Below are 144,179 nucleotides of genomic sequence, written 5' to 3'. Positions count from 1 at the left end.
AGCAAGTAAAGTTTGGAATGAAGAATCACTGATATTTACAATAAAACATGTGTAATATCAAGAATCTCATGTCAATTTTGTTGTTTGTTTTACGTTGCCAATAAATTGGTATTGCCAGCATACTTTTCATTCGATAACAAAAAACTATTCCTTGTTGAGGACAAAAAAACAAGCAATGGTGTATGTCCATGAAAATATTGCAGGAATCACAGAAAGAACCAACCTGGTGATTGGTACACAGGAATTATCCTGAGCTGCAAGTTATATAACAGACCTGAGACAGAGCGACTCCCAGGGCAAAGCCAGCTATGGTGTAGAGGTTCCTCTCTGCCCAGGAACGCACAATCTCGATGCAGCCACTGGTCCAAACCTTCCTCCCTGCCTCCGCCACCTGTACAGTAGTGTTCGGCACCCACTTCTCACTTCCAGATAGTTCTGTTTTTATTTCCACAGAAATTTACAAAATTACAAAAGATTCAAATATTTAATTTTATCATCACTTTACAAAAACAGAAAACTTTGATACATCAATCAGATCAGCATCATGGGACTTCAACACATCAATATCATCTGTCAACACTAACAAGCAATGCCAATAAGTAGTATAAATTACATATTTCACATTATTTGTACAAAATGAACTTAAAAACTATTTGTCATTTTCTGTTTTTACTTTTTACAGTTTTTTTTTTTAGGTATCATATTTATCATTTTACAAACAGTATAAAGTTTTACTCTCAATTTTAATGTCGCCTATGATACATTTATTATTAGCAATCCTGTTATGATTTATATTCTGCATTATGATATTTTATGTGTTTTCTTTTGCCCAAATTTATTTTAGGTTCAACTTTGATTAGTATTTTACATGGTAAAGTGGGACACACTGAAGTCATAGTGAACAAATAAACATGCCGTCTATCAGGACATTCTGTAAAACCGAGAACCGATTTTTCAGAATTGGAACCAAACTGAGAAACAGGAAATAAGGTGAACAGACTCATCACTAGTATTATATTAATTTCTAAAAGTTAAATTTATGTACAAAATCTAATTTTAAATATACGTGATACATAGTGTTCTTTTTCAATCTCATAAGTTTTCTATTCTTAACTTTGATATGATATCATAGAAATTTTGTCACATGTTGAATGGGTTGTAAATTTTTTTAAGCCAGTAGTTTTATCCTGCCTGATTTCATAAACATTTTCAAATAATTAAGTTAATTAAGTTTAAAACTAGTTAAATCATTTTAGTGTTTTACCACTGAGTTAGTTTAAATGTTATTGGGTAACGTGTGGTAGCTGTCCAGTTTGGCGGTTGCCTTGATGCAGCACACAACCAGCTCTGGCACTTCTGCAATGCCACACATGCATCTACCTCATGCGCATTGCTCAGTACCTGGTGTTTTAATGTCTTCATCGCTTCAAATTGTTCAAGTTCCTTTTCTTCCAGGTTTGTATTGTTTTTAAATGTTAGTATTCTCATTGTTTTGGTTGTCTGCTAAAGGTTGGTCACTGTACAGCATCTCATGTGGGGATGCCTGCTGCATGACACATGCTAGAGTGACTGTGGCTTTGGTTCGGTGATGTGCGAGAATCAATATGTGTCATAGTTCTGCTCAGTGAGACTGTAGTGTCGTGGTAAAGTCATCATTTTTGAGATACAGTTTCAGCGTTGCTATTTCCTAAACTTAAGATTTTTGTAGGTAGCTTTAATTTACCTCCCTCTTCCCCCTCTTTTCCCCCAAAACTGGTACTTAATTTTTTTGGCCGTTTATAATTCTTGAAAGTTTTTAGATTTTTTTACCATTTAGTAGCAACTGGCTAAGCTTGCTTTTGCCAACAATACTTTCTTTAATTTTTTTTGTTTTTGCTAAATAAATTTTATTTACACATATCCTGTTTAAGATCCTTTCAAACTAACTCTTTTTCTTTTTGGCACTTAATAGCACAGTAAACTATTCCTATATCAGTGATTTGGTGGTTAGGTTACGATGGATGTGACAACCAATGAAAGGCCAGTTTTCACATCCACACTCCATGTTCTCTCACCTTGTGCTGGTCAAATGATTCTGTCTCTGGGACCAAGTGCATCTGCTCATGCACTTAACTTGTGAAGCTTATGGTTGGAATCCATCAGAACACAAAGTATTAATTTAGCCTATAGCATTATACAATCCTTAATAATCTAAAAAAAAATCTTAATTTTAATTCATACTTAATCTCAAATAACATTTTGAAACAGTAACACTTACAGATAATTCTTGAACTCCATAACCACACATAATGTTGACAAGTCCACTCTGAAATAAATAAAATACACATCACTTATGTTTGTTAATTCAATGCAGTTTTTATAAAAAATGTCAAAGAAAATGCAGTTGCAAGTAAATATCAAAAAATTAATCAAAAATGAAAAAGTAGTTTATGAAGATATGGTTGGTGCACCTTTGCTCAGAGCACACATATTTTGAGGGCTGCTCGCGCGTTACCGGTGAATTTAAGATGTTAAATATGGGCGCCACCACGTGGAAGGGCACGTGGACCCGGCGGAGTCTCTCTCTCAGGGCGTTACGTAGCCCAAGTGGGGACGAGTTACCAGCCCTTTCTATCCTACCTTTCCAGACCTGGCCCGCTCTAGGCGTCGGGCACGCCACACTCCTAGGCTAAGTCACTCACCACGTGGTTAAATAAAATACTCAGTTTATATTTTATTCCCAGATTTAATTTCACTAACACGTTATCTCCACGTCCGTTACACGTTACACGGTAGAAAAAGCCTGAGGCACGAATCGACTTAGGTGAAGGCATGGTCCACACACGTGGCCATGCTACAAAATTTACTTATTACACGATTGCTGAAAACTCGACTGAGACAATTAATTAATTAAACAGCCCGCTGGCCGAGAGCTGCCCCGAGGATGACGAGCGAAAGAGATTCAGGAATACTTAACGAGACAGAATTACTTGGTCAGTGCAGAACAAAGGTGAAGTCCCCGGGGTGCTGGCGCGTCTGCTCTCGGTCAGTGATGAAGATGGACTGCGCTGAGCTCATCGCTCGCAGGTGGCAACATGGCGCCCTTCGCGCCAACACAATTACCGTTACTATATTCTACGATTCCGTGCCCCGGCGAAAGTTGAGTAAATTACAGATAAACATTAAAAATATATAAAAATTACTGACAATGGAAAGTTCGTTACTATTTACTTATTTAATGACAATTTATGTAAAAGCATTCCTACCCTCGTCCAAGTCCGTGCCTGTTCGGGTCCGCCCGGGCAACGTCTATAGTTATTTAAGGTAACCTATTTAAATTAAAGAAAACACAAGTAAATTACACAGCACTGGGGCGAAGATGGATGAAAACAACAAAAAGGCTTACAATTAATATTAACATAGCAATTTTAGGGATCGCCGCACTGCTTCTAAGCGCCCTCTTGTGGTAGTTCGTGGCGCGCAATTCAAACACACGACTACGTACATGGCGGTACAAATGCCGGGGAAGGGGAGAGGAATGTTGAGGAAACGGAGACTGACTAGGCTCATGGGGCGTAGCCCCGGCTGACGTCAATTGCCCCCCCCTCGAATAGCCGGTCATGTCGACGTTTCCGCTGGGTCGCCTGTGGGCGTGGTCGCCCCCTTATCAACAACAGCTGTGCTTCCTCGCGATCCCTCGGGGTCGTAGCGTGTATCGCGGAGCCGGAACTGGGTCTTGTGACGCCCGGTCTCCCCTCTCTTCCCGCGGTGTTTCGTCTTCCTGCGGTTCGGTTACTGTCACCCTGAACGTGGAGTCTGCCAACGAGTAATGCAGCGGCCATAATGGCTCGTCCGGCGAACCCGGCCTACTCTCTACTTCCTCCGGCCACCTTATCAGTGGTTGGGATGTCGACTGGCCCTCCGTCACTCCGGGCGTGTCCCTGAGAAATCCCCTGAAAGGCGAGACGTCACTCCCCGAGTCTTCGAACAGCCGCCTCGGCCGGACATCTGTGACTGCGAGGGGCGTCGCCTGTCCCGCCCCCAGGTCCGGGAAGCCTCTGAACCCGCCCCCGTCTGTTGGGGTGGACGTGACCAGCTGTGCGGCCGCCCTCCCGTCTGTCTCGTCCGCCGCCTCCGTCTCTCTCTGCCGCGTCCCTGCTCCGTCACGTCTCGTTCCCGTCTCTTCCGCCCCGCCCGCCGCCTCCGTCTCTTCCTGCCCCGTCTCCGCCTCGTCCGCCGCCTCCGTCTCTTCCTGCCGCGTCCCTGCTCCGTCACGTCTCGTTTCCGTCTCTTCCGCCCCGTCCGCCGCCTCCGTCTCTTCCTGCCCCGTCTCCGCCTCGTCCGCCGCCTCCGTCTCTTCCTGCCCCGTCTCCGCCTCGTCCGCCGCCTCCGTCTCTTCCTGTGCCAAGCGCACATCGTCCCGGTGATATTTCGCGGCCCGGCCTGAGGGTAACTTTATCACGACCGCCGTGGGCCCCGCCTTGACCACCGCCACCGGGCCAAACCACTTTGGCGCCAGGCCGGCGCAGAAGTTGCGTCGGCCGGAGGAGAGGGGGTGGAGCCTCGCGTAAACCAGCTGGCCTGGTTTCAGTTCAGGGGGCGGGCGGGTCGTCTCGGGTGTGCGTTGTGCTTGGTAAGCTGCCTGGTTACGTCGCGCCCTATCGTGCGTCTCGGCCAATCGCCTCAGGCGTCCTTCGGGGCTCTCTACGTCCGGGTCCGTTTGTTGTTGCCGCACGTGATATTCCCCGGGGAGGGTGAGGTTCCGCCCCTGGACCATGGTGGCTGGTGTTTCGCCGGTTGCCGCGTTCACCCGTCGCCGGATGCAGTACAGAACGTCCGGGATGTGCGTGTCCCATTGGGCGTGGTCATCCGCGAGCCTCAACCGCAGTTGAACCTTCACCTCTTGGTTGCGTCGTTCCGTGGGGTTCGCGCGGGGGTGGTACACGGGGGTGGTGTGTAGGATTACCCGCCATTTTCTCCCCAGCTGCGCCCACCGGCGCCCGACAAATTGGGTGGCATTGTCCGACAACAGGACCCGGGGGTACCCCCACCTAGGAAAAAACTCCGTTTCCAGGCTGCGTGCAATGGTGCCGGCGCGGATGTTCGCCAGGGGGTAGGCCTCCACCCAACGCGTGTAGCAGTCTGTCACCACCAACAAAAATCTTTTCCCTCGGGGCGTGCGGGGATATGGTCCCATTAGGTCTATGGCGACTGTATGGAATGGCTCGGTGGGCTGCCTGGGTACCTGCTGGGCTGTCCCGTCGGTGCGGCGCGCCTTGTGCCTCTGGCAATGTTTACATCTCCTCACGCAGTCCCGTACAAACTTGTTTACCCCTGGCCAGTAGAACTGTTCCCGCAGATCGCGTCGCGTCTGGTCTGCGCCGGGGTGTCCGGCTAGCCTGTTCACGTGATACATGTCAAACACCTCCCGGCGGGTGGCGGCTGGCGCGAACGTCCGCCATTGGCCAGCTGTCCCCTTAGGTCGCGCCTGCAGTGTCCCGTCCAATACACGGTAGCCTTCACATTCTCCGCTCCCGCAACGGCGCACGATCTCCTGTGTGTCTGTGTCCGTGAGTTGGGCCGCTCGCACGTAGGCGTCTAAGTCATCAAGCTCCGCGCCTGGCGGTAATGTCGGTGTGACGTTAAGGTTTAGGGCACACAATGCGGCTTGGGTTGTCGGGGTGCGCGGGGTCCTGGGTATGCGCCCGCTGGGTGGTGGCAAAAGCTCCTCCCACTCCGCATCGTCACAGGCTGTGACGGTGACGTCCGGATCTCGCGACAGCTCGTCCGCTAGTTCGTTCTGTTTTCCCGGTACATGCTCGACTTCGAAATCTAAGGCCTGTAGAAGCATGGCCCAACGCGTCAGCTTCGAACGTCGCCCCTGCATCGTGGCCAGCCATTTGAGACATTGGCTGTCAGTTCTCAGTACGAATTTCTGCCCCTCCAGGTGTGGGCGGTAGCGTCTGAGGGCCCAAACTACGCCTAGACACTCACGCTCGTTCACGCTATACCGCTGCTCGACGTCGCCGAACTTGGCGCTTGCATATTCAATCACCCGGGGCTCGCCGTCGTCGCCGAGTTGTAACAGGATGGCCCCGATGCCCTTCTCGCTCGCGTCTGTTTGTACGATCAGGGGTCTGCCTGGGTCCAGCCGCGCGAGTAAGTGGCACTGTTGAAATCTGCGTTTTAGCTCGTCAAAAGCGTTCTGGGCTTCCACGGTCCACCTGAACGGACGTTTGGGTGACAGCTGTTCTGTCATCGGCGCCGCTACTACCGAGAACTCTGGGACGAAGGCTCGCAGCCAGTTAGCTAGCCCCAAGAACTTTTGCAGTTGCTTGCGCGTGCGTGGGGGCTCCTTGTTGATAATTACACTCAGCTGTTTTTCCGTGGGTCGGTTTCCGTCCGCGTTAACCACTAAGCCCAGGAAATCTAGTTCTGTGGTCCCCAGGTGGCATTTTTCGCGATTGCATGTCAGACCATGGCTCGCCAGGCGTTCCAAGACTAATGCTAAATGATGCGCATGTTCTTCCCACGTCTGAGACCAAACAATTATGTCGTCCAGATACGCGGCCGCAAACTTGCCCGAGTAGTTGTCTAAGACCCGTGTCATCATCCCTTGGAAGGTAGCGGGGGCGTCCTGTAGGCCGAATGGCATCGCGCAAAACTGAAATCTCCGCCCGTCTGGGGCTGTGAACGCCGTCTTGGGTCGGTCCGCCGGACGTATCGGCACCTGCCAATACCCAGATTTTAGGTCGAGGGAAGAAAATATCTTGGCGTTACCCAGGCCTGAAAGTGTGTCGGCCATGTTCAGCAGGGGGGGTGGGGCATTAATTGTCACTCTATTGATAGGTTTGAAATTGACACAGAAGCGTAGTTTCCCGTCTTTTTTTTCTGCCAACACGACCTGGAAATTATACGGACTTTCGCTAGGCTCAATTATCCCGTCATGCAACATGTCCTGAACCTGGTCTAGGATGGTCTGTTTACCAACGTGGCCGTAGCTACCGGGTGGGATAAACATTGGCTCGTGAGGATGGGTCGGGATGGCATGCTCAGCTATGGTGGTACGTTTCAGCGGGTCCGCGGACGCAAACACATTACACTGATGATCGAGGACCTGCTGGATGGTAGCACGAAACTCGGGGGGAACTCCGTGCTGGAACTCGTCGAGACTGACCTGGTTTACTGCTGGTGGAGTAGGCTTACCCAGCCCGTGGATGGTCCGCCGCCCCTGGGTGCCGACGTGGACGCAGCCGGCCCGGATGTCGATGGCTGCGTGCTGCTCGTAGAGCCAGGGTAGCCCCAGAATGACGTCATCACGTAACTGCTCCACCACCAGCGCCGTCGTGACGGACCGTTGGTCCCGCACGTCCACCTCCAGCGTCGCGACGCCCTGGGTGTAGCAGGCGTCCCCCGTGGTAGCCAGCTGGAGTTGGCCCGGGTGGTACTCGAAGTTGTCACGGCCAATCACGCGTGCCGCCACACAGTTGTGGCTGGCGGCGGTGTCAACAAGCGCGTGGACTGCGCGCCCGTTGACAACCACCGGAATGCGCAACAGGTCGGCCTCCGCCGCTCCCACGTGACCCAGGAGAGGCCCCGCCGCCGTAGGTCTGTTGTTGTTAGGTGAGGCGGGGGAGGTGGGCTGTCTTAGCGCGCCGCCCCCTTGCCGTCCGTTTCCCGACGGCTGCTGCGCCGCGAAGTCAGGCCGGAACTTGTTCCTCACCGGGCAGTTCTCGTGCCAATGGAACGTGCCTGGTGGACACGTGTGGCACTGAGGTGGTGGGCTGCCGCCGGTAGTCCGTCTCCGCCATGTCAGCTGCGCGTGGCCGCTCGGTCCGGGTTCGTCGCGCCTAGCTTGGTCTCGGGTGGGCGCCGTGTAGGGCACCAGCGCCTTGGTGTCGGCGGGCGTCGTGTCTTCCTGCTTGGTGCTCAGGGTGGCGTGGATCCTGGTCGGTCTGACAGCTCGTAGGTCCTGCTCTAAGACGCGCGCCTGTTGGACGAACTCCTCTGCCGGACGCCGCGTCATCGGGCGTAAATACGGGCGAAATTCCGGGCGCATCAGCTCAACTACCCGCTCCAGCACTCCGGTAGGTTCTTCTCCGGGAAACAGCCGCTTGTACAGACGTATTTTTTTCATGATAAACGCCTCCGCCGCCTCCGTCGCGCCTTGCTCGAGACAATACAGCTCCGTCCGCACTCTCATCTCTGTCTTCACGTCCGCGAATCTGGCCTCGAACAATCTCGCGAACTCGGTCCACGGCATGTCATACTCCTGGACGATCTGCCACCACGTCTTGGCGTCGCCTTTGAGCGCGGTGCTCACCCTGTTCGCCCACTCACACTCCGGCACTCCGTAGCGATTCAGGCGTTCCCGACACGCGTGTACAAATCTCCGCGGATCGTCGCTGGTTCTGCCCGCAAATTCCGGTAGCTCCACGTGTCCTATGAGAGGTACCCTGCTCCGTGGTGTGTCGGCGGCGTCTCTCACCGGGCTGCGGCCTGACGGGCCCGCTATTCTCACGTGGTGGCACCACTGGCACGTGTACCACCCGTCTTGAAAGGAGATTATTTCGGACTTCGCGAAACACGCCGTGTGCTTGAACGCGCGACAGTTCCGGCACCAGCCTCCCTCCCGCGTCTTGCCCTCACACTCCGCATCCGTGCACTTCCCGTGTCCCGCCTCAAACTGATCCGCCCGTTCTGCCTGCTCGTGGTTCGGCTGCGCTTCATACTGTCCTACGCACACGCACGTGTCCGTCCACGAAGAAATCGCCGTCCCGCTCACCTGGCGCGGTCGCGCGCACATAACACAATATAAGCTATTCTTTTGAAACAACTCACTTGCCTTAATCGCGCCCGGATTTTTGTCAAGTCCGTGGTTGTCCGACATGGTCGTGTGGTGGTGAGGCCGGTCGATTGCCCCTCTTCCCTTCGCTACGCGACGCGACGCGGATGGCGGTACACACACACACTGACCTGGCCCGGCTGCTGTTGTCGCGAGGAATGCGGCCACCTGGCTGCTCGCAGCGAATTCCTGGAAGCGCGCGCCCGGCTGGTCACGTGGCCGGCGCGCCAGAGTCCCGCTATGCGCTCCGCGCGAACAATAGTTCCAGCGCGAACTTTAGTTCCGCGCGCTCCGCGTAACAACCGCCTATCTCACACGCTCGTACAGGTCTGGTTTTCGCGGAAGATGTAACTCGCCCCACGCTCTTGGGCGCCATTTGAGGGCTGCTCGCGCGTTACCGGTGAATTTAAGATGTTAAATATGGGCGCCACCACGTGGAAGGGCACGTGGACCCGGCGGAGTCTCTCTCTCAGGGCGTTACGTAGCCCAAGTGGGGACGAGTTACCAGCCCTTTCTATCCTACCTTTCCAGACCTGGCCCGCTCTAGGCGTCGGGCACGCCACACTCCTAGGCTAAGTCACTCACCACGTGGTTAAATAAAATACTCAGTTTATATTTTATTCCCAGATTTAATTTCACTAACACGTTATCTCCACGTCCGTTACACGTTACACGGTAGAAAAAGCCTGAGGCACGAATCGACTTAGGTGAAGGCATGGTCCACACACGTGGCCATGCTACAAAATTTACTTATTACACGATTGCTGAAAACTCGACTGAGACAATTAATTAATTAAACAGCCCGCTGGCCGAGAGCTGCCCCGAGGATGACGAGCGAAAGAGATTCAGGAATACTTAACGAGACAGAATTACTTGGTCAGTGCAGAACAAAGGTGAAGTCCCCGGGGTGCTGGCGCGTCTGCTCTCGGTCAGTGATGAAGATGGACTGCGCTGAGCTCATCGCTCGCAGGTGGCAACATGGCGCCCTTCGCGCCAACACAATTACCGTTACTATATTCTACGATTCCGTGCCCCGGCGAAAGTTGAGTAAATTACAGATAAACATTAAAAATATATAAAAATTACTGACAATGGAAAGTTCGTTACTATTTACTTATTTAATGACAATTTATGTAAAAGCATTCCTACCCTCGTCCAAGTCCGTGCCTGTTCGGGTCCGCCCGGGCAACGTCTATAGTTATTTAAGGTAACCTATTTAAATTAAAGAAAACACAAGTAAATTACACAGCACTGGGGCGAAGATGGATGAAAACAACAAAAAGGCTTACAATTAATATTAACATAGCAATTTTAGGGATCGCCGCACTGCTTCTAAGCGCCCTCTTGTGGTAGTTCGTGGCGCGCAATTCAAACACACGACTACGTACATGGCGGTACAAATGCCGGGGAAGGGGAGAGGAATGTTGAGGAAACGGAGACTGACTAGGCTCATGGGGCGTAGCCCCGGCTGACGTCAATTTAATGATTGTATTAATTGTTTTCTATATGGTTGTACATTTATTTAATTATATATTAAACTTCAATTAACTTTTGTGATCACAAAAACATTCAAGACAGCAAATATTTATAAACTGAAGAACTTACAGAGATGTCTGTGGCGTTGATGCAACAGGAGAAGGGGACACCACAGTGCTCAACGCTCGGCGAACTGCAGTTAAAATACTCATTTTTCGCCCAGTCCATGTAGCCTTCCGTGCTGAGTCCACAGCATCGGAACTGCAAAACAACAGACCAGCACTGGATACACATCAGTTTCAAATATCATCATATATTTTCACAGTTAACAAATTTATATATTTCTTGTTGAATCTCTTTGTTTTGCTGCAGAAGTAGAGCAACAGCAAGACTTTCTTCAGTATTCTATTGACTAACAATTAAAGGCCAACCCCTTTTATTAGCTTAAACATTCTGCCCCTTCCCCCTTCCCATATTTCACCAAACTCGTCTCAATTTCTCTTCTCTGTATAACTTTTTCCAACACAGAGACTACAGGTGTAGCTGACATGGACATGCCAACCAAAGCAATCTATTCCACAGGGTTGTCAACTGGTTCAAGTATTAACTGAATGTTCAAATTTAAATGTAAAAATGTATAGTCTTGTGTTACATGCCATTGTCCCATAATAATAATGTAATTTTATTTTCAAATCTGTATTAATATTTCTGCATTTCAACTTAGAACCAAAGGCAGCAACAAGTACTTCTTTTGATTGAAATTGCATCAGCAATAATAATAAGCCTAAATTTGAACAAAGTATCACATGAAAATATTCAAATAGTATTGAGATCATAGGTGCAGAGACAATTTCAAGTTGAAGGATATTTATTTACTTACTTATTTATTTTATTTAAATTTTGTACCATGCCCACCAAAAGTCTAGAGACTTTAGCGGCTGGCACAAACAAATAGAATACATAAACAAATAAAAGATAACAGTAAATACCAAAAACAAAGGATAAGACAAACAAACAGGCAGCACAAGGACAACTAATATACATATAATAAAATACAAAACACAGACCAGACACTGTTACTCAGGAGGACAAGACAGAAAACAAAACAGCAAAAATTATCAGAACAATAAGCAGAACTAATACTACAATTGTTAAGCAACAGAATTGTTATATATTTGATAAATTAGAACAAGTTAATTAAGCTAATTTAATCATAATATATATATATATATATATATATATATAATGTTTTGCTTTTTATCCAGTATATCATATTTATCAAGATTATTATAGTTAGAAATTAATCAAAAAATTAAATCATTCCTCATGTAAGATGTGCGCAAGATATTAATCAACTATTAAATTGTGGAACTCTTATTCCTGTATTGTCCAGTATATACTTACAGTTAATTATCCTTACATTAATTACATTAATTATACTTACAGTTAATATCCTTAAACACATTTTTTTTCTTCCCCTTGCAGTAATGGTTGCTACAAAAATATTTTAATCAAATCTTGAACATAATATGTCAAATGTATGAAATAAATACGAAGGAATTTAATAGTGATCATGGTACAAAATTTTGAATTATTTTTCTATCCTTCTCAACACAAAGCATCTTATCAAACATTGTTTTAGACAAAGTTTTGGAAAATAATTATGATATTTACAAACAGATTTGATAAGGTGTCTACTAAAGCAGTTACTTTTTTTTTGTCCGGTGAAAATTATTTTCGAACCCATGCAGTTATGGCTGGTCGTATCCAAAATTTATTTAGAAAATATTTTTTGGCATTAGGTACTCCGAGTTATCATACGTTAAAACGGATGCGATATTATTCATATTATGGGAGTTGTTGTGATTTTTCTGTTTTTCAAAAAATCTTCCCCATTTCGACCCAATTGTTCGGATTTTTCCCATAACTTACTCAACCGAGAATTTCCATTACCGTATTTTATTTATCATTTTGGACATGACTTGTCCAAAAATACTGCATTTATCAAGCCCATGAAAATGTGATGTATATATGGGATCTTTAGAACATAAAAGAAAACTATAAGAAATTTTTGTCTACAATAGGTAGTTTATATTTGAAATTTACATAAAAGTGGCATTATTACAAATTTATATGTGTAATAGTATAAAATATTATAAATTACGATATGATTTCTTAAAATGCTTCTTGTTCGATCCGAATTACAAAGACACACATCTCCTGAAATTCGTAATGTGTTAGAGATTTGGCAAAAGCGCGCGCCATAAGCCGTGTACTGCAATCTAAGAGTGGGACGGGCTATAGCGGTGCACTATTGAAATATTCTGTGCCGTTATGTTTCCTAACCTGTTATTCAAAATGTTTAAAATGAAGCATGCTCACTTCTAATGGATTATTTGAACACGGTTCCTACAGAAGTTGAGATAAGGATATTTTCTGACAATTGTTCTGGCCAGAACAAAACCACTCATTGGCACGTTTGTTCTTGGCTTTAACACACACTGGTCGATTTAATAAAATAAACAGTTCTTTCCCATCAGGAGTCATTCGTTTCTCCCCTGAGACCGAGATTATTCAATGATTAAAAGACAGCTGAGGAAGCATGACCGTTTATATTCCTTCAAAGAAATTACTGAATTAGTAATCAAGAGCAGTAACAATAAGTTTATGGTGGCACATGTAAAATCGGAACACATATTAGATTACAAAGAATGGTGGCCTCAATATTACAAAAAGTCTGTCGTTTCAGTAGAAACGCGCCCTAGATCAGTTCCGAAAAATGATAAGCAACAGTTTGGCATAAGTTCCTTTATGCATTTTTCTTTTAGTCAAGAAATGCCTGGAACAATTGTTGCACGAAAATTTATCAATGGTATGGTACTACATACTTTTTGTTTGCGGCAAGCAATGACAACCCCCGAATTTCCACCATGTATTGCTTATCCAAAAGGAAAAGTCCCCCATTAAAAAAAAGAAACTAAATGACATAAGAAAACTTTTTCCCTACTTTCCCGAGGAGCATAAACAATTTTACATTGATATTTGTAACTGGCCAACAGCTGAAAATATTGATTTGGAAGTACAAGATGATTAACTGTATACATATAATTTATTTTTTGACATATTGTACTTGAGTAAATTAACTAATTTGTAGTAAAATATGACATATTGTAACTTCTTTACTACCATTTTATTTGATAGTTAAGAAACAATTGAAAATAATATCAATACTAAAATAACAATACAATAAAAAAAATGTGCAATAAAACACCTCCTTTCCATGCAAAAAAAAAGCTTCAGTCCAACAAATATTTTTTTTTCCCGACAAACTATGCACAAGAACAGTAGTAATATAGATAATTCATATGAGTGGTGACAGTATTAGGTACCATATAAAAAAAGTGTTATTGTATTATTAAAATCTTAAGGCACTTACAGTTTTTTATGTTTTTCTCAAAAAAAGTTATTTAGGACTGAAGCCCTTTTTGCATGGACCGATTCATGTGAGAAAAAAATTAATGTGTACAACCACAGACTTTCAACTTCATTTGCACAAAGGGATGGGGAAGAAGAACCACCATCTTGCAAGAACTCATACATTCTTATGACTATGGTATTTTAAATATGTAGCACTGATCCAAACCAACCATACTTTTCACTACAGTTACAATCACCTAATACATTTTTCCCACGTTTCTTAAAATTATAAATTTTCTTGAGTTATCATTTGCAACATTTCTTAGAATTTTTAGCCCATTTTTACTTAGAAACCAAGAATGTAAACCTCCTTGTTTAAGTATATAATGAACTATTCATCACTATGTTTCTGTTCCTGTCTGAAACTGTACGGGATTGCTGGCTTGAGCCGCAAGCGCGAGATGCGGGCCACTCACCTCTTGCTGAGCAAAGTCAATGAGGTTCTGCAGGTCGACATCCTCGCGATACGTGTGGATGATCTTGTCGGTGAATGACTCCTCCAGCACTGACTGCATCGTGTGCGGGAACACGAATCCCATGATGGCTATAGCCATCTCCAGCAGGAAGAAAATCAGCAGACACAACGAGTACTGCACAGTATCAAACACTTTGCCACATTGTCCAGTAACTGGTAGTGTTTCAGCACATTTTTACATTATTACTATGATAATAAAAATGGTTTTCACACTGATTTTTACAATCTTATTTTGTGGCCCCCTGTGCCACTATCAGCTGGATATTTTGTAAATTTGCACAATATTTTTTAATTAAATGTTTTGGCTTATATTCTGATTATAATACTTTTAATTGGTAAGTGTAAAAAATATATTTTTATAACAACATTCCAAAGTTTTTAAAGAAGCTGATAATTATTGGTAATTGTATGAATGAATTAAATATTTGTTAAGTTGGCAATAGGAAGACTCCACAAACTGTGAGAACATTCAGTGGAAATGATCCAAAGGTATTTAGTTTTTAATAAATAGTTTTAATTTTTCAGCAAATAGTTTTTCTAAGTGTTAGGTTTAACATTATAATATTTTTATAATGGCTACTAATAAATACATTATATAATAGAATATTTAGGATTCTAGTACATATATAAAGAAACTCAAAAATTAATTTCCTACAAAACTAACTTTGTGAAAACTAAGCAAGTCCCAGTCAAACACCCCCACCCCCTCCCCCCAACCAAAATACGGTGCTTGTCTGTTGATAATGTATGTATGGGTGGGTGGTAAAGTCAGAACCACCATTTTCATTACATTATTAATGTTCTTAGGGAATAGTGAAGCAAACTATTCCATGTTAGGTCAACCACACATTAAAAATAATACATGAACAACAGTTACGTATTCGACAAAAATAACTTTAAAAAATGGTGACTACTATCAAAAACTGTTTAAACAAATCACTCAATAAAAAACCATTTTCAAGTTTAAAAAAAAACACTAGTAATGTTTCAATGTTCCTTCTAAGCATAAGATAAAGTATTAAATAAAAATACTAAAAAAAGTTATTCATTAACTTATCTCACTTTGTTAAACATTTATCTCGAGCAACATTGAAAGTACTCAAATATACCATTTTTGGATATTATTTTAGGTAAATATGCACAGTCGCGGTAGATGCCAAAAAAAATGCTAAAAATCCGAAAACTTTTATTCTATGCTCTTTCACTTCCTCTTTTCAAATCAACCGGCGGAGATAATAAATTCCAACTACTTTCGGAGATATCGAATTTTTTAATTTTCATCACAATACCTGCGTATTCATGCGGAAAAAAATGCTAACAATCCGAAAATACTTTTATTCTATGCTATTTCACTTCCTCTTTTCAAATCAACCGGCGGAGATAAGAAATTCCAAATACTTTATGAGATATCGAATTTTTTAATTTAGCAATACAACGCCCGTTTAACCCTTCGAACGTCGCCATTTTTTATTTTGACGTGTGTTAAGTGAATGCGTAATAAATAAAATGGTCGATTAGGTCAGGTCAGTTACATTATAAATACTTTCAAACTAAGCGGACATTAAAAATAATGTGAATTTAATTTAATGGTTCTTTAGTTTTAAATTATTTATAATGTAACTGACCTGACCTAACAAAACCCGGACAAATGATGAACATTAACAACTCACGTAATTTTTTTTTACTTATTACTTGCGCAACAATATCCAAATAAAAAAATAATACTTTAAAATTAGAAACGTTAAAAACTCACCTAAGTTGGAGGCGGGTACATTTCCTTTGCCACTATAAGGAAATGATGTAGTCGTTCACGGCAGAAGTTGACCGATTAATTAAACATCGTATTGAACAATAAATGAATAAATAATCAAGTATTGGTTCATTTGAATACTGACCAATCACGGAATAAATAATCACCTATTGGTTCATTTGAATACTGGCCAATCACGGAACAGTCACGTGACAAAATTGTCCAATAAGAAATATGATACTCGTACAAACAAGAAACCTTATTATCTTAGATAATAAATAGGGATGCAAAATCGCTCTTAAAAACATCGATATCACGAACATCGATGTTCAAACGAAAAAGCATCGATGTAAAAAAACATCGTTCTGAGAACCGATACATCGATGTTTTAACCGATGTTTTTAAATATCAGGAAAAACATGCCAAAATGATTTAAATTATAGTATGTAGCGAAAAACCATACATACTACAGGTTCCTGACCACAATATAGCTGTGAAAGTTGAGCGGTGACCGTAAAATTATATAGCGGAGAAATAACGATAAAGGTGTACTGCACTGCCCTTAAGTGGTTTCAAGATTCTGTATCGGTTGTTTTATGCCTAAAAATTACTCCAAAAACACGCCTTTTAGCCATTTTCACTCTACTAAAAACACAGTTTAAAAACTTAATCCGCATTCAAAAGTACCTTTCGGCATTCAGCGAACACTTAAATGCTTTTCGTAAACATAGGCCTACCCCACTCGGATATCTTGAGTAGTTTTCAAATCACGTTTTTCCTGAAGCTCTGTGCACCGTATGCAGGGGCGTAGCCAGTAGGGGGGGGGGGTTAGGGGTTCAATCCCCCCCTTAGCACCAAATCTTTAATTAAATTTCTTATTCATCACTCAAATAATTTCATATTAAAAATTAATAAAAATTTTACCATTACAATATTTAAATTTAAGTCCAAATTTTCCCGGGGGAGGACCCCCGGACCGCCCACTTTAATACAGGGGGGGGGGGGGGGCCCTAGCTTCTTAACACCCCCCATACACAAATCCTGGCTACGCCACTGACCGTATGTGTGCCCGGACAGCCTGCAGTTAAGACACAGGCTTACTTAAAATAAAATTACCCTTATTTTTTATGTTTTTAGTTATCATTTCGTGAATATATTGTAAATAGTACAGATCATGAGAGATCTATCCATCCAAAAACCATTGCGATACGACATTTAGTTTTCAAGAAACTTTTTTTTTTTAAATTTTCGATACTTATAAAACTTACATTTTTAAGTATAAATAAATGTTGTAAACGCTAAACCATTTTGGTTGGTATCCTTATTTTTTTACAGTATTTGAAGAAGTCTATATTCATTAAAAAAAATAACTATTTTTTTACACAATTTATTTTTAATTGGAAAAAAATTAGGGAAAAAGCATGAAGTGTATGTGCAGGTTTAAAATGTAACATTAATTTTCTCGATAGAGCTAGCGAGACCGTATCGGTACCAATTAATAGCTTGTATGTACAACAAGCTATGAAATTGTCCATAAAGTCTCGCTGCTTTTATCCTTATATTTTTCAAAATTTAAAAGAAAATTCTTGTGTAAACAAATTTTTTTAAAGGTACCTATTTATTTTTTCCAAATGATTTTACACATCTTAAAGTACTGGAAAAAAATTGATACTGAAATCAACCAAATAGTTAAGTAGGTATTTACAACATTTTTGATACCTACTTAAAAATGTAGGTTTTTATAGTAAGTATAGATAGTTAAAAAATTGTATCTTATCTATCGTAATGTTTTTTTATATATTCAATAAATATTCATGAAATGATAGCCAAAATATCATAAAAAACTAGGGTAATTTTAATGATGAACGATGTCGATGTTTTAGACTTTTTCGTCGATGCATCGGCGATGTATCGCTCTTCAAAACATCGATGCTAACATCGATGTTTCATGAACGATACATCGATGTTTTGAAAACATCGATGTATCGTTTGCATCCCTAATTATCTATGACAAGAAACAATGGTGATCGCCGCATACTACGCAGGTATTGTGATGAAAATTAAAAAATTCGTTATCTCCTAAAGTATTTGGAATTTCTTACCTCCGCCGCTTTTAATGAAAAGAAGTTGAAGAGCGTCTAATAAAGGTATTTTCGAATTTTTAACATTTTTTTTTCGCAAATACCGCTCAACTACATTTATCAAATATTATATTACTCACTGACTATACATATTTTTACTGATAATCTTCGTTTATTAAAATCTGAAGTCTTTTCACCCAGTTAATGCATATGTCAAAACATTAAGGACGTTATGGTTAATCCCGTGTACACAGCAGAATATTGCTACGTTGGAAAAAAGAATTTAAAAATATATATATATTATTCACTTAACTACACATATTTCCAGATATTCTTCTTTTATAAAAATCTGGAGTCATGTCAACCGTTAAAGACATGTGTAACAATAAGGACATAATAGTTGTACTTTTGTACCAAGCAGAATATTGCTACGTTAAAATTGTAATTTAAAAATAATTATACATATTTGTTCAGATAAACTTCTTTTATTAAAATCTGGAGTCATGTCACCCGATTATAGCATATGCGTGACATTAAGGACGTTGTGGTTAATCTTTTGTATCAAGCAGAATACTGTTACTTTGGAAATTAAAAAAAAAAATCATATTGCTCACTTATCTATACATATTTGTTCAGATAATCCTCCTGTATTTAAATCTGGAGTAATGTCACCCGATAATGACATTTGTGTGACATTAAGGACATTATTGTTAATCTTTTGTACCAAGCAGAATATTGCTACGTTGGAAATTTAGTTTAAAAATAATAAAATATTATATTACTCACTTAACTATATATTTGTTTTCCAAATAAACTTCCTTTATTAGATTTGGAGTCCTGTCACCCAGTTTTGACATATGTGTGACATTAAGGACATTTGGTTAATCTTTTGTACAAAGCAGAATATTGTTCCGTTAAATAAAACTACACATATTTGATAAGATATTTATTTATTTAAATTTGAAATCATGTCACCCTGTTATGACTTATATGTGACATTAAGTATAATATGGTTAATCTTTTGTAGCTAACAGAATATTGATACTTAGAAATTAAAATTAAAAAAACATAATATTGTTCACTTAACTAAACATATTTGTTCAGATTATGTTATTTTATTAAAATCTGGAGTCATGTCACCCGGTTATAGCATATGTGTGACATTAAGGAGATTATGGTTAATCTTTTGTACCAAGCAGAATATTGCTACATTGGAAATTAAAATTTAAAAAAAATTGCTCACTTAACTATACATATTTGTTCAGCATATCTTCCTGTTTTTAAATATGGAGTCATGTCACCTGGTTATAGCATATGTTACGTTAAGGACGTTATGGTTCACCTTTAGTACCATGCTGAATATTACTACGTTAAAAATTAAAATTTTAAAAAAATTAACTGTACATATTTGTTCAGATCAACTTCTTTTATTAAAATTTGGAGTCATGTCATCCGGTTATGACATGTGTGACATTAAGGACGTTATAGTTAATCTTTTATACCAAGCAGAATATTACTTCATTGGAAATTAAATTTTAAAAAAATCAAAATTTCATATCGCTCACTTAACGATACATATTTGTTCAGATAATCTTCTTTTATTAAAATATTGAGTCATGTCACCCGGTTATAACATATGTGTGACTATAAGGACACTATGGTTCATCTTTTGTAACAAGATAAATATTGCTAATAAGAAATTAAAATAAAAAAAATTATATCACTCACATAACTATACATCCTTTTTCAGATAATCTTTAATTAAAATCTGGAGTCATGTCACCCGATTATAGCATATGTGTGACATTAAGGATGTTATGGTTAACCTTTTGTATCAATCAGAATACTGTTATGTTGGAAATTAAAAAATATTCATATTGCTCACTTATCTATACATATTTGTTCAGATAATCCTGTATTTAAATCTGGAGTCATGTCACCCGATGACATTTGTGTGACATTAAGGACATTATTGTTAATCTTTTGTACCAAGCGAAATATTGCTACATTGGTAATTAAAATTTAAAAAAAAAAAAAAAAAACATTTAGCTCACTAACTATACATATTTATTCGTAGTGTTCTTTTATTTAAATCTGGAGAATTTCAAATCTTAATATTTAATATTTTTTTTTTTGGATTGTAAATACATTTTGATGTACCATAGATGGTTGTGCCCTTCTTGCACTGAATCGCATGATAATTTTCGTGCGGTTTTATTGCGTGGTACTATAATTATGGTACGTTTTTCATAACGAATCTGAGATTCGAATCTAACTTCACCTCAGTTGCAAACCACAGCAAACGTCTTCACACTGTATTAACCATTTTTTGCACAGGTTCTTTACACACTCGAGCTCTAACTACCGCCACCATGAAGTTGTTATTACCTGGAGCTGTTTTCTCTGGACCTGTTTTCTCTGGACCTTTTGTCTCCGGACCTGTTGCAGGCGTTTGCGGTGAAATTTCGCTACGATTTTTATCACAAATTGGTGCCATTGAACACAATAACACGATCGCGCCCGCACACGCAAATTACACTTATTACTGCCGCCAGAACATCCTGATATGCAGCCTCACTTGACGGGAGAAACGTTCGATTTCCCATTATTCTCAGCGTGAGGCGCTTCATCAAATGCGCCGGAAACGCTCAGCCAATCACGAAGCTCTGTTCGATAAATCAAAAAGAATCTGAATTTAACTAAGAAAATTCTCATAAAATAATAATTTAAACACAATGTATAGTGTCAACGTCTCTCAAAAGTCATTAAATACGGTTTAAAAACAAGACACAGTTTTTAAATAATCATCCTCCCACGTAAAACTTTCCCGGGTGCGTGACGACGGTCACCCTGGGCCGCTGCCGACGCCTGTGATCAAATTTCTCATTTAAAAAATCCAAACAATAAAAAAAATTATCTTCGGTCCGGCCCCAACCACAGGCGTGAAATTATCTATTCGTAACTTTATTTCATAATTCTTGTGACTTACCGACGACACGTCTTCACACCGTAACGATCGCGAGACAACTGCGGGGCCGTCCTACGCCTACTCCAAGGACAAGAGTCTAGCGGCAGCAATGCTTTCTATAGGGTAATTTGCAGACGTCATTTTAGTTAGTACAACAACCGCAGCAATCTCTCTTGGCGCTAGCTGCGCTGTAAATTGTTTTTTGTATCGTTGTAATGGTGTCGTTGTGTCTGTCGGTGAAGTGTTTTTTTCGTTTGTAGTTCTGTCAATATTTTTGACTTTGACCTTTTATAAATTACGACATAATGCCGTATAGAAATAATTGTTGTGTGCCTGGATGCCTGGACAAAACGTCTACGAGACATCGGATACCTGTGACAGACACAGCTAGATTCACTAAATGGAAACTAGTGATCCAAAATTCGAAATTTGACTATTTATCGGACGAAGTAATAAGAAAGAACTACACAATATGTAGTAATCATTTTCGGACAGAATATTTTAGTCCGGGAACCAAGCGTCTGAATCCCGATGCCGTACCTTCACAAAACCTACCAGGTAAATAAATATAAATAAATAATTTAATTAGCTGCAATTGGGTACAAAGTGCCCGGTGGCAAGCATTCTCCCTACTTCCCCCTCACTCTCCTTCTGAACTGGTCCACACTCCCAGCCGCCACACACTCCTCCTCCAGCCTATTCCATTCCCCTACTGTCCTCACGACCATCGCATTTTTTCCCCTTTCTGTTCTCCTCCTCTCTTTGAAAACCTTCCTAGTATTTTCCTTTCTACGCTATCTATGTTATCTATACATGAACGCTATAAACTTACTTGGTTAAGTATAAAATAATAGTAATTACACTTAAAATAATCTTGTCTGAATTCGCTATGAAACTCCCTAACCCTTAATTATATGCTGGCTGGGTTCAACTTAATTTGTGCGCTAAGTAGTAAAAACATTGTCTGTAGGTACATTCAAGTATTATTCATTTATTTTTATATTTCAGTGCACTCCAGAATATCTCACAAATGGGATATGGAGCATGTGACGATTATATACATAGAATCATTAGGTACCTACATATTTTAGAGCATAGTACATACAGTAAAATAAGTACTGACAATATACGATTGGACAGTAATTGCTCACAGTGTACAAAAGAGACTGAAACATAGGTTGCCAACAATAGACTCATATACTAAAACAATAACCAATTGTAATACTTGTAGCCTTTTTTATGATGGGGTATATACGGAGTATATACAAGTACGTAGAAACATCTGTACAAATCAGAGATAGGGTACCATACAGTTAGCACACATCAATTAATGTATAAATGCTTGCACATAGCACACACATTAAGAACGTAGACTGGAGTAAACATTATACTTAGTTTCTGATAGAAAATAAATGATTTAAATGTGCTTGAAAATTCAGAATACTCATCAACAAAGGAAGTCTTTAATATTTTCTAAAAGAAATTCCTGTTGTTAACGCAAAGTCTTTAAATATATTTTTTGTTACGACCTATTAAATTATTTAATGTCTGACAGAAATGCAAGTTACCCTTATAAAAAGTTGAGCATGTGCAAGAAGGTGCATAAAATTGTTTTATGTTTTTTGTATGTGATTAGGTGTTTCTGAAATTAGTTTAAATTTATTTTTATTGTTTGATAGAAAAAGTATTAGGATCTCATATATATATATATATATATATATATATATATATATATATATATGTGTGTGTGTGTGTGTGTGTGTGTGTGTGTGTGTGTGTGTGTGTGTGTGTACGAGTACATGTGAGGCAGTGACTAATTTTTTTAAATAGTGGCCAACATGATTCATGTTAATTTTTGAACATAGTATTCTAATAGTTTTTTTCTGTAACAAGAAAAATTTTTTTTTACTTACTGTTGAATTTCCCAAGTAGGCCTACACGATTATGTAGTACATCATAATAGAACAAAAGTAAGCAATATGTACGTTCAGGGTAGGTTGAGATACTAAAATGATACCTAAATATTTCAGTGAAAATTTCACAGTTGTTAATTTTTTTGATATGTTATGTACGTGATTTTTCAAGTTTCTATTTTTGTCTATATAGAATGTAAGGCTAGAAATTTTGTGGATTCTACATTATTTACAAAGATATTATGACAATGCTTAAAAATTATCTGACATTTGCTTACCAAGCAAATGCTACTCAAGTAAATGACTGTATGAAGTATGTGTAACTTAAAAATCTTTAAGTATAAAGTTTTGATAATTTTGAGAAATTGTACAAGTTATACCTACTGTAGGTGCATTTTTTAAATACATATAAATTTATTTCAATATAACATTACATAAAACATATTAACTTACAGTACAGTCATGACACATATATGTACTGGTACCTTTTTTACAGCTCAAAATACTCTCGGAAGAAACATTAGCAAGGAATCAGCAGTATCACCTATACATGGAATACAGACAACCTGTAGTCCATTGTTATTCATGAATGTCTTAGAATCTGCTTCCACTGAACAGCATCATCAACCACCTGAAGAATCTACTGTAGTAACAGGTATGATTTTTGATTTTTATTAATATGTCTGTTCCGTTAACGTTCAAAGAACATAATGATTGCAATGATAAATGCAATGTTGATTATATTATATTTAAGTGTATGTATGGGTGTAGGTGTGTGTATTTAAATATGCAATTAGTTGCATAGCAGCCTTTGTCACACCATTTTTGAATATATTTATCATTTTATGGGAAAAATTGAGTGGTAATAAATCTCGAAAATTCTGAAAGTTATACATGCCATATAAGATAATCCTAATTTAAACATAATCACGTAACCACAGCTCAGTGTTGCTTGTAAATGGCTTGACCACTAAACACTTCTAAGTATCTTCCATTCCATCTCGATAAGTGTTTGCTATCAGGTATTTCTGAGCCCCAGTCTCAGATAACATATAAAATGTACATCATGTGAAAAACTGTATGTATTCATAACATGCTGTGATTCAAATTATAAATTGTTATTAATTGCCCTTGTATTCCTTATCACTTTATTGTCTTCAACTAATTTTTTTTTTTCAGCTCATAAATTATTTTGTTACATTGTTATAAATTTTCTCATGGATATTTTATTTGTCATGATTAGAAGGTGTACAACCACACATTTTACTGTTCTGCATGTAATAATTTCATGTTTAAACATTAATTTCTCATTTTATGCGAAGAAGCTTGTGTTTTCATGGAACACTATATATTTATGATATTTAACCCCAATTTCAAAATGTTTACTAAATTGCATAAGCTATTTCATGTTCAAATTTAAATGTTATAATAAGGAATGTTTTTGAAAAAGTGTATTTTGTATATACTACATACACACACTTCTTGATATTTACGTAACTTTGTGTGAAAAGAAGTCACAGGTAAATGGTTCAAATTCACTACAAACCAAAAAATTTCATTTTTTGTTATGTTCTACTTTTTACAATTTCATTTTAAATAACAAATACTTTTCATGCAGTTTAATATTTTAGTAAAAACACACACAAAAAATTAAAATACAATGTGCAGGTATTAATGGTACTTTAATAAAGTAATGCTGTCTTGAGCAGCAAGACTGTTTAAGTCAATATAATTTCAAAGGGTGTCTTGATGCATCACTATGAATACTGCCCTCAGTCTATGCATTTGGAATGTTAATGCATAATTTATACTCTGTGGCAAATATATGTTGTGGACCAAGTCTCAGGTGTCAAGTGAAAAAAATATCTTCATATTCTGTCAGCATATTATGCAGGTTTCATTAGGCCTATGTATTTATTTTCTTATTACAGATACTGGTACATCACATGAGGTCGTGCAAAATAACTGCTTGGAAAGGTCCATTATTAAAGAGGATGATAAATACACCTGTAAGTAAACATTACAATTTTTTACTTGTAGAAAGTAAACACACACAAACACACACAGAGGACACATATTTGCATTACTTATAGACTAGTATGTGACAAAAACATTTTAATTCTTTTTAATTGGTAGAATTCATAATACATTATATACCATATTTATTTATCTGAATATATACCTGATTATTTAGTTTCTGAGGCTATACTCTGTAGACCTTAATTAATGATATCACTAATTTAAATAAAACCTTTTAATTTCAATATCTACAGACTTTTTCAAAACCATTTTTTATTATATGTCACAACACTGTTTGACAGGGGATGTCTGGCAAGTGAGTTTAAGAAACAGGTTTGGTTAAGTGTAAAAATAATTTTGGGGGAGAAGTTGCCCCAATGAGAATACCAGTTTTTAATAAAGTAAATCTTAGTTGTAGTTCATGTGAACCCAGGCCTAGGCACTAGACACATGGCCTGACTCCAGTGAACATATCACTAGAAGAAATTATATATATATAGGAAGGCTATGGGACCTAAATTTGCGGAGTTTGTATCGTATTCAAAGAAAAAGCTAGGAAAAATAGAATTTTATTATAGATGATCTTTAACAGCTTCAACATAACAATTTACGTAAAGATTTAATGAATGCTTACATATTGCTATACATAAGATAAAACTGTTAAACAATATATGTTACACAATACCGCTATAAGCTCTTACACAGTAATTCTTAATACGTTATTTTACAACAAAATAACATCCGTATAGAGTCATGAAGAAATACAAATCTAGATACGTATGTTTAGCATAAGGATACTATAATACAATTTACTCATTTATGGGCGGAGGACATGGCTAGCAGTTACGAACCAAGTAACCTACACAACTATTAAGCAAAACCTCACATATATACATGTGTGACGCATCGCGTTTTATTAAACATTCAAAAGAGTAGATCACGCATCGAGCACAGAAGAATAGTTTAAAGATAATACTAATACAAACAGCGAGCCGCTAGGCTGAGCAGAGGGCTCTTAATTATCAAGGATCCCTACTAAGGCAAGTGTAAGCGTGGCTTGGCGTGTCGCGTCGCTGGCCATCACAGCATTCCCGCACAGTCGCCTAAAATCTTAGACGTGAAAAGAGGGTAAGCTATCAAAACGCAGTTTGTATGACCCAAGTAAAAGACACTCGACGATGCAATATTAAGCACGGAAACAGACAAACTAACAGGGACGCAAGACTGAAAATAGTAATACGATTGACCATGTCCAAGATACCAAGTGACGCGGTAACTGCGCGAGAACAAGGGTGTCAGGTTGAATTCAGACATGGCTTCGCTGAATGCTGCGGAGGAAGACAATACTGATGCCCAATGGACTGTCAACAGCTCCTAATGAGTGAAGACAGCGACGAGTGCTAATATAGCACTGGAAACTACTACACCAGGAGCGCTGGTGTAGCGGCGGGAGGGGAAGGAGAAGACAGGAGTGGGGAAATTAAGGGAGGGAAGGAGGCAGCAGGGTGGGGGAACGGAGGGGAAAAGAGGAGAGGAGCACTGCGCTGCGGCTGGAAGCAGAAGCGTCTGCTTCACATGTGTGGCAAAAGTTTTTACACTATCACATGGGTTGCTCAGTGTTTGTAATTAATTTTATTTGTTTCAGGCCCCAAACGGAGGAAGTTAAATTTTCAATGTGGTCGTCGGCCACTGCTTGGAGCTCTGGGTGTCCACAGTTCCGTGAATTTGACTCCAAAAGCCAAGAAATTGTATTTAGATGCAAGATATAAGATATTACAGGAGTATTGCTACTTACCACAAAAAAAACACCTCATTCAAGAGAAGACTGAAGTCTGCAAGTAAGTTGGCAGATGAAAAAATTTTCAATCAATTAAAAGTGATTTCTATTGCAAAGAGATTTATTGCATCACAACTTGAGATGTCCAGACACAAACCGAAGGGGAGGAGATTCACTTTGCAAAATAAGGTGTTGGCACTGTCTCTCTTTAAACAGGCCCCTAAAGGATACAAGTTACTGTAGTGTAGTCTCCATCAAGAAGTGTTCTTACAGGTATGCTTCGGAAAATTCCTTTTCAACCAGGCATAAACAATGTTGTGTTTGATCATCTAAAGAAATCTGTCCAGAAACTTAAGCCACGAGATAGAATTTGTGTTTTGATGTTCGATGAGATGAGTTTATCACCTAACATTCAATGGAATGAGTCAAGTGATATTAGGGTAAAGGCACTCAAGAGTACGCACTTAAGTTGTTTTTAATTGTAAACTTAAGATATTAAGTATTACACAAAAAGTAATTATAATAAATGAAACACTATTACTTAAAGTTTACAAAACACATATTAGACAAGCAGCTATGAAATCCTTTGCAACTGAAAAACATAAGTTTTGCATAAATTGAAATTGCGAACTCTTAGAGGACTGGTGTCTTAAGAGTGCGCACAGTGTCCTCCAAGAGTACGCATCAGCACCCATCACATTTAAAGTGTCCAGACCCTTCATAGCTTGAGCAATTTTCGTGCCACCACTGTTTACATTTGCCGCACTGTACCCAATCCTCTAAAATCGGTTCTTGATAGTGTTCATCGCAACCTGGACAAAAAAACATTGTCTTCAATTTCTTCTTCAACTGCATGTAGGCCTACAGCTGGTACAGCGGGATTGTCGAACTGTACTGCCTTCTTTACTTGTTTTCTTGTTTGAATTTTCTTAGACGTCTTGCTTACCAGAAGAGAGTTTTTAAATGGCGATGAAGACATTATTTCAGACTTCTTACCTGCCACTTTTCGTTTCCTTGAAATGACACACATTGGTAGGTGTTATCATTGAGGGTGGAACTCGCTGTAGTTCCGCAACGGAATCGTGTTCTGCCAGATCATCAGTTTGAGTGTGGGGTTCATAAGTTTCAAGAATTGTTGAATTTTCTGGTGCGTTTGGGTCTTCTTCAGTGACGTCCAGTTGCTCTTGAGGGTGGTCTGTCACGTCAGCAGGTGCAAAGTCTTCATCAATGAAGTTATCGGGATTTAAAAAATGTATACCTGTTGATCTAAAAGCATTTATTGCCTTTTCCATCGTTGCTACCCTCGTGTAAGCACATGTGAAGATTTTTTCAATGTCATGCTGGGTGATTGCCCTCCCTGGATGAACCACCAACCACTTTTCTGCTTCTTGAGCAAAGGCTTTCTCTAAAGGCCCAAAGAAACCGACGTCTAGTGGCTGCAGTCTGTGGCTAGCATGTGGTGGTAGTGACAGCAGTGTTATGAAGTGTTCTCTGCAGAAATTTACGGCTTCAATACTGCAGTGTGATACGTGGTTATCCAATATCAGTAGCACTGGATCTTTCTCTGTTGGCTTCACGAAATCATAGAAATGTTTCAGCCACTCTACAAGAAGTTCCGTGTTATGTACCTACCCAGTATCAGAAATCATATGCAATGTTCCTTCTGGTGCATTTGTGTACAGTTAAGGTTTCATCGTCTTCCTGGCAAAGATCATGGCTGGAGGAACAAACGTACAAGTGGAGCTCATGCAGCACACGACAGTAACTGTTTGACCTCTTTCAGCTGAAGAAACTTTACAAACTACCTTTTTCCCTTTAGGAGAAATTACTTTTGGAATGTGATTGGGTGCAGTGGATACCAGACTCGTCCATATTGAATTTTCGATGAGCCGGAAAATATTATTTTTAGCACAAACACTGGCCAAGTTATCAAAAAAATCTCCTGCGCTGAACCCTGTTAAATCTAATGGCTCTCCCTAAACTACATTTCTCCGAAGTACGTAGTGCCAAACCTTGCCTTTTGCAGAAGGCACGAACCTAATTTTCTAGTATACTTTTTGGAGGTCATTTTCGTCAGTGAAATAAATTCTGCAAAAAGAAACAGTTGAATTGTAAAAGTAATATTTTGCCATTCATAAACGGCCTCCAAGAGTACGCAGTAGACAATTCGGCCTCTAAGAGAACGCATTGCTGCGCACTCTTAGAGGCACCCACACAAGTGCAACGTTTGTACAACAGATAGCAGCAGCCTTCACTTTGGCCACCCGTTACCACGTTATCGTAAACAATAGACTCTAAGCTTCGGATTACCATAATATGATTCGCGGTACCTCGTTGATGTATTACTTACAAAGACTATTATACTCTTATTCATATTTACATCAGGAGAAAGCAAATGTTATTCTTACCTCTTACATACGAAATAAACCGATTCTACAAATTTTCTTAGCGCAGTAAAGCACACACACACAAGCTTCAAGGAACCACCTATCGACTTCTCTCGCCAGTGCTACCAACTTCTATATATTAATACTGCGCGCTCTTAGGGACTGCGCACTCTTACCTGCCTTTACCCTATTATTGGTCACTATTTATCAATTGTATATAATTATCAATAATGATCTTATAGTTATTTTGAAATGTTTTGTTTTTTATTGTTTGTATGTTCATGCTAATTTTTCGCTAAAAGTTGTACATATAGGTACTTGAAGTGATTTTGTTGTTAAGCACCTAATGCCACATAACATGCAGCATGAATTTTTTGTATTGAATTGTTGTAGATGTTTGCCATGTACCGTGCTTTTGATATAGGCTATCAAAGATGCCAACATAAAATACTTTTGACCACTTCAATGTAAAAATGTTTTCTACATTTTTTACATCTTGCTATATTTTTGTGTATGCATATTGCACTAACTTGCACATGTGATAAGCAAGTATAAGAAGTACAATATAATAATTGCACATAACGAGTTATTACTGTTAAGTAACTGATGTACTGTAAACTATTTTCTCTTTTTTTGTGTGCAGCAAATAAATGACCTTGAATGTAACACACATTTTTTTTTTTAATGTAATACCCTACCCAATCATTTTAACAGTAGTTATTTTTGTGTGTGCAAGGTGTTCTTATGTCGCAAGATAAGGAGTTTTCAGGAAAATGGTGATGGTAGATGAAGGGAAGGAGAGAGGATAGAGGATAGATAAGACATCCTGCCACAGGGTGGTAGCCCAACTCCAGGTGTACAGATTATTAGTATTATCTGGGAATACTTTTCTGTCCTTGTGTAAGAGTGAAACTAGAGGTGCAAAAAAATATTTTGTACAGTTGATGAAACGTTACTATTTTAGTGTGAAACTCTTTGTGTCATTGTATCTGCAACACTTGCAGAATAAAAACTTATGTCTACTTATTTGCATCATTAGACTTCAGGAAATTGCTTCAATTCCTTTTCTTTCCATAAAAAATACTAATGCAACACAATTCTTTAAATTAAATGCATTATTTTAAGCTTCTAACACAACCTGCAACAAAAATAATTTTATAATTACCTCATGTATGCTCTGGAAATGCCAAACGTATGTTCATTAGGTTCGTTTCTTTGCTTATGCTACTTTCAATTTAAATGGGACTTGTGATCTCCCCTGCAGAGACAGATATGTGAAAGTAAGGAGCGCACAACCACGTCAATGTTACTACATAAAACTGGTTACGTTTGTTCATTTAGACTATACATATTATGAAAAGCAAATTATTAATTTAAAACTATAATGTTACTCTTACCACTGCCTTTGAGAGCCACGAAACCCCGTGAGAAGACAGAGGGATTGTGTACCCTAGTAACGTGAAAATTAGCTCCTAATAACTTTGTATCAGGCCTACAGCCAGTGTTGAGTTTAAAATATATGATTCAATTTAAAAGTGCATTAGTATTTCTTCTGTTTATTACTTTATAATATTAAGATGTTAGTAGCTTAATGATCGCTGTCAAAAAACATCATGTGAAAAATTTTGCTGTTATTTACCAGAGAACATACTTTGTAAGTGGATTAGTGTAAGAAAAACATAAGTTCGAACTTTTGTTTTATACAAAAATAAAAACAAAAACGTGGTAAAAATTGGTCCACACAACCACCTCAGTACGTTTCTAAGTAGATAAAACTGTTTAAAATGCATTGAATTCTACCATTATTACCTAAGTTATGAACAATTTAAATTCCAAAATATTTTATTATGCATCCAGAAAAAAATTAACCTGGAAGACACTTATATTGAGATTCTAAAAATTAGGTACTCATTTAAACATGAGGTGTTAGACTTCTAGCCCAGTCAAAATATATTCTGTGCTTAAATTCAATCCGATGTTTATGATTTTGTGTTTCAATTGTTCAGTGGTCTGCACGGAATGTCACATCAACAGTCATGATAAATAGGAAATGATAATGTAATTGACATATTTTGGGCAAATAGATGAATCAGTACCACTTGTCGGCTATATGACTGTGTAGTAAGAATCCACCATTAAGAACAAAGTCAGCGTTCTCCAAGTCCAAATTCTCCCTTGTCAACTAAAACGTACAGGGTTGCTTTCTTGGTTTTGCGTATCCCAGCTTCGTCAAAGAGAGCTAAATGAAATGGAGCCAACTCGTACAGCATATACATGATCAAGTCTTCCTATTTTTCTTCACTTCATCGTTATCCTCTGGAAAACTAACAAATGATAAATGAGCTATTACAATTGAAAGTAATAGTGTAACTAATATTCGCCAGAGGGAGAGCTTGATCTTTTCGTGACAATGCTTAATTAGAATTTTTCCAACATTACTCTGTATTGATTGCTTGCCAATTACTATAGCATTGAAAAAGGTAACTATGGCATCCCCTACTAGTCCAGGTGCTATAGACATGATTTGTTGTGATCCAGGAAATGGTGGGTGATTATTTAACTAAGCAGAGATGTTATATTAATCTGTGGCATCCCTACTTCTTCCAGATTGTGAGAAATCAAGTTGTTCAAAGATATAAAATGTGTACCGCATAACTCTTCAATGATGAGCAGATGCAGTTGCAGTCATCCCCAAGGTCCACTCGCTCAAGAACTTATCAGTGAATCCTCATTTAATTCTGGGGTCATTATAGACTCTAGCTTAAACATGTCTTGTAAAGTCAAGTGACAGCATTTGGCATACGAGAGGCACGGTTCACAAATATATAGGTCAGTTGCTATAGGAAAAATGTTTGAGATAAAATAAAATAAAAACTCATTTTTTAAGCGAGACTATCTCAAACAAAATTGGAGATATGAAAAAAGTTAAAATAATCTTTTATAGGATTTTTAATGCTCTTTTATTCTTTTTATTAAAAACATTTTCTTTTAAGGTTATTCATTTACGAGATATTTCTGTAAAAATCAAAAACAAATGCCTATTTTTTTTGAAAATCCTTTCTAGTTTCTGACTCTACCTCACTTCCTATTCATCAGGACTTTTGATTTTAATTCCCCTGGACACTACTAAATACGTGTAAAGTGTAACAAAAATATCGGATTTAATTCGACTACGAGCGAAATTTTAGCATATTTTAACTGGGCTATTCCTTCATTAGAACTATTGCTAGTTTGAAAGCTTTCATCAAACAATTCTGACAAATAATCTCAGTCCTGACATTTGACAGTTGATTATTCCTCTGTGTTTTACACGATCATATTTTTACATATTTTGCCGTCGTCCGGGGTCTCGGGCTCGAGTCCCGGTGCGGCTCCTAGCGGGAATGGCTGTTGTCGATGTAGTGTTTCCGGATGGGCGCCAGACTAGCTCTGTTTCTAGTCGATAGGTGGGTCGTGGGGTCGATTGCCCTGCGTGGCCCACTAGGATCGTCGGCGGTGTTGCGTGGGATATGAGGAATTCCCTACTTGGTGGTGATTGGGATTCGTATGTTTAATTGATTAGGCGCTGAAGTAGTGCAACAAATGACGTGCGTCGTTTATTCATGCGACTGTGGGTTTGGTGTAATACCGTTGATTACAAACCACATCGTACAGAGGGTGACGTCACACAATACAGAAGTTACACAATTACACAAAGTTAGTCTGAAAGTTACGTAATAAGACGTGGCACAAGTTTACCAAAAATGTTACATGATGAGACGTTGCACAAGTTTACTGAATGTTACTTGGTGGCGCGTCGCACAAGTTTACTAAAGACGTTCCAGATTCAAGACGTCGCACAAAATTACTAATTATTACGTATTAGCGTGGCACTAGGCGGTTCTGAGCCTGGTTACTCAAAAGAGGGGTGAGGGCGATTGGAGGCGGCCAATCCCGTATATCAATGTCTCAAGGCGGTGTTCGCGTCCACTGTAGTGGAGCGCGGACCGCAGCTAAATTCGTCCAAGTTCCCTTACGGGGTGGTGTTAGCGCCGGGCCGACTGATTTTAGTTCAAGTTCTGTGGTTCGGGAGGTGGCCCGTGCCGTATACTGAAACTACCCCGCAGACCAAGTGTGGTGCAGGGGGTTTTAAAAGTTATGCGGCCGGATTAAGTCCTGGACCGAAAATTGGACCGGGTACGCACGGAGAGATAAGTAAAAAGAGGTTTCGAGGAAGTGACTATAATTACCAGAAGTGAGTTCAATGCAGACAATGGATGATGTCTCTCCGTGGGACGTGCGTCCGCCCCGGTCCACGAGTCGCGCTGTACTGACGTCATGTCATGGCGTCCGGCCGAGGCTCAGTGCCCCTCGCGCCAGGGTTGACCTCATTACGTTATTTTCTAATGTAATACGTTAATAAGAGAATTGAAGGGCGCTAAATTCCTACATTAATTATTAAGGCTAAATTAACATTTCTCATCCCTTCTACAATTTAAAGTTAGTATGTTTACGAATTATGTCCTTTAAATTATACGTCACACCAGCGACTGTTCGTCTATTGCCGGACTGCTCTGGTGGGGTTAATAACGCAACACAAGGGTTTAATAATTATGTCACATGGGTTAATTAACTAATCTGGGCAGAAGGCCACCAGGGGGACACTCACACACGTGAGTGCCCGGGCACTCCTACGTCGCACTTTCGTTAATCAACTTTTAATTTATACGTAATATTGTTTAATATTCTGTGTTTGTTTTTGCAACATGGTCGGCTGTAATGTCTGTCTGTTTATTAGGGGGCCACGTTCTACCTTGGTTGCTGGTGGCTCGCCTGACTCGGGTGGGCCATGGCTAGGGGCGCATTCCGTTAGCGGGGTTGAATACTGGCGGTTGCAGGTCGGGCTTTAGGGTGGCCTTCGGTCGGACGACGTCAACGTGTCCCTGCTCCTGAACCTCGAGGCGTGTGGGACACCTGAAGAGCCCACTGCAATGATATCGCATGCTAAGGGAACCGAGCCTAGCCCTACACGGGTCACGTCACGCCCTGAAGAGTGTCTCCGCCAAGTCCACGTGCTCACATCACGTGGTGGCGCCCACTCCGACAATTAATTTGTTCGTTCCCTTACATCCCTAGTCACGATAAAACCATGAAAGTAGTTGTGCAGATTGTTAACAAAATACAGGCCCATCCTCTCCAAAGACGACTCTTCAAAGATTTGCTGGATGAATTACAACTGCAGTATGGAGAGCTACTTCTGCATTGTGAGGTGCGTTGGCTGAGTAAGGGCAAAGTTCTTCAATGATTCATTGAACTGCTACCTGCCATTACAGCAATTTTGAAAGAACAGGAACACTCCATGGCAAATCTTCTTGAGGATGCAAGGTGGCTTCATAATTTAGCTTTCTTGGTTGATCTCACAAAAAAAACTCAATGATTTGAACATTAAACTTCAAGGGAAAGATAGGGAAATGTTTGAATGATATCTGAAGTAGATTCTTTCATTGAAAAACTTAAATTTTGGGAGAAAAGCCTAAGAGGTGGTGATTTAAGGCAATTTCCTACCCTGAAAGCTCAAGTAGAAGCATTGGAGACACCATATGAAAGAGAAGAACATGTAAAACTTTTCTCATATTTGAAAAATGATTATGACTCCAGATTTTCAGAATTCAAAAAGATTTCTCTGATATCCCAGTTTGTCTCTTTTCCATGGGCAAACCTGAATCTTGAGGAGTGTACTTCCTCAATGGAGACAACGTTCAACATTGATAGAACTGCTACAGAACTCAAAATTATTACATTGAAAAATTACTTGCGTGTGAAAAGTGTTGCAGAGCCAAAGACCTGTTGGCAAGTCATTCCTCAAGAGAAGTATCCAGTGCTCACTGATGTTGCACTTCGAGTGAGAGCCTTGTTTGCTTCAACGTACCTATGCGAGTCTTCATTTTCCAATATGAACTTCATCAAAAATAAGTATAGGAGTAGGGTAACTGATGAACATTTGGAATCATGCATTCGTCTCAGTGTAACCAGCTATTCACCAAACATCAAAGCTATTGTTAAGGAAAGTTCCTGCCAAGTTTCCCACTAAGTGGAGATATTTTTCAATGTTATTTTAATTTTTAGTGTTTCGTCTATAACTAACAGACATCATTTAATTCAGTTATTTCTATAATTATTTATTTATGCACTGTAACCATAAAAAGTAGGGTATTTTAAAACGACCAGGAAAAACCAAATAGAAAGACTATTTTGTAAATGTGTGAAAGTAAACTTGTTTATGTACAATCAATAAAACAGAACAGTAGATCATTTCAACATGTGGCGACTTAACAGTAGATCACCTACATTTCCAGGTTGTCTACCCCTGGCGTAGGTGAAGAGCGTACCCGACGCTGAGAGCGGGCCAGTGGCGAGTACTAGGATTGGCAAGGGGGGGGGGGGGGGGGGAGTGGGGGGTTAAAATCACTCCTCACATGGGCAACGTCACAGCCCTGAAAAAGTCTCTCCCAGGTCCGTGCCCCTTGCACGGTGGCACCCAAACATTAATCTCAGTACATGTATCAACGGGAACCCCCGCTTAGCATAAGGACAGTTAGGCCGCGGCCATGTCAAAATATTAAATAAAATAAAAAGGAATAATAAATAAAACATTATTTCTGCAAGACTACGTAACTAATGTGATAAAAGTGTTTTTCCTTAATATAATTTAATTCTTCTTGTAAGTTGTTTAAACTGTAAGTAGCAATCAAAAGCAAAATTTTTAGAAAATACCTCAGTGGTATAAGCATTATCAAAAGTATAATAGCACAACTAAAATTGCTTTAACAGCTGCCTGTGATAAAAAAAAACCTTTATACATGACATTTGTAATTATTAATATCAATTCAAATTATGAATAATGAGTTATAACACTACCTCCTCCTTTTGAACCTTGTTTATCATAAAATCAATTCAGTTCTTGGTGTACAATAAATAAATCTGAAAACTAAATTTAATGATAAAAAACAGATACATGTTTTTTACTGTCTGTGCTGTACTGAAATAGCTATGAGCTGCATAAAATAAAAAAAACTACATCTAACCATCTGCTATTCTAGTTTCTTTTAGATTCAACTTTTTTTTTGTTTTATTCTGCAAATAAGATACTCCAGTCATTCTTATGTCAAATCATGGTATTAGTTTTCAGTCGGAGCTTCTGTTGACTATTACCATCGATGAAAATCTTCAGAAGTAAGAAACACGAAAGAAAGAATTTGAGTGACACGCTTCCCCTACAACCCCCGGGTACCCACGTCATGTGACATCTGTTGCAGCTGCGAGGTTCGCCAGTACACAGCATTCAAAAATAGTATGAGTGAAGCAGTCTAGGCCTTTTCATCTATGCCTTAAACAAAATTCAAAAATGGTCTAAATGGCATAATTTCAAGACACGGTGTGCAGCTTTTCAACTAAGCTCTCTTCAACTTGCTAAACGAGCAGGTAATTCTCAACGGCTTTAAAATACAAATTAGTAAAATTATTTTGAATAAACATTACTCACAAGATGTTTCCAGAACCTTTCTACAAGTTTTACAGATACAAGTATTTTTACCATCACTCCTGTCAAAAAATATATTACATTCACCTGCATACTTTAAAATTGTTGCTTGTACTGGGAATAAGATAGTCACCTTCATGATCAAGCTTGCGTGCAACCAATATTACGTCCATTATATCTCATTATTAACATCGACATAAATCAGAATGATATTGCAGAATGTATGGATTGATATTTCACCAGTCAGGTGCAAAAATTATCAACTGTTTGTGAGTTTTGATGCCAAACAAATTGAACAGCCAAATATTGTGTTGGAACTGTTCATTAACACAAACAGAAATATTGTTAACTTACCATTTCCAGCAGAAATTTGTACTTTTAATACACAGGTCACATTTTAGAAAATTTAATATAATTTTTAGTGCATGAAGGGGAAAAAAAAAGCATCCACCACTTCTAAAATCCTAACGTAAATATCATTTTCGGACCACAAAAACCTTCACATCTTATCAACAATGCAGCATAATCATTTGTAACAGAAATTTAAAGTTTACATAACTTAATACTGAACTGTAAATTTGGACACGCACAATAACATGTTGATACTACCAGGATGGCTAACTGATATCAGAAATTTTCATCGTTAAAACATATACAGATAGTTCAAAAATATATTTCTTTATAAGTAATTATTGCATTGCTTTAATAAGTGTAAGATGAACCAAATATTTCAGTTAGTTAATACTTTAAAGTTTTCTCAGCGCACAACAAAACATGCTTTTTTTATTTATAATCATGTCACGTTGGCCAAAAATAATTTTAAATTGGAAACACAAGATTGCCACTGACGTTTGTTACCATAAATGATGAATTTAAATTATTTTGGAATTTTTTGGTGGAGAGGGAGGGGATTTGTTTTACTGTAAAAAAATTAAGTAATATTACGTCAATCATCATTACACCAGTGTTGAATGAAGTCACAAGACTAACTGTAATTCTTGGTAGTGAAACCTCTATTTAACAAGTCTCAAGGGACCAAAATTTGTTGTGTTTGTTGTAAAGGGGTTTGTTAAATGGAGGTTTCGCACGATATATTTCTAGTCATCATAAAGCTTCACATAAATGGCTAGAACTGACTTTCTGACTGTTTAATACGATATGAGGAATTAAACATGAAAAAGTACATAGAATACACTTGTTTAATGGCCAACCATTTGATGCTTGGAAATTATCAATTCCCATCCCCAGTGCTTCCTGGCGTGCCTTTTCTTGTAAAATCGGCCCAGAGACTATGTTTGATGCCCTAGCCTCCATTAGCCAGTCAAAAAGTATCTTGTCCAAATCATCATTTTTACAAACTTTCATACATTTTCGATTTGTTCCTACCAGAGAAGCGTTGTTTTCGATCTGTTCCCAGTTGGATAATATGGTATAAAGTGTAAACGCCGGGATGTCGAAATGTTTAGCTATATCACTTTTTTTTTCCACCTTCATCAACTGCATTTAAAATTTCTAATTTTATTTTTACGTCAATCTGTCGCCGCTTTTTAGGATTAGAATTCATTTTACAGTAGTACCGTGTTGATTTCCATAACTACATGTGGAAATAAATAAACAACAGTGAAAACTGAAAAAACGGAAATTGTACTACACCATAGTTAAAAATATTTGCGTGTGCACATCTTTAACCATAGAAACACAAAATATACTAGTTGTTCGTCTTGCCAGAGCGATTGTACGAGAGGTTTCCGCTACTAGCGCTAATTGTACCCGCCATTTTGAACAAAGTGTGGCATGTATACACAACGTGTGTTATCCATGATGCTTTGTTTATTTATTGTCTTCCGCAATGGTGCAAATTATTTTAAGGTTATACGCACGTATTTTTAAGCAGTGAATGCAAAAAAATTAGTGAATGTCTTGTAGGATATGTTTATTTTTGTGTGTTTTTCAAAAGCGGCAGTTCGTTGTAAAGGGAATTTCACTATTTCGGAACAAATAAAATTCGGTATTTAGAGGTTAAAACAGCATTGATCTTATGGAGGTTCGGCGGGACCAAAATTTTATTTAGTTGCATGGGGTTTTTCGTTAAATAAAATATTAGTTAATGGTGGTTTTACTGTAATAGCTTCAAACCGAAATCGACAAGCTTCAATGCAACTTCAGACTTTCAAGAAACTTTAAACATCCCAACTGTCCAATGTCTCTAGAGACGTGTTTTTACATTAAAATTTTTCATATAAATATTGATGCATTTAATAGTACTCGTGCGGAAAGAAAAAAAAATGACAAAAAAATAACTGACAGACATCAACACTGGTACCGACAATAGTCCAGAAGAAACATTTAATAGAAACTTGAATCACATATATTCCCAAGTTGTGTTTTTTAAAATTTGGTGCAGCACTTATTCAGAATATTTTTTGGCTATGGTGTAAATGTTAGGGGTGCAAAGCTTATCCAAGTGAATACAACAGTATTCTTCTTTCAGACCAAACGTAAACAAGTGAGTTACCTTGTACCAGTGTCACTGTTCCATACTTCGCAACCGAACACAAAAAATAGATTTATCATTAAATAAATACTGTATTGTGCTATTAGGTTTCATATACAAGTAAAAAACATAAAAACTGAGTAAAACAAACACATTATCTAATAAAGATGGAAATTGTTTTAACAAAGGTGTCCTCAACATGAAGCCAAGTAGTTATAATCCAAAAGAACTACTTAATTTACTGTAGACATAAGAGATTTTGTAAATTAATAAACAAAATTTCCATTCAGACAAAAGTAACAGTGAGCTTATATAAAGCTGTATCGTAATTGTTGTGTATTTTGGAACAGACAATTTTATTTACACCTTATTCGCTCCCTCATGTTGACATATAGTACAGTTGTGAAAATACAATCGACACACAAGACCACACAAGAGTTCTATTCATTTAAACCATAGTACATAATGTGTGTTACCATCAGGCCTGTGCGCCACTTTCCATGGATCAATACGAAGACAACTTTTCCTTTTTCAAGAACCACAGAAGCAAAACCAACAATTCCACAGACTACAATATGCAATGTAAATAATTTCACACAATTTATCTTGCATAAGCTAGTCACTAGCTAAATGCAGTCATATGATGCAAAACATTAAACAAAATAATAGAAAGTATATACTCTGTTCTCCAATACTGACACACCCCAGTAAAAATGTTTATAAATAACTACATTACAAGTTTGGGCAACCTCTGACCTGCTGTGCAGGACACATGACATATGAAACAAGATGAAGGATGATGAACATGAGATAGTTCAAACTCATAAGTTAAAACCTGAAAATTACTGACTTCAGAATATGTATTAAAAACCCAAATGAGCCACACTATTACAACACTGATTCTGAAACATTATAGTTGCACTTCACTTTAAAAATTGTTAATTTGTTAAGCAATTAACAGAGTACTGTTATTGAAATAATAAAACAATTCTTTACAATTAATAAAAACATGCAGTTTGGAGCAAAGAAAATGACTGGATGTAAGAAACATTAAACCAGACGTGGTGTACAGCGTGCTGCCAATGTGGTTTGGTGTGTTAAAACAGCTCTGCAACACCAACAAATAATGAGTCACTTAGAACATCAGTTCGAAACAGTTTATATTTTCAAATCTCTACAGGTAAGTATTTAGTACTCCATGATCAAATACCAAAACTGAGAAGGTCTTTCAGGTACGTTGTGCACAATGAGATTCAACTGTATTTGCTAATTTTTATGCAAATTCTCTAGTATCCATCGTTCACTCACAACTTTACATGAATCATAAAGAAACCATGTGCTTAGCATACAGTTAAATAGCACTAACTGCAACTAACTCAGCACCAGCTTGTTCAAAAAAAATTTGGTTTCCATTCAACAACTTAACTTTTGACCTGTCATGGGCACCGCACAGCCATCAACATGATGATCAGCTATTTCAAGAGCAGATACAAACTTGCACAATATAATCAAACTCACCAAAAATAACTATAAAATACATTATGTATAAATGCAATTTTTTAAACAAATTAAGATTTGCATGGATGTATACAAAAGTAATAATTTAAGCTTTTTATTTATTTTTTGTTGATTCAGTTACATTAACATAAAACACAGTAAAAAAACTAAACCAAAGTTAATGTAGTCATCATTAGACAAGCATGGGTTTTGTTTTAAAGCATAATGCACAAGCCATATAGTGATTTTATTTCAGTTTGTGAAGATTTTCCTCGCATGAAACCTAACACAAAACAAAACAAAGAAGTGAATGGTCAAAACCAAGTTTTATCACATCCTAGTCTAGATCTCGAGTGTCTGGAATGGGGGGGGGGGGGGACCCCCCATGAGTAAAAACAGAAGCAGGAACAGAAATATTCAACCAAAGATATTTTTATTTTTAGAATAAACAAAAAAATATTATTTTCAAGATTTCCAAGACTAAAAAAGATATTTGTTTGAAATGTATCATATTAACTACTTAGCAAAAAAAATATAGAACTAATTTATGGTAAAAATAAAATCCCAGTGCTTCAAAATTCCCAACAGAAATTACAAATGTCCATCACAAGATGATAAAATCCAATTTTTTCTTTTAATTCATAAAATATTACAGCAGCCTGTTATTGGTCGCATGTCGAACTGTGTTCGTTATCAGCCCCATAGTCTACATGCTTTTTTTCTCTACGAATAACACACAGGTACAATTTTTAATGTTTTCAAATGTACTTTACACATGATTTTAAAGCACACAATCCTGTAAACTTCTTTTTAAATGTACTCAAAAGTTAAAAATTTTAGTGATTAAAAAATGAAAACAAATGAGAAATTCCAATTTTGTTAAAACAAATGGTAATAAATGTTATTTAATCTTTTAGATGACTCATGGTAATGACATGCACAACCTTTGAAGCGACAAAAAAGTTTGATCTTAGCAATTGCAGTAGATCCCGGGCTGTTAAATATCAGGTAAAAAAACACTGCAAATTTGTTTTCCTCTGACAAAAAATATTTCTTTTAAATCAAAATTCTACACCTTATACAATAAATATATTTTTTTTTGTAAAATTTGAATGCTACTGATAAAAGTGATAAAATTCTCGTGTAACAGTTCAAAGCTAACATGATTAAAATTTAATTTTAAAGCACAAATCACAAAAAAGAAACAGTTCGAATATAACCGTTGTAGCTGTTTATTGAATTATATAGCACAGTGAAAGCTTATTACCTGCAATTTGCCCAGTTGAACATTTATCCACACAAAGCGTCGCTGGTCAACGATAAAGTCCGTTAGCCGGCTTCACGTGCATGCCCTGGTTGATACAACACAACTCCCGGGCAATACATTAACACAAAATCAATACAAACGCGACGACGTACAATAAAAGCTACCTGTGACTTCAATAACTCAGAAAACATATTAACTTAAAAAAATGTTAAGCACGCATTCGGAACTTTCACATGCAATTACTTGTTTTAAGCCTGGTTAAAGACATCCTTTTTCTTTAACGTGTCTAAATCACACATCGGAGACTTTGTAAAACAAGGCTGAACCCGCTTGAGCGCACCAAACCAGACAGACTGCCTGTGCATTTCCATTCACACGACAGTGGTCCAACACCGCGCGACAAGGTGCAACTATCATCGCCAAGCTGAGCTTGCATGCTGTAAACTGCAGTAGTATTCTCGCCTGGCGTAAGTAGGTGTCCCCAACATGACGGCTTAGAAGTGACACCCCCCACACCTAACAGCCAGTACCTGTCCACAACACCTCTTTACAAAGAAGTTCCTTCTAATTCTTTTTTGTTATACATCCATTTAAATTTTTGTTTTTAGAAATTTCTTATAATTAGAGCCAAGACTATGTTATAAAAAATCAAATTCCATCATTAAAAATAATGTATTTAGTGATTACCATCATTCAATAAGTACATTTCAAGCACAATTATGTTGATAAACTGCTTCAATAATTTGTGGTACAACTTTTAAAATGTTTACATAAAACAATACTACATTATTCTGATGAGAGTAAGTTAAAAAACTGAAACTATAACCTTAAATATTCTTTTGTAATGTTCCTTAGTTTATGATAAAATTATAAAAATTAAAAAAAAAAAAAAAGCATAGCTAAACATTTTTTAGTGCAATTTCTACAGAAAAGTTTTGATAGCTTTACATTATGCCATTTTCCATGTTATAGTTATTTTTAAAGAATTATAAATAGCGTTATTGGAAGTTATAAACTTGCATAACATTTTAAGCAGTCTGAAAAAAACTATTTGATTCATGGTATGGTTTGAGTTAATTTGAGTGCCTACATATTTTCCAAATTTAAATTTTACTTTTTGTAACTATTACTATCTTATTACTTCAATACTATCAACATAATTCAAAAAATCCACATGCACTTTATGACAAAACCAAAATAATTATACTTGCACATTTCTTTAAGAGATCTCTCTGTGTACCCCTCCTTAAGTTATGTCTGTTTGGAATCTGATACTGACTGCTAATATTTTTTTTTACTTTGTAAAAAAAACCTCATACATAGAAACTAAACATTTTTTTACTTAGTATAGAACATTTTAGGTTTTTTTTTAATAAAAGCATATACTAAATATTTATATCTTTTTTATTAGACAGAATGAGGTAATAAGAGATGAATTTTGTGTTTTGCCTTGCATTTCGGCATTATGCAAAATATCGACACACTTCGGTGTTTGGCGGTGTATTATTATATATATTTGATATTAACAGACCAACAATTAAAAAAATCTCTTTCAAACAATGGCAGAATGGACAATGCAAATAGAAACACAGACTAACCACAAATTAGCTGATCAACCAAATCAGTGAAACTGTAAACAAAATTTAATTTACACAAAGAACTTAAAATTTATCTCATGATAACGCAATTCAATTAAACCTTATTGTAAATCTTTGGCATTAAAAGAAGCGCAATGAAACTGACCGATAAATCCTACAGATGACAGCAAATTAAAAGTGTGTCAGTATTGTTAACAAGTGTACACTTTACAAAACTCTTACCTTTTCTTAACTGTATTTCAGATTCACACATTTAACTAAGAAAGCACAGACCTGATGTGCACATATGACTACCAGCTTGCTCCAGCCAGTTCCACGCACAGTGTCTCACAGGGAGCGACCGGAAATATATAACTACTTCGAGAACAGACTATCCAAATTATAGTGTAGTTATAGAGTTTCTCATGTGCAACATGAAAACATGTCTGAAAACAAAGCCTAGGAAATCCAAACTGTGTGTTTGATGTCTGGTAACGAGTCCATCAAACACCATATTCAAAACAAATGTATGTGTTCATACAGTAAAAATTTTCATACATTTATTGAAAAATCAACATAAAATAATTTTACTTGAAATGTTCACTAGCAAAGAAACTGACAATAGTTGGAAACATTAACTATTTTATTCCCTCACAAACAATTTCATGTGATTCATCATTCACCGAGGCCTGACAAGGCAATAATTAAATTACGTTCTACACCCACTTAGAAAACATTCCAAACGTTAAGTCTCACTTGCCAAAAAGACAATCGCACACAATCCAGATGGAAATGCATTTCAGGTTAGAGTCTCTACGTTATAAATTTTTGCTGCAACATGTAATGATCCAATAGCCTAATTCGTAAATCATTTTGAAACTCCAAAACTTCACACAGGTTCTATGGTTCCAACAGTCATAAAAGTTTGCCTACAAAGGATGCCCACTTTGTCCAAACGTCTGTAAAAGCTAGGTAAATCACAGGCATCAATCCTCCAGCTCGACCACAAAACCTTAACCTACCTATCGACACACAGTAGCTAATATTTACAGTTCATTACATAAATTATTAAAGGTCTAGGGAAATGAAACAGGTCCTACTCTTCACACACAGATAAAGCTACACGAACATCGACGCACGACGACGGCCACTTCAGTCGTCGGCCAGCTTCCGGCGCTTTTTCGACGGCAAGTCCTCGGCGGGCTGGGGCGAGCCGTCAGAGTCGATCTGGCTGATCTCGAGGCTCTTGCGTCGACGCAAGCGCTCCTTGACGGCCGTGAGAGAGTCGTCGGCGTCCGCCTTCGCGGGAGAGTCGTCTAGCTCGATGACCTGCAGCTTGGCGCGCTGCAGGCGCTGCTTGAAGCGCTTCGGGCCCGGCGCGCACGCCACCTTGGTGATGGTGATCTCGCTGCGGCCCTGGCCGATCACCACCTCGTCATCGCTCAGCTCGATCACGTCCACGCCCGAGCGCTGGCCCAGCCACTCCAGCACGGCGCCCGTGGCGTGGCGCCGCCGGCACGTGGGGCACGCGTCTAGACGACACAGGCGCACGCTGCAGCGCCGCAGGTGGCGCCGCTTCACGTGGGCCGTGAACTGGGCGAACCCTGTCGGACCGTCAAACGTGGCTTCACAATCATCGCACTGCCACACCTGCGCACACACCACAACCCGTGTCAGCACCGCGCTGCGACGCTGCCTCCCACTCTCCAGCACGCTGGCTTCCCGTCCACCACACAGTTACCTTTCCTGCGGGATCTCAAACAATGGCTTTTGAGTAGATAGGAGGCAATAAAGATGTCTCTTTGAGGTGTTTGTACAGTTCACACAATTGGGTTGAAATCTAAATTTTATTAACAAAAAAAAAAAATTTTTTTTTAAGTTTTGAAATTAATGTAAAAATTGAAGGCACATCTTGAAGGGAAACTCTAGAACCAGACACAAGTGAGAACATGTGAAAGAAATAACAGTTGAAACAATAAGCAGTTAGAAGTAATTTATTCCTTCTTTCAGAAACATAAAACTTTTTGAATGACTGTACACTGAAAAGCTTTTGGCAATAGTTTAAAATGATGTAAGTAGGTCTAAGATGAAAAATGTTTGTTTCATTGTGTAAAAACTAATAATTACTATATCGTGATTCAGTCTAAAACTCATGGATTATAATTTATGTTTGTTTTAACTAAAATGTGGGTAAAAGTCTGAGCTGTCGAGATGAACATCGCCAGGGGGTGAGCGTGTGCTGCATCCAGTTTCTCACCTGTCATGCTGTTTTACATCAGATATCTGACTTTTTTTTTTGCGCAGTTTAAAGGCCACTAACTATTATGGCCTATTTGTAGGGACTCCTGGATATTGTAAGAATTTAATTACCTAAAGCAGTGTTAAAATAAGTGAAATGGAGTGCAAAATTTCAGTATTAAACAAAAAACCTAGTTTGTGTAAAATAATATTCAGTGGAACTTTGCAAATACTAGTACCAGATATTATGAAACCTCCGAAATTACAAAAGTTTTGTAGTGCACTATCAAGTTTGATTATGTTAATCACACAAAATTTATCTGGAACTTACGAGTGACTGAAATGGCATATTAGCAAGAGTGTGCGTGGCTAGGCCAGGGGACTGCCTGCTGTCTAGCAGCTGGGGAGAGGGGAAGGAAATGGGCCAGAGTTTCTGCATGCCTTGTGGGAATGATTATGAGCTCAGATTTAAACCAGATAAGTGTATCACTTGGTACAGGCTCCGCCAGAAGCTTCCAACAAACTGCAAGCTAAGCATCCATGGCAGCAGGAATGGACGTTTATATGGAATAAGCTATCGCACACACCCTTTGCATCTTCAATAAACAAGTGAACTTCATTTATTGTGTAAAAAAAATTCGTTTATTTGTATAAAAACCTGAATAATTACGAGAAAAAAAAGTACAAATTCACTTATGTAAGTATTATAAAAAATAGATAATTTTAAAGACAATTTTTAGCCTATTGTTTCAGCTTGCTATTAATATTTTTGTGTTCTGCATGTCAAAATTAATTTTGTGTAGTGTTTGTTCATTCAAAAAGTACATTATGAATTAGTACATTGATTTTTAGAATTGCTATAGTACATAACCAAATGATACCTTGGCAAATATTGAGGAAAAAAATAAATGGGTAAATTTGTACAGTAGTTCTGGGAAGTAATCTACATATTTACCAATAAATGTTCTTTTAGCAAATATAATTTTGTCACATTGTTTATTTATAATACTGGTTTGGGTTTTATTAGTTGTGTTATTTTCAGGGATATGCTGCCTACCTCCATAGCAGGAACAGAGGAACGAACTTAGGGGGAAAGGATAGCTATAAGTCTACCTAAAACACATCGCAAAATTTTAATCTAAATAAAGGCCAAAGTCACATTATTTTACTATATGAACAAACAAATCGTCCAGCGAGTTTATTTTTCAAAATTCACTTTGAATACCGTGATATACATTTAAAAAAAAATTGAAAAAGTGTGAGTATTTACATCAAACTTTTGACATGCTGAGAGCCATCATCGGATCGCATCTGATTGGCAAAAGTTTACGAATAAGACACATGTTCGCAACCTTTCAAAAATAATGATCAAAACATCTTCAAAACTCCAGAATAAATTTTTGTTTCTAACAATAGGGGCACACTACCACTTCATTATGATTGAATGAAATTTCCATCTTGGACAAAACATTCCACAGAAATTTGAACACAGCCTACTAGCAAAACTTCCATGAAAACAGCCAGCGCTCTGCTAATTCTTCCACAGAACCATCCAAACCAACTGCCATGGAAGACCTATAAGGAAACTTCCATCATGTGATGGGGCCTTGTGTCTATCTTGACAGATTTTGGTGACGCATGAAATACGTATTCCATATACCACTCACTTTGCCATGAGCCGTAAGTTTTCTCGGAGTGCTCCGGTATAAATAAACCATTATTGTCTCATAGGGTCGCAGCAGAACGATCATAGAAAGCCTACTGTGTTCTGTCTGTGCTATTATTTTTTTGATGTGTAAACATCGGTATATGGCATTTTTTTTCTGTCCCATCACAGTAAACCTGTTTTTATTCACAGTTAATCCATAAATAAAATATTTACCAACTGGTATATTAAGATTTATGTATTAATGACAAAGAATTTTACTGAAAATATTTAGAATATTTGTAGTACTCTTGAAGCAAAATTATAGAAAGCTGCAAAGAAATAACTGCAGAGATTAACACCGGTACCAAGAATGCTAACTGTACTTTAGTTAGCTCTATCCGCTGTATCTATAGGACCGCCCGAGTGCCTCATTGTACTGAGAGTTTTTAACAACAACAACAACCTATGAGATTCCATGCAGCCAAGGCAAATTTTGTTCCAGTTTCTATTACTTTACATCATAATGTGCAATGATAACGACATATCTGACACATCTACCACCATTAAAAAATAAAATTCAAGAGGCAACCACTGTACAGGTTGCATCAGAGCCTCTGAGGGAATCCAATGTGTGGTTTTCATGTAACTTAGAGAGTTTTGATTACTAAACTCATAATAAACATTTAAAAGTTTGATGTTTGGCTTTTTCTAAACAAATATTTGTGGTAATGGAATTTTAAAAGAGAAAGCTGAACACTGCATAACACTAAGTTGTAATTTGAGTGATTTTTTTTTTGTAGACTATGATTTTTACTATTTCCCTTTTAAGAAGTATTTCCTGTTAATAAGTTTTTTCATCCAGTCCCTTGATAAATGTCTTAACATGGTTTTACTGTATATTCATGTTAAATGTTTGTCTCCTTTTGTCAAAATAAATTTTATATCCACATGATCAAAAATATTTATTCAAACAACCATGTAGGGTGGAACTTTAGTTGGCTTTTTCCATTTATTTAGGCTAGTTTTTCTCTCTCTCATTTTGGGAAGGTTTTTGTTTATAATTTACACTGAACATCTTTTCCGGACCATTTTCGATTTTCAAAACGAATAAAATAGGATTTTCACGTTATATGAAACTTCTGGCAGTAAATTATCTGTGGAACATGGACCAACAGCCACTATGAACTCTGGTATTCCTTTCAGAAGCAGCACCTGAGCTTACGCAGGGAGGATGGCAAACACACTCTCTCCTTGTTTTTCCTTCTTCCACGCCACTTACCTCCCCTCCTTGACCGGGAGTTCTCTTGGCTATCTCGGACCTACCATGTTTTGTCACGCAATCATCGCACATTTAAGCAAAAATCAAGTTTGAAAAGTAGGGGTGCAATTATTATGCAACAAAATAATTTTTGTTAGTGTTAATTTTTTCATAAAAACAAAACAAGTTGCATGGAAAATACCTTTACTTAGAAATCAGAATATACAAAAGCATGGCAAACAAATTTAATTAATTATTCATGCAACAAAAACTTTAAACTGTGGTCCTACAAGAGCCGGAACTATCTTAGTACACACTAGCCACAAAAAAATGCAGGCTATCAAATGTGTTTTACTGTGCACGAGACAGACCACACATTGCATGCATTTGGCAGGCTATCTTTTTCGATATTCAATGGCATGCGCACACTCAATACGGGCATCAACGTAACCAAACAAAAATATTTTCAACTAGAGATGGCTACATTTTTACACACTACACAGCAGCAATGAATAAATAAAGGTTATAATATTAGGAAACGTATTTAAAAGAAATTTAATACATCGGACTACTTCGTACTTGTGTTAATTAAGTAAGTAAGCAGTTAATATCCAAACAAAAAATATATTTAAACTTTAAAATACAGTATTTTACATGGAAAAAGAAGTTAATGGGCAACATCTTACATGGGGAAAAAATAAACATATTATGGAAAAAATGGCAAAACCAAAACATTTCACCTAATTGGCTGGGAAATCAAATTATGAGAGTACATATTAAATGAGTTTTATTGTAATTACTGTATTTTATCATTATAACTACCACACTGCCTGACAGCAACTTTAAAACAGATTGCTGTTGCATGTTGCTTTGCCCCGTGATCTTCGGCAAGGTCATGTTTACTTCTGACATAAAATGCTTGGAATCTAACAGCAAGACCAAAAACTGCGACTTTCATGAAATAAAATTGTATTTCCAAATTCTGATACCCTAAATTAACATTGCGACGATTATGCGATTATACATGGTAGAACATGCATCAGACTATTTCACTCCGCATTCACGTTTAAAACAAATACATTTGCACACACAAAAAAAATTAAAGATATCTTATTTTATTTGTAATTAAGTTCCCTACAAATTTTATTCTAAGCCTTTTTTTTTTTTACTACAGCACACAGTTTTTGAGACATGGTGTAAAATAAAGCTATTTTTGGAAGTTTCAGAAATCTGACTTTCAATTATCCATATTTAGTTTTTATAAGAAGGTACTTGGAGTTATGAGGAAGTTTCCTGCCACTGACAACTCTAGTAGTAGTGAAGTTCCACTGTATACCCAACTTTAGTTCTAAAATTTTAAACATTCGTTTAGGCCTTTTAATTCTTGAAAATTTGTCTTCGATAGCCTAAGCATTAAAACTAAGAAATTTAAAATAAAATTTAAGATCCAGAAACCGCCCCCAAAAATATACAAGATTTCATCTCTATAACCTTCATTATTATTTAACTAAAAAAAACCAAAACCACTTACTGCTAAATCATGCACACATATTGTAGGTACTAAATAAAGCAGTAAACTAACCCTTATCATTTGGTATAAACATGGTAGAAACTTCTAGATGTTATAAATCAAATATAAGGAAGCATATACCGAACATTGTAAAATTTTTTGTAAATAGCATTTTTAAGAACTTGGTGTTAAAATATTTCAATAGCCATACATAGAGACCTAAAACTGGCGGTGTTATTTTTGGCCAAAAGCTGTATTATTTTTGCCAAAAAGCGGTGTAAGAAAGCGGTGTAATTTTTTTATCTGAATAATTAAATTAAATAGTTGTCACTGTATAGGCTTAATATTTGTTACGTAATTAATTTTTTTTGTCATAGCTTATAATTATCCTAATTTAAACACACTCTTTACATTTGCTTAAACCAAAAGTACATAACATCGCTTGCACTAATAACGTGGTCATATAAAAATTTGCTTTGCACCAAGGTTTAAAATAATATTAAAATGTGATTCCAAGAAAGATTTGAATTTTTTTTTTAATTTCAGCATGTTTTTACAGTAATAATTTGTTTCATAAAACATTGTTTCAGCCAAAGTTTTAGATGAAGTTAAAAATTTATACAATAAATTATGAGAGATTTTATAGTATATCTATGAAAAAAGTAATGAATATTTTTAGTAGAGGTGGGATGATACCACACTTTCGATACTCGATTCTGTGTTGTTTTTTCAGTTCGATACTTTCGATACTTCGATACTCCAGGGAAAAATATTTTCCCATTAAGTAACAATTATTACAAATAACATAAATTAGTTTTAAACTATATAAATTAAATCTATCATACCAGCACAATGTCAGATTAAACTTAAATACATAATGTGTAAATAACTGCATTATATTAAAGATATGAATTCATCATTATATATACAGTAGAACCTCGATGATACGTTCCCGTTTCATACATTTTTCCGTGTCATACGCCAATTAATTTTGGTCCCGCCGAAAGTACTATATTTACAAGGGTTTTCTTTCCCGGAACATACACTTATAAAATCATTAATTTCCCGTTTCATACGTTTTTACGAAGCAGAAAAGTCCTAAAATTCACAAATTTTTTGTTATATTTCTCCTGCTAAAATACGTTTTAATGCTTTTATTTTGAAAAACGTTCATTGTTTACCTTTGCAAACGTAAGAAAATACATTATCGCACCATAGATATGGATAGTATCAGGAAGACTGTGCACTTTGCTAGTAGCATCTATGGCCAGCACCAAGCGAGACTAGTGGCGCAAACTAGAAATGATTATGAAAATGGTGCACGCGCTTTACCAAGGCACGGATCTCATATTTTGTGCATTCATTAATCTTTGAACTGAATATACCCGTTTGTTATTGTTTTCTTACGATCGGATTGTTTTGTATTTTACGTTTCTCAAGTTAAAAGTTGATTGAAAATTGTTCTGTTGCATAAAGTTGTTTGTAAAATGAAACAAACAAGCAAAAATTTCTGATTTTCTTTTTACAATAGCCTAATTTTTTTTATTTATAATTTAGGCTTGGTGACTCCCCCCCCCCCCCCCCCCCCCACCCCATGAAAGGACTGCTTTACTTGATTATGGACTATATTTTACATTTTTGGTGGTTTTATTATATGTATATGTAATGATGAATTCATATCTTTCATTAATATAATGCATTTATTCACACATTATGTATTGAAGTTTAATCTGACATTGTGCTGGTATGCTAGATTGAAATTTTTATTATTATTGCCATTCCCTTTTCATACACTTTCCCGCATCATACACCATTTTTGTGCCCTCCGTTGAAAAGTGTATGACAGGGGTTCTACTGTACATATAATAAAACCACCAGAAATGTAAAATACAGTCCATAATCAGTAAAGCTGACATGAGAAACAGTGGCCTTACAAAATGTTTGAAGTCCTTTCTTGGAGGGGGGGAAAAGTCACCAAGCCTAAATTTGAAATAAAAAAAAATTAGGCTATTGTAAATAGAAAATCAGAAATTTTTGCTTGGTTGTATCATTTTACAAACAACTTTATGCAACAGAACAATTTTAAATAAAATTTTAACTTGAGAAACGTAAAATTCAAAACAATCCGATCGTAAGAAAACAATAACAAACGGGTATATTCAGTTCAAAGATTAATGAATGCACAAAATATGAGATCCGTGCCTTGTTAAAGCACGTGCACCATTTTCATAATCATTGCTAGTTTGCGCCACTAGTCTCTCTTGGTGCTGGCCATAGATGATACTAGCGAAGTGCACAGTCTTCCCGATACTATCCATATCTATGGTGTGATAAAGTTATTTTCTTACGTTTGCAAAGGTAAACAATGAACGTTTTTCAAAATAAAAGCATTAATTAAAACGTAATTTATCAGGAGGAATATATCTAACAAAAAAATTTGTTAATTTAAGGACTTTTCCGTTACGTAAAAACGTATGAAACGGGAAATTAATGATTTTATAAGTGTATGTTCCGGGAAAGTAAACCATTGTAAATATAGTAGTACTTTCGGCGGAACCAAAATTAATCGGCGTATGACACGGGAAAATGTATGAAATGGGAACGTATCATCGAGGTTCTACTGTAGTTGTATTTTGTACGATGGCGACTCAAAAATTAATTCAATACAAATGAACAAGCATTCCGCGGTATCGAAAAAATGTATCGAACTTACAGTTTCAATACTCAATACTTTGCGATACCGTCAAGTATCGAAGGTATCGATGTATCGAAGTATCGAAAATCCCATCACTAATTTTTAGTTTCAAACCCTGTTTTTTCCACACCTTGCAGTAATGGTTAGTTACAAAAAATTTCATTTAACAAAAGTTTTAGACAATATTTAGAAAGTTAAACAAAATCCCAGGTTTTTTTAACTCCTTGCAATAATGGTGTGTATCATCAAAAAATGTTTCAGACAAAAGTTTTCAGATTTACAAACAATTTTAAGAGATTCGATTATGACCTTATTATGGTAGTTATGAATTTTTGTCTTTCAACACTTGTTTCTTACACCCCTTGCAGTTCTGGTTAGTTGTATCTGTAATTGTTTCAGACTTAAGTTTTAGATAATGATTATACAGTTTGAAAAAAAAAATGGATTTAATAGTGAGAATATTAAGGGAGTTTGTTTTTTGACTTTAAACCGCTATTACTATTCACTCCTTTCAGTAATGGTTAGGGCCACCCAAAAGTGGTAAATAAAAATGAGGCATTTCATCATTATGAATAGGTAAAAGCTGTATAAAATTTTGTCAAAAAAAACTGTATAGCGGTGTTAAAAATCGGTAATAAAAATTACCGGTAAAACAGGTTTTTTTTTGAAAATTATTTTCTCCCTGTATTTCTTACACGAATACATATTTATTAACTTTATTTATTTATTTATAACACTTTATTAACATTAGAATAGCCTAATAAATCAAAGCAATTAGTATAGAATTTATTTTGTATTTATTTTAAAGTCACTAGTGCACATGGCTTGCAGTAAATAAAAAATATATATATTGCAAAAAAAATCGAAATAATGATACAATTAAAAATGTCCGTTGAAATATCTAGAAAGCATAATTTCAATGTTTTGGATTTTTAAACCAGTACGCAGGTATTAAATATCTAGCCATACGATGAAAATGTTCTTTCACTGTCCACATTTGAAACTGGTATCCACAGCATTGCTTAAGTTTGTGACACAAAGTTGCCGTGTTCACTTTGCAGTCCGTGCAAGATCTTGCAGATGTCAGCAGAGAGCCCTTCTTTCAAAACATTGGAAACTTGCATCTGAAGTGCAAGATAACCTTCTAGAAATTCCTTCTTCATAACAGCGTTGATGGTTAGAAGTGAACATTATTGCTTACAATATTTCAAGCAGCAAACAGTTTCCCAACAGTGCTAAAGAACTCTTTAGCAGTGTCTCTTTCCCTGAGGTTGTGTAGCTTGGCGACACACTTCACTCCCAAGCTCTTCAATTCATCTTTCATCTGACTTTGCTTGCCAGCTGAAGGGAGTTTTGTAAGGGCAGCAGATGTTTTGTCTCCAAAAATCCCCCTGCTAACCAATAAGAAGTTATTCTATAAGTCATACAACTTTGAATAGAGTTTATGACTAAGAGTACCCTCTTATCGCATAATCGTCGCACTCACGTAATCGTCGCACCCATATTTTTGGTCGTCAAAATTTGGATAAAAAAACTCTCACGTAAATGTCGCAAGATGTTATTGGTCCCGTTATTAGATTCCAAGCGCTTTGTGTGGGTATTTTTTCAGTATAAAACAATGTATTTTAAAATAGAAATATAATATTTATTGGGACATTACCTCTTACTTATTTTATGGAAATACGTACAGTGGAACCTCATAATTACGAGTACGGGATACGAGACCTTCGTTGTTACGACAGTTATGTAATGCACCGTTGACTACGTAAATCTAATTAAATTAAACCGATTGTAAATCTAAAAATAGACCAGCCAACACCCTTCCTTTCTTCTTTCCTTTGCTCCCTTTTTTTTCACTGTTTCACGACGCCGGTCTTTGTATCAGGCCATTTCATTCGAGATTAAATCAAAAACCGTTGTATATACAAAAAATTCCATAGACACACTTTCTATTCGTAATTTAATTTGCTACAACTTATATTCGACATGTTTTTATCACTATAGTGCACCAGTGCACCGTTTTCAAGTTACGATGTGAAATTAAGACTGTTTGGACGGTCCAGAATCTAACTTGACTTTAATTTTTTATATGTATTAGGTTATTAAGAGTACTCGTTAAAAGAATTTTTGCCACCGTTGTCAGCTCTCGTAGTAACGAGGTTCCACTTTAGTTGTCTGATGTGTGAATTTTCTTTTAAAAACCTTTTTACAAGCTTTATATTAGCTTCACCTGTTTGTTTGTCGACTGAGTGAGTGGCTCATCACTGTAAAATGTCCCACCAAATTCATTACGTTCGTTAGCCGAGCGGTCTAAGGCGCGCGACTTCTGTGACGTCAGCTTTCGGATTCAACGATCGTGGGTTCTACTCCCGGCCACGCCGAAAAAGAAATGTTTTTTTCTCGGTAAATTCTAAGATTATATCCATACATCTAACTGTAAATGATTCGGAGAGACTTTACCATTTCTTTGTGACGTTGCAACTCCAAATAGTTATCTCAGATGGTAATAGGTAGTGTCGGTAACTCATTTCCCTAAGATAATTATAGATAAATATAGTTTAAAAAACTAAAAAAACATGCTTTTAAAGAATATCAAACTAAAAAGTTAAAAATAAATATAGTTTAAAAAACTAAAGAAACATGCTTTTTAAGATTATCAAACTAAAAAGTAAAAAATAATTTTAAAATTTAATTTATGACAATAGTATATAGGCTAAGCAATACTAGTATAAATGAGAAAAAAGCATGGGGCGCTTAATATACAAAAAATATGGCACAAAGCGCCTCAAGCTTTTTTCTCATTTATACTAGTATTGCTTAGCCTATATACTATTGTCATAAATTAAATTTTAAAATTATTTTTTACTTTTTAGTTTGATAATCTTTAAAAGCATGTTTCTTTAGTTTTTTAAACTATATTTTTAAATGTTATAACCTTCATCTTTCGTCTGCGTCGCCGCGGTGTAACGCTTACAAAAATGTAGCCAGGGCTCGTTGCAATCATTAATGTTCGGTTATGTTGCTTCCCGTATAGAGCGCGCACATGTAGCCGAATATCGATATCTCACCGAGTTCATGCGACGCACAATCTCTGTTTGGTTATGTTGCTTCCCGTATAGAGCGCGCACATGTAGCCGAATATCGATATCTCGCCGAGTTCATGCGACGCACAATCTCTGTTTGGTTATGTTTAGGGATGGGACGATTCCAAAATTTTCAATTCCGATACCCGATTATCGATTCCTTAAAAAATCCTTTGATTCTCGATACTCGATACTCATCTAGTTAACTTAATATTAAATAATTCAAATTCCATTTGCAACAATTTTTTTTTCAGCTTTCAATACATATATGATGTAGCATACATCATAAATTCATATTTATCAAATTTGAGTACACAACTAAGTTATTAACATTAACTCATATAAATGTTTACATCATTAGAAGTTAATGGCTCACATGTCAAAGGGGTCAAACTAATCTAAAATTTGTTTTGTAATACGGAATAAACTATAAAAAAAAATTTTAAGCTTTCCTTGAGCAGTACAAATTATTTTCGTTCATACAACTTGCCAAACTTAGAGAAGGGTACAAATTAACTAAAAAATTTGTGAAATGAAACAGAAACAAAATTAAGCAACAACTAGAGAACTAGCAAATGAAAGTGTTGTACTTGATTGTGGTATTTCGGCGTTAAGTTACATTTAAGAAACACACACAAATTCATTCGTTGTTACTTCGGCGTTGTGGTAACGACCCAACAAAAACTATAAAACACTGACCAACTAATCATCATCGTCACACCATTCGAAAATGAATGTTTGTTTACATTTTTCCGCTTTTTGGCGCGATTTAAAATGCTTGTGCTGCCCCTTACGGCTGGGTGACGAAGTAAAGATAGTTCCCAAGGTCCCCTATAAGAGTTTCCAGAGCCTGTTACCTGGTTCGCCCGATCATCTGCTTGATTTTTTTTATATATGTTATGTGGCCTACAGCTTTCGCCAACGGCCAAAGGGTCATTATATTCAGTGTGAATCTCAATTTCAAGCCGTTATCAAATATCAGAATATATAAGGTACAACCATGCCTTACCCAGGACTCGAACCCACGACCCCTCGCACCGTAAGCCGGTGTGCATCCGACTACGCTACGGAGGTTTGCGATCATCTGCTTGATACTACGACGCTGTTCCAACTATATGCCAGCGCCCCCGGCTGACGTGGTATGGCCACTCACGTAAGGCTGTTCCAAACAAGGTTCGCCCAATCATCTGCTTGCTTTTGTATTTATCCGTTGTCGCTGTTCCAAGCTGAATACAGTGCCCCGAGCGGTGTGCGTAGGCTTTAAAACTTCGTGTGTTTGTCTTATCTATCCAAACATTATGCCGGAAAGGAAAATAAACGCCGTAGTTTTGCGTATTTTTACAGTATATTTTTGGGTTTAACATTATGCTTAACAGCGTGTGTAAGCTTTTGTTTGCTTTAGTGCATTTATGATTAATGTTCAGTGGCGGCCATGTTGCGGTGTTTGTTTACCAGTGACGAGACGAGGCTTTTACCCAGTATTTAAATTTCCCGTAAAAACATTGCGATTTCACGTTTTAATACTAAATTTTGTGTATAAACGCTGTTGTGGCGATTTCACGTAAAAACTGTATTTTACTGTGATTTAGCGTAAAAACTGAATTTTACGGTGATTTAGCGTTTATCGTCTAATCGTGATCGCGAAAAGAACAGGCCCCTACTAAAATACGCAGTGATAATTTTTTTATAAATAATTTTTGTATTTTGACTTGTGTATAACATCGACACAAGTTTAGATATTGTTTATTTGGGGAAATATGACTGTTATATATGCGTCTAGTCAGTCATAACCCCACTCAAAGAGTCTTTAAATAATTGTATCTGACAGATTTGCAATGTTGTGAAATGATTTTTTTTGCTACATGCGGGAATCGACTTTTATCATTGATTATCGATTATTTAAGTAGAATCGGTAGGTATCGATGAAATTGGGAATCGGTTTTCCCATCCCTAGTTATGTTGCTTCCCGTAAAGAGCGCGCACATGTAGCCGAATATCGATATCTCGCCAAGTTCATGCGACGCACAATCTGTTTGGTTATGTTGCTTCCCGTACAGAGCGCGCACACATAGACGAATATCGATATCTCGCTGAGTGCATAAAACACACGCTCTATGTCGAGTGCCGAGTTAACTATATCTGATGGCCCGCTCTCTTTCATGGAGTGTGTATGTACTGCGGCAATAGTCAAGCGTTCATTCGGCTTGCATTTGGATCAAAGATTTTGTTTTTCTATTTAAAGTTGAAAGGTGTTTTGTTGCATTTCTTATTCAATTACTTTTACTTTACGTTTTAAATAAACGTACTTTCCATGAATTGGTTTTGTTTTAATGAATAACTTTATCTAAGAAAAAAAAATTTTTTTCCCGCATAATTGTCGCACCCCTACTTTTCAAGCTTGATTTTAGAATAAAAAGTGCGACGATTATGCGAGAAAACACGATAACTACAACCTTTAAGGTCCAGGATGTTTTCTGCGAGTTTCTTGCCATGGTCCATGAGAAATTCAGCGGAGCACAGAATTATTGCAAGCTGGCAGTCACTTAAGTTCTTAAAAATAGTCTGTCGAAACACCACTATCTTCTCCATTTAGAAATTCCATTAGGTCATTATATTCAACGGAATGGAACCAGAAATTCCACCTGTTCGTAATTGGTGCTGGGAATATTTTGATATCTTTTTCTTGTTCTGGGTACTTTTGTTTCAGATGTGTGGCGTATCTGTGCTTTTGTTTCCTTGAATTCAAAAATACATGTTTGACATTACTAACAAATGTATTTAGCTCTGACAGAGAGAGGTTCCATAAACTTGTTACGAGATTTAAGTTGGCGCTCAGCATTGAAAATGAACCATTTTCTTACACAATACAACCTAGAAAGTGTATACACACTTGGTCATATATCATGCAGCCACTCACCACAGCAACTATATTTTCAAATTTTATGTTGAGCTGTGCAACAATTGACAAAATTGCACGGGAGCCTTCTGTGCCATTTGCACTGTCCAGTTATTTTACACCACCCACAGACAACTTATGGTCACTGGTACTTGCGAGAACACAAATTAAAATAATGAAAACACATCATCCCTCCTTGTCTGTAGTTTCATCAAATAGAAGAGCAACTTTCTGGTTTTCCATGGCTTTCTTCACCATGTCTGAAGTGGCCTCACCAATTTTGGGTAAATATATATCTCGTAATACTCTAGCAGTTGGAATATCTCCAGAACCTGTAATTAAAAAAGGAATAAATGTAAAGTTGCAACAATTAATTTTCTATAAAAAAAAACTTTTTATGGTATGAACAGTTTAGACTTAGGCAAACATTTTAATATTTTAGTCTTACCACAGTTAAACACTAAATGTATAGCTAAGCCTACTTACCAGGTACATATTTTTGAAGCCAAGCACAGACAGTCATTATCTGCCTTTTCCAGTGGTATGTTGGCATCTAACAACAGGTTCGTGAAGTCCACAATAAATTCTTGTTTGTTTTCCCTACTACTCTGCCCATGATCAATTGCACTAATAATGCTCAACTGATTCAGGGTTGAACAAGTTTTCGAATGTGCTTTTTTCCGTTCATAGGACTCTCCCTGAGCAAGTTTCTTGCAGCCACTCCACCTGACTGTCACAATAGTTGCACATCATTATTTTACTTCCTTCATCAAAAATAAAAAATCCATTACTTTTAAATTCTTTCACGCTGTCATGTATTGTTAGCAATTTAGGCATTTCGAACAATTATAAACCATTGGAATTATTACGACAAAGAATGTAAACACTCAAAATTCTCGCAACAGCGCCATTTTAGAATGGTGGTGACTTTGATTTCTTGAAAACATTAGGCTGTATCGGATGATAACCTTCGGTTCACAGGATATTAAGCCCCACCACCACCTATTTTGAAATTTACCCAAGTGAAAGGTTAGGTTGGTTCAGTGTAATAAACAACAATTATTTGTTTATTCCAGGAGGGTTGAGTAGGTATTAATAAGTTTCCATAACTAAAATTAAAGGTGGGTTGGATTATGTTTGCGTAAGTTATATATCCTATTGTGTTTCTTTTCACGATCGAACAACTTCGGAATACCTTGGAACTGTTCCTGTATTGCTCTTCCTTATGAGCTGTAGGCTTCCTATATCCGGACTGAAAAGGTCTGCGAGTCTATGGTCTAGTTTGCAACATAAACAAGGAAGATGGCGCGTGACTGTCAATAAAATATTTCACCGCGATTGTATCTTATGAATTTCATTTTTTTGAGTGCGTTATATTTACGAAACAGTTATCTGAGGTTAGAAAAATGTCTCAAAAAGCAACGTTTTACTAACGTATCTACAGGGGAAAAAATACCTTTTGGATTATAATCATTTCGTACCACAAGAATTCATGGTAGAAAGTTCAAAATAGTTATTTAAATAAGTCGGTACTATTGCCTTTTTTTGCTGTGTGATAAAATAAATTGCATTTTATTTTCATGGCAATATGGTTCAATTAGGCATTGTCTGTTCTAACACAGGATTCAACAAATATGTTCGTGTTTTTTTGCAGGCTTTTCATGAATATGTATTTTTAAAAAAAACTGAATTCGCAGGAAAATCTTTTTTCACAGTTTTTCAGTTTTCGTCAGTTTTTTCCATGATCGCAAAAATTGCATGGCTCTAGGAATGATCGTATAAAAAACAATTTCGGACGAAGGTTATAGACAATTTGTTTTAGGTTTTACAATAAATAAGAATGGATTTAACAATGTAAACTATACAGATTTTATGATATTTTTTTTTAAATTTCTATCCCTGTTTTTTTCAATCCCTTGCAGCAATGGTTTGTCTATCAAAATTTGATTCAGACAAAAGTTTTTGATAAAAATTATAAGATTTACAAAAACAATGAACAAATTCGATGGTGTGTATACAAAGAGAGTTACAAATTTTTTTTTGTCCTGCAACCCATGTTTTTTCAACCCCTTAATAGTTAAAGTTGGTTGTACCAAAAATATATTTAGACAAAAGTTTTTGGTATTACCTCTACAAGTTATAATACGTTCAAATGGACATGATAGTCATCATATAATAGGAGATGGTGATTTTTCTATTTTTTTCCCCCCATTTCTACACCCTTTGTCAGATATTGACCACTAACAAACTCTACTAAGATTTTTCATGTTTATATCAGGGTGACTACTCAAACCATAGAATAAAATTCCTGGGTATTTCCAGGTTTTCCAGAAATTTATTTTCATTTTATCCAGAGTATTTAACTCATTTTCTATATTAAGTCTATGCGTTCTTTGTAATACTATATTATACTTAAAATTTAAATTTACATCCAAGCCTGCCTACATAAACATATCCTAACAAAATGCCGAATCACGTTACTTTCCGCGCAAATGCACATTGCAGATACAATGATATTGGTACATTAGATGAAGTGTTGCCAACTATTGACAACATAAAAGTTTACACCTAAAAAAGTATTAGCTGTTATAAAACCAACAACAATCAGTTAAAAGATATACCGTATGAAAATTTAATAAACTGAATCCACAAATTATCCAATGAATAAAATATTATTATTATTATTGTTACGATTTCCCTGCGGGTTCGTAAAGGATAGCCCAATTAATAGATTTTATTTCACCACACACAGTTTTATTTATTTCCACTACTTATCATTTACAATTAATCTTCTAAGATGGCAAATAATTTACTACACTTAAATAAATGTCTATTCCCCAGTCCCTCGTTCCACACACCTCGCTGGGCCGCACCTCTTGCGCAACTCTCGCCGTAGCACCCCTCGTGGGTCTCCGCCACGGGACTCCGTCGCCACACTCTCTCGCCGCTGAGACTCACTTCCTCTTCCTGCCCTGGAACCTTCGTCCAAGGACTTCGCCACTCTGCCGCACCAGCAGCACTATCGCCCGGATCTCCACCACGGGAGAACTCACTCAGTCTCCTTCTCTCTGCCCTGGAACCTTCGTCCAAGGACTTCGCCACTCTGCCGCACCCGCGGCACTATCGCCCGGAAACTCCGCTGCGGGAGAACTCCCCACTGAACTCCTGAAGGTCGGCCCAACCTCCTTATATAGCCCTTGGGTTCCCGTCCAGAACAATCGGGCATGTCTCCGAGATATCGCGCGACCTTCGCCGTCGAAATGCCCAGAAACGCGTCGTGAGTCCTCGAAGGACGCGGCGGCTGCTCAAAGAACGCCGATAAACTCAACAAGCAACGGGTTCCCACAAAACGCGCCGATAAACATGTCTAAGTCCTTTTATTCCGCAGTGCGGCCTCTTTTAAGTAACTCGATCTGAGGCAGGTGCGCGCTGCGACGGTCAGGATGTTGCGAGACAGTATGACACGAGATACCAGGGAGAGGATGCAGGTGGAAGGGGGGCGCAGACAGGCCGAACGAGCACGGCGATGCCAAGCACTGCAGCCAAGCGCGATCGTAACATTATTATTATTATTATTTTTTATTTATTTTTTATTTTATTTAGAAAATTGGAATTACGCACGGTAAACAATCTTAATTCTGCTGCGCTCTGGCGTCAGGTTCTGAAAACGTTTCTCTGAGTGTCAGTCACACACGTAAACATGAATGGCGTCAGGAATGCCGATCACGCTTTCGTCTGTGGATGCTGACTCTCCCATTTCGTCTCTTATTCTAAAAATAAATATTTATCACACAATCCATTGCTATTTAATATATATTCAATATCGATATCAATTGCAGATGTAAATAATCAACGACTTTAACGTTAGACGATAATTACAGTATGGAAGAATAGCAAATCTCCCGAGGGGTGAAAAAATTCCTGGGTATTTCCAGTATTTTTCCAGAGGCAAAATATTCCTGGGTAATTCCAGGTTTTCCCGAATTTCCCGACAAATTGTCACCCTGTTATATGTATCAGCTTGGAAGTGTGTGAAAAACTACTGCAATTATGTCCATAAAAATGTGGTATGTGTAGATATATACGTACGTATATTTATGTATGTGTGTATATGTATATACATAGCTGCCGACCCTGAGAAATCCAAAATCTTGAGGATTTTTAATTTGTGAATTTTTGCTGTGGTTTCGTGAAAACGCTTAAATATATCAAACATACAATATTATAGGCACTAATGTGTATAAATGCATATTTCACATCACTTAAAACTGTTTCAAAAAATTAATAAGAACAAATGCAAACAACTTACCTACATTAGAAGATCATAAATGTAAACCTTTACAGTTCACACGTAGGTCTGCACACAAAATGTTATTTTAACTCTATTACTTGTGTAGTTTGTTAGAGGAAACCTCCATAAGTACAAAAAATAATGTAACTTTAAACTAATTTTGATTATAAAATTGTAAATTGAGATTGGCTTAGTATTTCAGCACATGTATGGGCCTAAAAATTAAATGCAGATAATTTTCACTTCTTCAATGACATGCATGTTGAAGATTTAGCCTTCTTTAAAAAATTTGCTTCAAAGTTTAGTTCATAACAAAGTCCTCTCTGTGATGATTTCAGTTTGACCAGTTTTTCTAGAGTTGCATCACACATTGATGCTCAATTGCTGCAGCTATATCTATTAGGTGGCAAGGGCATCCAATAACAATTAAGTTTGGCATTTCTTGCTTCAGGTCACTAGCTATGTCACTTTTGTTACCAATCATCACTGGTGCGTTATCTGCACTTAGAGCTAGACAGTTAGAAAGAGGGATGCCATTTTCTTTCAAATCTCTAAGAAGGTTGCCAATATTTAAACCAGTCGAATCACACTCTAAAACTGGGACAGACAACAGATTACTCACCATTGCAGATGTCTCTTTGTTGTAGAAAGTAACCACGATAGGATACAGCTATGCATCACCCTGATTGCTTCCATCCGTCGCCACTGAAAAAACTTCACTTTTCAAGATCTCAACATTAGTTGCATGAGTTTCCTCTTCCATTTCTGCAATTATAGCTGATGTTTTCGTTCTTGCGCAGCTGTATTTTTTTGCAATTTCGCTGTCCGGGAACATTTTACTGAACGATCAGCATAAGTTATTGGCAAATTGTGTTCCACGATAAAAGACGTAACCAAACATTCTGCACGAATTATACGGTTCTCAGACGTATCAGAAACAAAATTCAGCTTCTTATTTTAATCAATGCACTTTATGTTATCAACATTTTTTTTTTGGTTTGGCAGTGTTTAAACACGTTGTTTCTGGCAGCATGCCCAAGTGAAAAATCACAACGGTACGCAACACAATACTCATAATTTTCACCTTTACGAGACAATATGATGTGCGGAAACTCTTTTGCATATAACTTGTTGAAAGTTGTTTTGTAGTGTTACTTCACGCCGCACTGCTGAGACATCAAAAACATAGAATATATACGCTAATCCACTACATAACCAACAACACATCTAGAAACAACGGCCGCCATTAACGATCAAAAGCAACTGGTCGAAAAAAGCAACAGGTCGAAGTTATTCAATCTTGAATCGAAGTCGCAAGCTATATATTTCTGACCAATCTAATGCGATACGATTGTATCGATACAGTTACAACCTATTGACACCAAAACTTAAACGGAACAAAAAAACAAACAAAAAATCGTGAGGAAGGGATGTTCCATCGTGAGGGCGTGACATATATCTACAAATAGTGAGCCTCACGCCAAAATCGTGAGAGTTGGCAGCTATGTATATATATTTAAAGAAATAAACGTTCGAGTCGATAATGGTTTTGGGGTCTATGGACCATGAAATGAAAAACTATAATAAAATTTGTCCGGAAGTCACACTATGATAACAGCTACAATAGGTAGTATTTCTTCGAAATTACCTAAAATAAGTGGAAAGCTGGAAGAAAAAAAACACTCAGTTCCAATGTACTGAATGAGATGTTGGACTTATAATGACAAATTTCAAAATTTTTCACACAAAAGTTTCATATAATGTGTATATAATTTTGTAAATGAAGCACTTATGTTAATTGTAATGTGATGCAAACATAAATATATAAAAATAACTTTTGTTATGTAAAAATAATGTTTGAGTTCATGGACAGTTTTCAACAAATTTGGAATTAAAAACATGAATAAACAAGCATAATTTAAAATTGTTTTGTAGGGATTGAGCATTTTACATAGACATGTTGGAGGCATAATTAAAACCTTAAAGTGTAAACAACATTAAAAAATTATACAATACAGGAATAATATATTTTAAATATGAATATTCAAACATTTTATGACCGCCACTCGGGGCATTGACATAAAAAGACATGCCCACGCCCTTGGCTAATATGAATGCACATGTACAGGCATAGTTTTAGATAGTATGAACGAAAATGGACGTTATATGAGGCCGGGCGAGCAGGTAACAACTACAGTAACCCCTGACGAGGTGAGCAAGGAGCGTGCCACAGGTACCTTGGTGCCACCGGCCGCCTGGACCGCGGACTCACCTGCCCCGAGTGAGGCCGGGCGAGCAGGTAACAACTACAGTAACCCCTGACGAGGTGAGCAAGGAGCGTGCCACAGGTACCTTGGTGCCACCGGCCGCCTGGACTGCGGACTCGACTGCCCCGAGTGAGGCCGGGCGAGCAGGTAACAACTACAGTAACCCCTGACAAGGTGAACAAGGAGCGTGCCACAGGTACCTTGGTGCCACCGGCCGCCTGGACTGCGGACTCACCTGCCCCGAGTGAGGCCGGGCGAGCAGGTAACAACTACAGTAACCCCTGACGAGGTGAGCAAGGAGCGTGCCACAGGTACCTTGGTGCCACCGGCCGCCTGGACCGCGGACTCACCTGCCCCGAGTGAGGCCGGGCGAGCAGGTAACAACTACAGTAACCCCTGACGAGGTGAGCAATGAGCGTGCCACAGGTACCTTGGTGCCACCGGCCGCCTGGACCGCGGACTCACCTGCCCCGAGTGAGGCCGGGCGAGCAGGTAACAACTACAGTAACCCCTGACGAGGTGAGCAAGGAGCGTGCCACAGGTACCTTGGTGCCACCGGCCGCCTGGACCGCGGACTCACCTGCCCCGAGTGAGGCCGGGCGAGCAGGTAACAACTACAGTAACCCCTGACGAGGTGAGCAAGGAGCGTGCCACAGGTACCTTGGTGCCACCGGCCGCCTGGACTGCGGACTCACCTGCCCCGAGTGAGGCCGGGCGAGCAGGTAACAACTACAGTAACCCCTGACGAGGTGAGCAAGGAGCGTGCCACAGGTACCTTGGTGCCACCGGCCGCCTGGACCGCGGACTCACCTGCCCCGAGTGAGGCCGGGCGAGCAGGTAACAACTACAGTAACCCCTGACGAGGTGAGCAAGGAGCGTGCCACAGGTACCTTGGTGCCACCGGCCGCCTGGACCGCGGACTCACCTGCCCCGAGTGAGGCCGGGCGAGCAGGTAACAACTACAGTAACCCCTGACGAGGTGAGCAAGGAGCGTGCCACAGGTACCTTGGTGCCACCGGCCGCCTGGACCGCGGACTCACCTGCCCCGAGTGAGGCCGGGCGAGCAGGTAACAACTACAGTAACCCCTGACGAGGTGAGCAAGGAGCGTGCCACAGGTACCTTGGTGCCACCGGCCGCCTGGACCGCGGACTCACCTGCCCCGAGTGAGGCCGGGCGAGCAGGTAACAACTACAGTAACCCCTGACGAGGTGAGCAAGGAGCGTGCCACAGGTACCTTGGTGCCACCGGCCGCCTGGACTGCGGACTCGACTGCCCCGAGTGAGGCCGGGCGAGCAGGTAACAACTACAGTAACCCCTGACGAGGTGAGCAAGGAGCGTGCCACAGGTACCTTGGTGCCACCGGCCGCCTGGACCGTGGACTCACCTGCCCCGAGTGAGGCCGGGCGAGCAGGTAACAACTACAGTAACCCCTGACGAGGTGAGCAAGGAGCGTGCCACAGGTACCTTGGTGCCACCGGCCGCCTGGACTGCGGACTCACCTGCCCCGAGTGAGGCCGGGCGAGCAGGTAACAACTACAGTAACCCCTGACAAGGTGAACAAGGAGCGTGCCACAGGTACCTTGGTGCCACCGGCCGCCTGGACCGCGGCGGAGACGGCGCCGGTGCGGCTCGCGGGGCCGGGCCTCGGGCGCGCCGGCTGCGGGATGATCGTGATCTCGTCGTTGATCTTGAGGGGCTTCAACAGGGAGTCAGAGGGGGCACGGGGGGTCGCTGGCGAGGGGCTGGTCTTCTTGTCCATGACTCTCTTGGCCACCACGCTGTGAGCTGAATACACGTGGTTCTCGAACTGCTTGTACATGCCGAAGGTGGCAGTGCACACGGTGCACTTGTAGGACAGATGCGCCGGCTTCAAGGTCATGTTGTGGTCACGCGCCACGTGGTTCAATAGCTTCCACTGGTACACCTGCAGCACACCACGTTGGCATGCTAGACTGGTCCACAAGTTTCGGCACTGCCATTTAACTTTACTTTAAAAATGGACACGATCCCAGAAATCTTTATAAAAGTAGAGAAAAGAAGACACACTGCTTTAGGAAAATTATATAGTCTAATTTATATATATATTAATATTTTTTTCAGTTCATAATAGACACAACATGTATAGATAATTCTAAATTTTAACTATCTTGGTAAAATTTTCATTTCTTTGAAAATCAAACTAGTACTAAAAAACTGTCGTCTTTTCTTAAAAATCGGATAAGCAAGTATATTGATCCATTCCATATTTTCAAATTTTGCATTTTTATTAGAGGTGGGACGATACCACACTTTCGATACTCGGTTCTGTATTGTTTTTTCAGTTCGATACTTTCGATACTCCAGGGCAAAATATTTTCCCATTAAGTAACAATTATTAAAAATAACATAAATTAGTTTTAAACTATATAAATTCCCTCTTTAATACAAAAATACAAACTGCAAACAACTTTAAATACTTGAGTATAAAAAATAGAAGCAAAATACAAACTATCTTCAAGAGAGTTAGCCCTTTATTTTCCAGTGCACTTTACCGCGAACAAATGTAAATAAAAAGAAAATCAGAAATTTTTTCTTGTTTGTTTCATTTTACTAACAACTTTATGCAACAGAACAATTTTCAATAAAATTTTAACGTGAGAAACGTAAAATACAAAACAATCCGATCGTAAGAAAACAATAAAAAACAGGTATATTCAGTTCAAAGATTAATGAATGCACAAAATATGAGATCCGTGCCTTGGTAAAGCGCGTGCACCATTTTCATAATCATTGCTAGTTTGCGCCACTAGTCTCGCTTGGTGCTGGCCATAGATGCTACTAGCGAAGTGCACAGTCTTCCTGATACTATCCGTATCTATGGTGCGATAAAGTTATTTTTCTAAGTTTGCAAAGGTCAACAATGTATTTTTTCAAAATAAAAGCATTAAAACGTAGTTTATCAGGAGGAATATAACAAAAAAAATTGTGAATTTTAGGACTTTTCCACCTTTGTAAAAACGTATGAAACGGGAAATTAATTATTTTATAAGTGTATATTCCGGGAAAGTAAACCATTGCAAACATAGTAGTACTTTCGGCGGGACCAAAATTAATTGGCGTATGACACGGGAAAATGTATGAAACTGGAACGTATTATCGAGGTATTACTGTAGTTGTATTTTGTACGATGGCGATTCAAAACTTAATTCAGTACAAATGAACAAGCATTCCGGTATCGAAAAAATGTATCGAACTTACAGTTTCGATACTCGATACTTTGCGATACCGTCAAGTATCGAAGGTATCGAGGTATCGAAGTATCGAAAATCCCATCACTAATTTTCATATGAGATGCAACTTGTACGGACCCTGCCGCAGACGGGGCAGCGACCGCCGTCCTTGCCCTTGTTGGCCGCCTCCTGCATGCTGGACGTGACGAGTCCGTGGGAGCCCAGCAGGTGCCGCTCCAGGCCCTGGTCCGTGAAGAACCGGAACTGGCACTTCTGGCAGTTGAGCGGCGGCCGGTTGTAGATCATCTTGGGGTGGATCTTCACCTTGTGGATCCACTGCATGTGGTTGCGCAGCTGCTCCAAGTCCTGAGCACACCACCCACAGCCTCCACACTCTAGGTATCGCTGTCGCTGCGTTCTAGCTTCCACACTGCCGGCCGCTAGCGCCTCCTCGCGGTGGCACCTAACTACAGCAACTGCATTTCTAGCTTCAGCAAACCCTGTTCATGTTACCGATCCAGAAAGCTCCCATTTCGATTAGACTCGAGAGGGGGTAATGGGGGGGAATTTAGGAGTTTATATTAAAATAACAGCACAACAATTTTAAACACATTTTTTCTGGATAACAATAATTAAATTAAGTTTTTTTCCTTCTCACAACCCTTTATTTATATGCCCATGTACATCAACAATTTATTGTAGAAGTGAAATTTCTTTGGGCGCAATGAGAGTAAAAATTTCAAGGCCGAATTTTTAATGCAACGTTTCAGACGTGAAAAGGACGGCGCAGAGAACTTGTCGGGCTCCGTACAGCGGCGTGCGGCTCAGGTTGAACGACCCTGCCATGCTGCAATATGTGCGCATCTTGCAGACACCGTCATTACAAGAGAGAAACTTCAACACTGCTCGAGATAGCGCAACACCGTGCACGCAACATTTTATGACTATTCTCCCCCCCCCCCCTTTGTATATTCAAAGAGATATAATGCAGTCAGTCTCACCCAAGACTTTTCTTATGATTAAGACATGACCAAGGACACCATTTGATGTTTTAAGTGGTAGAACATACTGCCTGAAAATTGTGACGAAACATAAACTAAAAATCGCATTATCAATCACAAAAAATAAAAAATAAATAAAAGTTTCCTTGCAAGATCTATAATAACTGACCAAATGTGCGTGTAAGTTTAACATGTAAATCCCTCTCTCGCCATTTTGCTGGCGCGGAGTGAACCAAGTCCTAACTGCACACTGCAGAGAAAAAATGAATACAGTAAAACTTGCTGGAATTTAAACATGAACAAAAAAGTTCTCCACTAAATTTTTAGTATATTTAACAGTTTTAATTTTATTGGTAAATCTCCATATGCCCTGAAGTGCGGCTCTTTCGTACTTGTTCCGCTGTAAATCTAAGCCCTCCCGAGCACCGACGGTTACAGGAAAAGCTTCGTTAAAAAACACGTTCTGCCTCTAGACTGCGTTACTCATGCCACTATGATCACGACTGCACTGGTGATAATACAAAGAAAGCATTTTCACAACGTTTAACCTTCTTAAATTCTTTGGCATTTTATTAGGAATACGCAGGGTTGGAAAAAATCAGGTTTCTTTAAAACCAAACAACTTGGATTTTTGATTTTAACTGGTTATTTATTATTTTGGTTCTCATACAGCATCCCACTTTCTGTCACTCATGTTGAACCAGAAAAGTTATAGCATCAAAGAACTGAAGTCCAGCAAATCTGCACATCTGACTGTGACTTACCCACAGAAAGGGTATTCCCCACAGGAGGAGGATTCTACATACAACAGGTGTTTCCCACAGAAAGGAGATTTACGGTAGTCATGGATTTCCCACAAAATAGGAATTATTAAAATTATTTATTTATTTACTCTTTTTTAACACTTTTGACAACAATTTACTAATTAATTTAATTTTAGGTAAGTATTAAGCTGGGTATAATTTGCAACTTATTCAGATAATTTAAATGATAAGATCTTGATTAGTATATAATTATTTATTCCTGTTATCACAAGAAACTTTAAAAGCGCAAACTATTATTACTAGAGTGGAATCAGACATTTCATTATAATTTATTTAAACATTCTATTTAAAAATATTATAATTTTTTTTTTTAAAAAAAACACTTGAGGTAAAGCATAGTTTAAACCATTGTGGTTTAAATCAGCCAAGTCTGTTCCAAAGTTACTTTAAATTTCAGTAAAAATTAGATCAAAGTTATCGTAAGAAATCTGAAAATCTTATTTTGTTCACACACGTGTTTATGATTTCGCGAGAGAGAAAATAAAAATACATCCACGGTCTACAGTATTTTTTTCCCCGGAAGACGTGTGGACAAGGGAGGCAGGCACCTTGATGTAGCCGTCGCAGATCTCGCAGATGACGAAGGTGGCCTTGCCGCCCGAGGAGGAGGCCGCCTGCTTCAGGCTGGGGCCCGGCTGAGTGGCGGCCGACTGCCGGGGCAGGGGCGTGATGGATATGCTCGGCTGCTGCAGCAGCTTGGCCGTCGGGTTGTTCTTGTGGGCGTTCTGGCACACAATCCCCCCTCTCACGTCACTACACTGCATGTTGGGAGAAAAAACACTGCCTCACAGCTCTTTGATAACCACTTTTTTTCCTTGTTACTTTCAGTTTAATTACTTCCCCACAGGAAAATGCTGTGTAATTGAAACTTACAACAGATGGTGCACCAATCTCAGTGACTGGATTGTATTTTTTAAATCATTTTTTAACAGAGAGGTTGATGATGTAATATTTTCCAAGGTGGGGGAGAGGTAACTAGCGAACAAATTAACTTAATATTGCTGCTTTATATAAAAACAAGCGTTAACAAAAGGAGCTTACAAAATCTACCTTTCCTACTAAAAGTTTCTCGATTCAGATAACATATGCACACATGAAAAAAAAAATTTTGAGGAGCTACTTTTATCAACCTGAAATTGTTTTCTATCACTACATGAGCACTATTGTCACTAAATATCACCAGGAGGACACCTACATGCCTACCAAAAATTGCATTTTCAACAATTTACAAGTAGAAAGCTTTTTAAATATCAAACAATAAGAAGTAAAAAAACGTGAATACCTTGTTTGGACGCCCCCACACAATGAATAACTACATTCAAAACAACACAGAACATAAAATGAACAGGAGAAACGATAGTCGCAGGTTCGTGACAGAGTTATAACAGAGATTGTCATCCTTAGGACTATCAGTTGAAATAAGTGATCTCAAAGAAAAAAAAAAAAAAGAGGAACAGCTAATCAATGTTAACTCCACACAATCCATTGGGTTATCATGCCAGGTCTTGTCCAGTTAGATTTCAGTAGTAAATGCCACGACTTTGGCTTTAAAACACTGGACTCTCTGATGGGTTTTGCTCCAACCAATTCTCAATATGAAGTAGAAAGTATAAACTTTTGTGCTTACTAATCCATGGTGGACACTCACAGTCACCAAAAATATTCCCTGATTTTTCCCTGATTAAAGTTCAAAATTTCCCTGATATTTACAATTACAAAAAAACATACTTTTGATGAAAAAATATAATATTATAGAAAGAGATTACTCATATTTTAGCACCCTGCTGTATTTTCTTCATTATATACATACGGAAGTTCGTTAAATAACAAATACATTTTAAATATGTCACTTTACATTATAGCGTCCCGTTCAATGACCTGCAGTCTGTGTTTTGTTTTATGTAATGGGGTATTTCAGTGGCGAGCGCTCAAACATTTTTTCACGCAACTTTTGATAACTGTTCTTTAATTCATTTTTGAAGTGTAACATTTCTAGTTGTGAAATATTCTTAGTCTTAGTACTCTCAATAAGGGATAACAGTACAGTGCAAATTTTACCTTGTGTTTGATTTAAAAATGAAACAACTAATGAATAAATCTTCACTGCATCACAATCAGTACTCCCATCTGTAGCTAAAGCAAATGGTCCACTTACTAAAGATTCAACAGTTTCAATTTAGTTTCACCAGCCATATACTCCACTAAGGCAGATGTTTTTGCTCTCGCACAGCTGTATTTCTGTGCAATTTTTAAGTCCGGAAACATAGCTCTATACAAATTACCCGAATGATCGGCTACTGCTATCGGTAAATTGTGTTCTACCAAAAAACTTGTAAACAATAACTGTGTTTGTTACTTTCGTTTCTTCAGATGTAGCGAAAAACGACGATATAGATTTATTGCTCGTCACGGCTTTAAAATGTTCTGCATGTTTCTTTGATTCAATATGCCGTCCTCAGTCATCCCTTCCACCATGCGCAATCGAAAAGTCACACGTGCATACATTACAAAAAGCGTGGCGTTCCAAAACATTTGAAGATGACAAGCATGGCCATTCTTTTATATAGTTTGGTCGAAAGTTCTGAAGAATAACGTTCTTTTTTTTTTGCCCCAGATACACATTGTTCTGTCACACGCTTCATTTCTACAACCGGCACTGAAGAACACAACACTATCGAACAACATAAACAGGTTTCACATCTGTACACACGACAAAAACACTTTAATGAAAAAAATGGCTTTCAAGAAAGTAAATAACACAAGACAGGTTAGCCAAAGTACCGTACAAAAATTATCGTGATGTAAGTAGCTAACAAACGAAAAGACCAAGAATATGTACTAGTTGTATCGTACAACGGACGTAATACCGTACCATTTCTATTACAAAACACAACAATTAATCTACTTATTTCGACAGTACATGCGCACATTTATCAGTTCCGTTATCTGCGCAACCACGTGATGTATTCGAACTGCGTTCACGAAACACGCACACCAGAAACGGAATTTTTTTCCATTACCCAGCAGCACAAAGCCTCATTTCCGTAATAAACCAGCGATGTTCCGTAATTCCGTAATATTGTGTTAAATCCGTAATAATTACGGAAAATCCGTAATGGTTGGCAGCTCTGCGGAAATATACATGACACAAAAAATTCCCGGTTATTAAAAAAATTCCCTGACATTTCCCTGATAATTCCCGATCAACGTGATTTCCCTGATAAATCCCGGTTTTCCCGGTGAGTGGCCACCCTGTAATCATGTTCTTCAAACTAAAAAGATACTATTTAATTTATAATAGCTTGTAGGGTTTATAAAAATAATGAGTACCAATTCAGTAAATATATTTCTATCAAAACACATACTTTTAAAAACTTCAATTTATTTTGGAGGAAATAATGATTCTTGCATTATAGAAGACACTTGGAGAGAACTAAAAAATCCATTATTTTTAATATCTATTGGAACAGATACTTTTTGCAAACATAAAAAAACACAAAATTCTTTAAATACTTTGACATTGACTTGTTTTTAATAAAAATCCATAATAAATAATTTGTGACAAATTGAGCTCATGGTTACATTTCACATCCAATTTATTTTTGTTATTTATGGCAAACACATTAACTGAATAATCAAATTAACTAATTCGTTAAAGATACCGTCATTTTTATGGGAGTTATTTTAGAATCCAGAACTTTTATAAAAATTTGTTTTGGAACCTCAACACTAACAGTCATAGATTAACGTAGCAAAGAAACTACTTTCATTTGTCGTATGCTGATCAAGCACAAAACTATTGATTTATACATCTTTATAACTATAGCGTCATTACTGTTTTATTTCTTTAGTAAATTTGCTGTAATTTGGTAATGATGTCCATTTTTGTGGAAGTGTTCTTGTTTACTTTCCGCTTCTGGATACGGAAAACAAGGCAATAGTAATTCTCTGCACAACTGTATCGCCCATGAAATTTTCCCCTATCATAATATATGACAGTAGTAAATAATTTTTAAATATTTGAGTGTAATGAAAAAAAAATGTTTTTCTATCATGTGCACTAATGTTTCTGTGCTACCCTTAAATTACTTTAAGTTCAAGACCAGACAATAGTGTGCATTTCTCCATTTGCTTACAACTACAAATTTGCGATATTAACACTGATTATCTGACAAACGTCACAGAATATTTGCAGGTTCCCACATTCTCACTTCAACTCATTTCCCTCGAGTTTCCCTGTCCTTTGCAACACTTTTTCCCTGTCCCATCTCTATCAGGCAAATTAACAGATATACTTTTACCTTTCCTACTAAAAGCTTCTCGATTCAGATAACATATGCACACATGAAAAAAAATTTTGAGGAGCTACTTTATCAACCTGAAATTGTTTTCTATCACTACATGAGCACTATTGTCACTACAATATCACCAGGAGGACACCTACATGTCTACCAAAATTGCATTTTCAAGAATTTGAGAGCTTTTTAAATATCAAACAGTAAGAAGTAAAAAACATGAATATACGTTGTTTGGCCGCCCCCACACAATGAATAACTACATTCAAAACAACATAGGACATAAAATCAACAGGAGAAACGATAGTCGCAGGTTCGTGACAGAGTTATAACAGAGATTGTCATCCTTAGGACTATCAGTTGATCAACATTACATAAACAACACTGCCAGTGTGGTAAAGGTGACTAATACAGTTGTTTGGTCTAACTTTGACATTATCGATAGTGCCTGTTTGTGTACCTGTATGGTGATGGCGTTGCCCGGCACCAGAGCCACGGGGGCGCTGGGCTGGGAGGAGCCAGACGGCGACATGAGCGCAATGCGCGACGCCGGACTGATGCCACTCGACACCACCGGCATCATCTGGCCCTGGCCACCCACCACCTAGGGCGTGCACACCACTGACTCTCGCCTCGCCGTCCCCGCGGGAGGAACTACCGCCCGTGTCCACCAAAAACTACAGCTTCTCCAATTTCAATTACAAGCAGAATGTTCTATTAATTTCCTAAACCATAGTTTCATATAAAATTCTCTTTACAAACTTCATGTTTACTAATCACTGCACGTGTGCCTAACCAACGATAAGTCTTATAGGCAAAAAAAAACATGTTATTCATCTAAAAAATAAAACCTATTTATTTAAATGGTACATAATGAAACTTTTGGAAATGTAATCATTTTGTGCAACATACATCTAATAAAACTCAAACCCAGCGGACACCTGACAGACCTAAGGCCCTCCAAGCCATTCTTTACACCAATAACACATATGCAACAAAAATGTTTTTTTTTAAAAAATTATAAGCTCCTTGTGATCAAGCAAAAAATTAAATGTAGTGCTTTTTATTTACATATATCCTAACTTTGAATTAAACCCACTTCACTAATGCCAAGAATGTTTACAAATAAAAATGACTAGAGATTAATTTCATATAATTATATGTAGAAAAAATTAAAGCCTATCCTTTCTATTAATGAAAGATGAAATCACTAAACACATTTTGAGTTTCGTGCATGCAATGGTTGGATTGACCGTTTCATACAACATAACTTTGTATATAAAGCAGTATGAGGAGTAAGTAGAAGTGTAGACTCTACGACCGTAAACGTGTGGAAACAAGAGCAGTTGCACAAATACATACAAGGATATGACCCGAAGGACATTTTTAATGTGGATGAAACAGACTTGTTTTATTCTCTTAAAAGGGAAGCAATGTCATGGTGGTAAACTTAGTAAACAAAGACTCACAGTTATGCTAATGAACAATTCTGATGGCAGTGAAAAACTTCAACCATCAACAACAATTTCAAATTGTTTCAGAAAGGCAGGTTTTCCAAGTTCAGGAACAGTGAGTACAAATGAGGACAGTGAACCAGGTGACAGCGTAGAGGAAGAAGACTGGAAGAAAATTCAGTCAGTTTGTTCAGCGACATTGTCAACATTGACAGTCATGTGCAAACTACAGAAGAACAATCTCTTGATATTGTCAGTTCGCACATGAAGGCAACCTAATTGAGATGATGGTGATGAAGATGAAGAAATCCCTATGCCTCACAAGCATGAAGCTCTAGAAGCAATTTCTGTTTTCTGGGTTCAACTGTCCGAGTTTGACCAGTTGAATCATAGACAAAAAATAGAGGAACTGAGCAGCCAGCAATTAAAGCAAACCAAAATTTCAGATTTTTTTCATGCAGTACATTGTGAGTTGCTGTTTGTACCTATACTTATTTACTATTACTGAAATTAATTTTACCTCTTTTTCACAACCTGTATTGTAGTAATTGAAAACTGGAAATTTAACATTGTATGTAATAGTGACTGAACCTAGTATGTATGTGTAGATAGACTGACTATGGTTTTTCAATTTTTATTTTAGAAACCTTACTGTTTTTTTTTTGTTGAAAAATATAACTTTTGCTTTAGTATACTTTCCTTACGTTTTGTGATATTTTTGGTAATATTCTTAACCTGTAAATGTCATGTTGTTTTGAATTGCTAATTTTATTATGAAAGTATGTACATAGACTGTATGCTTACCTATACTCTCTTTGAATATAGATATGGGACTTAAGTGTAAAATTATTATTTTTTTAATATGCTTCAGACACTCATAGTGAATAATTATGTATATATCAGACAATGATATGTTTAGGTCAAAAAATAACACAGTTCTCTGAACAAAAAATAATTTTTCATACATTTCCCTTATTTTACACTTACCCACATTTTAACTACGTTCAATAGTGTAAAAAAGGTGTTCTACTGTAATCAAAAAGACGTTACTTCATAGAACCTCTTTCGACAAAAAGTTTTTATTTTATTTTATTAAATTTCAAATTCTGCATGCTAGTGTTGATTGAAACTAGGGTTAATTGGAGAAAGACATACAGAGTGAAGGACTATTTTATATTCAATTTCAACATCAACAGGATCCAAACTCAGTAGAAAATTTATGCCATTACAAGTTATGATTTGAACACTAGATTTTCACTATTATGATTGTTCCATGTGTTATCCTGGCCATTAAAATAAACCAACGAAATCAATTTTATGTATAATATAGGTAAATATTGACGAGTGATTACATCCAAGCCACTGGCAACAGGCAAGCACTGACCTGATAGATCTGGTTGCCTGATATCTGGTAGGTGGTCGGCACCAGCATCGGCGAGCCGGACGCAGTGGACCGATACAGCATACCTGCAGCACGGCAGGCGTCATTCACAAACCTTAGTTCACCAGTTATCAACCGATCAAAGTTTAAAAGACAAACCACAACAAACACTCCCAATTGTTCACAGTGATTATGTACGTGCAATAGGAGTTATACTCTTCTCTGGCATGATTAAAAAAAAAAAGATAGTTAACAGGATGCTAAAAGTTTATTGAAGCAGAAAAAATAAAATCAGGTATAAATTCCACTAAATATGTATTTATTAACCACGTCCAATTAATATTAGAATATTTTTAATGAAAATGAGGCAATTATTAATTGGACGTACATATGCAAAAAGGAACCAACCCACAATTTTATTATATTTTATTTGAAAATCAATTAAAATAGTACAAGGTTGATCCTACCGTCGTTGCTATTATTATATCAGTATTTATACTAGACCATTAAAATTATACCCACATTATGTTATCAATAAAAGAATTGCAATTTATAATTAACTTTAACTTCAAAATATTCAGAATAGGTTTCATGTGGGTTGGTTCCTTTTTGCATAACTACGTCCAATTAAGAATTACAAATACTTCCATGGTTTCTGCTTTAGTTTGACAATGATGCGCACTCACTCTGGCGGATGTGCGTGGGCGCGATGGGGCGCTGCACCGGCAGCTTGGTCGCCTCGCCCAGGTAGCGCGAGTGGAGCGGGGGTCTCCCGCGCCCGCGCCCGGAGCTGCCCGCGCCCGACAGCTGCGGCGAGGGCACCAGCTTGGGCAGCAGCGGGTGCTGGGACACCTGCTTGCCCGACAGCGCCTGGTACGCTATGCCCATGCTGCTGGGCCGGTTGCGAGACACGCGCGGGATCTTGGCGGGCGGCTCCCAGTCCAGCGGGGGCTCCTGGTTCTTCTCCGCCTTGAACTTCTTGAGGCAGGAGATGAGGTGGCGCGACAGCTTGCCCTTCTGGTTGTCCTCGAAGGGGCAGTTGGGGCACTGGTGGAAGGCGGGCGCCCGCTCCAGCCGGCCGCGCACGTTGTGCTCCGCCTCCATGTGGAACAGGATGTCGTGGGGACTGCGCACCTCCAGCGTGCAGAAGTTGCAGCGGTACACGTAGTTCTTCATGTGCGGCGTCTCCAGGTGCTGGGCCATCACCAGTGCCGACTCCGTCTTGAAGCTGCAGAAGTCACACTTCTTCAGGCTCAGGTGGAACGGCTCGTTGTTCTCCTTGCTCAGCTCCAGGTTCTTCAGCAGCGAGCTGATGGCAAACTGCGTCACCGACGCCCCCTTCCCCCCCTCCCGGTCGCGCTTCTTCTTCTGGCTGCGAAGCAAGTCCGTCTGCACGTACTCCTGTACCAAGTTCACGCCTATCTGCATGAAGAACTTCCCCAGAGGGTTGTCGAAGTAGGTCACGGGCTTCGCCACCTCCGCTTTCGACGGCTCACCCTTCTCTTTGTCGTCTTTCGATCCCTCTTTGCTTTCCGATTCGGAGGGAACATCTCCGTTCACGTCACTAGATTTTACTTCGTCCTTTAATTCATCTACGTCTAATTTTTTGCTTTGTTTACTATCTAAGCTATCTGAGTGTTTTTTGTCACCATCACCTTCCTCATTTGTAACTTTAACTTGTGTTGGTGAATCTACAGTCTCATTTGCAGGTTTCTCACCATCATCTCTATCCTCTTCTCCTCCTTCTACCTTAACTGGCTTGCTTTCATCAGCATCTTTACTAGTAGTGTCCTTCTCACATTCCTCCTGCTCATCGGCTTCCAAAGCTTTCCGCTCCTCTTTCAACTTGTCCAGTTCTTTCCCCATACCCTCGACGTACTCCTTGAGAGGTTTGATGGGAGGTTTCTCGTACACGTAGGGCACTATGAAGGACGGAGCTTCCACCACGTACATGTCGTCCGTCAGAGACGGCAGTATCTGGGGCTGCTGTCTGGGCGAGGGCCCTGTCGCCACGGGCGTGGATGTTCTCGGCGTGTTGTGCGAGCCAGTGGGAGAGGCAGTGGACGCCCCACCACTGGGGTACAGTCCCTGAGCGGGCAGAGCCATGGGCAACATGGAATAGGCCGATGCAGACGAACTGGACGAAGACTGTATGTTTTGGGAAACAGGAACCGGACCACGACCTGACAGAATGGAATTGGTATCTATGATAACTAGAGTGGGCTCCTTCTTCCCACCTTTGGAGGGTTTGCTGCCAGCAGCAATCTCCACTAGTCGCTTCGTGTCATTCACCACGATGGTCGTCTTATTGCGGGGCACTCGTGGCTTACTGACTTCTTTATCACCACCGCTCAACGGATCTGCCAACGGATCCTGCGGGGTAATCTCCTCGATGTCAGGATCTTCATCATGCTCAGAGTAAGTTTTCTGAGTTTTACTTAAATTTCTAGAGCTACGGCGTGGCGTCACATTTAATAGCGTGGAACTCTTACGAACCTTCTTTATCTTGCCTGGTGTGTCTTCCAATCTCAAGTCTGCTTTATCTGAACTGGTAGAAGACTCTTCAGCTTTGACTTTGACGGAATCATCGGTCAACACATCGGTGGTATCCACACCACTTAAGAAACTAGACTCTTCCGCACTGACTTTGACTGAATCATTGGCCTCTGTTATGGTGGTGTCTGCCTCGCTGACAAAACTATCCGTAACAGCACAGTTCGCACTATCAACGTCTGCTTTCGCGGCTTCAGGATGTGCACCTGTTGGATCCTCCCCACTCCCCGATGCTTCCTCATTACTCCGAGATTGTCCACCTTCAACACTCTCTTTAGTAGCAGGGGCACTGTCACCTTCCACCTCCATACTTCCTCCACATACACTGTTTGCCCTGTCTTCTGTTTGGTTAACTGTCTCTTGCAAGAAATCTTCCCTCTCTACTGAATCTCTCTCTTGCACATTGTCTTCTGTCTCTGCCACGTCAGTCTCTTTCAAATCCTCTTTCCTTATAACTATATCTGACCCTTCAAAATCATTCTCTATTGAATAGTCTTCTCTCTCTGCTAACCCAGTCTCAATGGCATCATCATCAATATCATCTCTCTCTCCAATTTCCATTGAATCATCATCTCTCTCTGCTGTCATAATCTCTTGTGAATCATTTTCTTTACATTCGACACCAATTTCTTCTGAATCATCTAACCCAGCTAAACCAGTCTCCTCTGAATCGTCTACTTCCCCTGCTTCGTCAGTCTCACCAGAGTCATTGTTCCGTGTAACACCTGACGTCTGCATGCGACCATGGTCCGTGGCGGGGCTCGGGACAGACTCATCGTAGGTGTCCATGGCCACGTCCCGACTCCTGCTGTCTTCCGTCATGGTTAGCTGTGCACTCGGTCGAGCCCCGCCATCAGACTCTTCGCTGGGAGCATCCATCGCCTCCTCGCCATCACTGTCCGAACTGTCAGCGTTCCCATTCTCCTCCACACCCACGACGCTCGCACAGGAGTGGTTGCTGTCATTGCCCACGTCGCTCACGAGCTTCGAGCGAGCGTCTCGAGAAATAACACCACACAGGTCCACGTTGTCTTCGCACGAGCCGTTCACTTCTCCGTTCAAGTGTACATCTAAAAAAAAAAAAAAAAAAAAAAAATTAAAAGATACCACACACTAAAGCAGACCACAATTTAGTCAGTATTTTATTATGCTTAAAAAGATCTAATATGCAAATAATAAAACACCAGAAAACAAACCAATACTAAAATCACAAAAATTATTAAAATTAGATGAACAAAAGAATAAAAGATAAAGTGATAACTAAGAGATTTAAAAAATTTACATTGGATATAATATATGAAAGTGTATAATTTAAAAATATAATATATATAACTAAAAGAACCTACTACTCAAAGAACAATGTACATGTAATCAATATGGTGATTACTTATTAATTTGCTAGATATTAAATGTTTAGTTAATAAAGTACATAAAAATCTTAACAAAAAGATTTCAAATTAACTTTGTTGATTTTTGAGGTAAGCCTGTAATAAAGTCATTGTCATAATGAATTATCACGAGGCGGATTGTAAATGACTATTAAATTGAACTCTCAAACCAGTATTTTCAAGGATGAAATTACATTTAATTTTTGAGCTACAGCAATTTTGAACAAAGAGCGCATCAAGGTGATCTCTGAGATCTGAGAAGGGAGTTAAAGCAGTTTGAGGGAATTTCTTTTTATTAATTAGACCTGTTACCTTCTATTTGTTACAATTAGACATCCAGATGTTATTTAAATAATTAAGCAGTATTCTAATTTAGATTTCATCGAAGCCAAATAGAGTGAAAGAATATAATTTGATTTAGTTGCATAAAAATTGATGTATTTTATTAGAGCAAGGGTTCTTCAGGAAGTAAGAGTATGAATAATCTACATGCTTATGAAAAAATAATTTGGAATCTAAAATGATGTCCAGATATTTCATAAGGAGGTAGTAGAGATTGAAGTGTTTTCTAATTTAAAGTCACATTTAACAGGGTGGTATTTCCTAGTAAAAAATATCTTCATTTTTTTTATTATTAAGTGTAACATCGGTAGAGTGATCTAGGACCTGAGTGATATCATTGCTAAAGATATTGAAGAGCAGAAGTGATAGTAATCCTCCCTGCAGAACACCAGAACTAGCATTAAATAAAGAAGCTGCAATTGTTAGATACAAAAATCTTAATTTTTAAGATAGCGGGAAAACCAATTAACATAATTATTACTTAAACCAAAATTTGATAACTTAACTAGTAAGAAATGATTACAGTATCAAAGGCCTTAGCTAGGTATAAATATTGTCACCTACCCTCTTGTAGAGGCCAAACAAACAATTCAAACAACCAGCTGGTATTCTGTAATTTTAATTTTATTAAATACAAAATAACTGACTTAAAACTCAACCAAAAAAACTTAATGCAATATTTGGTTCGAATTGGGTTTCGTATCAAATTGACATCTAAATTAAACTTTAATCGCAAATTTATTTTACTACCAACATCAAGCAAAATAAAACACAAAAATGTTACCAACTATGAACCGAAGCAAAAAATGACCAATTTTAAGGTTATTAATGTTAGCTAATAAAGTTAGTTAAAAAATAAAGATATATTTGAACTTCACTAAGTACACGCAAAATACAGTACACAGGGCGACTATTCAAATGATAAAACAAAATGTCTGGGTATTTCCATGTTTCCCTGGAATTAATTTTCAGTTTTCCAGAATGCTCAACTCATTTTCTACCCAATTCCTATGCCTTCTTTGTGATACTATATTACACTTAAAAAGATAAAAATTAAAAATTACTATACCTGTACAAATAAATATGCTGGAATAATTTGCCATACCAAAGAAAAACTTAAACTATAAATTATCTGTTCCAATTATGTAAAATAATATAACATCAAATTAATTCTATTTAAAATGAATGTATAAAGATATAAAGAACACCAAGATACGCAGGCCAATGTCATCAGCAAACACAGCACTTAATTCCAGAAATTCAGTTCTTTTAAACCTGTGAGTTCATCATCAATGTTACTTGCTTCAGCATGGACCTCTTCTTTGGCTTCTAGTTTCCTCACAGCCAAATTGCTTAGCTTGCCACAAGCTTCATCTAACCGGGCCGATACTGCATTCTACATTCCTGCTGGGCTTAAGCGAGCATGTGCATTGCATGCTGCATGGAGGACAGGCTATGTAAGTGGCACACACTGAATACCACCCAGACAAACACATCTGTGAGCTAAGAGGATTTTTTTTCTTTCTTGTTATCTATAAGACAACCTGCATTTACAGAAAAACCTCTCTCAACACTGGCATTACCATGAGTGTAATCAACCATTAAAATCAGGTTCATTCAGCCACTGGTTCTGAAAGGAAGACTTTCCTTTGTGACCTGGTTTGGCCAGTTTTGAATACTAGCTCATTTGACAAAATGTACCAACACTGAATATAAACTTATAATAACAAGTGAATTTTTTAATTAATAGAGACCAAATCGAATGAACTGGAACGATCAACAATAACATCAAGTATAATCCCAAAAAATTTTGGCATTATGTAAAATTAATAACTGCTAGTTATTATGAATATATATCAATGAAATCCAATGGTGTTACTATTAGTTATCCTGCAGTTTTATCAAATATGTTTGCTTGGTATTTTTCTAGTGTGTATTTACCTTCTAGTTGCATCACCAAGCTCCTACAATGAACACATTTTGATACTATGGGATATTATGGTTTTAAAGTCTTCTAAATCCTGACAGGATTCCTAATTTCATTCTAAAAGGTTGTTCCCACTAACACATCTGTTATGAACGTGAGAGACCAGGTTCGGAGCGGGCTGGCGGCCACGCATGGCCACTGACGTACGGCATGCACATGTGCCTGGCTGGATTCGAGGGTCCTCGCTACGCCCCTCCTCCCTCCACAGGCTATTATCACATTTAGTGGCCTGAGAATTCTGGGCTTACAGAGGCCGTCGCATCGACCAGCGATGACGTGACTCATCACCGCCACTCTCGCTGGTTCGAGAAAGCCACCACAGGCACTTAAGCAGCAACGCCGGCCTCCACAGAAGTTCCGCTACGAGTTCCACGAGTGAAGGGAAGTGTTGCATCGGCGAAGAGGGTGAGAGACCCCCCCCTTGAGAGTGACGCGACGCAGAGCGACGGGATCGAGAGAGTGTGACTGAGTGGCGCGAGACTGTGTGAGGACAGGCGCGAGGGTGATAGTGAGGGGCGAACCACTGTTGAGCCTAGCTCCAGTGAGGAACTTGACAGATATTGAGTGACTTGCGAATAAACATTTTTAAGTGCGAGTGATTGGTGATCAGACATTAATAAGAAAAATTGTTTATTAGTAATGTTAAACTGTAATAAAACTTAATTTGGCTATCCCTTACGAACCCAGTTCCCCACATTATACTCATAATGAATTTATATAATTGTAGTCTAAAATCTCAAAGTTTTTCCTTGCAAATGGAAAATTGGGAAAATAATTCCTGTTCATAAAAATGGTTCTAAATTATCTATTTCAAATTATAGACCAATCTCTCTGCTTAATGGTTTTTCAAAAGTATTTTAAAAATTATAAAATTATATTTAAATTCTTAAATTTTTAACTCATTAATAAATAAAAATATCTTGTTTCAACATGGCTTCAGGCCTGGAATGTCAACCTCTTCTAATCGTATTACATTTTTAAATTCCATCTATACAAACAGAGGTCAGGCCGATACCTGCTACTTTGATCTAGCCAAAGCTTTTGATACAGTGAACCATTCACTGCTACTCCAAAATGTAATCAACTTTGGGTTAAGTGTCAATTATGTTAACTGGTTCTCCAGCTTTCTAGAGAATAGAAATCAATATATATTCTTAAATAATCATAATTCCTCTCTATTTCTTGCAAGTTCTGGTGTTCCGCAGGGTGGTACACTTTCTCATCACTTATTTTTTTAACATCTTTATTAATGACAGGCATTATTTTTGCAGATCTTAAAATTTAAATAAAAATTACTTCACCAAATGATTGCATTCTACTCCTAAATTACATTATTCAAGTTGATAATTGTTTTTCTAGAAATATGGTTACTCTTAATACAAATAAAAATTTGATAATTTCCTTCACTAGAAAACTTCATCCGGTAAATTATAACTATCATCTAAACAACTTGAAGATCTCTAAAACATATTGCATTAAAGAACTTGGAATCATTTTAGACTCTAAATTTTACTTTTGTAAATATTCTTCCTCCCGTAGAATCTTGGCCTTAATAAAATATATTAATTTTTATGCTAATAATTCTGATTGAATCCTATCAGTTTATTTTGCTTTAATTTGGACCAAATTAGAATATTGCTCTATAATTTAGAATAACATTAATAATAATTATAATTATAATAATTAATATATAATATAAAATAAATAATAATAATTAATGTAATAAAATAGAAAAGTGTTTATAACAAATTAATTAAACTAATTAATATAATGAATCTTCCACAACCAACTTACTCTTCTTTCTGATTGTAGAATTCAACTAGGTTTTTTTGTTCAAAAATGTTATCACTATAAAATCAAATGTAATTATATCCTAAGAAATACTGGTTTGAGACTCCCCAACTTAACAGTTTCCTGTTATCTTCTCTGTGTTCCCTACACAATAAAAAACTATCTTATTTATAGATTGACTACAAACTTTCATAGAATGAACATGCAATTTAGTTTAACATGAATATTAGAATTTATTTTCTATTTGTATCTGTCATCTTACCTTACACTTAGTCTTTAATAATAAGAGTATTCTTTATTTTTTTAATAACTTTGAACTGTTTTAAGCTTTAATTTTAATTTATTTAGTGATTTTTATTTATTCATACATTAGTACATAGCTATCTAATTTATTTTATACTATAGATTTTTTTTTGTAGTAAATCAATGGGTAATGTTGTTACTTCTTGAATCTTTTAGATTATCTATGTTTGTGTATGTTGTTTTATTTGTGTCTTGTGTATCATAATTTGATTTGTTGTTTTTGTCTTTATGTCGAGCCTACCCCTAAGTACTAAAACTGTTTGTAGATATATTACAAATAAATAAATAATATCAGTTATTAAATTTATTTAACAAACAAACTATAGTAACTTAAAATATCACAACATGACAAGATAAAAACACTGAGGTCAAGTTACATAACAGTTATTTTTTACACTAGACATGTCCGTTTGTTACTTAAACAGTTATCCGATTGTGGTATAGGGCGCTAACGAGTCATGTTATAACAACTTTAATTGAACTTCAAGTTTACTTCCAAGCCTACCTACGTAAACATGCCATGACAAAATGTGAATCACATAACTTTCCATGCAAATGTACTTTGCAGAAACAATGAATGCTAGATGAAGTGTTGCCAACTATTGATATAGTAAAGTTTACATTACAACAGCATTATTAGCTAAAAAAACATACCATATGAAAATTTAATCTAATGATAAGAAACTAAAAATCATCAACGATAAAGATATTAAAGTAATGCAATAAATGTCTGCTTCTTTTTACACACATATGAAACAGTTTGTTCAAAAAATTGTTACCAAATAATATTACGAAAATCTCCTTTGTTAGTTCCCTTTCACTTTGAGCTGCAAACCAAAACCAAATTACCTCTGCTCCTGCGGAGTTTCCCAAAAATATGATGCACTAATACCATCTAAAAATGTGCCAAGACAGTAATTATATTTTGCTTCGCAGCACTTAAAATATCAAGCTTTACACCAGCCACCATATATGGACAATAAACAGCATCAAGGCAGCTGGCGAGGTCTCAACACTCTCACGCGGCAGTCGACCACCTATCCCGACCGCGGTCGCAATACGAGTCCCAACATCGTCGCAATCCACTGGTCAAACAACATGCACGCACGCAAGCGCACCGCATCACTGCACACCACACGGGTACCTCTGGCACGCAACACTTCACTGTTCAGTGTCCACTTACATTAAAACTCAAATGATATGTTCAGCCTTTACTTAAAAAGAAAATTAAAGCCTTTATAAAAATTATAACTAAACCTTTCCAAAACTTAAGTTACAAAACATTTGTAAAAGGAAAACTTAAAATAAATAACTTAAAAAGAATTCAATACACTTAACACAATTCAATTACATGATAAAACTTAAACAGTGAATAACCTAAAAAAAATTAGATTTTTCGCACAAGCAAAAATAACTTGTAAGGTCAGGGAACTGGCCTCACCACCCATCCCTGCCCCCCTGCCCTCCTTCATCGGTGCTGTTATCTATCCCTTAGCGGGCCACTGCACGGAGTGACGTTGTTCTGGATGCTTTGAGCATTGGGTCGGCCCGGGATGACATGACACGTCACAAACACCTCCAGTCGGTTCCAGAAAGATGGCCAACAGGTCTAAAAGCATCGACGCCGGCCTCCGTAGGAGTTCTGAGGGTTCCTACAGGCCAGTGGAGATTTAATTAGTAATGTAAATATTAGTAGTAAATACAACTTATAAAAATTAATTGGCCTAACCTTACGAACCCATTTTTCCTTTTCCTAATACTTGGTGTCAGAAGTGGGATAGTCCCAATTAAATGATTTATGAATAATTAAAAGTGAATTTAAAAATAATTTTAAAAATAAGAAACATTAGAATTTAGATATTTGAGATTAAAATTGGTGTTAGGAACTGTAGTTAGTTTTGAGAAGTTTAGCTCAGGTAAAATTATAGTTTAGTAATAGGATAGTAGTAATAGGAGAGAAGTGATACTGACAGATTAATAGTGTACATGGACAAGGATGATGGCTGCCGATGAAATTGAAAACATGATGGCTTTCTTGGATGAAATGAAAAATAAATTGAAGTTACCAAGAAGAGATGAAGAATGAAATTGATAATAGCCAAGAAGAGAAGTAGAATGAAATGATGAGTGAAATGAACTTCCAAGAAGAGATGAATAATGCCATGACTTAAATCGATGACATGAAGAGGGGATTAGGAAGACAAATCAAGAGGAATCAAATAAGATGGAAAGTGCAGTGTCTGGAACAGCAACTGGCCTGAACATTAACTGATGACAATAGCTGGCTCAGCTCGAGCAGACCACTGAATAGCGTGTCGCAGCTGAAACAGAGAAGTGCCGCAAGCCAGAAGAGTTACTCCAGGGATGCAACGTGGAGGGCACTTCATACAGCCTGCCACAAAAATATCCACGATGCTCTTGTTCATGCCTTCAAAATCGAATGTGCATACCTTGCCTCAAGAAACATGACCATCAGAACGAGGCAGGCCCTAAAAACAGTGTTTGAATATTCCTCCTGGATCTGAGAAACTTACATTAATAGGTGAAGTGGTGTATTAGCGTCAAAATATCAATAGCGCTGCGTTAAGTGTGTGTGTGTGTGTGTGTGCATGTTTTGCTACTACATTAATAAAGTGCATTAATTAATAATGAATATAGTTTCGCAGTAATGCAATGTGTGTTTCGTGATTGAAACTATCAAGACTGGTTAATTTACGTAGCTTGTGCAGTGACACGATCGCCATCACGCACAAGTCCCTACAGTGTTTGCTACAGTAATGTTAATTTATGTTTTGTTTTAATAGCAGTCGAGACTATTCCACAAGCGATTGCCCTAATTGTTGTCACCAGCCTACAATTTTCTGATACTTGTTGCAATTTGATTTTGTGGTTCACCAGAGTTCTTAGGAATACAGCGTAGCAGAGACTGTTTTCAAAAAGACATAACTTTAATGTCGGCACTTTACTGCCGGGACCAAAACTGTTTTTTTTTTTTTTTTAAAGTATTATGAAACATTTTAGTGCCATTTGTGAACAATATGCTATATTTATTAATAAACAAAATCAATAAAAAGTTAAAAAGATAAACAAACTCTCTTGTTTTAAAAACGAATTTGACCTAAAAATACAACCATTAAATCTTGTGTATCCCAATTTCCAATAGCTACATTAGCCTCCAAAGCAACATCATGTTGTTGGACTTACTGGTAAAATTCTTACGTCGCTGCTTTACCGGAAATCTAATACATAAAAATAAATGTTTTTTTGTTCGTATTCTATGTGCTGCCATACCATTCATCTGATCTCTGAAATTTTGTACACTTGACCTTTGAAACACAAGTAAGGTCACGGTCTAGGTGAGATTTCAATAAAATCAAACCTTAAAGCCGAATTTAATTATTCTTGATATTTTGCCTTTCATTGCTAGCAATTTGTTCATCCTGTCTCTGTGCAATTTTACACACTTGGACTTTAAAACACGAGGAAGATGAGATAACATACAATAGATAGGTGATTCATGAGTCACATCAGATTATTACCAGTAAGTATAGTTTCTGACATAGTTCCATCAACATACAATAGGTGGTGCGAGTCGTATTGAATACTTATCAGTAATAATTTTATGACATTTACTCTTTTCTAAAGTCAGAATAATAATGGTGGTGTGTGAGTCGAGAGATCTAGAAAGATAGAGAGAGATACACAGAGATGTATTGATATATAGAGAAATAGAAAGATATATCTAAATAAAGACATAGAGCGAGATAAAGAGATATAAAGAATAGAGAGATAGATAGAAATATGGAGGTATACCGATAGAGATATAGAGGGATGTAGATGTATGAAGGGATATAGAGATAAAGTGATAGAGAAATAGATAAGAATTCTAACTTAACCATAGAAAGATTGTGATGGAGAGATATGGAGATATATACATTGATAGATATAGAGAAAAATAGACCTAGATAAAGTGATATGGAGAGAGATAGAGATTCTTTGTATATGTATACCTACTTAAATTACAAAAGAAACTTGGCTAGTAAATAATAAAATTCCAATATATTTTTCTTTAACACTAGACACATTCCTGTATTTACTGAAAACAGTGTTGCTAATTCCTACTTGTTTCTGAGAAATCACTGTTAAAAGCTTACTTACAATACCTGTGCACTGATGTGGCTGCCTGCATTTTTTTTTCTTTTCTGTGTGGGTCTGTGTTTATGTTTTGGAGAAATTTTAGTCAAATCGTGAGAATGGTCGATTAGGTTAGGTTAACTACCTTAAAAATACTGTAAAATATTTTTAATGGTTGCTTAAGAATTACCAATTTAAGATGTAGCTGCCTGACCTAACCAATCATTTACACAATTTCACTGTATTTTTTTTTGTAGCTAACCTCACCTAATCAACCATCCACACTTTTTGAAGTATTTTAAATGTGACTTGACTATTCTCTAATTTCTCCATCACTTCAGTTTATTAAAAACAATATGGGCATATTTTATGCACGTTTTTATCTCCTACTGAAGTTGCTCGTGCAAGCTGCGAACTTCGGTAACCTTCGGTGAACTTCAAAACTGTTCTGGCCTTGGAATGAACTTGCGTGAACTTGTTGCTATGCTACGTTACAATTCCTAAGCAACCATTAAATATATTTTACAGTATTTTTAATGTAGCTATACTAACCTAACCGACTGTATTTTTAATGGAGCTAACCTAATTTAAATGACCTTTTTCACAACGTAACATATTTGTATTATTAATACCAAAATGCACCTCTCAATAGAATGTTGTGTATGTTAGGTTTGCTGAACCTGTGTTTCTCCATATATATATACGTACATTAAAATAATGGTGATGGTTGCATCAGTGCATAGGTATTGTTATTTACACTATAAACTGTGATTTCTCAGACACCAGTGGGAATACAAAGATGCTGTTTTCAGGGTAAATGAAGGAACATCTAGTTTTGTAAAAATGTATTTTCGGAATTTTATAATTCATCTATGGAGAAGCTGCGACGTAAGAGTATTTATTGACTTATGGACTTCAATGAAGCAGAAATGGAACAGAAACACAAATCATTCCAGCGGCAAATAAACGTTCACAGGTAAAAAAAATTAATTGTAATAGCCCAAAGCTTTTTGAGACGATATCTTTGGATTTGGTAAATGTATAATCATGTCATGGCTTAACGAAAATAAGGAAATAATAACTAAAATTTAAATTTTAAAGTGGCAATAATAACACAGTTTCTAGAATTTTGATCAAGATTTTACATATTATTAATGTAGCGGATCTAACCTGATCTTAAGATGCAGCTTTGCTGTTGATTCCGAAAATAGTGTCATTTAATAAACAATAATTTTCGGATTTTTTTTACAAATAATGTGTTACAAAACGATTACAAACTGCAATTCAAAGTAGCTTGGCATTTATACTAGTTACCTATACCCTGTTTCAATGAACAGAATGAATGAATGAGAATATGACACATAAAATAAAATTTGTTTACAGTGCACCCTAAAGATTCCCTTTCTCTCAAGTTGTTCCAGTTGCTGGTGCAACAGCAGACTGCACTCGTTACGAGTAGACATGCAACACTTGCCTCAAGGACACTCATACACACACTGTGTCCTCTGTAAAATGCTAACATCCTGCACATACGTTCTTCCAACTACTGAATTGGTGACATGCCAGGTTTGTCACACAAAAACTAGGGAGCTACCCTGGATTAGGTAATACTCTGATATCAGGGCTTTTAAGAATGGAAAGAAAAAAAATCTGAAAACACGGGTTTACACACTACACAGATCCCTAAATTTACCTTAATCCTACTGGTTAGTGAAAAACAACAGTTTAAAGCTTACATTACAATACCTGTGTTTTCATACTGCCTCGCCTCCATTTACTGCAATCGTGTATTTCTTTGTTTAGCACAACTATGGCCAACTGTGGAGGATTAAAACCAAAACTAAGCTAATTTTTCAGTTTCATATATTGAAGTTTATCCCTGTATTCTGAAGGATTGATCCTAATGGCTTGAACCTGTGGTACATCATGCTTGCTGTTTTAATTCAGTATGTCAGAACATTCTGTACTATAAAAACGTTTTGTCATAAAATTAAATATATTAAATATATTACTTACCACGCCACTAATTCAGATTCCATTATTTCTCTTTTCTTAGCACTTATTAGGTCAAAAATAGAATATTGATCAGTAATATGGAACATTAATTCATATGATATTGATAAAATTGAAAATATTCAAAACAAATATATTAAACTTATTACTCAAAAATCATTTCCCCCTCCTAAATTAACATCACTTTTTGATCAGCGTGCCCTCCTTGACCATCTTTTTATTTCCAATTGTTATTCTTCTAAAATCAATTATAAATACATCTTAGATAATACTGGTTTAAGAGTTCCCCAGTATCCTAGTCCACTTCCGTCTACTTTCTGTACAGTCAAGAGAAAAAATATTATTTTTAGATTAATAAGCAATTATATTAGTTTAGACCCAATAGTAACAAGCTTAACCAATTATTAAATTATTTTAGTAGCACTTGCAGCCAATTCAATTAACTGTGTATTCTAAATCCACTAATTTTCTGTATTTTTGAATTTATTATTTTTTTTTTGTTTTGTGTCCTTTGTCTGTGGTGTCTCTTGTGTATTGTGCTTGTTTTTTTGTACCGTGCACACCCCTGTAATATCTTTTCAGAATGTTGGTGTGCATGTCACAATTTATAAATAAATAAATAAATAAATAAATAAATATGATCATTAATCAAATAAAAAAGATTTTTTTTCAATCTATAATCATAATTATTATTTCGCAATTTCTTTCATGTGCAAGATCTTTCGACATACTGAATTAAAACAGCAAGCATCATGTACCACAGGATCAATGTATTCAGGATTATGCCAATAGGATCAAGGGATAGACTTGGATATGTGATACAAAACTTTTACTCTTTGGAAATACTGCAAAATTCATTGTGTTAGCTACTTCAGTGCACAGCATGTATTCCTCACACAAAATGAACAAGAATTCTATTCAAAATGTTGCCTCCCATTAGACTAGTCCATTACTTAAAATAGTACGTACTTTAAATGCAATGTAACAAAACAAACATTTTGTAATACAATTACTTATTCTAATTATAAAAAAACATAAAATATAAGCATTAAAAATTCCTTGCAATACCATATACAGTTATTTAAATTAATTTCATTATTACAAAACCTACATTGAATAGTTCTCTGAAAGAATTTTTAAAAAAAACACACACAACGGTAAACATTGAGTGTACCTAAGTGATATTGTGAATATGTGGGTATCGTAATGGAAACTAATCTTTTTTTTCTCACAAACCTGTAGGAATTAAGAAACCTTCCTTTCAGGGTTAATTCAGAAATGTATCAAGTATATGGAAAACATATATTCCTATTTTTCGCTGGTAAACTATGAATGGTTGTAGCAGCGTAAAAGCACAGGTATTGTAATGCATGATATTAAAATTTAATTTTTTGACTAACTAGTAAGGAATGACAAAACCATTCCTTCAGAGTAAATTTAGGGATGTGAGTAGTGTATGAAAACCATGTTTCCCTGGGGTTTTTTTCTTTTCAAAGTTGTGGTAGCCTAGTATTAGCCTTGATTACTCTACAGCAACAAGCCAAGCAAATTACTCTGTAGTTTCCTATGTATTCATAAGTGGTTCTGATATGTCTCCACAAATTCACACTGAACACATCAATTCGGTGATTTGGAACAACAATGGGGTTCATATGCACTCACTCAAAACTCACACAGAGCCAAAGTAAATTCACAACTTTACTGAAGTTTTCAGGAGGATGAAGCCACCTAATTTCCCTCTGGACAATTATTCCTTTTTCAATATTTCAAAGTCTTTTTAACATAAGTATAATAGAAACATCCAGTCATCCAAAGTAAACACTAAAGGAATTTTTAAAAATTCTTGTTCCATGTGAAATACATGGTATGATCAAGTGATTGTCATACATGGCTGTTTAATTATATTTTATTTAAGGTGTAGTTTACCTGCTCTACAGTCCCCAGCACTCGACCGTATGTCCCCTCTGTCTAGGGAGTCCTCGGCACACTCGCCCATCGTTGCCTCCATGAGAACAGAATAGCGGGGAATTTCGTTGCGGGGCTGTGAGGACAAAAACTTAGGTTAGGCAGAGGTCAACCATCTTCTATAGTGCAATATAAAAATTCAACATAATCCAAAATGGCGGCAGCCGTATACGAATTTTAACGTTATGCACAAAAAAATTATGTCATACGTCGTCGTGCACTTACCTGACAGTGCCAAACGCGCGTGCTCCTACAGCCGCTGTACCCTGACTAGTAACAATTTTATTGCTGGAAAATGTCACGCTTTGCCGTGTGACAATTCACTTGGCAACTTAACAGCGGCATTATCCCCGAGAACCGCATTTGATTAATAATTTGTTTTTCAAAACAAAAGATTGTAGATACATGCCACAAATAAAGAAAACGTTACACGTACTAGTTTTTATATCAGACCGCACGTTATCAACATGTAAATTTACCTATAAGTCAACACTCGCCTGTGAATCTAGTTCACAACCTCAACATAGAGAGCGGTCCACTTACTTCAGTCTCCAAGCTTCAGAATTGCAATCTTTGAAAACAAATTCAACTGCAGCTAGAAAGTATTAAAGGCTACGTACCCACTCCCGGCTGCGAACTTTAACCTTGCACGGATGCTACTGTGTCACTGACCAAACAAACATTAACCAACCTCCCGCCATTCCCTTAATTTTTCATGATCGTAAAGGCTACTGCCAATGTTGGTTAGAGAAGACTTCACGAAGGAAGTACATGCTTGTCCCGCGCTATTTGAAAATTTGATTCAAAAACACCACCCACCTAATAATGACTACTTGAAGTTTACTTTTCATCGCCAACAATACAAGAATACGATATCCTTAAACACACATATCAACGCTAACAGCCGTTCCAAACGATCAGCTTGCTAGCCTACCAAAAACTTGCTAAGATGGCGGCTATGTATCACGTGACCACTAAATTGTGACGTATGCACTTAACATGAACGAAGCGCAGTAGACCAATGACACGATGTGTTTAAACCACGTGATAAAATTGCGTTTTTGTAGCCAATGAGAATCATTCTCACACAGCTCGAACTCGAAGTCCAAACACTTCTCTCAAAAGCAGTTGTTGCCAAATTGCACGTGATATTTGGCGGGTATTTCGGTATTGCACTAATTCACTATAAAATAATACAATTTACCCAATTTTACTTCAATTCTGGCTTTAAAAAAAACTTAATTTTACATTACTCTGAAATCTTAATGAATATTCATTTAGTTCACTCCAATTAAGACTTTTGAACTTAGGTGCGACTCGAGTCTAACTACCAATTTTAATTATCAACAATTTTAATAATTAAAATTATATCTACTCCAGTCAAAACAATCAGTACCTCAAATTTAGTATACTCGATGCACTGTTTATATCTTCAAAACACTCATTCCAGGAATGAACTCAGGACTCTGAGATTCCCGTAGGCATTCTGACTTTCGCGCGCACAGTTGCGAAAGCGAAAAACATATTTCCTGTAATACAAGTAACAAAAAAAAAATTACTTCTTTACCATCCTCTGTACCGTTTAATAAAAATACTGCTGCAATAGTTGCGTAGTACAAGCAAGAGATATATAATTTTACCCTAGTGTATCTTTTCAGTATCTTTTATTTTAAAAGTTTGAATGCTTTCAAAAAATTTGGTAGATGGTTAAAAATATAAGACCTACCAGCAATCATCGAGCATTGTTAGCTGATGTATGTATTATATTGTTCATCTGTAAAAAAAATGCTCTGAGTAATTTCTATGCATAAAAAACTTTAACGTATATATCCCTTCGAACTAGTTTTTATTTTGATAATAGTATGCCGTTCCTGACACTCGGTTTTGAATAAAACAGAAAGCATAACAACAGTATTTGACCCGAAATTTTAGCTATCAGCCTGTTTAAGTAACAAGTTGAGTTGCAATGTTGCCAGATGTGCTATCATTTCATAACCGAATTAATAATAAACACTTATGTACTGAATTGTTCTTTGTATACGGGGAATATAATTTAAATGTTGATTTTCTTTTAGTTTTAGTTGATAAAACTACCATACCCGTAAAATATTTTGCAACAATGAAGTACGATGCTCACTTTCGTTGTACCTAATGCTGTAATAGGCCCCACCCTACACTTAAACCTTGACGTTCTTGCTCGATTTAGAAATACCCTACACCCCTTCGCTGGGAAAATGGTTTCGCCCAATCCTCTCTATGCCGACGCGACGCTCATGCGCTGGCGCCAAAACCAGTTGAAGGTCTGTTGTATGCTAACTTGTAAGCTACATCTCGTAATTCCAAGTACCATGCACAAGCGTTACTTTTTAGTCATATATAACTAAATAGTCGACTTCCATTTTATTTTTAAAATTAGAAGTCATGTTAACAAAAGTAGTTACCTATGTATTATTTATAAAGTGCAGGAATTCGGATACTACATGTTAAAAAAAATTGCTTTATTTGTATAAAAAAAGAGGCAATGGTGTGCATGTATGTGTCTATCGTTATGCAGATATATTTTCGATCGAGAGTTTGATTACGAACGTGGCGTGCTCTACCATCCAAAAGTAGTGACGTTATCTTACGCTCTGTGCGTGTTTGCACAAGAGTCGCTACACTCCGGCCAAATCTCAGACAGGGGAACTGGGTTTTGAACCGAATACTAACGTGCTAAATATGGGTTCGTAAGCGAGAGCCTCGCAACATCGCTTTTGCTATACAACGCAGGCTATCGATTTTCCCTACCTCATTTCTGCCATACAACCTAAACTCACTGGGCTCAGAATAACGCTACAAGAAGCCAGCCAATCAGAGAGCGCGATGCTCGGAGTTTCCTCTCTCGCTTTCTCTCCCTCTTCGTGCTGTTGTCCTTCCTCCGCCTCCCCCCCCCCCCCCTAAACGTTTTTCCATTCAGCCATCTCTCTCTTGTTTCAACGGTAGTTTCGACTATACCCTCCATCATTTTCATTCTCTCCTCTTTCCTGTCTTCCTTCTCTCCTTCTGCGCTAACCGCCTGAACCTCTATTTTTCTTTTATTTTCCCAGTGGAGAGGAAGCGTGGAGCCGAGAGGTAAGCAGAAAGGGGAGAAAAAAAACTAGGGAATCCGAATAAGATGCTTTCAGCTTTCACTTCGTACGCAAGTGACGTCATTAAGTCAGCCGTTAAGCAAGTATACTGCAACAAGACCGAAAGCAATGGCATGCCCCCGAGCAAGAATATACTTATCACAGAAGTATTGAAAGTTGAAGACGACCACGCATAAGCCTAGGCCGGTCAGATGTGCCTGCTCGGTTCCTTTGTCGGTGTTCATACTGAAGAATATCACGACCCAATCAGTAAAAGAAGTCTTCCTTTGAAATAATACGTTATCAGAAGGACCTTCAGTAACTACAGCACAATGACTGACTGTGAAACGTGGGCGACCAACACACTACGTCTGCACCACAGCAGTCACCTCGACAGGCGCTCGGCTCGCGATGGCTCTTCGGCAACCCCCGACTGACTTGCTGATTCTCGAACAGTCTTCGCCCTTGATGAACTCTGCATTGCCATTTACAGCTGTGTTTAAAGCCGGTATCTATTATGTCGAAAACACAACTGGTATTATAGGCAGGGCTGGTGCAAGGTAAATTGGCGCCCTAGGCGAAAAACCTTAATGAACCCCCCCCCCCCCCCTTGCGGACACCACAAAAAAAAATTTCCTTGCCTCAAAATACATCACGTAAGCCTAAGATTTTGTCAACAATCAAATGTAAGCAGGCTTGTGTGTTTTTTTTTTTTTTTTTTTTACTTTTTTACTTATGACAAATCATAAACAGGTCACCATGGACTTTAAATAATTACTTATATCAATATAAACATTTCAAACTGTTACAAAAATCAATTTTCATCTAGTTTCAATAATCGTTAAACATATGATATGAGCTGTTATGTGTCGTGCTGCGCCGCCCCCAGCTACTTGGCGCCCTAGGCGGTTGCCTAGTTCGCCTGTATGGACGCGCCGGCCCTGATTATAGGCTGTGTTGTCACTTGTTGTGTATTGGAGCCCGATGTTGCAAGGTCATGCACGGTGGGGTGCCGACTCGGTGCTGTGGGGCAGAGTCGAGTCAGGAGCTGGGATCGAACTCGCGACCCTCACTGCCGGGCGTGAAGCGCAGCGTTGCTTGGCTCTTGAGGAAGATATGGGTAACACACAAAACAAATGAGAATTATCGACTGTTTTCAGCAGAAAAAAATTGGTTGTCTGTAAAGTCGGTTTACGGTCCATAGTTTAACGTGACAACGTCATAACAAAACATTGATGAAATGATTGCATACTTTTATGAATAAAAATTGAATCATTTTTATTGAATTATCACTATTTTGTATGGATACAAAGAAGGAGTGAAATGAAATCTACAATTTAATTGTTAAATTTACTTTTATTTGCACTCATTAATTCAAATATGTTTATTACTTTAACGAACCGATTATTTCAACTATAACTTTTATACATGTTTGCTATTTAACTTCTTCCAATCTGTGTTATTCTGTTAAGGATAGGACGATGATAGGAAAAGTCGGAAACGAATGGGTGTGTTTCAAGTTTAATGTGCCTCGAAAAAGCCAAATCGATGGTTGTTCCAATCGAGTGGAAGAGAGATAGATGAGGCACAAGCGTAACGGGACACATCGTAACGGGACAATGTGCGTAACGGGACACTTTTTTGTGCATGCAGCCGGCGTTCATCGATTTATTAGACGTCACGTCAAAAAAAGTTGCAAGACTTGGCTCGTAAAGCTGTTGCACGAAGTAACAAAACCCTCCACTTTTCACATGTGTGTCTGGCTGTGACGTCACAGTCATCCGACGTCACGTCGAGAAGCTGAGAAAGAAACAGCAGTCGCCTGGGTTCCTCCTCGCCGGGCATTCGTCGCTATGCCTCTTTCAGTGGTTTTTTTTTGTAGTTCGTTTCAAGTAGGTACACATATACAAAGCATCTCTTTCTAGCTCTCTATATATGTCCCTCTATAAATTTCATTACATTTCTCTCTCTCTCCCTTTATATATGTATATCTTTTCACATTACTCTATCTCTCTCTATGTATCTATGCTTCTATCTATATTTCAGTCTATCTCCCGATATACATCTGTTTATATATATCTATATATATACCTCGCTATATCTCTCTATATCGCTCTTTAGATCTGTATACCTCCTATCTCTATATCTCTAGGTCGAATTCTTCCTATCTATATCTTTACAAAACAGGTGACGAACATACAAACATTCATTTATATATTTTTTTACCTATATATGTTTTTATATTTTTACTTGTCTCAAGTGTGACATGCGTGTATAAAAAACACGCGCGTATTCGAATGCAGCGTTGTGTCAAAATTGCAAAGCAATCGATGAAGAACTTTCGGAGATTTAAGATTTTGAACGAACGAACGAACGAACATTTACATTTTATTTATACAAATACAGAAATATACGACACAACACGACTGGCAAACTAGCACAACTCATTTAAGCACTTGATGAAACTGACAGTGGGTCGTTGCTCACGTGAGGGTCGTGGGTTTGAGTCCGGCCCGACGTGACTCAACTTGTGACTCACGGGCACTTGTGACGTCAAACATAGCAAGGTGAGTGCGTACTCGAGTCGCTGCAGCCTAACATACAGCCCCTGAACACGCGATACTGTCCCGCCGCGCACGGAGCACGTGGACCATTGTTGCCGCTGCCTCGTCGGGGGTCGGGGAACTGCGGCCGTCCTCGGAACTTCCGCCGAGTAGTCGGAGGCGATCCAAGTGCCCAACCCCCGCATGGTAGACTCTTTTCTACTCTGTCCAATACTTCATCCAGACCATCCTCTGTCTCCTGTCAATTCCTACACGTAATGCATGCCAATTTGCATCCCGCATGAATGTGCCCAGGGTTCTCCCTGTGTCTGTGCAGGTTTTACCTGGGCCCAACCTATCTCTAGTTATAGTCTAGATTTAAGAGTGAGGGGAGTTAGTCATGGCGCCAATCGCTGCCATGGCTGGCCAATCCCCTCCTAGCACATGATGCATGCGACCCTCTCCCTGCATGGCTAATCCCAGCATGACTAGGCGTATAGGCTTCGGCCTGAGACGCACCTAGGTCCCTCCCTAACCCGGACCCCTCCAAAATACACTTAGTTTTAGTTAGGTTAGGAAAAAAAAATCGGAGGCGACTGTCCAGGGCAGTCTGGATGTTTCGACGGTGGTTGTGTAGGGGTATGTACACCCCTCCTCAGCTGGTTCAGCAGAAGACTGCCTCGCTGCCGGAACACCTCGCGAGCTGCCCGCTGGCGCCGTCGACTACACCTTGCTTGAGACTGGCAGTAAGAAGTATACTCGTTTCCTAGAGTTGAGCGCTCAACGGGGCCGGTGCAAGGTCAATTGGCGCCCTAGGCGAAAAACCTTAACCCCCCGCCGGAAACCCCAAAAAAAAAATTTCCTTGCCTCAAAATACATCACGTAAACCTAAGATTTTGCCAACAATCAAATGTAAGCAGGCTTTTTTTTTTTTTACTTTTTTACTAATTATAAATCATAAGAAGGTCACTGTGGACTTTAAATAATTACTTATATCACTATAAACATTCCAAACTGTTACAAAAATCCATTTTCATCTAGTTTCAGTAATCGTTAAACATGTTATGTCAGCTGTTGTGTGTCGTGCTGCGCCGCCCCCTGCTACTTGGCGCCCTAGGCGGTCGCCTGGTTCGCCTGTGTGGACGCGCCGGCCCTGGTGCTCAAGCAACTGCGTAGTTGAAGTCACGAGGGCAAGCAGCGGTGGTGAGGATCGCGAGGTGTGGGTGATCAAGCAATAACGGACATTACCAGACTTGACACTGTCCACAGTGGAGTGGCAGACCATCAAGAAACACTGTGCCGCAGAAGTCATGCCCTGCGCCGGACGAAGCGTGGACCTCGACAGCCCGGACGAGTCGCTCGCGATACTCCGAGGCGAGTACGGAAGGCAGTGGAACCGCACATACAGGCGGTGTATTGTGTTGACGAGCTCCTGAAGCAGGGGGGACAGGGGGGACGTTTCCCCCTGAACTTTTTGGGTGGAGGGGACTGTCCCCCCCAACTTTCTAGACCGTCATATTTTTATTTTATAATATTATTCTGCCCAACTCTATTTGTAATTTCTTCTCTCAAATTGTATCTTAAGGAAACAATAATAATTTTAACATCGATGTATCCAATGGTAAGATACAAAAACTGCTTAAAAAGCGCAATTTCGCACTTTTAAAATAAAAATCGGTTTACATGACATAAAAATCATTATTTGTCCCCCCCCCCCCCCCCCCAAATTTATGAACACAGCTACGCCAATGTCCTGAAGACTATCCGCGGAGGATTGTGGGCCCGCCTGGAGTCACAAGACATTTTGTATCTTTTGTAAATAATTCAGTAAATTTATAAACAATCACTATTGAATACTCTTTCGTAACAAACGTTAAATAGCAATGTAAATATTCTAGTTTTACAAGTTCTCAAGTTGGAGAGGAATATGTTAGAACCCTATGTTTGCTCAAGTATACTGGCAGTTATATATTTCTCTTGTGATATAAAATATTTTCGGAGAATAAAATTTTACGTAAATATTGTTTCACGTGAGGGCTTTAATGATCCATGAGTTTAAAATCATTGCATGATTGAGTCTACAGCTGTCAATACCAGGAAATAATAAATAAAATGTTGAGTTTTGTTTTGTGAAATAACCGTCCATGCATTTATACAGTTAGGTAGTTCGTTTTACAGCGTGGTCGTTTATCTGTTTAGTATGAAGACAGTAGCAGGGCGAACGCCAGTGCGGTGGTCAGACGATCACCATTAAGGCTCCTGCTTGCTTTAATATTCAGGCCCTTGCCAGTTTCATTTCTATAAGTATTGCTTTCGCCCAACCGACTCCACAGGACGGGTGAGTAGCACAGCCCGCTAATGGCAGGTCCTTGTAGAAGTTCAAGAGGGGAAGGGTTGGGTCCTCCCTAGGAAACCTACAGACTGTAATCCTGGGCCTTTCTCCAGCAGCCCCGTAACAATATGTTAAAACAAATCCGATTTCAAAAAGAAACACTCATTATAAAAGGTCCTTTAGATTGACTTACAAAGCCATGACACCCAGCAAGTGATACTACGACCCTTCTTCCAGCCTGCAGTCATGAAGTGTGGCAAAGTCAAGAATTTCTTCATTAGACTAATCTTCAAAGCTTTTGCTAATATTTTACTTACCCGAATCTGCAAGCAGCCCTTATCATGTCTCCAAGAGAGCTCAAAGCCTCGTATCTAGTTGTTACCAAGCTTCTAATGAGAAAGTAGGCAAATATTTTTATTGGGTTACAATTTTATTTCAGTACACAGACAACTCTAAAATAAAATAATTCTTCATAAGAGTGAATATAACGTCATCATATCACAGCCACCTCAAATTCGCTTTGCCCTCAAATTTGTATTCCACCAATTTCTCAAAAAGTCTTGGTTTCAAGCATTGGAAGCAACCACTCTCGCAGTCTGGAGGAAGAATTATTTTCCAAAGGTCCGAGTATCGACTCTAGCCTGCCACTGCCCACAAGCTAAGTGTGCATTTAGCCAATGGCTCCAGCCTTCCCTTGACATGAAATTCACATAAGTACACGTAGAACACACAAACCCAATCATTGATAGCTAGCAATAATATGTATTTTAATCAACTTAAATGGCTTTTTCTTAACCTTTACTGGTGTTTCTTGGAAACCAAACAAGCTCTAAGTGTCCCTCAGCTGATCAAGAGGTGACTGAAGGTCCTGTCCCCGTCTCAAATCGCGATAAGTATAGAATTAATTACTACAGCTTACTCTATGGGTTTCACGAACCAGTTCTAACACTGCTGCACACCACGGTATGTCTAACTAGGCTTCAGAACACGCCCTCACTACACACACGTCAAGATGTGCGCAGCTGATTTTGGCATCTCTAGCGCCAATCCAAGTCTGTATGTGTAACTTCCTAGAATTTGAGATGGGCTAGAGACTCAGGTCCAGCCTAGTTTCGGGTGCCAGTTTAACTCCACAAACAGTGGCGGCTGCTGCTACATTCAACCTCCTCTCTGGGTCGCACATGATAGGGAGGATGTTACTAGGCGTTTGTGTTTGGCTTCTAGTTCTGTAGCGCATGTTGAACCACACAGGATCTGGTGACGAGGAGCATTCAAGTGTCTCGTCAAATAATAACACAAATTTTGCAGGTCCCAAAGAAAATAATTTAATAAATAAAATAAAATGTGTGAAATGCAGGACCAAGGTACCGTGCTTCTCACTTGTTGCTCGTTTCAATTTATTTCCGTTTATACAATTTGATGTCAATAAAATTGGAAAGTGATGATTCCTTCTATAGTCAAGGAAAAATAATCTACATTCATCAAAGGTAGCAACTCTTACAAACACGTTGAACACAGATGCGCCAAATGCACAACAAAAGACTATATCTGATATGTACACTTGGACAAGAAAACAATATCAGGCATAAAATATTAATAATTTTATTTTTCTAAAATTTTTATGACATTTTAAATAACATATGACATTACTACATAAATATCAGCTTTGAAATATTTCATTCATATTAACATTATTCTCAGCTGAATTTGTGCCATGATCACAAGCTACATTCAAAACGAAATGAGTAACACATCTTTGGTAATAACAAATTACATTCAGCAAGATATAATCTTTGGTGTTCTTCCAAATACACAAATTTTGCACACACAGCTGTTTAACAATTATAATTGAAAATCATCAACTACCAAGAGGTGGTAAAAATAAAGTATAAAAATATTAATTCAACAAGAAAACTCATAGCAGTCATGTATTAAACTCACTAATCTAATACATTGGCTGTATTGCAAACAAGGTCAGCATAAGTGATTCAGTGAACTTTCCACTGGCAGGTACAAGATCACTTGTACCTCTCACATGAGATAAAATACAGGAACACAATTTCAGATAGCCAAAACTATGGATGTTAAAATACTTTTTAGCTTCGCAAAGTTATAATACGACTAAAACAGCATTTTACGTAAAATAAACTGAGTTTTATTTAATTTATGGTATCTACATAATTACAAAAAAATTAAGTAATACCAATGTTAGTTAATGTGCTCAGTCATAGAACCATTTTATTAGTTATTTTGAAGCATATGCTTCTTGCGCCGCCGTACAGCTGAGCGATTCCTTCCCCTCCCTTCCTCGTTTCCACCTTAATAGCTTGCAGTCTGGTCAAACCCGTAAGTCCACCGGGTTGCAATTTAAAAAAAAATTAAGTAGTTTTCTTACGATTTCTTATTACAACATTCCTCCTGCAGAAACCCTGACAAATATTGTATAGTCTATAACACAAGTCTGGTGGTTTCAATCACAAACCTGGAAGTATACGGGAGAACTTGAGCAAGATTGTTACGAAAGGGAAATAACTAGCTGGTAGTGAGGACGATAAGGGTGTGGAATGTGCTGGATGAAAAGTGAAATGCTTGCCCCTGGGCTTGTACCCAACTGCACAGCCACAGAATTTAGAAAAAAACAAAACAATACAATACAATACAATACAACACAGTACAGGCGAAGAGCTGCAGGATTCTTGTGGGAGGCCTTGGGTTAACATTTAGCATTCCCATTTCACTGCTACGACTTTGCAAGAGCAAACTGGCCCCTTTGGAGAGGGGCTTTTTGATTCTGGGGGAGGGCCCGGGGTGGGTCACCCAACCCCCTCTGGATACACAGCATACCTTCTGATTAGTATAACCACCACGTACAGAAGTCATGATTATGTGCAGTAATGCTGCCAGTAATTCTCTAACGGAATCAAATATTAAGTTCTAAAATGTTTACTGCTTAGTTTTAGCTCTTCGATTATCTGACAGGCATTTTTTTTTTCCTGTTTATTTGTTCCTCTTAATCATTGAGGGTAAGTTGTAGGATAGAATTAATGAGGTTCTGCTATACTTCTACGAGACATTCATGTTTCCCTCTCTGTTTGCTTGCTTTGCAAATATATGCAACTACTGTAACTACCTTCATAGTCTAGCTCTTCGTTGAACACATCACTTTAACACTGCCACTTAACTGAAGTGTGTAAACAAATGTTTTAAAAAGAAAACAAAATAAAGCAAAATATTGTTACAATAACTCTGTCAATATAGGATTTCCTTAATCCTAAACACATACTCTGGTGTCTGATGAATACAATTTGATTATAAATATAATTTCAAGGTACTTCAAATTAATTAATTAATTAATTACTTTAGTTCCGATTGCTTGATATATGTTGCCCTGACGGAGTCTATATTTAACTACACAAGTAGGTGAAATGGTTTTGGAAAGGTTAATTGTTTCAAATGCACTGTTATTCCTGCTCTACACACCATTATCCTAATGACGACACTAGCAGCTTGTTGGTGGACTGATAGTGTGCAGTAGTCCGGCCACCACGCCCGCGTAGCTTACCACTCCGAGGCACCGGCAATAGTCTACGTAAACAAATACTAACAAACAAAAGGATACTTTACAAAAAAGGCAAGGTATTCTTCAAATGTCTAATTATTCATTCCTGAAAATTTTCCATGGTAATTGTGGCATTTTACTACTGAGATCTCCAATATTAGTGATATTCTACCAGCAATTTTTATTGGTGCTATACACCATTACTTCAAAAATGCTCAACAGATCTAGGAGGCTTTGCACTAGTTATGCAGAAAACAGATGTAATCATCGTACTTTGGCTCATTTTTTTTACATTTAAAAAATGAAACCATGGTAACTAACATTGACCGTGCTAATCCATGTTCCAGCAAACTAATTGTTGGTGTAACAAAACTTCTAACTTCCTAACAAATTATTATACAGGAGAGAAAAAACAAAAGCTTTGGTTTAAACTCTTAATACTGACTGCAAGTACTATATAAGTCAATACTGGACACACACTGGAAATCATGGAAACCACTGCAAACAGGGCTCCTAGCGATAGTTGTTTCGTAACTAGCATTCAAGCTGATTTGCAACAGTAGTGAAATTTAGTGAATATCAAGAAAATTGTAGTATATTTATTTAAACTGATTTGTACAACTGGTTTTTCGACTTCATTAGGTCTGGTGAATGTAGTTATAAATGATCACAAAATTAATTAAATAGAAATATTAATATAAAATCAAAAATACTTAATTAAATACTATAACAATTAGACGTCAATGATACTAAACCTATTAATATTCATACTTGTTGTTTCTAGCCAGTTTTGAACATGTGTGTGTTCTTGCAGTGTTTGTCACAATGATTAAATCAGTTGGGATATCTTAAAATGAACAAAGTGTATATGAAATCAAATACTAAGTTGCAATATATGACACTTATAATTATCATGTCTAGAAGAATTCTATATCATATTGTGTCATATTAGAAAAAATTTTCTGATGAAGGCTGTATATAGTAAAATTATTGCATGATCTATACGAGATACATAAAGTTCTGAAGGATAAATATTTATTGGTTTTGTAACATCACTGGTTATTAAGCTAGTTTGTCTAAGAGGTTATGAAAGTTATAAATAGTTTGGTTAAAAATTCTAGGTACAATAGGTACTATAAGAAAAAACGTTTTTACGGTGCTAAGGAGACTTTTACTGAAAATGTTGGAGACATTGCAATGTAGATCGCAGAATTAGTTTAACCTTCAATAAGTACTTTGATAATTAAATTTAATATATATTTGTTACATTGTTAAACTAAGAAACACACATCCTTGCAATGGTAACTGTAAAAATATTAATTAACAATTATAGAATTTTATTATAATTTTTCACCCAATTATTAATTTTGAAATTGAGTACCATATGTTTAGTGTTTTTGAAAGTTAACAAAACCTAAATAATAACCATGATAAAATCTTACAGTTGTTTTTAAATAAATATTTTTGGAATGACAATTAAATTAATTTATAAATATTTTTGGTGCCTCTCGCACGTTCTTCCATTCAACCCTCTAGTTTAACATATTTGAATATATATTATTTATAATGAAATGAAAATAATAGTAATAATTAGAACAGTGTACTTTGTCACAGATCTTGGACATTTGGATATTGAAATTCAAACAATTCATGAGAAGGCCTATGAATTCATACTGTTTCTGCACTTTGTTTTTGGTTCATTTGAATGTATAACAAGGTGTCAAAATATCTATAGTAACAAGATTTAAAACACTATTAGTGAAGAGCGATTATCATTAATTTGAAGAAATTTGCCCTATTACTTATAATTTGAAATTTGGCTGTGAGCTTCAAAAATGATTTCTTTGCATCAAACATAACCAATTAACCACAATAATTCTAGTCAACGCTTTGTCACCTCTGTGCCGTTAATTTGTAAATTCGACACAATATATTTTAAATTTTTATGATGATTTTAAACTTTTGTGTGGAAATTTTATTTGCTCTACTATAGTGTAATTTTAATTTGTTAGTCTGGTGTACTCCTCTGAGTTAAACTTTGTCTCAGTGCTCTGGAGCCCCTTTCCCATCGGCGTATCGGATATTCTGCTGGCCTAATCCCTGACTAGCAGACAGCTTACCATTTCCCCCGCCTTCAGTCACGCCTCAAGCCTGTAATATTATTTCTCTTCGTGACCCTAACTGCATAGGCAAGCTTGTAGCTTGCAGGCGACCAGTTCGCAGAGACGAGCTGAGATTCGCCTTTTTCATCACGTCGTAGTGTTATATTCGCCCCTCTGTAGCCACGACGGGCGTAGTTTCCCATCAGCGTTGCATTTTACCCCACCTCCCCCCCTTCTCAGTTCCAAGTAAGACCAATGACCGGTCGTAACCCCCTGGACACCAGTGACCGTTCTCAAGGTCTTCTCGCAAAAGCGAGTGCGCCAAAACTGATCACAAGCACCACCTAGCGACTAAGTCGCGAACTTCTCCGCTTGCCTACCCTCTAGGGCGCCAGAGAGCAGCACTTGCTTCCCCTTGAGTTATATGGACGCCGTGCGCGAGTCGATTGTTTTCAACTCAGACCTCTCCGACAGATATCACTACTGTCACCCAGTGTGGCCAACTTCAAGACTCCTGCTAGAGTTTTTTTTCCGCCCGCGTTCGGGCAAGTTCGGTATTTTTCGGCGGCCCAGACACCCCCCCTTCCACCTGTTAGAGCCGGTGGGTACTTTTAATTACGAGACGCGTCCTGCCGCGACACAGATCAACTCGCGTCGCGGCTGCAGACAGACCTCCATCGAGTATCGGCGAATCGGCTAGATTTCATCCGACCGTTAACGAATATGTAGTCGCCTTGTATAAGGGATGCTATCCCTCAAGTCCATTTTAGTAGATTAGTCTGTCTGCATAGTTTAGTTATTTGCCTTAGAAATTTTTCTCTTTGAAATTTATTATTATGAAGAAATCATCCGCGTCCTGCCGCGCAATTCGCGAGCTCCCGAGCCTGGCTGACTCCACGACTGCAGCGTGCTGGGCAACTCCCCTGTTTTGGTGAGTGATAATTCGCGAACCCTCCTTTTTCCCTTTAAATTTTTTTTCCGGGCATTTTCTGCCCCATAGACTGCCTGTATACCAGTTCTAATCAGTTTTGATTTGGACTGTTGCAGACAGGTTTCGATGACCGGGAGAGATTGATGCTCTCATCTCGTGGCCTCCCCCCCTTCCCTGTTCCGTGGGAAGAAACATTAGAAGAAACTTTTCTACCACCCGAAGTGATCGTTTGAAGACCCCGGGTGGTAATGTAAATTCAACATTTCCCCCTTACCAAGCTACGAACTATTTTAAGCGGACGACCAACCCACCAGCGACCAGTGTTTTTCCCAAGGAAAATGTAAAACAAATAGAACTTATTATCAATGTAATCATCGGATCCATCCAACTTTGGGTGTAGAACTCATAATGCAAATGTTTATAGTTCAAACTAAAAATGTAAATTATTCTCAGTAAGCCGGGCCGGCCCCAATTTCGTGTTCCTTTTGTTAATCTTGGAAAATTGTTAAATCTTTTGTATGTATGTTAAAATAATTGAAACATGATATTCATCCGGGCAAATAAAACAGGGAAACTATAGATCAAGTTAATCGTGTAGTTTTTATTTTATTGATTATAACGATCCCCCAACTTCCCCTTTGCTTGTTACAGGAAGTTCCTAAATTGTGTTTGTTCCCACCTCGTGTCGCCTCTGGTAAATCATTTCATTTAACGTATTTTTTTTCCAGCTTGTTTCCAAGGCTCTTTTAATTAATTCCAAATAATTCTATTTTGAGGCACGAGGGGTGTTACACCTCCTACCTCTAACCTTCATATGTCGACTTACCCACATACCACAATAGTTCAGTCTTGGTCAGCTAGTTTCCCACCCTTATTTTTATCTAATAATATACCCACCAGTCTTTTTGTGTCAAAAAAAAAATTCAAGCTAATCACCACCAATTTTCATAAAATAAATTAACTAAACAAAAATTAATAATTTTCAATGTTAATCCTACAGTTTATAAAACTTTTTGTATATTATAAACATTCTTGTGAGAGGGGAGGGGGCAAAACCCATCCTTCAGGTGAGTTACATGCGCCAATTTATTTATTTCTATCACATATGCAGAAGTCCCAACATTGGGTTAAAGTAAAAAAAGTTTCTAAACAATATACTTAGCATTCTTTTGAAATTCCTGTCACTATAGTATGAAATATTTAAAACAATTAATTCATACCAACTGGAAACATTTTTTTTTGTTGTGAGAGCAAATTTCTCCATGTAGCACAGTATAATTGTTCTAGTGTAACCATGCTAGAAACTATATATAAATTACAAAATGAAAATAAAAAAAGTTTACGTAACACAATATTTGTCATAACTATACAAGCCTGCAGAGTGATTGCAGAGCACGTAAATCAACAGAAAACCCACCATAAGAGTCCAGGTTAAATTTGAATGTCCCTCTACTTTTCGTAACAGTTAAGAACAACTCTCGGGAGGCAGCGCCTGTGTCCATGGTTTCCGAGTTTCTCCTTGCTGTACAGTATGAGTGTGCGGCATTGAGTATTTGCCAATTGTGACAATATGCATACTTAGCAACTCTTAAAGTTTAAATCTTTAATGAAAATAATAATGATACTATGACAATAAATACATACACTTATCTTTTACTGTAAAGTAATTCAATTTTCAAACAAACCTTTAACTCTCAGAACTTAAATTAAAATATAAATCAACACCAGATAATTTAGGAGTTACAGGGACTACAAATTCATATTTTTTATCCTTGATGTTTCAAGGTTTGCTATATTATAATTGTGTTCCATAGAGAAATGTGAGTTGTTGAGCCTTGAGAAGTCTACGTTTCACAGATGAGAGCCACACATGAACAGTTCCGAAGTTCTCAGAAGTTTGCAGATCACTCGTGAAAAAACACCATGTGGCAAGGATTTATATAGAGTTTTTTTATATAATGCTAACCTACCCTAACCTAACCAACCTTTCATCTAAGTTACAATAACCTAACCCAAACTTAATCTCCTAGAAAAAAAAAACTATTATTTATTATAAAGACCTAAAATTACATAACTTTATTTTTTAGTAAACTTCGAAACTGTTTGGGTTGTGGTTGTGACTTTCATCCTTGTGAAATGCAGACTATCCATAAGCCTTGGAGGGACATGCAGAACATAATTCTCAACAACTTATTTAAAATAAATTGAAAAAAGACAAATAGTGGAGAAATGAGGTTTGCCTATTTGGCCAATGCAGTGAGAAAAACCTCATACACAACTCCTCCAGGAAACGTTCATTAAATGTAATGTGTATGACTACATTAGCCAAACACGTAAGTAACTTTAAATACTTAGCAAGTTGTTAAATTTATTGTCCATAGCTTCACAGACAGGAATAATTTAACGTATATTATTAAATATATTAATATGTATAATGAGAAAATATGTCACAAAAATGTGCATTTAAGGATTCAATGACTGTTTCTACCAAACAGGAAACTACGTGGTCACAGAGTTCTACACAGTAAACATGAAATGCCAGTGTTTACAATTATTTTTTACCTTTGTAACAAAAAAGACTGATATTCCAAACAGTCATCCTCACTGCCAACTGCCCAAAAAAAAAAGTTTTCTATAAACTTAAACTAAGGCACCCTTCCACTCTGCACTTGGGCAGTGGTGCACTACCTCTTGTGCATGCACTCCATGGTGCGAAACATTCAAGATGTTGCGGGAGTCACGACCTCTTCACACACACTTTGCACCTGTGAACTTGGTAACATCTCGATGGCCCCTGGTTGAACACCGGGCTCAAGTGGACCTGGACTAGACGAAGGACGTACGACAGGCGTAACCACACGAGCCAGAACGTGAAGCGAGGCCGTACGAAGCACAGAGAACACCTGAGAGCGAGCCAGGGAAGACGCGGGGAGCAACTCACGAAGTTGGCAGCAATTCACTTCGCTGAGTCCGCACACACGGTCACAGCCTTGTGCATGGGTAAAAAATTATTTCATAACATCCGTTTAAAGTTTAATATAACTGATATCAGAGGCACATCTAATGAGATTTTTGAGTAGGAACCCTCTTTCTTCCATTGGAAAAAATAAACATATACACACAAAATGCTAAAATTAACAATCATTGAAAAGTAATAACAGCACAATATTTCCAAATTTATTAACAATAAATATAAGGATATTTTTACTTACTCAAGTAATAACATTATTACGTAAGTAGTTCTGGAGAAGATTTAAGGAGAAAATGAAATGCACAAGGACACGACGACATTGATAAAGTAACTGGTAGCAAAAAAAAAAAAAATATCTAAATACAGTGAGAGAGCACCAGTGTTTCATGCAGAGATACCAAATGTCAAGAAAGGTCATTAATAATAGGTGAAGGTGGTCTGTACAAACACTATAGAACACTGTCCTGAAACACTACCGAAACTTTCCATTCCATACTACACAAAATTTGCACAATTCATGGTTGAACACTAAAATATACTCATTTTCTTGAAGTAATCAGAAAAATGACTGACTTTCACACTGTTAGAAGCAAACAGCACACACACTATGGGACTACAATATGTGAGGTGCGAACAGATCAACTTTCCTTCTTGAAGAGTCACAAAACAAAGAAAAACTACCATGAAGAAAATGGTTGACTATACTTCTGAAGAGAATCTGTTCTAGCTAAAATCACTTAATGTTCTAGAAACGTACAGAAATTAAAATATTTGCCAAAACTAATCTTAAATCATAATTTCTGAAGTACTTTTCGTAAAAGCTTAACTGTGAAGGAAATTTCCTAACTATTATGACTGATTAACATCTGCTGACACATCTGCTCATGGTTAGCTAGCTTGTGGCCACAAGAATAATGTTGAAAATCTGACAGGAGGTTGTTCTTCCGAGCTGCAAGAGCATTAAGACAATGCTGCAGCGGCTTCCAGACAGGCAGGCGTCTGCAGCACGTAACTGACAATGTCACAGTATTAATTGTTTCCACAACAGAAGCACAGCCAGTTCAGAAGCCAACCTTGCAAGGGTCCAAGACAACAACCACAACTCTTCATCAGGTCCACGAACATGTCTATGATTATTGAATGTTTGTGCTTTAAGTACAGGTCATCGAAAATGATTGCCAGGATTCTAAGTTGTTATTGTAAAATATTTAATGAATATAAAGGTGTGGCATCTAAAAAAATTCAGAAAGAATGAAGTTTTATATAATCTGCTCAGTCCACTTAGATATGTGCACCATTTCAGCTCTGGTGATGTCCGTACGACATTCAATCGCCTGCCTGCATGTCTTCTGAATAGTGCGCTGCAGCACATACAAAAAAATTAAATAAAAAATCAACCACTGTGTATTTTGAATTGAAATTTTCATTAGAAATTAGTTTTTACCTATTTGAGCATGACCAACAAAATATCTCAAAATGTCTTAGGAAGCCAATTTCTTCAACCAAAAGGTGATGGGCATAAATAAATATATGAGTACAAATTTAATCAATGTTCTATAAATATTACAAAAACATTAACTCAAAAAATTGAAAAATGTAAAACCCAACAAATTTTTTTTTCAAGCACAAGATAATCTTTCTTTATTTGTTGGCTAACTTTAAAAAAAGCATGTCAGTCATCCCAGTTTTTAAAGATGGCAGTAAAATGATGAAATCAAATAACCACAGTGTCTACAAAAATTATGCCTGTAACACTAAAAATTTATGTAAATTAATTGATTACAATAAATTTTTAATATTGATGTATAACATAAAGAAGGAAAATAATAAAATCCTTGAAAACATGTCAGAAGCATTATAAATAGCTGTTTTCAATCTAAAATGCCAAAATTAAAATTTTTCATTTGAAAATGTTGAAAATAGAATCATTATTAGCATTATAGTTATTGCTACTTTTCAGGTCTCTATGTATCTAATGGTTAGTAGGATTTGTGCTCTTAGTGACACCATAAGTAATTGGCCAGATATGGGTTTCGGGTCATTGATAACATTTCAACTAACAAAAATCCAAAATGTGAAGGGAGGATTACGTTAAGGATGGAGGGGTCATGATAAACATTAAAAAGGTTACAGTCACGGCTGAGACTTATTTGAAGACCCCTGATAGGCAAGTTGGGTCGTGACAGAATATAACCCCCATCACGGGAAGTGCAGAGCTGAAACCAGACTTTACTAACCACACACATGTCCTTGTTAAGGCTTCTGGCAGATAGACCACTCTACAGCAAAGTTACAATAGTATCCGAAGCTTCTTAGCCTAGTAACCTCATACTCCATCAATTCTGTACAATATACATTCTTTTGGAAACTTATGACTAGAAAACAGCATGCAATTCTATAGTATTCATACCAAGCTGCCACTAATAAATCACGAGAGATTCTGCTTCTGAAGAATATCCGACGGAGGGAATATCGATAAATGCAAGCCCACAGCGATGACGAACAGAGACATGACACAGTGACATGACTTAAGAGGAGTCAACATGCTAATACTTGCTGCAACTCTCCAACACGCAACCGTGCAAACTGTTTCATTTTTATCATATTACTTACTTTGTGGATAGTTGCATGAAGAAGGCAAGAAATTTGTTATAATTATTTGATGACTTTAAGCAATAGCAAACTTAACCAACGATATAGTGGTTCAGGCATGAAACTGATATGCTACAGTTTACGTCACACATGGCATGGAGGTGTACAAGAGTGACCGGCTAGATACACAATTGGAATCGACATAAACAAGAAATAATTTTTTTATATACTGTAAATTGTAGGATTATTTTTGGTGTTTATTGTTAAATAAATAAACCTATTAAATGGTTGATATTTCTGTTTAGGTTGGAGAATGATGTTAGAGTTTTTCAGAAGTATGAAATATGCATTCATGTAAAACGATTATTGGGGTTAATTTTAGTGAATTTTGGAACCATCTGAACTTAACTGACTTTATTACTTTAAATAAGATGTACCTATTTAGATAAAAGGTATTCCTATTTACAGTAGGAAATAGTTTATATATATATATATTTGCATGGAGCTGAGCTCAATGTACCTGGAAATAACTTATAAGATGAATTTTTGTAATATTTGCAAATATATTGGTATTTCAATTTTAATATATATTTTTTATACAAGCCTGATGTTATCCCTTCATAACTTGTTGGACTTTAGACACTGCAAGATGGAAGGTTTTGTACAGAATCTTCAAATAAGATTTTAACTAATTTTGCACAAAATATCTTTGGTGTTTAAAAACTCTCATTTGGTGCCAAGGTCACAGTTTCTTGCCAGCGAGTCAGAAAGAGCCACAGCTAATCCCCGCAAAAACAAACTACGTATTACAAAACAAAATAAATATTTTGTACTCTTCAATTACATAATGTAAAACATCATTCAAAAACACATTTAAAAATATATATTAACATAGCATTTGTTTGAGGAAAAAATATTTCGAACAACATTTTGCCCATCACCAAAAACAAACCAACAAACATACAAACTGGTAACAAAGATTACAAAGAATATTGAATATGGCTTACAGCTGTATCACAAGTAGGTTAAGTACAATACCGCTTGCTCTGCAATACAAAACAAAATAATAGGCATTGTCATTTTGCTTTAACAAAACACTTTTGAAACCCCTGCCTGCTCTATGTGCATCTACCGATGCGAACACTAACACACTAATCAACTTGTGCAGTAACACTAATGCGTCTGTCAAGTGAGTGACGTAGGTAACTGCTAAAAGCAGAATGCAAATATTTAAAAAATCTCACAATGGGGAAATATAAAATTTCTACTTCAATAAGACATACAAACAAGGTAATTCTAAAACCTATTTCAGGTAAAAGAAAAAAGTATTCCCATTATAAAGAATGTTGATAATTAGGAAACTTTTGTAGCATCTGTTTCAGTTAAGAGTGAGTCTTGCAGTTGTCATCAGTGATGTGTAAACATCTAACTTCAGTAACGAGCAAATTCATGTGAGCTCATTTTGCAAATAAACTTAGTTATAATATGAAACTAGGACATCGAATTGAACATAAAATTCTTTAAAACAACGCCAAGTGGGATAAATATATGTAATGTTTTAATTATAGGGCAGTAAAGTAAAAATTATTCCCCTTTTAAAAACCTAACTATAATTATGATTAATATGATAGTACTATCATTTTTGAGGTTATACTTCTTTAGGCATGTTGAGGGTGAAAGTTTAGCATGCATTAGAAATGCACTGAAATAAGCAGCATTACACAACGAAAATCTAACAGATTGAAAGTGGAATGCGCATGCATGCTGAAACTGCTGTAGCCAAAAGCCGAAGTTGTGTGCCAAAGTAAACTTTATACGTAGTAGTGAAACTATCCTCAAATACATTTTGTAAACTTGAATATATAATAGCAAATTTAAAAATTCCCTTAATTTACTAGCCAGATAAATTGTGTTGGGACAAACAAGGCATCAAAGAATTTTAACATTTTGCTGGACCTCTACAAAGCATTATGAACATGGTATTTGAAGTATTTTTCAACTAAAAGTTACAGTCCAATACATCCCAGTTAGGACTTGATTTTCGACAAGGAATTATATTAAAATATTGGCCATCTTGTTAAAATTCATTAAACAGTTAATACTTTAAAGTTTCCAGACTAAAATATTGACCTGAAATATTTTTAATAAATAACACTAAGAATATATTTGTGTTTTTTTTTCTTGAACGACTGAAATCAGTAGATAAATACTTCCTACAAACTGATTCAACATTATTAGTATATAATAGTATATTGTAATAATAATAAAAAAAAATTCAAAACTATTGACATGACATGATTCTCATACCTGATACTTTCAAAGTGCACACCTTACCACAATGCTACCAAGACCATTGTGTTATAATCATTATAAATCCAAGTATTTTTTAGGTAATTTAAAACTTAGGATTACTTTTTACTAGGAATATTCTAGTGTACCAAAAATATTCCAGGGTAGTTTCATAACCTAACATTTCATTTGGCACACCAATATGTTTGGTATGTGCCCTAATATTTACCAAAGTGACAATATACAGATTTATGTTGCTACACATGCGTCAACCATCTTTTTGAGGTCTACGAGATTTCTGTGTAGATGCAGCACCGTTGTCCCGCATTTCCGTTCCATTTTACAAAATTACTCCTACCAAATGTGGTATACCGAGAGCTAAGACTCTTACCCATCAAAAATTAAGGAATAAATTAATATATGGAAATTTTTTTAATTTAATCATTGACTTATTATTAGCTGATAGCTTCAAAAAATTTATAATTTTGAAGTCCTTAAATGAAAGGTTTATGTTTGATGGGTGGCAAGGCAATAGCCATCCACTAAAGTTATGTCCCAAAAAATACGGATATGACTGTAAACATCACGCAGTCAAGAGAAACTAAGAGCCCGGTAGGGAAATCATTTTTTCGGGCCCCCTCCCTTTTATTTATCTACAACTTTTCAATATACACAGTTTATATAAATATATTGTATATATATTAAAACAATAAATATTACTATGGCAATATCTATAAATGTGATCAGTGTTTATCCTGTAACTGAAAGGTTTACTGTGAACTCTATTAACAATCTCGAATCTCAATTGGCCTCACCTTCTCGACAGCCTGACGTTACAGAAAAAACAGCCAGACACGTGTTATTTACATAAGCTTTTAAACAGTGAGATGACGGGCAGACAGCAAAATAGTCAATTTCGCAACATAACTCTCTCTGACTTCTCACAAATGAAAACAAATACTTAGTACTGATACAGTTTTTTTCACCTTATTTCATAAGACGTAGTTGCTTTGTAATTTTTCAGTACATACAGTTGCTAATGCAATGTTACATATTTGTTAGTTTGGTTTTATTTTGTAAAGCAAAACTACATCTTTCCTTATGTGACTATTCTTTCATATTTCCCTACTGCAGTATCATTACAAATGTAGAATAACTAAATAATATGCATACATGATAGCCATGCCCTCCTCTTGTTGCAGCTTATGTAGTACGTACATCCAAAAAGAGCACATTTTAGGAGAAGACTACCAACAATTGTATGACCTGACTGTGAAGGTTCTTCCTGCTGTCTGTAAGCCTGATAGTGATAGGGTACCTAGGGTGAGGGAAGATTTGTGTTTCCATGGGCCCAAGTATACCGGCCTTTCTAATGCACGGAAAGATTTGTCACATCATATTGGGTCTAAAGCAATCTACAGGTATGATAGCTAATTAGAAAATAATAATAATAAAAAACTTAAGTACATTCAAATTTCTGATATGGCTGTAAAATAATGATGCATGCATAAAAACTAAATTAATGAAATAAATGTGGAGAGTGGAAAAAGTGTTCAAAACATAATTTCTTTGGTGTAACAGAACTCGTTAAGTGATTGGCAGGTTTATTATTTTAACTATATTCCAATTAATTTTTACGTAAGCTTATAGGAAAGTGTAAAACTGCATTTTTTAAGCTATAAAGTAATTTTTGAAGGTATATATGTTGCAAGAGAGCAGTAACAAAAATTAAACAACACAATAAAATTGATAAATCAAAAGTAATACAACATGAAAAATAAGTTATTGTAATATCCTAGTGATCAAAACAAATAATGATAAAATATAAACGTAAAAAAATGGGCTAAAATTTGTTAAGATTTAAGGAAAATTTGGTTATTTATGAGTTTTTAAAAATTCTCAAATAGTAATTATTGTAACTTTTTTTTTACATTTTAAGTAAAAAATTTAAATACTTTAATTAAAAATTTGCTATTCAATAACTGGAAAATTTAATCAGATATTTTTGTGTAAGTTAATTTTAACTCTAACTTTCACATATTCAAAATGGTATACAAAGCCAATGCACTCCAATGACCAGATAGTTAAAATTGAGTCTGCCTCTAAAAATAATATTTAAAAGAAATACTGTACACTATTTTTTTTGGTAGTAAGAGGTGGTCAACTTTTTGGTACTGGTGAGTGTTAAATATACACGCATGTCTATACAGACATGAAGTGTCAGGTAGAGATGTGTGCGTACAAGCACATCATTGGGGTAAAATCGGCAAGTGTCAGAGCTTGGAGCCGGAGTGGACGCAGGCCAACGAGTCTCAGTTCCTCAGCCGGTCAGAGGACGGTACGCACCAACCGTGACGTGAGAAGACTCGCATGGCGCATCATCACTCCAGACGAGTAGCAGCTTTAAGCTCTATAGTCTTGCTGCAAGTGAGATGATTGTGAGTTACCCACCGATGCAACTCAGCAGAGGTAGGACTCACCACTTTAGGCGAGAGTAACTTTGCACAAGCGAAAAATTAGGACGTTTACAACAAAACGCAAATTGACCAATAAGCATGCCGTATGCAACGGCTATAACATAAACCTCGTAGCATGTTCTCGGTAAAGGTGAATGTACAGAGCAGGCAGGTGTTCAGGAGGGGAACGCTACACCCGGCGTCACAAGCGCGTGACCTCCGCGTCGGGCCTCTTGCCGTCCGTCTGGCTCGCCTTGTTGTGGAACTGCTCCGCGGCGTCCAGGCAGTCGCAGCTCAGGCTGGAGTCGGACAGCAGGGCATCCGCCCCGAGCCGGGGCTGCAGCAGCAAGAGGCTCTCCGTGGACTTGGTGGGCTGCACGTAGCGCGGCTGGTGTCCGTACATGACCCGGCGGTCCACGCTGCGGGTGGGCTGGGGGGGCACAGCTCCGCCCTGCGCACACAGCCTGCGTGTGTAACCTCACAAGGATTTAAAACATACAACCATCTCAAATATGATTATGACCTTAAACAATTATAATGGGTAGAGACCTGAAAAATTCGCGGGCTCATTTCGTGTCATGCTAAAAATTCAAATAATTATACCTTTAGTGTCGCTTCTGTCGTTGGTTCACTGTTAATCTGGAGGACTGAGGGCCAATTAGAGACCCTCACTCATAGAGGTGTCGAATCACAGGTCGCCCGGTCGAGACGACTCACAAGTCAACAGCCAATGAACATTTGCCCGAGTGTGTAGAGGATATTGGAGTCTATCCTGGGGGTCATTGAACCCGCAAATTTTTCCGGTCTCTAATAATGGGGTCTTATATTCACATGATATTTCACTTACTACTACAAAAAAAAAATTTTTTAAGAAATAATAAAACTAATAAACCACTTGTTGATTAGGATTCTAAATTTAAGTGTAACCATTATGTAGCAAATGTAATATGAAACCGTTTGTAATGATGTACAAAGTGACAGTAGTGAGTGATAGCACTCACCTTGGCGCTGTGTGCACGCCCGTGGCCCTTGCTGCCCTTGGGCCCTGCCACGTCCAGGTACCCGTAGCCGAAGCCGTAGCCCCCGAAGGCCTTGGTGGTGAGGTTGTCCCACGACTTGGCGGGCTTGGCCGGGTTGTAGGAGGCGGAGTGCTGTGGCATCGAGTTGTAGTGGTGGGGCAGCTGTTGTTGGTGTTGATGGTGAGGTTGGTGTTGGTGTTGGTGTTGGTGTTGGTGTTGGAGGTGGTTGTGGGTGGGGCCCCCATGCTTCCCACACACCACCTTCCCCGAATGGCTCCTGCCAACCGCAACCTGCGACCATCACAACAACGCTGGGTCTCTACCAAAAACAGGAACTGAAGACCCCATATGGGCCGTGCTACCGCTACTTGAGCGGTGGCTCCTGTGAGCCACAGGCAGCTTCAGCGCATACCTGATGATATAAAACAAATGTCGAGAACAAACACAATCACACTCTCTGAATGTGACTGATCATGATCTTACACCCTCTTGGGTCTAGTGCAAGTATGAACAGCAGCATAATGAGGCCCTCTATGCCATGTGGTACGGCGCCGACTACAATTACGATAGTTCCATGTTTGACCCTCGTTGGTCTCTTCCAAGTGGACTCTTCAGACAATGCCGGTCGTCACTGGTCTTGACTCCCCCATTCTCTCCACGCTGCTCCACAGTATGGCCACCGGCTCTGATCTCCTTCTGCCTTTATGACGTCACTGTTTCACATCGAGTGCTACACACTTGACCTTGAAGAGTCAAGTCAAGAGTGCTGCAGAAAGAATCACAGCCTAGCAGCAGGCTTGTTTATGCGGCGTTGGGTGGAAACTTTAACAACAGATTAACGTATTTCCAGAAAATTTCATTAGAAATTTTACTTTCAAAATAAAATTTTTCAGATACATTTTAAAAATTTCCATTACATTACCTAGTTGTGTCTAAAACTTTTTTGTTGTCTGGTGGTGTCTGAGTGCACAGAAACAAGGACAGCACTAATGGTAGAAATTCTGTTGGAAAGAGAAAGTAAATGCCCATTCAAATGTATACATACTGCAATCTAGTATGACATGCGCTATACTATTAAACTTGTTATTTATAAATAATAAATCTAATTTATTGACTTACAATGTGTTTATCGTATTTTAAAAGTATCGAAAATTTTGTTTTTAAATTTGCGTGTTTGTATAGAGGCTACGAAAGAAAGTAATAATTGAAGATTCGGTAACATCGAGTGTCCATTCTACACTAGTACTATTTTGACCATGAGTAGTACCTCGCAGGGCGCATCCCAGTACAGCGTGTCCGTGCTGAGCGAGGTGGTGTAGGACGCCGCGCTACTCTCGCCCTCCGCGCCGTTCTGCTCACTCGAAGTGCACGAGTGCAGGCTGCACTGGCTAACAGGGGCAGGACCCAGGTCCAGGTAGTGGCCGGCGGGTTGTCTGCCCTGCACGGCCCCAGCTGCCCCCGCGCCGCTTCTACTCTTCTCCTTACAGCCTGTCGACAACAATCACCGCCTCCACAACTCACGCCCCACGTGACTGACGCAACACCGCCAGGCATCTGGAGGACCCACCTCGGGCCTCGTGCGACTTGCCGGCGGGCTTGGTCCCTCGGTGCTCCTTGTGGCGTGCTCTGCGGCGAGTCGGCACGCAGTGCGGGTCGCAGCACGGACTAGCGAGGTCGTAGGCCTCGAGGCTGGAGTTGTCCTGGCCGCCCGCCTGCACGCAGGGGTTGCAGAGCTGGCCACCAGGAGCGCTCTTCGTGGCCTTGCCCCCGCCTGTCGGCCTGCTGCCCGCTGCACAGACACACAGCACACGGCTCACTGCACGGCGCTTCACTCTCTCTCTCTCGTCCAGCCTGTCCTGTGCAGTGACCACAGGGGTTGCAGAGCTGGCCACCAGGAGCGCTCTTCGTGGCCTTGCCCCCGCCCGTCTGCCTGCTGCTCGCTGCACAGACACACAGCACACGGCTCACTGCACGGCGCTTCACTCTCTCTCTCTCTCTCTCTCTCTCTCGTCCAGCCTGTCATTTGGAGTTGTGTGGAATATCTCTCAGTTGAATGACTACTACTAAATTTAAAACAAAAAAAATAATGATAATAATAGTCTCTTAAAGAATATTTAAAAATATTATTGTCCAGTAACAACAAGTTGCAGTAAAAAAATGCAAAATAAAATATTCATTACAAAAATAAAATTGAGCTGAATTCAATGTTCAGATGAGATTTGGAGTAATTATTTATGTTATCATTCCATTTTTTTAGTTGTGGAGTATTACGGGAATAAAAAGAAAAGGGGGGGGGGGAAAGCCGTTACCTCGTCACTTCTCCCATAAGACGGTCACTGGCCCTATCTTGTTTTATTTACGACACTACCGAGTGGAAAGTCATACTGAACACACAATTAAAATCCGGGAAAATTTGGATTTTAAGGTGTAAAATAGTGCTATTTTATCAGTTTTCGGTACTTAAATTTAAATATTGTAATGGTAAAATTTATATTAATTTTAATATGAAATTTGTTTGAGTGATAAATAAGAAATTAATTAAAGATTTGGTGCTAAAGGGGGGGGAGGGAGGTTGGAACCCCTAACCCCCCCCCCCCTGGCTATGCCACTGGTAACACCACAGGAGGAAGTGACAGCGTATCACCTTACTGATGAATCACATCTGCATCCAAACGGGCAGCTTCAAGCCCACCAATTCTAGATTGACGACCTTTACCCCCTATTGTCACAGGTATTCACGACGAAAGGAACGCGGAGAGGAAGAAAGGACCGCACCTGAGGCGGCGGCGGCCACACCGTTGGTCTGGTGGTAGCCCCTGGCGGCCGAGTGGCGGGCGTGCGGGTCGCCGTGTGCGTGGCCGCGCTGGGCGGGCCAGGCCACCAGGTACTCCCCGCTGCTGTCTGCGGAGCGCTGCAGGCAGTAGCCCCCGTAGAGCGGGTCCAGGCACTGGTAGGCCAGCACCGGCGGCTGGGCCTGGCGACCACACTGCGTCATCAACACTCACTCTCAATACAATACACACATGTCCATAGGATTCATTGAATTTTTTTTCCACGCGTACCACGTTAAATCATTTTATTTACTAATTTTTTTTCGAACTATATAATAAATAAGAATAATTAACTTTTTTTTTGGTAATAATGATAAACCTAACATTAAGAAAACGTTCCTGTACTTACGTACACATGTTGAAAGTTGTACTTCTGTGTTTAGTGAATCACACGCTGGATCTTTGACCTTTGGTCTAAACCCTTTCGTGCTTCAAATAAACTAAAGCGTATAGTTAATATCAAATGGAAGAGATAGCATAGAATTCATCATACTAAAGAGAACCAACCAAAGTGGTAAATATAATTTATGCCATGTATGTTATATGACAATTTTCTTGGCTCATAATTTCTAAGTTAACATTTAAAAAAATAAGTTTGGATACTATGATTGCTTTTTTTTTAAAAAAAAGTATTATTAGTTACAGCTATTAGTACTAATTAAGAGCACAACTCTATTTTCAATGTTTTGTTGTATTATGTATTTTTTTCATTCGTTTGAAAATAAACATGCTACGTTGTATATCTTGCGTATGAAACAACTAGTAAAAAGGCAATTGCACATTGCATGGAGCGTGCATACTACAACTTCACGCTCAACACGCCTACAGAAGTACAAGCAACACGGGACGGTGGAGCTCACCCGTGCCACGTCCTCGGTGGAGACGGTGGGGCGGCAGTAGTTGTAGTCAGCGGGCTGGTGCGTGGGCGTGCTGGCGTCCGTGGATGTGGAGGCAGATGCCTTCTTGCTGCGTGCCGGCAGGCTGTGGGTCTTCCACTTGCCCTGCAGCAACTCTCGCTCGCGCAGACACAGCCGTTCCAGCTCCGCCATCTTGCCTTGCAGCACGCGCTGCAGCTGGATGTAGCGCATGTGCAGCTCCACCTGCCGACCCACCCGCTACGCTGCGTCTGGGCCCACCGGTACCCACCCGCACTCCCTCTCCAGCCCACCCGCTACGCTGCGTCTGGGCCCACCGGTACCCACCCGCACTCCCTCTCCAGCACACCTGCCGACCCACCCGCTACGCTGCGTCTGGGCCCACCGGTACCCACCCGTACTCCGTCTCCAGCACACCTGCCGACCCACCCGCTACGCTGCGTCTGGGCCCACCGGTACCCACCCGCACTCCCTCTCCAGCACACCTGCCAACCCACCCGCTACGCTGCATCTGGGCCCACCGGTACCCACCCGCACTCCCTCTCCAGCACACCTGCCTACCCACCCGCTACGCTGCGTCTGGGCCCACCGGTACCCACCCGCACTCCCTCTCCAGCACACCTGCCGACCCACCCGCTACGCTGCATCTGGGCCCACCGGTACCCACCCGCACTCCCTCTCCAGCACACCTGCCGACCCACCCGCTACGCTGCGTCTGGGCCCACCGGTACCCACCCGCACTCCCTCTCCAGCACACCTGCCGACCCACCCGCTACGCTGCGTCTGGGCCCACCGGTACCCACCCGCACTCCGTCTCCAGTACATCTGCCGACCCACCCACTATACTGCGTCTGGGCCCACCGGTACTCCATCTCCAATACAATTGCCGACCCACCCGCTACGCTGCTTCTGGGCCCACCGGTACCCACCCGCACTCCGTCTCCAGTACACCTGCCGACCCAACCGCTACGCTGCGTCTGGGCCCACCGGTACCCACCCGCACTCCGTCTCCAGTACACCTGCCGACCCACCCGCTACGCTGCTTCTGGGCCCACCGGTACCCACCCGCACTCCCTCTCCAGCACACCTGCCGACCCACCCGCTACGCTGCGTCTGGGCCCACCGGTACCCACCCGCACTCCATCTCCAGTACACCTGCCGACCCACCCGCTACGCTGCGTCTGGGCCCACTGGTACCCACCCGTACTCCGTCTCCAGTACACCTGCCGACCCACCCGCTACGCTGCGCCTGGGCCCACCGGTACCCACCCGCACTCCCTCTCCAGTACACCTCCGATACTCACGCTGCAGCCAAGTCTCATCAAATCATGTTTTTTCTGCCAGTCAATATCATACATGTTGCAAACGACCCCGTAGTGTTCTATATTCATTTAACTTAATGAACATGGAATTGCAGAATGAACAGCCAACAAACAAATTCCTCCAGAGAACTGTGGTGAAGCAGCTAGGGAATAACTCACTACAAACCTAACCTCACTAGCAGCATTAAAACACACATCCTCAACAGTTTTATTGAACCGCTCCACAAAGTTCATCGCAGCACATCAGCGGTTCACTGTCCAGCGGGGAAGGCACTCACGTAAAGTGATTGTGATACAAACTTTTGGAACCAATAACCATCTGACGAAGCTGTACCGGTTAGTAATCTCTCTGCCACACCAGAAGGAAGTCCAAGATGTGGTCATACCAATGGGAATTGTGTGGCACTTCACTCATCCTGGCCACTCCACTTTGGTGGTATCTGGGAAGTGGGAGTGACGACTGTGGAGACATCTTGGCATGTGACTGGGGAACATGCAAGGAGCTAAATACAGCACTTGAGTGGATTGGGGCAGTATTGAACTCCAGATCCATTGCACCATTGAGATCACACCCTAACAATCTGGTTTCTTTATCCCAGGGCACATTCTGACAAAGAAACTTTTAATTGACACTGACCTGACACTTCTACCAGTCCTTTAAATCGATGTTAAAGTTGGCAGTTGTTCCAATGGATACATCAAGGGTTTTGGAAACGTTGGCATAGTGATTATCTTCACACCCGGCAGAAGTAGCATAATGGACTGACCCAGAACCAAAACTGAGCTCGACACGATGGTTCTGCTGAAGGACACACCCTACCCCCTCCAGTGGTACCTTGGGCGACTGGTGGTGGTATTTCCTGGGAAGTATTATGTGGTTCGTGTGGCATCTGTCAACAATTTGGGTGTCTTATTGAAAGAACTGCAGACTAGTTGTACCCACTTCAATGAACATGTTATCAGTAATAAAGTTATAATTTGACATTTTAAGGTAGGCAGAAGGTTCTGTATAGGTTTACTTTGAACCTTCCCCCTTATTTGTGTTTGGAGGTGGTTGGATAAAGCTTTGTTGTTGATTTCAAGCAAGCTGATGCTGAAGTCAGTTGTGGACAAGCAAGCATGGCCGAAAGTGTCTACCGCATGTTGCCATGTTGCAACATTATTTATAAAAGCAGGTTGGCCTACTTGCCCATTTTTTCATCAAGCCGTTCCAGTGCAATCGTCAGGCGCCGAACCCAAGACCTTGTTAAATATTTTAACAGCTGAATTTCCAAAACAATTGAACTTGTAATAATTACTATATATTCATGTGTTCTCTATGATATATGAAAGATTGTGTTAAATGTTTGTTTGCGTTCAAGTGTTTGGTTTTGTTTTTGGATAGTTGAATATAGTTTTCTAAATCTATGACTTCAGAGGAAGTAGTGCAAAAATTATATATATTTATATTTTATTGTAAAGAAAACAGTTTGTGCAAGAAATTAGGTTTTTGATATCTCATGTTTGATAAGGAATCAATAAGAATGGTTCCAGAACTAAATCAGTCCATAAGAAACCATCCTGTAGGTCAGAAGTATATTTTGACGATTCTAAAACTACTATCGTACAAGTGAAATAAATGAAATACTTCTATAAAGTTGAGATTAGTGGTGTAGTTTGTAAGAATATGTACAACTACTCCAAGACATTCAGCACATTTATTAAGAATGAGTCCACTTCATTGACCGAAGGAAGGAAGGATGAGACTTCGCGTGACCATCCCGAGATCCATCTACAGCCGAATCCAACCTCGGACCTCGTTCATCGACTTACCAGCCGAAAACTCAGAAACAAGAACGGGATCATGGTTCATGACGAGTGCTAACTGCCGCTAGAAGCTGTACGATTTATTGATTATTTTTCAGGAGCGTTGAATAATTCTGTTCAATATCACAACGCTAAAGGTACTGTCCACTTCTTAAAAGGTAATATTGCACCACTGTCCTGATGTCCGTGTTAAATTAAATTCATGTCTCAATTTTATCACAATTGTAAATTGTTAACTTGTTTAAATCAAAAAATTTTGTTACTAATCATTGCCAATTGATTCAAATAATTATTTAACCTGACAAGATTAGTTTATCTTACACGTCGAATCACACGCTGCCTAATTTATTTGTACAAAAGAATTTGAGTAATTAGACTCAGAGGTACTACTCTTCAAGCAATGAGCTAAGCCAGAGCATGCAATTATATTTAATTTAGAATACAAGTTCCATAATAAGTAATCATATTTGAGATTAACAATTGAACAATTATCTATTTGCAATTATATTTTTGGTACTGATATAATCGTGCAACACTTGGAATCATTAATATTTCTGACATAAGCCATTTCTATTTACGACTAAATATGTCATATTTTCTATTGGTAATCACTTTGTGAACCACTGAATGGAAAATATGTTATTCATAAAATAACACTAAAAATATGTATTTAGTAATGCCGCACATGAATTATTTGAGATAATTTTTCATGTTTCTTTAGTATAAGGTGCCCATTCCAAGTAGCTACATTAAAACTTAGTGTGATAAGTCCTCGGAGCTAATTGCAGAAATTGATATTATTTTCTTGGTACATTGTTATGTTTGAAACATACAAATCAAACATCATAGTTAATAACACGATAGATATATAAAAAAAACGTGTAGTCATATAGAGTTGTGTCACTACAACCTGAATGTCCAACATAGATTTTATTTCCTATTATTTAGACTCCTCCACTCCTACCTTGCGCACACAGTCCTCGAAGAGAACGACCATTCTCATGCGACAGTCACAGTTCTTGATGTAGTTGACCAGCGTCTTGTGGTCAGCTTTCTCCATGTCATGTCCGTTAATCGACAAGATGACATCACCTAAACAAAAACATTATGTATGTACAAGTTTTCGGCTAACTCCTGCTGGTGTTCTACGCTGAGGCATGATTATGTGTAACAAGATATTAAACAGTTATAATATGTAATTTATGCTCTATCATGCCAAATTGTTCAATTAATTCAATATTTAATTTCAAGCAAAAAGAATTCAGGTACCTAGAATTAATCAAAATAAAAAATGATGAGTTGATACATATTGAAATAAATTATAAACTAAATAATAACCATGTTAAATTTTGCTAAACTCTTATATTTAAAAAAAACGTAAAACAAGAAATAAATTAGACAAACGTTTAAAAGTATAAAACTATAACATGCAAAGAAACATGTAGCCTAACATTATAGGTCACTTGCTCTGTGTAGGCTAATCGACAGCAGATAACTACTAATTTCTGATGAGCATACAGTACCTCATTCAATATAGTTTGATGACTGTTTAAAAATAATAATTTAAAAATAAAATGAAGATAGTATTTTTGAACTTATGATTTATGTTATTTATTAATTAACTACGAGTTGCTATAAGTTATTTGACTCGAACCCACACACGCAGTGGCGTAGCCAGGATTTGTGTATGGGGGGTAAGAAGCATGCCCCCCCCCCCCCCCCCCCGTATTAAAGCGGGAAAATTTGGATATTAAGGTGTAAAATAGTGCTATTTTAGCAGTTTTCGGTTCTTAAATTTAAATATTGTAATGGTAAAATTTTTATTAATTTTAATATGAAATTGGTTTGAGTGATGAATAAGAAATTAATTAAAGATTTGGTGCTAAGGGGGGGGGGGGGTTGAACCCCTAACCCCCCCCCCCCCCCCTGGCTACGCTCCTGCACACACGTACAGAGATGGTTGTTGCTACTGACAAGTACCTTCTCGCATGCCGGCTCTGAAGGCAGCGCCGTCGTAGTCCACGAAGTCCACGTACGTGATCATCTCTATCTCCTGCTCCTTCTTGTAGTGGATGCCGTAGCTCTGCAAACAGCGCCCTCGGGTCACGCCGGGAACACCCCGAGAACACCCCGCTGTGCCCATGTCCGGAACAACTCCGAGTTCCCGAAACGTCGCAACTGTTTGGTCTTCAGTGGCCTACTGTGTAGTCTGTGCTGTCGTCGTTGTGGTGTCTAGAGAATGCTGTGTTGTCCATGGTAGGTTTATTTCTTTATTTACTGTTCGTGTTGCAGATGTCCCGTCGCTGTCGACACGCTGTGTTCGTCTGTGCTGTGGCATTTTTTACCGACTGAATCATTCCACGGAATTCTCTGCGCGGTCTCTCTCTCTCTCTCTCTCTCTCTCTATATATATATATATATATATATATATATATATATATTACACACACGCATTTAACTTTTGGCATGGGCTGATTTTGGCTTGTTTTATGTGTGTTTGCGCTTTCATCATTTTTGTCTGTTACTAGGGTTTATCTATGACATACAGTGTAACCAGAAACGGCGTCTGAACAAAAAAAAATATATTAAATCAATCTTCTCTATTACAAGAATCATTGTAAAAAAAAGTCGCTAGTTATTTTAACTTTGCCAATTTACAGGGTGTAAGAAACGTTACGTCCTATGATCAAAACAAAGAAATAGGTTTGACTACAAATATTATTATGAATGTTAATTATATTTGCACCATATAAACTAAATTAACTACCTGAACAATCTACTAAGATAGCTCCTCGCTAGCACGCCCCTCGCGTGGCAATGATCGTGGGTTCTCTCAATCCAAGGTCACAGGAGTCAATATGTGAGTGGTGTGGAGCCCACTTAATCTCTTCGCCTTAAGCCTCTGTGAAACCTTGCGACGCGAGTGCGTTATCGTTGATATTTGAGCAACTCCGCTGGATCGAGATACTGATACTACACGGCCTCGACGCACAGAACCAGCGGCTAGAGACTTGGCGACCTGGCACAGCGGCACAGCGAGCACGGCAGTTTCCGCGCGTTGGGAAACAGCCGCAGTCGCGGAGAGAGCAGGCCTTTCACTCTGCGACCAGCTGGCACGACGCGGCTCCCAGCCCCAGCCGGGGACACAACAATGAGGCCGAACACGTCCCCCGAGTGTCACCCTGCACATCCTGGCGATAACACCAACAACTACTACATGCAACTATTGCTCTGCATTGAAACACACGCATCTAATCAAATCAGTGGAAGTGTTTAAACATTCTATCAAAGCAAAGATGCCTTAAAATGTATTAGGTAGGCTACCTATTCAAACTTGACACAATTGTCACACCCAGAGAAGGGAGCAAGTAGCAAGGAGATCGACAGTGCAAATATGCGCACAAACATCGATTGCAATGTCGACATTATTAGAGGTTATTATTCCATTTTCGACCTAAATATGCAAGAAAAAAAATTAATTCATTGATCGATAAATTTTTAACATTTTTTTACCCCAGTTAACAAAATATGGAAAAAAACGTCCGTTGTAACATTTTTTTGATGCGCGTACACAATAATTTGTTGATTTAAATTGACACAATATTTCATTAAAAAGACTATATATTATTGACATGAAATGTACAGTATTTAATAGGTATGTGTTCTCTTTCACTCCACCCACTCACATAAACATAGGTGAAACACATGTGACGAGTGGTGGGAGAGTGAAAGAGGAACCAGTGGTGAGACAGTAGAAAAAGGACTGCTGTAGAGAGTAGAAGAAGGACTGTTGTAGAGAGTAGAAGAAGGACTGCTGTAGAGAGTAGAAGAAGGACTGCTGTAGAGAGTAGAGAGACTGTTGTAGAGAGAAGAGGGACTGTTGTATAGAGTAGAAGAGGGACTGTTGTATAGAGTAGAAGAAGGACTGCTGTAGAGAGTAGAAGAATGACTGTTGTAGAGAGTAGAAGGACTGCTGTAGAGAGTATAAAAAGGACTGCTGAAGAGAGTAGAAGGACTGCTGAAGAGAGTAGAAGAAGGACTGTTGTAGAGAGTAGAAGGACTGCTGTAGAGAGTAGAGGGACTGTTGTAGAGAGAAGAGGGACTGTTGTAGAGAGTAGAATAAGGACTGTTTTAGAGTAGAAGAGGGACTGTTGTAGAGAGTAGAAGAAGGACTGCTGTAGAGAGTAGAAGGACTGCTGTAGAGAGTAGAAGAATGACTGTTGTAGAGAGTAGAAGAATGACTGTTGTAGAGAGTAGAAGAAGGACTGTTGTATAGAGTAGAAGAAGGACTGTTGTATAGAGTAGAAGGACTGTTGTAGAGAGTAGAAGGACTGTTGTATAGAGTAGAAGAAGGACTGCTGTAGAGAGTAGAAGAATGACTGTTGTAGAGTAGAAGGACTGCTGTAGAGAGTATAAAAAGGACTGCTGAAGAGAGTAGAAGAAGGACTGTTGTATAGAGTAGAAGAGGGACTGTTGTAGAGAGTAGAAGAAGGACTGCTGTAGAGAGTAGAAGGACTGCTGTAGAGAGTAGAAGAATGACTGTTGTAGAGAGTAGAAGAATGACTGTTGTAGAGAGTAGAAGAAGGACTGTTGTATAGAGTAGAAGAAGGACTGTTGTATAGAGTAGAAGGACTGTTGTAGAGAGTAGAAGGACTGTTGTATAGAGTAGAAGGACTGCTGTAGAGAGTAGAAGAATGACTGTTGTAGAGAGTAGAAGGACTGCTGTAGAGAGTATAAAAAGGACTGCTGAAGAGAGTAGAAGAAGGACTGTTGTATAGAGTAGAAGAAGGACTGTTGTATAGAGTAGAAGGACTGCTGTAGAGAGTAGGAGGAGGACTGCTGTAGAGAGTAGAAGAGGGATGGTGGTGAGACAGTGGAAGAGGGATCGGTGGTGAGACAGCAGAAGACGGGAGGATCGTGAGAGACACACCTGCAGCGTGAAGCCGAAGGAGCCGTCGTGCTTCTCCACGATGATGGTCCTGCGGCGGCGGTCCTCCTCGGGCTTGCTGGCCGTCACGCGGTCCGGCTTCACCAGCTCCAGGATCTGCGACTGCAACAACACACGGCCATCGCTCCGCTCCGCTCCACTCCTATACTTCTATTGGAACACGTGTGTCCGCATTTCTGAGCTGAAGCAGTGGGCAGCTCGTCAACTTCGACGTCCTGTTCGACCCGCATTGCGGTCGTTTCTTGACTTGGTGCGATGATTGTTTCTCGTTCGTATTTAATCTTATGTTTACCTTGGCGTGTAAAATTTTCTTTTTTAATTTTTTGCTATGGGTCAGTGGGACATTGTATTTATTTAAGAGTTTGATATTTTACGTTTTTACGTAATATAATTGTTTCATAACCTTAAGAATGTGTAAATTAGTATAATTTTTATTAGTGTGTTTTACGTAAATAACTTTATTTATCTCTTGTCATGTTTTTGCAGTCTATATAACGTAATGTTTTCAAAGATATTTTGTTGCATTCGTGTTATAATTCTAGTGTCATAATAAATGTTCTGTTGTATTGTTTTGTTTGAAAAAATATATCATTTTGAAAGAATTTCATAAAATGAATATCTAGTCTGGAAACGAATACATAAATGGTTGTAAATAAGACTTTCCACATTGCAGCTCCACTTACCGATATTAGAATCGACCCCGTCTGTGTTGTCGAAGCATGTGTTTCATCTCAACCAGTAGTCAGTTCAAGCCTTGGTAGATTTCAAAACTGTAGAAGAACTAAAAATGCTAAAACTACATATTTTCTCCTTGTAGTCTATCTGAAGATATACTGAACACGCTGTGTTATTGTTGTTGCTGCTGCTGCAGAGACACACAGGAACCCTCGTGAAAGCAGCGTCAAGATGGCGTCCCTGCTCGTCTCTATGGAACAGTATGCAATAACTGGAGAAAGTGAACTAGCTCGGCTCTCAGGTTCTCGCCGCCTGTGCTGCAGCTAAGCCACGTCGATTTACAAGCGGCACGGACAATCGGTGCTCACGAGGCAGGCTTCCCTCGGTTCGGAACATTCTGTAATCCGGCACCGCTTGAGCGGCTCGCGTTTGCCCTCCAGGAGACGCCAGTGTGCTGCTCTGGTCAGAGTTCATCGCGACTGTCAGATCCTGAACATGGACGCAACGGGACATCACCGTAACACTTGTGTATTTCTTCTTGCCATAGAGCAGCTAATCACTGCTTGTTTTTCATGCGTATCAATGTACTCTATTTATATTTAGTCACTATTTCCGTTGAAAATATACTGACATTCGACAGTCCGCCAAAATCACTCATCCAGCCCGACCATAGGTCATGACATGCCGGATTTAAGAAGGCTTCACACTCGTTTGAACGTTTAGATTGTCACTGGTTTTCAGCTGACTCTCCCGCTAACCGCAAAATACGAAGATCAAAGCCTATAAAAAACCTGGGCCTAGTCCAGTTTGTACAAAAAAAAAGGGGGGGGGGGGGGGGGGGCCGGCCTTGGACAAAAATCTCGAACGTCTACTTTTTTTAAAAAAAAAAAAAAAGGAAACATGATTCTAACTGCCACTGCAAGTGCTGCTCCAGCTGTCGGTGGCGACTGGAAGTGTCAGGACGAGGCCAGCGCTGATTGGTGGATCGAGGGCCAATCGCCGTCCTGTCCAACAGCAGTGATGATGTTCACATGGCGAGGACAGCGACTACGAGGACATGGAAGAATCAGCCACGGTCTTTGTAATCACATTTCGGAAATTATTTTCCCACGGTGATCTAAGAAATCATGATTCAGAATCAAACTGGATGAAGGCCAAGTCAGTAGCTGCCTCCCCAGTCTGACCCTGCCGCTGGGTGATCCGTCAGAGTCGACCACGTCTACGAGACGCTGTGAGCCGACAGCACAGGACTACCACGACTCCTGCCAGCAGCCAGTTGGCTCGCTGCTCTCGTGGGCGTGGCCTGCTGACCGTTACTGCGACCCGAGAGCCTTCGCGTGTCTTGTCGCGCGCTTCCGGCGCTACACTTCCGCCCGCCGCGGCGCCCCGCGACGCCGCACCGTCTCCATACACCGGTGGTTCGGAGACTCAAGCCAAGTATCTCACATGTGTTTCCTAATGACATTTTCAAAAGAATTATAAGTACGTTTATCCTAAGCATTGCCATTTATGCTTCAACACCGTAAGGGGAAAATCTGTTTGTTTTTAACATCGAAAACTATTGTACAGTTAATGACGATTTCGATGATAGTTATTTATAACATGGGATTTCAACACGTGGACAAACGTTTGACAATAGTTATGGATATTTGATTCTTCCTTACCGAGAAAACAGCCAGACGCAAGCTGAAGTATCAACGGCCATGAAACAATGCCTGATAAGTAGGCCACACTTGCTACACGCAGAGGTTAACAAAGAACATAATTACAGCTGGGCATATCACAACACTGATAGGACCAGGAACTAACAACACAAACCGTTGTTTGATGTACAAGAGGACACCAGGTTGCTGTACATTTGTTGCTACATGTAAAGAGGCAACTCTCCTGCCAAGTGAACTTCAAAATGCTCACTTTACAGCCACACACAAACATATACAAGCCAGTAACTAAACTGACGTGGGGCATATTTGTTGTGGCTGTCGGGACAAGTCACCCGAGTGTTGGCTGCTACCAGTACACTTGATATCAGCCCTCAAGATGTCTCATGAAGCATGTATTTGTAGGTCACAGCCTGACACAGAGAACACCTAACAGTACAATACGCCACAATTAACACGCAACATCATCGTAAGAACACACTCCTAGGGAAAGCAAGGGTAATACGTAAAAACCGGGTGGCATTTGTAGCAAACGTAGCACATATAGCAACGGTAGCAATATTAACTCTGACAGCAAGGGTAACACAAAGTAGCACACGGGTAGCACCGGTTATATGAAAGGCTATTCCAAATGGAAAATAAATGGCACTGTGCTGTGACAAACGTCAAAAAAGAAGTTCCAAAATTTCTGTGGGTACTCTACCAGAGAGGAAGGCAGCCATCCATACTCTGACTGCAGGTTAGGCAACCACTGACACGCTGAATACAAGTTAGGCAACCACTCAAGCTCTGAATACAGGTTATGCAACCACTCAAACTCTGACTGCATGTTATACAACTACTTAAGCTCCGACTGCAAGGGCAACCAATCACACAAGTCTGTATTTAGGTTAGGCAACCACTGAAACTTTGACTGCAGGGTAAACAACCGTCAAGCCATGACTTCAGGTTACGCAACCACTTGTGCTCTGACAACGACTTAGCTCTAACTACTCTATCTCCTACTTTGCTCTACGTAGGCAACTACTTAAGCCTTAACTGCCGTGTAGGCAACCACTTAATCGATGTCTTCAGGGTAAGCAATCACTAGATATCGTGCTGCGAGGTATGGAACCTTTAGAAATCTTCTCTGTGAGATTAAATTATGCTAATTATAGATTGTTTCAAGTTAATTTGATTCATCCCAGATTAACCACCCTCTATTAAAAGAGGTTGAAGGGTTGTCCTGTTGGTATAGTCTTTTTGCGAGCATTTGTTTCCCTTTTGGTTTTATGATTTTAATTTCTGTTATGGAACATACATTCCGCGATGCTATCAAAAAAATGTTTTTCTCCAGCTTCCTTGAACGTCATTCAGCTCCTAAACAATATGGAGTCGCTACCATATTTTATACTGGAGAGTTTGTTCCACGTTATCGGCAGTATTTGATAACCTACACACATTATGAATGCTTTCAGTTCCAGATATTTTCTTTTTGACGTTATCGTTGCGTTTCACATAACATTATCCCCCAGAACTCTTGAGGAAAATTTCCTTCTACTAGCCTGATTCAGTTGACTAAGATAGACCTTCTTTTAATGTGTTCTGCACTATATATACCAGCTGGATAGTCGTATTACATACTTGTTTACCTTTCACCTGATCTTCACAACTAGAAACCATTCCTGAAATATGAAACTTTCCTCTCACTCGTGAGTTTATCCTTCGGTTTTAAAGAAAAAAAGGTTTGTTGATAATTGATACTGTGTATATTGACCACAAATTGATCGGTAGTGTGTGTTGTTTCTAGCTAACGTTTCTATTGTCTTTAAACCATGGCCTTTAATAGTACGTTACGTTATCATATCTTAAGTCATGACTTCAAGAGAACAGTGCGAAGCATTACATCACAGAAAAATTTATTATAATTAAAAGAAAACATTAAAAGTAAAAATACAAAGACTATATTAAATGTAAACACACAGTGGATAATTTAAGCCTGTCAACACGTAATGTTGGTTATTTAATTTTTATGTTATTATTTTATTTTGAGGGCTTTTCCGGTGCAATTATCTCGATTTATGTTTCGTTTCAACTTTAGCCACAGATATTTACAAATAATTATGTAATAAAAGCGTTTATTTTCGCTTGCGTGACTTTTTATTTCTCGAAAACAACTTTTAGTAAATATCTGGTGAGAAACCTTGTAACACAGCAAAAAATTCGACGGTGCTATCGGAATAAATTTGCATGAAAATTTCTCAACTAACAAGCACAAGAAAACAATTGACAATTTTCTCATGGGTTGTGAATCACGGTTAATTAGTGAAAGAATGAATTAGAGGATGATCTAACTTTATTCGGATGACCCGTCTTCCCCCCCGTAACCCTCGGCCATCGCCCACTAATGACGAGCGATGACAGGAGATGGTAAGTTCCCCCGCGGGTAAGACGCAACGAGGGGAGTGGAGTGACTACTCGGCCACTCGCATGAGGCCGGCGCGAGCGGCTCGCACGCCGCCATGTTTGGTCACTTCCGGACCGTGCTGCGCCTACAAGGAGCCGCCTAGCCGCCTGTCCGCCTGTCCGGCCAGGGGAACCTCCCTGTGGCCGTCAACCGCGGCCAACTAGGCGTGCCGCCTGGCAGGCCCCGCGATGCGTACAACCATTGTATAGAAGTCGCGAGCCCAGGTTAAATATTCTGGCCGGTTTCGCAGAGGAATTGTTGTAGTAGCAGGGTCAAGGAAAAAATATTTCGTACCAACTTAGGCAAGAAAAAAGTACTAGATTAGAAAAAAAAGTACTAAATTATAATTTGTTATGGTTATTAACAATTTAGGAAGTTATTATGACATTGCAATGCTCAAACTTAAATTTCACACCACACACACATACATTCCATAGTTTTTTAAAAATAATTACGCTTAATAATAAAACTTATTGGAGTTACTATAATATTAAAGAAAAATGTACTAGATCTGTACTAAACCACTAATAAAGTTATAAAAGTACTAGATCTAGTACGAAAGTACTAACTGTGGAGACCCTGTGTAGTAGGAAGCTCCGTCGCAGCGATCGCTTCAATCGCTATGTATCGACAGCGTACGCCCCTAGCGGTCTAACGACGTACTAGGTTAACCAGCCAGTCATGCCACCTCCCTTCTCCCTCCCATATACGGGAAGCTGGTTATCAGCACGGCTCGGCGACCTTGACGATAATTATTCCTTACAACTGCCATTGAATATATATAATGTATTCAATGGTACAACTGTGCTTCTGCCTAACAGTAACCCATGAATATCTTCCACTAACAAGAATCAAACAACACAACATGGCGAGCGAAGCAGAGCCTTTAACAATAAAACAATATTGATTTATCAGAGAGGTTCTAACAAGACCGTATATAATATTTAGTGTTCTACCTCAGGCTATTGGAAACAGCCTGAATTAGGTCATATAACTAAAGACTGATACTTCATGTCGGTGAAAACTGCGAGACATTATATTATGGTTTCTGTGGCAGTGCTGCGCGGACAGACACACACGCGATATGTAGTAGTCTGGAGAATACCAGCAGGGCTGTACACAGAAATTAAGGGCCCTATTGTGTCCCTATAACTTAATACACAACTCTCAAAATCCCCCACTATTAAAAAAATTAATCAAATGCAAACATTTTAAGATCATGATGCTGAATAAATAGGACAACACTGAGTGATTTTTAACACCATTTTAAGAAAACATTTAAATGTTGTCTCAATAAAACGTAATTTTCACCCCTTTATAACTATTTAAAAAAATATATGACAAACTCTTATTTTCTTTTTAACACTTGACAGTTGACGTAATACTGAACAACTTAAAATATAACATACCTAATACCGAATATATTAAAAGTCAATAATCTTTAAAAATTAGTTTTTCGCGCTTTCACATTAGCAAAATTTCAATAGGAGCACAAAAATGCTATTCCCGCGCAAGGCTTGAATTAATGCATTATTATTAATAGAGCAGTAAGTTTTTGTTGACCCACTGTTAACCTCAGACAATTCTTTATCATGCTAACTAAGCACACTTAAAAATCTTCCTATTTGAGCAACAGAAACAGGACATACGCAGAATATGCGCACGCAACACACACATTCAGAAATAAATCTTTAAATAAATATGTGAAATTAAAAAAGTGGCAAATATCGATCAGCTTAAGAAATCTGCTCTCATATTTCTAACTTCGAACAAAATTAGACTCAATGAATATTTAATGTCACGTAACAAATATTTTTTAAGATACCCTTTTAAACACGTTTTTACTAGCTACTTGTAACTAGCGAACTATGTCAACAAATCTTGTAAGTAATTTTAACCTACTTTTAATTGTATCGATTTGAAATTTTCAAGTATATATAATCGGGATGACAATGCAATAATTTGGTACCATCGAGCTGATCTGATGGAGCCAGGAGGTGGATAGTGAAGTCTTCAATTGCTACTAGAAAAACCCCTCGAGTGTGGGGTCTTTTTTTTTTTTTTTTAACGCAGTCCGTTACTGACAAAAGCGTGCGTTTTAAAATTATAACTCATTAACTTTTTATTGTATAACTGATTCAAATAGTGTTTTTTTTTTAAATTATAATTATTATCTGCATGTTCAGAGATACACACCACTGTTTACTCCGTGAGATTTCAGATCTTTAAAGTTACAGGTTAGATTATTATTCCAAAGAAACTGGAGACAACTAGATCGAAAAACCATTACACGCAACACGACAGTGCTTCTACAACGGTATGTGTGCGCTGTGGCCATTGTAACTCGGTGAACACGGTAGGCAAATCAAGGAGCGTAAATAAATCTGAGTTACCTACTGGCTGGAACACACGTTATCTTGGAATAACATCTCTCTCACGCAACATCCACCCGTCGTGGCCGGCAGATTTTTCCATTGTCTTATCAGGTTTCTAACATTCCGCCGCCAAGCGTTAACCAAGCCCGTGGACGTAGATCTCAACACCCCCCCCCCCCCCCTTCCCTTAATCACTGCTCGTAGTCTGTTATCATAACTTTCTTCCAGGCAGATTTTCTTATACAAAGTTACCGAGGCCAGGGCTGAAAACAAACATGTGAGCATATCGCAGACCTGTAATCTCAGTCCCGCTGTCAATGTAAATACACGCTTTAAAAAGTCTTGAAGCGTATCCGGGCCCCGGGGATACCCCCCCCCCCCCCCCCCACTTGTGAAAGCGAGTCCAAGCTTGCAGTAGACGAGTGTGCAGCAGCGACGGGACTGGCTGGAGCGAGTCTGCGACAGGTTTGCAGCAGTTTCAAGGCTGTGCTGTCTTTGGTCAGTATCGCGAGCAACGAGCATGCGCGGTGTGGAATGACTTGGCACAACAATACCCAATATTCACGTCATGGCGGCCTGCCACGCGCCGACGCCAAAGGAAGAACACGGCTGACACGCACAAACTAACAACTCGAATAGGTGTGTCGGTGTGTGTAGCGGCAGGCAGTCCCCCGGCTTGCCTTGACCTTGTTCGCAGATAACCAGCAACTGGACTCCAGCAGATACAATAACAGAGCCTTCCCCTCCAATCGCCCCATTCAGTCACCCCCTTGCTTCAAGCCCTTCCCATCCACTAGCTGCAGCAAGTGGCCAGTAGCCCCGCAACAGAGCTCAAGATTGTGTTTCAGGTTCCCTACATTCTTGCTTTTTTTTTCTGCTCTTTTCCTGGACAATCATGGAAGAAGAATAGGCCTGATGCAACTGTTTAAGGTGCTTAAGAGTGGTGGGGGCGGGGACAATGTCGAACAGAGAGGGTAAAGAGGGAGGATCATGAGTAGAAAATACTTGAGAAGGCGGCTTCAGGAATTCAGAGAATAAGTTAGGGATGAGGGTCGGTGGGAGACTCCATGAGTTTCCAGACGTACCCGAATTCGGGTACACGTACCCAAATTACTTTATCTGTACGAGTACCCGGGAAGATCCGCTCTGGTACGCTAATGTAGCCGAATCTAGGAAAAAGAAGGAAAAAAATTCTTGGAATGGAAAACCAATGAGGGCAGAGAACAATATTTGCTCTTTCCGTAACGCACTACATACTAGTAAGCATCCATGCCTTTTTTTAAAATAGCCTTGGCTACACTATATTCCTAAGTATCCCTGGAGAAACACAGGATCATGTTGCAACTAGTATCAAGTAAACAGTTTGGCGGCGACAACAGGATAAGGGCAGGGGCGCAACAACTAAATTTCTAAAGGGGGGGGGGGGGGGCAACATACCTTTTTATAAAGAATAATCGATCCCACCCTATTGAAGCGGGAGGGGGGGGGGGTGTGTGGAAAATGCTGCTATTTAAGCAGTTTTATTATCTAAAAATTGATTACACAGCACTTTCTTTGCCCCCACTTCAAGGTTTCAGAGGGGGGGCAAAATACCCTTGCCCCCCCCCCCCCCCTGTTGTTGCGCCCCTGGATCAGGGATATCTTTCATTGAAAACTGTCTCACCTACAATATTAAAGCACAGCACAAATTTAAGTCGCCATATTTATATTACAGGTAATATTTAAAAAAAAAATTACACCAGCCTTTAACCTGACTACCATTTTTCACATGTGACTGGAAAAGTAGTATTCAACGTTTACATTACCCCCCCCCCCCCCCCCCCCAACCAACCACCCATCCACCCAAAAAAAAAAAAAAAAGACGCATTTTAAAGTTCTACACACAGGCCTTAGAAGAATAGCCAATACTGAATTTACACTATGAAATTGTATGTTGTTACGCTGTTATGATAGTTAACAGAACAGTGTATACCTATGATACTTGTATTAAAGACAGTAACATTTCGTTTTCATACTTTTTTTTTATATGTTCCTATATGACACCCGATTTGAGAACTTCTTATACCACAAATAAACCGAATGTAGCCGAATGTACATACAGTCGGTAATTGTGTTTTATGGCTGGCAACACTGCTCCTTGCCAACGAGCGAAAGCTCAATTGCAAGCGTACAAGCATATCGAATCATTAAGTGAACATAAACCACTGTAGATGGTTCGATTTAGTTTTCAGATTTAGTCAATTCTAAAACTGCTATTTCTAACGAGTGGTTAACTTAGGTTTAATAGGTACATAAAAATACTATGAAATCTCAAATTTGCCCAAATCTGAATGGAAAGCAACAATAAAACCAAGCACAAATTGCTCCAAAAAAAAAAACTGTCTAAAATATACCCATGCGGCAAATGTCTTATTTTATCTCTCGAATATTGCAATGGAATTGGAATCGTTAGGTTTATAACTACAAATATTTACTTCATTAGTAAAGATAAGCAACATGCAATTACTGCACTCGTAAATTAACTTCTCTTTACCTACTTACATTAACAACATTAAATTTCAACATACTTCCCATGATAAAAATTCGACATGAAAAATTGTAATAAGATCACGACAGTTATTTTGTGGATGCTCTTTACGTTTTTTAATCCGCAAAAGAGCGTTTTTTATTGCACAGCATTTATTTATTTTTATCATAAATCTGCATCACTCTCTTCCGAGCGCGAATGGAACACACTCGTCTAAATTATGCTTTTAATGGCATGTTAAAAATATTAAAATATTAGGGAAGGGGAAAAAAGGATAAACTCTGCAGGTGGACGGATATACGGGAAATTTGAGTAGCGCAGATTTGTAAACTGGAGTGAGAATATACGGAATTTTACACCACGCTTTTGTGGAATAGTCAAGAAACACTTGCAACACCTAAAAGCAAATACTTATAAATTTTATTTACTTTTATTTATTTTTTCTGTAAAAGCTTAAAATCCTTTTAAAGAACCTACCTCAACTTTACAATCACAGTATATTCGTAAGTTGCTTAAGGTTAAACCTTATACTCGCCGTAGCTAAATAACATCTCTAAAAACGAACAAATAGTAAAATAAATATTTCTTACCGGAGACAACTCTTCTCCATCACTGAGTTCTGATTGCGACGCTTGCAACTGCTGCTTGAGCTTCCCAGATTCCCGAGAATGCTTATTTCCCAGCTTCGGCGAGTTCATGTCGTGTAATCATGTAAGTTATCTTAAGCTAAGCAATCATGCTGAACGTACTTATTAATGCAAGCGTCCACTCTTTGCAACTTAATCCCATATTTTTTAACCTGCAGAACGTATACTGCAAAACAGTTTACACAAAGCTAGGCCTACTCACTTTAAAATTCTTTAACCAAAAAGCATAGTTTTTAAAAGTATTCAGGATAACTTCACATTTAATGGCCATGCAGACTGTTCACGAAACAATACACTACACAGTACACACAAAATAATCATCACTAGATCGCCTCCCCTTCCCGAACAAAACATCGTTCACATTAAACCGTCGTCTGCTTCAACCTTCATTCGTCTGCTACCAAAGATAAAATACTATTGATTCAATTATAACGTAAAACTTTGTAGTATTTAACTATTACCGCTAAGTGAACAAAATATCTACTACATCTTTTACAATTAATTTAGAATAATATTAGAAGTTTTCAGATAGCACCACAGACAAATACCTGTATGCCCCTTAATGGAGCGGAGCTAATATTTAGGATAGTTCAATATGCAACATGTACATACGAAAGTAAAACAAAACGAACTATACCATTGCCAAACAAATGCTCCTTTAAATATGTCGTTCATAAAGGTCACTCAAGGTTTTCCTAATGGAAAATAGTTAGCGATCAAAAGATAGCATAATAGCTTCGACAATTTATTTCGAAAAAAAAAATTATTTTGTTCCTTTTTAAAAAATTGGCTTTTGTAAAGCATAGTGCATCATTTAAATAAATGCCTAAAATTGATAGTGACTAATGCTACAAATAGTTTATCTTGTAGGACCATTGGCATGTAGTATTGAATTATGTTTATGGGAAATACTGTGAGAGTAATAAAATAGTCACTAGACCATCTTTGTAAATCTATTTTTGTTGATACTGAAGGAAGGAGCTCCCTCTGTTTGCTCAGGTCGTTAAGCCTCAATGGTACCTCAGCAATGTATGTGCAACGAATGTTTCCCAGCATGATGCAATACAATTAGGTGCAGGGTTGTGAACGGCCCACACCATCAAAATATCGATGGCTGCCCCTGCGACTATATGTGATTGTCAAATGCATGTGTTCATCTGCCGATTAATAATTACTAAATCACAAAGGAACTAACTAAAGGCATGTTATGTAACAAAACTCTTTTGTAAATAAATAAGTATTGTTCACTGTGCGATTATGTTTTGTAACATGGTTGTATTTTTTCTCACTCTCTGTGCACTTTGCGCCCAAAATGTGGCTTTGCCAGCACTGCAGCAGTCATCCCTGACCCAGCGATGAGGCTGGATGCATCACATCGGGGCCTCCCATCGAGTCACAAGAGTGGTCTCTCAGCCATCATCGGGGCTGGATACGCTCAATTACCAACCATCACCACTGTAGAATATCAACCGCACAACCAGCTCCACGGCCAACATCTTCAGATTCAATATTGTGTCTGTAGCTTACATATAGTTCTTTTGTTCATTCTTGTCCTCTGGACCACGAGATGTGGTGTAGTTTTTGTGTTACATAGGGCTTTGTGTAGCGACTACATGAGGCATGTACCTACAAAGGCCCTCTGCCTAGGCTTCGGTAAGGAAACCATGTTTTCCACCAAGTAACCACGTGTCTGAAATTCTACATTCCATGTTACTGTGCGGACTATGTATTTGCAAATAATCTGTCTTTGAGCCTTCTTAACCCTACTCCGTGACCCAGGGGAGGGGGGGTGGTAACTATAGTGTTTAATTCAGTGTTTGTGTGATCATGTGGCCCTTCATAAGTGTATCTCATTGCAGGAATTGTGAACTGTGTCAAACTTCCGTACTGTATTTTCTTATGTAATCTATCGGAAATTTTCCTTCCGCACACTGCACCGTGGCATTCTACCATTCATCTTCAGGTGTGTCCTTAGTCCCGCTCCTGCCGAAGACATATAAGACGTTTAGACAATTTCTGTGTTTGAACAGAATTCGGTATCCCAATACGAATCTCGGGCTCTCGTGGGATATAGGGTGAGTATCAGGATGCACACATGTAAAGGCTCTTTTAACCTGTAATAAACCTAATGACATAC

General features: G+C 38.5%; 3 protein-coding genes and 1 long non-coding RNA gene across 12 annotated transcripts in view; 1 reads left to right on the top strand and 3 right to left on the bottom strand.

Moving 5' to 3' along the window:
* LOC134540580 (tetraspanin-33-like) overlaps positions 1-16,242 on the bottom strand; it is a 21,072-nt gene extending 4,830 nt beyond the window's left edge. The window contains exons 1-5 of one of the 4 annotated variants that reach the window (XM_063383403.1): positions 16,006-16,242; positions 14,194-14,367; positions 10,430-10,561; positions 2,258-2,305; positions 275-391 (exon numbers count right to left, since the gene is read on the bottom strand). In XM_063383403.1, the coding sequence (XP_063239473.1) occupies positions 275-391; positions 2,258-2,305; positions 10,430-10,561; positions 14,194-14,331 (435 nt within the window). In that variant the 5' untranslated portion in view covers positions 14,332-14,367; positions 16,006-16,242. Of the gene's footprint in view, positions 1-274; positions 392-2,257; positions 2,306-10,429; positions 10,562-14,193; positions 14,368-15,314; positions 15,727-16,005 lie in introns of those variants that run through there. The other 3 variants (XM_063383402.1, XM_063383401.1, XM_063383404.1) reach the window with 3 other exon arrangements.
* A 1,769-nt stretch (positions 16,243-18,011) lies between these two features.
* Positions 18,012-32,303, top strand: LOC134540593 (uncharacterized). Of its 2 annotated transcripts, none has more exons than XR_010076467.1 (4): positions 18,012-18,149; positions 23,461-23,619; positions 24,896-24,973; positions 26,629-32,303. It is a non-coding gene; the product is annotated as an uncharacterized LOC134540593 (long non-coding RNA). The 2 variants fall into 2 exon arrangements; XR_010076468.1 differs by lacking the exon at positions 18,012-18,149 and adding an exon at positions 19,225-21,609.
* Positions 32,304-39,232: 6,929 nt separating this feature from the next.
* LOC134540890 (dentin sialophosphoprotein) lies at positions 39,233-95,001 on the bottom strand. 4 transcript variants are annotated; one of them, XM_063383920.1, is made up of 9 exons: positions 94,254-95,001; positions 93,990-94,104; positions 78,239-81,175; positions 77,556-77,638; positions 75,178-75,321; positions 70,971-71,147; positions 68,736-68,963; positions 66,968-67,312; positions 39,233-45,151 (listed from the first exon to the last, which is right to left on the bottom strand). In XM_063383920.1, the coding sequence occupies exons 2-9, from the start codon at positions 94,069-94,071 to the stop codon at positions 44,654-44,656; spliced, it is 4,494 nt and encodes a 1,497-aa protein (XP_063239990.1). In that variant the 5' UTR covers positions 94,072-94,104; positions 94,254-95,001; the 3' UTR covers positions 39,233-44,653. The 4 variants fall into 4 exon arrangements, with proteins under 4 accessions (XP_063239990.1, XP_063239991.1, XP_063239992.1 ...); XM_063383921.1 differs by having other exon boundaries at positions 94,848-94,992; XM_063383922.1 differs by having other exon boundaries at positions 75,178-75,306; positions 94,254-94,973.
* An 8,595-nt stretch (positions 95,002-103,596) lies between these two features.
* Positions 103,597-142,416, bottom strand: LOC134541015 (uncharacterized). 2 transcript variants are annotated; one of them, XM_063384139.1, is made up of 10 exons: positions 141,986-142,416; positions 131,694-131,813; positions 128,744-128,846; positions 127,728-127,855; positions 123,621-123,860; positions 122,705-122,915; positions 121,497-121,718; positions 121,197-121,417; positions 119,912-120,220; positions 103,597-119,361 (listed from the first exon to the last, which is right to left on the bottom strand). In XM_063384139.1, the coding sequence occupies exons 1-10, from the start codon at positions 142,091-142,093 to the stop codon at positions 119,113-119,115; spliced, it is 1,911 nt and encodes a 636-aa protein (XP_063240209.1). In that variant the 5' UTR covers positions 142,094-142,416; the 3' UTR covers positions 103,597-119,112. The 2 variants fall into 2 exon arrangements, with proteins under 2 accessions (XP_063240209.1, XP_063240210.1); XM_063384140.1 differs by having other exon boundaries at positions 122,705-122,903.
* Positions 142,417-144,179: the final 1,763 nt, after the last annotated feature.

Source organism: Bacillus rossius, chromosome 17 (genome assembly GCF_032445375.1).
Source record: "Bacillus rossius redtenbacheri isolate Brsri chromosome 17, Brsri_v3, whole genome shotgun sequence".
Taxonomy (NCBI): Eukaryota; Metazoa; Arthropoda; class Insecta; order Phasmatodea; family Bacillidae; genus Bacillus; species Bacillus rossius.
This window is presented reverse-complemented; position numbering and strand designations above follow the sequence as displayed.

What these genes read in the sequence shown, in the direction of transcription:
- LOC134540890 (XM_063383920.1), bottom strand. Translation starts at nt 94,071, where the DNA reads ATGGAGGCAACGATGGGCGAGTGTGCCGAGGACTCCCTAGACAGAGGG. An exon ending in TCTGCGACGGCTACATCAAG is followed by an intron (nt 68,964 to 70,970) that starts GTGCCTGCCTCC and finishes TGGTGTGCTCAG; the next exon opens with GACTTGGAGCAGCTGCGCAA. An exon ending in AGGCGGCCGGTGGCACCAAG is followed by an intron (nt 45,152 to 66,967) that starts GTACCTGTGGCA and finishes GTGTGTGCGCAG; the next exon opens with GTGTGGCAGTGCGATGATTG.
- LOC134541015 (XM_063384139.1), bottom strand. Translation starts at nt 142,093, where the DNA reads ATGAACTCGCCGAAGCTGGGAAATAAGCATTCTCGGGAATCTGGGAAG. An exon ending in CCACCGAGGACGTGGCACGG is followed by an intron (nt 122,916 to 123,620) that starts GTGAGCTCCACC and finishes TTGATGACGCAG; the next exon opens with TGTGGTCGCCAGGCCCAGCC. An exon ending in GGCGTGCACACAGCGCCAAG is followed by an intron (nt 119,362 to 119,911) that starts GTGAGTGCTATC and finishes CTGTGTGCGCAG; the next exon opens with GGCGGAGCTGTGCCCCCCCA.